The sequence below is a fragment of the Pygocentrus nattereri genome, chromosome 12 (genome assembly GCF_015220715.1).
Source record: "Pygocentrus nattereri isolate fPygNat1 chromosome 12, fPygNat1.pri, whole genome shotgun sequence".
Classification (NCBI taxonomy): domain Eukaryota; kingdom Metazoa; phylum Chordata; class Actinopteri; order Characiformes; family Serrasalmidae; genus Pygocentrus; species Pygocentrus nattereri.
Window position 1 is genome coordinate 34,783,558 of NC_051222.1, and position 121,896 is coordinate 34,905,453.

The 121,896-nt window shown below is 40.5% G+C and overlaps 2 protein-coding genes and 1 long non-coding RNA gene across 6 annotated transcripts; 1 reads left to right on the forward strand and 2 right to left on the reverse strand.

The window, feature by feature from the left end:
* Window positions 1-55,997: 55,997 nt before the first annotated feature.
* Window positions 55,998-58,445, forward strand: LOC108411225. The gene is made up of 6 exons (XR_001856550.2): window positions 55,998-56,092; window positions 56,180-56,709; window positions 57,320-57,616; window positions 57,720-57,946; window positions 58,041-58,213; window positions 58,409-58,445. It is a non-coding gene; the product is annotated as an uncharacterized LOC108411225 (long non-coding RNA).
* Window positions 58,446-62,894: 4,449 nt separating this feature from the next.
* On the reverse strand, window positions 62,895-84,481 carry LOC108411224 (adhesion G protein-coupled receptor E3-like). 4 transcript variants are annotated; one of them, XM_017682690.2, is made up of 14 exons: window positions 84,084-84,480; window positions 79,664-80,050; window positions 78,946-78,977; window positions 78,745-78,822; window positions 78,449-78,617; window positions 77,936-78,049; window positions 77,277-77,378; window positions 76,510-76,691; window positions 72,615-72,776; window positions 69,811-70,017; window positions 66,245-66,474; window positions 66,051-66,111; window positions 64,306-64,581; window positions 62,895-63,508 (listed from the first exon to the last, which is right to left on the reverse strand). In XM_017682690.2, exons 1-14 carry the CDS (start codon window positions 84,310-84,312, stop codon window positions 63,413-63,415), a joined length of 2,325 nt encoding a protein of 774 aa, XP_017538179.2. In that variant the 5' UTR covers window positions 84,313-84,480; the 3' UTR covers window positions 62,895-63,412. The 4 variants fall into 4 exon arrangements, with proteins under 4 accessions (XP_017538179.2, XP_017538180.2, XP_017538181.2 ...); XM_017682691.2 differs by lacking the exon at window positions 77,936-78,049 and having other exon boundaries at window positions 84,084-84,481; XM_017682692.2 differs by lacking the exons at window positions 62,895-63,508; window positions 66,051-66,111 and having other exon boundaries at window positions 64,444-64,581; window positions 84,084-84,481.
* LOC108411217 lies at window positions 84,335-103,228 on the reverse strand. The gene is made up of 10 exons (XM_037543301.1): window positions 103,153-103,228; window positions 101,760-101,813; window positions 99,034-99,087; window positions 92,001-92,387; window positions 91,823-91,882; window positions 89,415-89,849; window positions 88,452-88,835; window positions 88,275-88,346; window positions 84,450-84,527; window positions 84,335-84,357 (listed from the first exon to the last, which is right to left on the reverse strand). Exons 1-10 carry the CDS (start codon window positions 103,181-103,183, stop codon window positions 84,335-84,337), a joined length of 1,578 nt encoding a protein of 525 aa, XP_037399198.1. The 5' UTR covers window positions 103,184-103,228.
* Between the last annotated feature and the right edge of the window lie 18,668 nt (window positions 103,229-121,896).

Below are 121,896 nucleotides of genomic sequence, written 5' to 3' on the forward strand. Positions count from 1 at the left end.
AAAGCATAAATAGTAAAATGGGATAATAAAACCAGTCATTAGGGGTGTACTTTGTGTACTTCCAGTGCCGGTCCCAAGCCCGGATAAATGGTGAGGGTTGCGTCACAAATATGATTGCCATACCAGATCGGTCGAGGCCCGGGTTAACAACGATCGCCTCCGGTGCTGTTGACCAGCAGGGTGCCGGTGGAAATTGGACTACTGTAGGTCGAAGACCATCAAAGAGGAGAGGAGGAAGGCAGGTTAGAAGGCAGTGAGAGAGAAGGAAAGGCAGAAGTGTGGAGGTTAGAGTAGGGACTCTGAACATAGGGACAATGACTGGTAAAGGCAGAGATCTTGCAGATATGATGGAGAGAAGGAAGGTAGATATTCTGTGTGTTCAGGAGACCAGATGGAAAGGAAGCAAGGCCAGGAACGTTGGAGGTGGATTCAAACTGTTCTATCATGGTGTAGTGAGGAAGAGGAATGGAGTAGGGATAATCCTAAAGGAACAGCTTGTGAAAAGTGTTGTGGATGTAAAGAGAGTGTCAGACAAGATCATGAGCCTGAAGTTGGAGGTTGATGGTGTAATTTTGAATGTGGTCAGTTCATTTGCACCACAGGTTGGTTGTCAGTTAGAGGAGAAAGAGGAATTTTGTAGTAAGATGAATGAAGTGAAGTGGTAGATGGTGTCCCTAGAGTGGAGAGATTGGTGATTGGTGCAGACTTCAATGGACATGTTGGTGAAGGGAACAGAGGGGATGAAGAGGTGCTGGGTATGTATGGTGTGAAAGACAGAAATGCGGAAGGTCAGATGGTTGTAGATTTTGCAAAAAGAATGGAAATGGCTGTGGTGAACACATATTTTCAGAAGAGGGAACAACACAGGGTGACATACAAGAGTGGAAGGAGGTGCACACAGGTGGATTATAGCCTTAGCAGGAGATGCCACCTAAAGGAGATTGTAGATTGTAAAGCGGTACCAGGGGAAAGTGTAGCAAGGCAGCATAGGGTAGTTGTCTGTAGAATGAGATTAGAAACAAAGAAGAGGAAGAGAGTGAAGACAGAGCCAAAGATTAGATGGTGGAAGATGAAGGAGGAGGATGGTTGCAGGCAGTTCAGGGAAAAATTGCAGCAGGCCCTTGGGGGCAGTGAGGAGCTACCTGAGGACTGGGAAACTACAGCTAAGGTGGTGAGAGCAACTGGCAAGAATGTGTTGGGTGTTTCGTCTGGTCAGAGGAAAGAAGACAAGGAAAGTTGGTGGTGGAATGAGGAAGTAAAAGGAGAGTATTCAGAAGGAGAAGGCAGCTAAGAAAAAGTGGGATAACCAGAGAGATGAAGGAAGTAGGCAGGAGTACTGTGAGGCTAGTCGCATTGCGAAAAGAATGGTGGCAAAGGCAAAGGCTCAGGCCTATGATGAGCTATATGAGAGGCTGGACAGTAAAGGAGTAAAGGACTTGTATCGTTTGGCTAAACAGAGAGATAGAGCTGGAAAGGACGTACAGCAGGTTAGGCTGATAAAGGATATAGAGGGAAATGTATTAGTGAGTGAACAGAGAGTGTTGAGTAGATGGAAGGAGTACTTTGAAGAACTAATGAATGAGGAAAATGAGAGAGAGAGAGAGGAGGACAACGGGGGAGAGATAGTGGATCAGGAAGTGCAGAGAATTAGTAAAGTGGAAGTGAGGGCAGCTTTAAAAAGGATGAAGAATAGAAAGGCAGTTGGTCCAGATGACATACCTGTGGAGGTATGGAGATGTTTAGGAGAGAAGGCAGTGGACTTTTTAACCAGGTTGTTTAACAAAATCCTGGAGAGTGAGAGGATGCCTGATGAGTGGAGAAGCAGTGTACTGGTCCCCATTTTTAAGAACAAGGGTGATGTGCAGAGCTGCAGTAACTACAGAGGTATAAAGTTGATGAGCCACACCATGAAGGTATGGGAAAGAGTTGTTGAAGCAAGGCTAAGGCGAGAGGTTCAGATCAGTGAGCAGCAGTTTGGTTTCATGCCCAGAAAGAGTACCACAGATGCAATTTTTGCGTTGAGAGTGTTGGTAGAGAAGTACAGAGAAGGTCAGAAGGAGCTGCATTGTGTCTTTGTGGATCTAGAGAAGGCATATGATAGGGTGCCAAGAGAGGAACTGTGGTACTGTATGAGGAAGTCAGGTGTAGCTGAAAAATATGTTAGGGTGGTGCAGGACATGTATGAGGATAGTGAGACAGTGGTGAGGTGTGCAGTTAGAGTGACAAATGGTTTCAAGGTGAAGGTAGGGTTACATCAGGGATCAGCTTTGAGCCCCTTCTTGTTTGCAATGGTGATGGACAGGTTGACAGATGAGGTCAGGCAGGAGGCTCCATGGACCATGATGTTTGCAGATGACATTGTAATCTGTGGTGAGAGTAGAGAGCAGGTGGAAGAGAATCTGGAGAGGTGGAGGTTTGCAGTAGAGATAAGATGGAATACATGTGTGTGAATGAGAGGGAGGCAGGTGGAAAGGTGAAGATGCAAGGAGTAGAGGTTGTAAAGGTGGATGACTTCCAATATCTTGGGTCAGCCATCCAGAGCAATGGACAGTGTAGAAAAGAGGTGAAGAAGAGGGTGCAGGCAGGATGGAGTGGGTGGAGACGGGTGTCAGGGCTGAGGTGTGACAGAAGGATAGCAGCAAGAGTGAAAGGGAAGGTTTACAAGATGGTAGTGCGTCCTGCTATGATGTATGGTTTGGAGACTGTGGCTCTGTCTAAAAGACAGGAGGCTGAGCTGGAGGTGGCAGAGATGAAGATGCTGAGATTTTCGTTGGGAGTGACAAGGATGGACAAGATTAGAAATGAGCAGATCAGAGGGACAGTGAAGGTGGAGCAGTTTGGAGATATAGCCAGGTTGAGATGGTTTGGACATGTGTTGAGGAGAAATAGTGGATATATTGGGCAAAGAATGTTGGAGATGGAGCTGCCAGGTAGAAGGAGAAGAGGTAGACCTCAGAGAAGGTTTATGGATTATTGTCTTTTCCATTCTCTCCCCAGAACCTAGTGTCTCTTATTGTTTAGCCTATTGAACCTGGCCTACCATCGACGTGTATATACTCAGTAGTGGGTTACATATTCATTTATCAATGTTCCAAACTATACTATCTCAAATTACCTAACTGTCCCATATGTGAAAATATGTATACAGTACATTGTTCACAACTACTATTGATTTATAAAAACATCTTAAGAGTTTGCAGTATGTATAGTGTAATAATTACTGTGAGTAGACACCCAAAACGATGAAAAGCTGAGGGTCAGCTTTGAACCAAAACGCATGCCTTTACCCTAGTTTTAACGCGGTATGCAGCAAGTTAATGCACTGAGCGACAAGTGCCTGCACTTGCAATTTGCACAGTTGGATATAAAATAAAATTATAAACATAAAGCAGTGCTTTTAGGATGTAGGACATCTTTTGTAGAGTAAACATACTTAAAGTTATTAAACCATGGATTAAAGAGCCCAACCCCAATGCTGTAGCCTAGACTGACATAAGTTATGCATTTTAGATAATATTACTTTCTATGTACTTAATTAATGCATAATGTTTCACTCTTATTCAAGGTAGACTACAATTAATTCCATATTATCTGCTCAAGTTAGTCCACTATTCATAGACATTGTCACAGTATTTTCTGCTAATTCCATTAAAGACACAGGTCAAACCACTGTAGTTCAAAATAAAGAGTTCTAACTAATATGGCTCAAACCAATGAGGTCTAACTGAGCTGTGAGGGTTTTAGAATGCAGTAATTAGTTAGATGTTGTTAGTTTAAGGATCCATCGTACTATGTTGGTTCAGTGGTGACTTGAGTCATTGTTTGGGAAAAGGACCCCCAGGACAGCATTATTAAGATCTAATAAGAGAAGCTAAAGTCATGACTGAATAAGATATAAAATAAAATTAATTAAAATATTTTAAAATAATTATTAAATTTCACCGTCATCCCTGTTGGTATCAGGTTCAATGCTACTGTAATGAATACTGTTAATGCCTAACGTTGTGGAGATCACACCTGAATTATGTACGTAAAAACAAACCTGTCTATCTAATAAAATGCTAGTCAGTCTCTCGAAAATCACAGTCTAAATCTTAAAAAGAAAAAGTGGCACCTGCACAGTAAGCTGCGTAGTAGAAGGATGGCCTCATAAACTCATAGACGTAGTAGTTTCCTGCACATGCTTTGACTCGAATTGGGGTGGATCTGTAGTAACAACAGTCACTTCTATACTTCCCACAGACTCCACGAGTGACTATTCCATCCTCTATCTGAGGGTGAGAACCATTCAGCCACAGAGTGTAATAAGTACCACATCTGGACTGATTAACACAGCTCTCTGGCATACGGACACTCATCCCCTTATACAGCAGACGATACCAGCCGTTCCAGTTGGTGACTCTGTCAGAGTTGGACCCTCCAGTCTCGTTAGCGCCTCGCCAGGGTTGATCCAGAGAGGTGTAGTTTTTGCAGGGATCATAACTGGGAGCATACAACTGAACTGTCAACACAATAAATAATAACAACAACACTAAGTACCAGATATACAAGTTCGTGTTCTGTTTTCCTCTTTCTTTCTTATGTCTTCTCTTGAACTGGTGAATATGATCATATTATCATCATTGGGCACAACTTCATCATCTTTCCTACTCCTCTACCCAATCTGTGTCATGGCTATTCATTTAGTTTTCTTTAAACTGTTTTAATTATTGTGTGTGATTACTGTGGTTATTTTTATCTTCTTTGTGAAACAGTCTAGCAACCTCATCTGCGTAAAGAAACCAGGTAAGAAAATACACACATTCACCAATAATGTTTATATATTATTCTAAATGTTATGCTTTGCACCTTGGTTTTAATTTCAGGTGAGCCTTTAATGGTTCATCTTCTTTTTTTCCATGTGCTTTTTATTCATAATGGCAAAGAAAAGGTTTTACTGAAGTGAAGATTAGTTTTCTCATTGTCTTTACTCATTGTCCTTACCCATCGGTCAATGGTGACTATGCAGAATAGAGTAAAAAAAAAGCAGGGGTGTGTGTGGGGGGGGGGGGGGGGGGGGCTTCCTTGCCCTTGTGATTCCAGTGGCAATGTCTCACTCGCCCTTTTGTTCAGGATCCACAGAAGCAAGATCCAACTGTTATCTATGCTGTTAAGTCCAAAACATAGCCTTGCAATAAATAACAGCAAAAACTCTAGAATGCATATAAGCTGGTGTGCTTGATGTTGTGAATTCTGGGTTTTTTAAAGTATTTATGTTGGATATACCCGATGCATTGCAATCAGATTAAAATGCATTTAATTCAGATCTGTTCGCTTTACCCCAAAGTTGAACATGTTTAAATAGTGCAGTAATTTTGGGGTATGACATTTTTCTACTGCATAGTCTCCGTTTCTTTTCTGAACAGTAATAAAAAGACAGTAATCAGATTAATGTTATATAATAAAAATAAGATAATAAGCAGCAAGATTACCTTTAAGATTACATTTAAGACAAAAAGCTTGGATTATCTTTTTAATTGTGTCCATTGCTTTTGCCGGAGACACCAAATATCACAGCTCTAAAAAGACACTAGTGGACTAATAACAGCCACAGTGACTTTCTGAACAGCTCTTTTTCACTGTGTTGCACAGTTTGTGAGGCACCTCAATGTTATCACTGAATTTTGGGAATCTAGCCCAAAATAGGAAACAGCACACTTTACCTGCACAGTATGTGGGCATTGGAATTGATACAGCCGGTTTGACGAGTCTGTAGACATAATAATTTCTTCGACAGGCTTTGACTTGGATTGGGTTTGATTCATAGGAATTACATTGACTGGGATCTTTCGTAGAGCGATGGTATCCATAGATTTCTCGGGTGACAATGCCGTCTTTTGGAAGTGGATGAGATCCATTAAGGAAAAGTGAAGTGTATCCACCGCAGGTCATATAACTCCAACACCATTTAAATTCAGGAATCTGAGCGTTTTGTCCCTGAAGATACAGATGATACCAGCTGTTCCATTCAAAAAGAGTGTCATCAAAATTATTGAGGTACAAACTGTCTATTTTTCTCCAATCATCTTTAAGAACAGAATGTACACTGCAGGGGTCAGACGTGATGTTTTTTGGAGTCTTTGCTGTGGAAAAAGAGATATTACAACTTAATGTATATATACAATGAACTCTTAGTACTACATAGACAGAAGAATATCGCATATCAAAATTCAAATTCTTCCAGCCAAAATATGTTCGTAAGTAGTTATAATAAAAAAAACCATGCAATTTTGTTTGTTCAATTGACTGTTGGGTGGCATATTGGGCAAAACTGTTGGTGGATGTAGACTCACAGTCGTATGCAAAAGTTTGTATATTCCAGTCAAATGACATCTCTAAACAGAAAACACACTTCTGCACATTTTTAATGCACAACATTGCACAACTTTATTTGCTCAAGTAACTTTTTGGAAAAAAAAAAAAAAAAAATATATATATATATATATATATATATATATATATATATATATGACCTGAGCAAAATTTATGGCAATTTTCACGCTTTTTTCCCATGTTAAAGTAAAAAAATAAATAAATAACTAAAAAAGAATCAACAAATGTATAAATTTAATTGAATTGAATTAAATCATTCATCAATTAAAATTCACACTTCACGTCAGTTGTGTTTTTTTGTTTTGTTTTTCACTTTATCAGCTAATAAGGATATAAATCATGAATAACAAGAATATTCAGATTCTTCATTTCGTCAAGCAAGTAGTTTGGTCAGCATCACTTGAAAAGTGCTTTTCTTAAAATCCAGTAACAGTCTTAACATGATCTAGGAAAATGGTGTACGCTGTTTACAAAAACACTTGAATAATCAGATGAATGCTGAAATCTGATTATGATTGTGTTACTATTGTGTAAATACATTCAATGTTGAATTAGGAGGCCTACGTTTTTATTTAAATGCATTTAATAGCCTTTTTAGTTTTACTCAGTATCCGTTTATCTAACTTACTTATTGAAATCCAAGCACGCAGTGCATAGGACCCTATTGCTCTAAGAGACCTAGAGACACCAAACTTGGGTAGGTATAGTTGTGTGCATCTCACCAGGCAACAAAAATGACCTTGATTTGCCAAAGTGGGGCTTAAATTTGTTTGGCACACTGTACTTTTTACCATGGTTGCCTATTATGCCTAATTGGGCTGATGCTTACTTGGACCCGGTCATTGCCACTTGATATATTAATGATATTGTTTTTTGGATGTTCCATATCGGTTCACATTGCATTCAGATAAAACCATTAACAGTCGGTGGCAAATGACTGCAGTTCTACACTGATCAAATGTGTTAAATAGCAAAATGTTCAGGTTTTAGACCCATGTTACAATTTATTGAATGAGTTAGTTTTTGCTAACACTTTTTACTAAATTTACTAAATTCATAATTCATTACAAAAAACATACAAAAGCAAAACAAAGAAATTGTTAAGATTAAGTGACCCTTATTAGTCCCACAATGGGGAAATTTCAACTCCGCATTTAACCCATCCGTGAAGTGAAACACCACATACACACTAGTGAGCGCACACACACACTAGGGGGCAGTGAGCACACTTGCCCGGAGCGGTGGGCAGCCCTGGGGAGCAGTTGGGGGTTAGGCATCATGCTCAAGGACACCTCAGTCATGTGCTGTCGGCTCTGGGGATCGAACCGGCGACCTTCCGGTCATGAGGCTGGATCCCTAACCTGCAGCCCACGACTGCCCCATGTTATATAGCATAAATAATACAATTTAATACCTCGTATATACTTGTATATTAGTTCATAGCTATAGCTGCATGTGTAACAATTCATAAAATAAGAGTATATAACTTCATAATGCATCATTGTATCTGTTCATGAGAACATTTGTTACAGGCTATAAAAATCACAGCAGGCTTAGGTGCACTCCCAGGTAAACATGTGTATATAATTATGTGTATAATATATATTAGTTACTTGGATACAAAGGCCTGCTTTATGTTAATCAGTAGGTAACTACAGGTATGTAACAAAGGCATTGTTTAGAAATGCAGCTAACTGTAGCAGCAGCTTTAGGTTAGCTTTGCTAATACAAGCCTTAAATTCTTGCATTAGCAGATGGAGCAGAACAGTAGATTCACATCTGATGTGCAGTGTGTAAGTGAAAAAACTTAAGTGGTATGAAGTTTACAGAGAAAGTCCCACATTAGACATTTTGCATGCGATTTTCTCACATCACTCAAAGCCTATAAAAGGCACTAATAAGTCCTGCCATGTTGTACAGAAATAACTGATTAAAATAAGCACGCCATGCTGTAGAAATGTACATTCCCACTGACAACTGAGGTGTATTTGCCATTGGCCTAATATTGTACAAAATTGGCATAACAATGAGAAAAAGAAACCTGTGCTTATACCTGACAATGCAGTTGGTGTGATGGTCTTCACATCTGACGAAAAAACATATTCAACTTATTAAAACAATCCTAGAAGCCTAATAATCATTAAAACATACAAGACAAACAGGTAAAACCAGCAGAGTACCTGCACAGTAAGCTGCATTGCAGAAATATGGTTTCACAAACTCATAGACAGTGTAGTTTCCTGGACAGGCTTTGACTCTAATTGGGACGAATCTGTAGTAACAGCAGTCACTTCCTGACCTCCCACAGACCCCACGAGTGACTATTCCATCCTCTATCTGAGGGTGAGAGCCGTTCAGCCACAGAGCGACATCAGTACCACATGTAGACTGATTAACACAGCTGTCTGCCATACGGACGCTCATCCCATAATACAACAGCCGATACCAGCCATTCCAGTAGAAGTTTCTGTCACAGATCTTCATTTCAGTTGAATTAGTGGCTCTCCAGGGTCGATCCAGAGGAGTGTATTTGTTGCAGGGATCATTCAATGTAGTTTTTACTGAAACCAATACAAAAAGCATCAACAATTAATTTTTTTTTTTTTTCACACTTTCAATTTGGTGATGTTGAGTTACATCAGATCATAATTACTCAACCAGTATTTAGAGATAACTGCAGACAGCTGACTCGCACACCTGATGATTTTTTTGCAACTAACTGAAATCAGATTATGTTAACTGTCATTTTTCTAAGTCTGTATTGCAGTTGAATAAATATTTCATATATTTTTTGGGTGTTTCTACAGCACAGACACATGTCCTGACTGTTGATTTTCAGATGCTTTCCATTTTTAAAGATGGGGCGTGAAAACATATTTTTATATACTAAATGTTTGCTATATGTAATGAGTGTAACTTATTAAGCATATTTTGGACTAAAATAGCAGTTATATTCATGTCCCATACCTATGATTTCAACATTTGATTGCATACAAAGATGGAAATTGGTTACAAAATTTGGTAACACTTACAATACAGTGCCTTAATAACATACCAATTATGCATTAATCAGTCATAAAATACTATAGTAATTATCTACAATGAATAATGCATGATGCTTTATTACTAATGAATGAACATGAGTAGGAATCACCTGTTCTTGCAGAAATTAAAATATGAGGATGATTTACAGAATGAAATGGTACACATTCTTAATTTGTGAAAACGTGAAAAATTTAATTTGAGATCAAGAAAAATAGGACATTAAAGCTTAAATGGTTGGCTATTGTAATTCAATTTTAAAATGTCAATTTAATGTTTAATTGTAATAATACACAGGTCAAACTTTAAATCATGTTAATAAATAATTAATTGCAAACATAATGAATTGTAAAAATTCTAAAATTCATAACAATGAAAAGTAAGTCTTACATGCATCTGTGTGTATTTTTTCAGTATCATTAACATTGTCTGATAATGAAATCTTGTTCCTTCAGTAAAACTTTAAAGGATCTTTATCAAACAATTAGCTATTATTTGCAAAACTTCTTTCCTTAATATTTGGAGCTCTGTTAGTGTCTGTTAGTGTTTTTGTTTGACATTATGTTCAATTCAAGTTTATTTATATAGCGCTTTTTACAACAAGGTTGTCACAAAGCAGCTTTACAGAAAAACAGGTCCACGCCTCTTATGAGCATCACCACAGTGAAGCCAATTTTGTGGTGACTACAGTGGTAAGGAAAAACTCCCTTTAAGAGGAAGAAACCTTAGAAGGGACCAAGGCTCAGTCCGAGGAACCCAACCCCCGTGGGTCGACCCGCACAGAAGAAACAGAACAGAAACAAGAACAACAGTACAAAGAGAGTGCAAAAAGATGGCTGGAACGCTGGAACCACGAATGGGGCACCTACAGACAGGCCAACGGTGCATCTCGACACATGTGAGAGAGATAGAGAGAGAGAATGGAGTGGGAGGGAAGAAAGATAGGTTAGAAAGGTTGTGTAATCTCTGTTGAGCGGGACAGGGCCGATTCCAGAGTGCTGCAAACACGAATCGGCACCTCCAGACAGGCCGACCGAACATCTCGACGCATGCGAGAGAGACAGAGAGAGAGAACAGAGTGGGAGGGAAGAAAAAGAGGTTAGAATGGTTTTATACTTTGCTGAAGAGCGGGGCACGCCTGTGAAAAAGCACAGGGACCCTGGATGGACACCTCCAGACAGCAGCTCAGGACATGAGGGGAAAAAAAAAAAAAAAAATGTCCATGTTGGCAGCCAATATGAGTTTTTCTGTGGGCGAGTCTTTAATACACTGCTCAGAAGAATAAAGGGAACACTTAAACAACACAATATAAATTGTAAAGCAAACTTCTGTGAAATCAAACTGTCCACTTAGGAAGCAACACTGATTGACAATCAATTCCACAGCTGTTGTGCAAATGGAACAGACAACAGGTGGAAATTATTGGCAATTAGCAAGACACACTCAATAAAGGAGTGGTTCTGCAGGTGGGGACCACAGACCACTTCTCAGTACCTTTCTGCTTTCTGGCTGATGTTTTGGTCACTTTTGAATGTTGGTGGTGCTTTCACACTCGTGGTAGCATGAGATGGACTCTACAACCCACACAAGTGGCTCAGGTAGCGCAGCTCATCCAGGATGGCACATCAATGCGAGCTGTGGCAAGAAGATTTGCTGTGTCTGTCAGCGTAGTGTCCAGAGGCTGGAGGCGCGACCAGGAGACAGGCCAGTTCACCAGGAGACGTGGAGGAGGCCGTAGGAGGGCAACAACCCAGCAGCAGGACCGCTACCTCCACCTTTGTGCAAGGAGGAACAGGAGGAGCACTGCCAGAGCCCTGCAAAATGACCTCCAGCAGGCCACAAATGATGCTTGGCATTTGCCAGAGAACACCAGGATTGGCAAATTCACCACTGGCGCCCTGTGCTCTTCACAGATGAAAGCAGGTTCACACTGAGCACATGTGACAGATGTGACAGAGTCTGGAGACGCCGTGGAGAGCGATCTGCTGCCTGCAACATCCTTCAGCATGACCAGTTTGGCAGTGGGTCAGTGATGGTGTGGGGTGGCATTTCTTTGGAGGGCCGCACAGCCCTCCATGTGCTCACCAGAGGTAGCCTGACTGCCATTAGGTACCGAGATGAGATCCTCAGACCCCTTGTGAGACCATATGCTGGTGCGGTTGGCCCAGGGTTCCTCCTAATGCAGGATAATGCTAGACCTCATGTGGCTGGAGTGTGTCAGCAGTTCCTGCAAGATGAAGACATTGAAGCTATGGACTGGCCCGCCCGTTCCCCAGACCTGAATTCGGTTGAGCACATCTGGGACATCATGTCTCTCTCCATCCACCAACGCCACGTTGCACCACAGACTGTCCAGGAGTTGGCGGATGCTTTAGTCCAGATCTGGGAGGAGATCCCTCAGGAGACCATCCGCCACCTCATCAGGAGCATGCCCAGGCATTGTAGGGAGGTCATACAGGCACGTGGAGGCCACACACAATACTGAGCCTAGTTTTGACTTGTTTTAAGGACATCACATCAAAGTTGGATCAGCCTGTCGTGTGTTTTTCTACTTTAATTTTGTGTGTGACTCCAAATCCAGGCCTCCCTTGGTTAATAAATTTGATTTCCATTGATGATTTTTGTGTGATTTTGTTGTCAGCACGTTCAACTTTGTACAGAACAAAGTATTCAATGAGAATATTTCATTCATTCAGATCTAGGATGTGTTATTGGAGTGTTCCCTTTATTTTTTTGAGCAGTGTATGTATGACCTTATTTTGATATGCTGATTTTGACTGGCTCTTGCCAAAGACACCAGTGAAAATATCACAGCATTAAAAAGGCACCAGTGCAATAAAACACAGCTACAATGACTTTATGATTAGCAGCACTGTTTCCACCAAAGTTAAAGAAACTGGCCCAACACATGAAACAGCAGACCTTACCTGCACAGTATGTGGGCACTGGAATTGATACAGCTGGCTTGACGAGTCTGTAGACATAATAATTTCCTGGACAGGCTTTGACCTGGATTGGGTTTGATCTGTAGGAATTACATTGACTGGGATCTTTGACAGAGCCATAGTATCCATAGATTTCTCGGGTGACGATGCCGTCTTCTGGACGTGGATGAGATCCATTAAGGAAAAGTGCAGTGTATCCACCACAGGTCATAGAACTCCAACACCAGTCAAATTCAGGAATCTGAGCACTTTTTCCCTGAAGATTCAGACGATACCAGCCGCTCCATTCAACAAGAGTGTCATCAAAATAACTGAAGTCCAAACTGAACTCCAATCTGTCCATTTTTCTCCAGTCATGTGTAAGAACACTGCAGGCACTGCAGGGGTCAGACGTGATGTTTGTTGGAGTGCCTGCTGTGGAAAAAGTGTCGTTAGAATCAAATTAAAATTTTTGAGGAAATCTTACTACTGCATACCTAGAAAACAACTGCAGATCAACACTTAAGAACTGGCAGGCAGAATATGTTCTTAAATAGCAATAATAAAAAACAGTGTTCATGTTTTGCTGCTTTAAGATGAAATTTAATTTGTTTTCATGACTGCTACAACAAAACAGGGTTATGGTATATTATCTGCATCACAGCAGACCCAGGTGCTCTTCCAGTTAAATGTTTATAATAACTTCTGCTCCCAATAAAACATAATTATTTTATAAAAAAACAACATTTCTACATGTAGTGTAGTGTTTTATTGTTTATTTTATGCACATGATTATCTGACTTAAATGATTACATGCTGAAATGTATATTCACACTATTAGTGGACGGACTGACCAGTAACAACTTCATTCATCATTAGCCTAATACTGTATAAAATTGGCATAAAAATCTTATGAAGATATCTATCGGAAACTTACTGGTGTTTATACCTGAAACTGAAACTGTGTGGGATGTAGTCGTTGGGGTGATGCTCAGCTTGATGGTCTTCACATCTGATGAATGAACACATTCAACTTATTAAAACATACATTGAAGCTTAATAATCATTAAACATTCTTAAAAAAAATATACAGGACAAAATTGATAAAACCAACAGAGTACCTGCACAGTAAGTTGCATTGCAGAAGTTTGGTCTGACAAACTCATAGACAAAATAATTTCCTGGACATGCTTTGACTCGAATTGGAGTGGATCTGTAGTAACAGCAGTTATTTCCTGACCTCCCACAGACCCCACGAGTGACTATTCCATTCTCTGTCTGAGGATGAGGGCCATTCAGCCACAGAGTGATATCAGTACCACATCTGGACCGATTAACACAGCTCTCTGGCATACGGACACTCATCCTATTATACAGCAGCCGATACCAGCCATTCCAGTAGAAGTTTTTGTCACAGATGTTCAGTCCAGTTGCATTAGTGGCTCTCCAGGGTTGATCCAGAGCAGTGTAGTTGTTGCAGGGATCATTAGCAGTAATTGGTACTGAAACCAATAAATGATGCATCCACAGTAAATCAATTTAGAGTTTTTCCCTATTGATAATTCAGTAATATTTAAAAAGATCATTTAACACGTATTTAGTGATGAATAACAGCAGACAGTTGACTCATGCATCTGATCTGCTTTTGCAACTAACAGCCAAATCAGGTTCTGTTTACCCTATTTCTCAATAAAACTATTTAGTTCAATGTTTAACCATTTAAGGTTCAGTTAATTAAATATAAATTTAAATAAAACTAAGACGAAATCAGTGTAAATCTTAATAAAAACCAGTACCTGCACAGTAAGCTGCATAGTAGATGGATGGTCTGACAAACTCATAGACGTAGTAGTTTCCTGGACAAGCTTTGACTCTAATTGGTGTGGATCTGTAGTAACAGCAGTTACTTCCTGACCTCCCACAGACCCCACGAGTGACTATTCCATCCTCTATCTCAGGATGAGATCCATTCAGCCACAGAGTGATATCAGTACCACATCTGGATCGATTAACACAGCTCTCTGGCATACGGCCACTCATCCCGTAATACAGCAGACGATACCAGCCAGTCCAGTTGGTGAATCTATCAGAGTTGGACCCTCCAGTCTCATTAGTGCCTCTCCAGGGTTGATACAGAGATGTGCAGTTATTGCAGGGATCATAACTGGGAGCATCCAACACAACTGTCAACACAATAAATAACAATGACAGCACATAATAATGTCAACATTTTAAATTTATGAAATGAATCAATTAACTTATTATATTCTATTCTACTCCTGAAGCCTTAACCAGTTCATCACAGCTGCTTATTCTGTATCATGAGCTTTGGTGACTGGTAAGTGCTAGATATACACCTCACTGTAACAGTAATTCTCAGGAACATGAGAAGGATCCATGTGCAGGTTAAAGGTGGTTTAATAAAACAGGGAAATCCAAGGGGCAAGGTCGAGGACAGAAAAGAAGTCAAAAGCCAAAAACAGTCAGCAAAAAAACAGGCAAGAGCAAAAACCAGTCCAAATTACAAAATCATTTATACAATAAGCATATAATAATATTAAAGTAGAGCTGCTTCTTGCTTTCCTATTAGTGTACCTGTAAGCATATATATATATATATATATATATATATATATATATATATACAGATATAGTTTGATCTAGGATTTCAGCTGCTCAAAATTTTGAGTCTGCTTTGTTGTATTTTTCATTTCCTAATGAGCCAAATGTTCTAAGTAGTGACAGATCTGGACTGCAGGCAGGTCAGTTTAGCACCCGGACTCTTTAATACAGAGCTATGCTGCTGTGACACATGCAGAATATGGTTCGACATAATTAAGTGTCCATGATTTCCAAAAAGAATTTCAGAAGTTGATTCGTTTAGACCACAAGGAAATTTTCCCTCAGGCCATTTTAAATGAGCTCAGGCCCAGAGAAGGTGTCAGTGTTTCTGGATCCTGTTTATATCTGATTTCTTCTTTGTGTTTTAGAGTTTTAATGTTTTATGGATGTATCGGCACACTTTTGACAGACAGTGGTTTTCAGAAGTGTTTCTAAGCTCATGCAGTGATTTCCTCTACAGAATCATATCTGTTTTTAATGCAGTGCTGCAGATCATGGCTAGCAAATACTGTTTTTTGGTCTTGTCCCTTACATACAGATTTTTCTCCAGATTCTCTGAATCTTTTAATGATATTATGTATAACAGATGATGAAAACATTATTCTTAAAATGTTTCATTATTTGCCTGTGCAGTCTTTCACAAAGAGGTGAACCCCTCCTCGTTTTTATTTCTGAAAGATTCAGACTCTCTGAGATTCTCTTTTGATATCTAATCATGTCATTGACTTGTTGCCAATTATCCACCAGGTGTTTTTTTTTTTTTTAGCATTATACAACTTTACCAGCCTTTTTTTGCCCCCTTCCCAAACTTTTTGGCACATGTTGTTGGCATCAAAAAGGGCAAATATTTTTATATATTTTTATTTTTATTACTATTGTAAAATTCTCTGATGAAGAAACATTGTTTCTTCATTAAAAGTTTAACCGTAAGTTTTCAAATGATACTATGGTTTGCAGCATTTCTTCCCTGTAAATACATACATCAGTTTCTGAAAAAATAAGTTTTCTTATGTGTGTTGGTTTGTAACGAGGAGCGAGGAGGTGGATGCACGTGCTGAGATAAGCGAGATTTATTAAGGGCAAATCCAGGGTCATGGTCAAGACGGTCCAAAGTCAGATGGCCAACACGGATAGATCGGGGGGCAAACATAACATAAACCAGAATCACCAACGCAGCAGATAACAATTCAGACAAACATACATCAAACAAAGACCAGCAAACACAGGGCTTAAATACACAGGGAAAACGAGGGACAGGTGAAGACAAGCAGGGGCGGATTCATGAAACGAGGGGGCTAAACCAAAAAAAAACGCACATGGGCTAAACCAAAACATGAACACATGGACTGGACTGGGAGGGGCCAATCGTGACATGGTTTTCTTGTCTTGTTTTTTGTATTTTTTAAATTTTTAATAGTGTCTCTTGCCAAAAACAGCAGTGAAAATATCACAGCGTTAAAGACACTAGTAGACTAATCACAACCACAGTGACTTTCTGAACAGCTCTTATTAACTGTGTTAAACAGTTTTCACTGAATTTTGGGAATCTAGCCCAATCCCAGAAACAGCAGATATTACCTGCACAGTATGTGGGCATTGGAATTGATACAGCTGGCTTGACGAGTCTGTAGATGTAGTAATCTCCTGGGCAGGCTTTGACTTGGATTGAGTTTGATTTGTAGGAATTACAAGGAATTACAGGACTGGGATCTTTCAGAGAGCGATGGTATCCATAGATTTCTCGGGTGACAATGTCGTCTTTTGGAAGTGGATGAGATCCATTAAGGAAAAGTGAAGTGTATCCACCACAGGTTATAGAACTCCAACACCATTTCAACTCAGGAATCTGAGCGTTTTGTCCCTGAAGATACAGACGATACCAGCCGTTCCATTTAACAAGAGTGTCATCAAAATTATTGAAGGACAAACTGTCTATTTTTCTCCAATCATGTTTAAGAACAGAATGCAAACTGCAGGGGTCAGACGTGATGTTATTTGGAGTCTTTGCTGTGGAAAAAGAAATATTACAACTTAATGTATATATACAATGAACTCTATGTACTACATAGACAGAAAAATATCGCATATCAAAATTCAAATTCTTCCAGCCAAAATATGTTTGTAAGTAGTTATAATAAAAATCTTTATGTGTGTTTGTTTTGCTGCTGTAAGATGCAATTTTGTTTGTTTTGTTATGCAAAAATGTGTGTGGTCTAGTCAAATAATATCTCTCTACAGAGAATACGTTTCTGCACATTTTAAGGCATAATTACTGTTTATTTGTTGAATTAAAATTTTTGGGGAAAAAATGTGGCCTGTGCAATAGTTATGGCAATTTTCACACATTTTCATGCTTTCATTTGATTTCATTTAATTTGACCAGGATTGTTTAAATGTTTGTATGCAACTGGAGTTTAAACAGTGTCATATTTAGACAACATTGTAAAATCTACATAGTTATATCACAGTCTGGCTATGTAACATTGAATGTGTTTATTAATCCATTAACTGCAGAAAATCAAATTTTGTCAGTAGTTCATACAGGTCTACATGTCCTTGAGTAATCAGATAATTGCAACCTGCCAAAAAAAGAAGGACATGACATAAAATTCACACTTCATGTCGCAGTTGTTTATTTTTCTTAAACATTGAGTCACTTTACCAGCTAATAAAAAGTATAAAGCATGTAGAAGGTGAAGAATATTCAAGTCTCTCAGTTTGTCAAATATGTGATTATATCAGTTCACTCAAAGCCTATAAAAGGCTCTCATAAGTTCTGCCGTGTTAAACAGAAATAACAGATTAAAGAAAGCAGTCAGAGGTAAAATGAGTACATCATGTTGCAGAAATGTATATTTCCATTACTAATGGACTGACTGATCAGAGACAACTGAGATGTATTGACCATTGGCCTAATACTGTATAAAATTGGCATAACAATTATATAAAGATATCTGTTGGAAACCTACTAGAGTTTATAGCTGATACTGCAGCGCTGGATGTAGTTGTTTGGGTGAAGGTTGGAGTGATGGTCTTCACATCTGAAGAAAGAATATATTCAACTTATTAAAACAATCATAGAAGCCTAATAATCATTAAAACATCATTCAAAAATAAAGACAAAGTTGATGAAACCAGCAGAGTACCTGCATAGTAAGCTGTACTGCAGATGTTTGGCCTGACAAACTCAGTTGAGTTTAATATTTAACCATTTAAGGTTCAGCTAATTAATCATACATTTGAATAAAACTAAGATTAAATCAGTGTAAATCTTAATAAAAACGAGTACCTGCACAGTAAGCTGTGTAGCAGAAGGAAGGCTTGACAAACTCATAGACGTAGTAGTTTCCTGGACATGCTTTGACTCTAATTGGGGTGGATCTGTAGTAACAGCAGTTACTTCCTGACCTCCCACAGACCCCACGAGTGACTATTCCATCCTTTATCTGAGGGTGAGATCCATTCAGCCACAGAGTAACATCAGTACCACATCTGGATCGATTAACACAGCTCTCTGACATACGGACACTCATCCCATTATACAGCAGCCGATACCAGCCATTCCAGTTGAAGTATTTGTCACAGATGTTTAGTTCAGTTGCATTCGTGGCTCTCCAGGGTTGATCCAGAGCAGTGTACTTGTTGCACGGATCATTAACCATAGCTGTTAACAGTAACACATCATTATTACTCAACAATTTTTTGTGATGAATAACTGCAGACAGTTGACTCATACATATGATCTCCTTTTGCAACTAACAAAGAAAGCAGATTCTTTTCACTTATTTTTCCATGAAACAATTTAGTTTGCATTGTAGTTGAATACGTTTTATTAAATTTATAGGTTTATTTACAACCCCATTTCCAAAAAAGTTGTGCAAAATGTAAATAAAAACAAAATGCAATTATGTTAAAATCATTTAAACCCTATATTTCATTGAAAGTGGTGTGAAGACAACATAACAAATTTCTCGAGCACTGAGAAAATGTATTGTTTTTTGAAAAATATTTTGCCCATTTCAAATATAATGCCAGTAACATGTTCCAAAAAAGTTGGGACAGGGCACCAAAAGCCTGGTAAAGTTGCATAATGCTAAAAAGAACACCTGGTGGTTGACTGGCAACAGGTCAGTAACATGATTGGGAATAAAGAGAATCTCAAAGAGTCTTTCAGATGAGGAGGGGTTCACCACTCTGTGAAAGACTGCACCATCAAATAATGCAACAATTCATGAATAACATTTCTAAACATAAAACAGCAAAGAACTTCTGCTTTTCCTCATCTTCGGTACATAATATCATTAAAAGATTCAGAGAATCTGGAGAAATCTCTGCATGTAAGGGATGAGACCAAAAAATTCTATTTGTTTTGCTGGGCCCTCAGGTGGCACTGCATTAAAAAACAGACAAGATTCTGTAGTGGAAATCACTGGGCTCAGAAACACTTCTGAAAACCACTGTCTGTGAACACAGTGCATCACTGAATCCACAAATGTTGTTAAAACTCTAAAACACTAAGAAGAAACCAAATATAAACAGGATCCAGAAACACTGCTACCTTCTCTGGGCCTGAGCTCATTTAAAATGATCTGAGGGGAAGTGGAAAAGTATCGTATGGTCCAACAAATCAACATTTGAAATTCATTGTGGAAATCATGGACACTGTGTTCTCTAGACTAAAGACCACTCAGCTTATTATCAGTGCACATTTCAAAAGCCAGTATTGAAGATGGTTTAGGGGCATTAGTGCACATGGCATGGGTGATGTGCTCATCTGTGAAGGCACCATTAATGCTGAATGTTATAAACATGTTTTGCCAACATATGCTGCCATCCAGACGCAGTCTTTTTCAGGGAAGGCCTTGATTATTTCAGCAAGACAATGTCAAACCACATTCTGCATGTATTACAGCAGCACGGCTCCATATTAAAAGAGTCCAGGTGCTAAACTGACCAGCCTGCAGTCTAGACCGGTCACCACTGATAACATTTGGCACTTTCCATCCATCCATTTTCCAAACCGCTTCTCCGTCAGGGTCACGAGGTGGCTGGAGCCTATCTCAGCAGTCATCGGGCGGAAGGCAGGATACACCCTGGACAGGTCGCCAGTCCATCACAGGGCAGACAGACAGACACAGACAGTCACTCACACTCACACCCAGGGGCAATGTAGCCTGTCCAATTGGCCTGACTGCATGTCTTTGGACTGTGGGAGGAAACTGGAGAACCTGGAGGAAGCCCACGCATACACAGGGAGAACATGCAAACTCCACATGGAGAGGACCCTGATCACCCGCCCGGGGAATCAAACCCAGGCCCTCCTTGCTGTGAGGTGACAGAGCTACCCACCGCACCACCTTGCCAACATTTGGCACATTATGAAATGAAAAATATGACAAATGAACCCCTGAAACCGATAAACAGCTGAAATCCTGTATCAAACAAGAACAGAAAATATTTTACTTTCAGAACTACAGCAGCATCTTCTCAGTTCCCAAATGCTTACAGAGTGCTGTTAAAGAAGAGGTGATGAAACAAAGTGGTAAACAGGCCTCCATCCCAACTTTTTTGGAACATGTTGTTGGCATCAAATTCAAAATGAGCAAATCTTTTTCAAAAAACAATAACATTTCTCAGTTTCAACATTTGATTTATCATCTATGTAGTATTTTCCTTTAAAAATGTGGTTCACATGATTTTCACATCATTGCATTTTATTATTATTTACATTCAGCACAGCGGCTCAACTTTTTTGGAAGTGGAGTTGTAGGTTCTGACAGTAGATTTTTAGATATGTTTTTAGATATGGTTTTTTTTGTGTTTTACATATGTATTTATATTGTATGGTTTATTTGTATTTCATTCTCCAGCTACCACTGTCACTTAACAAGCTCGAAAAGGTGAGGCTCTTGTTTGAGCTGAGAGATTTAAATGATCAAGTTCTGCAACAAGCCAAGGCATCAGCCCGAACAGGGTGCAAATGGAGGGCTGAACAAGCAGTTGACTAAGCTATTAGCCACCTACAACATCAGGTGATAGTTGGGTGGTTGCCCCCCAAGGTGTGGTCCAAAGCCACAAAGCAAGAAAGAAGAGAGTTGATGCTCTCTGAAGGAGGACAAAACATTAATGAGCAGAGCTGTGAGCCAACAGCAACAAAGAAGGTGGACAGTCTGGGAGGAAGTCACTAGCAGGGCTGTCACCTCGACTGACTTGTGGTAGATCAAACAGATAAGACTGAGCTTCCCATCAGGTCAACATATGACATCTTTTTAAGGCCCCAGAATGTACTTCTCTGGTATGGCTCAGAAACTAACTGCAGTATTTGTGATGCCTAAAACCCCAACTTACAGTACATTATTACTGGCTGCAAATCAGCTTTAGGTAGTGCAATGGCCAAGTGCTCTTGGCAGAGGTGTTGGAGCAGTGCAGGCTTGAAACCAATGAAACCAGCCCATCATCCTTCCAACCGCAGATCATTAGGGAAGGAGCTGAAGCTGAACTGAATCATTAACCAGAGGGAGTGGACCATACTGAAACCCAGGAATGAACAAATGATGGTTCTTAACCAGCAGTTTAACTTTCCATCCAAAATAACCACATTTAAGTCAGACATTGTCCCATGGTCTATCTCTGCCAAGACAATAATCATGGCAGAACTCACAGTACTGTGGGAAGAAATTATGGATGCAGCCTTTAAGACGAAAAAAGAGAAGTACAGCAAGCTTGCTGCAGGATGCAGAGTTGGATGCAGAGGCTTTATTGGAAAATCCACCCAGCAGCTACTGAGAACCCTTGGACTCACCAGCTTTAAGCAAAAAAAAAAAAAAACACTCGGGTAACTGGCTGAGGAGGCAAAGAAAGGGAACTTCTGGCTGTGGCTCAGACGAAGACACCTTAAGTGAGGAAACTAATTATTTAAAGAAGAAACCTGAAGTAGGGGAACCAAGGGCCTTACTGCCAGCCACAAGGAGGGGTAGGGTGATATTCCTTTGGCTGCCCCACCACCCAGAGATGATTGAAGGGGCAAACCATCTGTGAAGGGTGTAACCTAACTGAGGTAGAACACCTATGAGGCATTAAAAACATATGTTTTCATCTTTTATTATTATTGTTATTATTATTATTATTATTATTATTATTATTATTATTTTGAGCCCTGCGATGGCCTGGCAACCTGTCCAGGGTGTATCCTGCCTTCCGCCCGAAGACTGCTGGGATAGGCTCCAGCCACCCCGTGACCCTGACGGAGAAGCGGCTTGGAAAATGGAATGGAAAATTATTATTTTGAACTATGTGTTGACAACAAGCTGGATGCTTTCTTTGCTCTTGAGTCCACAGAACATGGTGTCCGTGGTTTCCAAAAAGAATTTAAAATTTTTGATTCAGAACAGTTTTCCATTTTGCCTGAGTCCATTTTCAATGAGCTTTGGCCCAGAGAAGCTGACAGTGTTTCTGGACTGTGTTGACATTTGGCTTCATCTCTGCATGACACAGCTTTATCTTGCATTTGTTAATTGCACACAGACGGTGTTCACAGTTAATGATTTCTGGAAATGTTCCTGAACTCATGCAGTGATTTCCAGTACAGAATCATGCCTGTTTTCAATGCAGGGCCTGAATATTATAATTGATCAATATTGACCAGAATCTCCAGATTCTCTGAACTTTTTGATGTTATTATATACTGTAGAAGGTAAGATATACAAAGTCTTTGCAATTTTACATTGAGGAACATTTTTCTGAAATTATATCATTTGTAGATGCAGTTTTTTGTAAATTGGCAAACCTCTGCCCATCTTTGCTTCTACAAGACTTCTGCATGCCTCTCTAAAATGTTCTTTTTATACCTAGTAATGTGGGTTTATTGCAAATTGTTCCCTCAGCTGTTTTTTTCAATAAGTACCACTCACTTTCCAGTCTTGTTGCTCCAGTCCCAACTTTTTTGAGATGCATTGCTGCCATCAAATTCTAAATGAGTTAATATTTTTCATGACATGTCTCACTTTCAACATTTGATATGTTCTATGTTCTATTATGAATAAAATATGGATCTATGAGATTTGCAAATCATTGCATTTTGTTTTTAGTTACATTTATTTGCATTTTACACATAGTCCCAACTACAGTCAGGGTTGCATTATATTAGTTAATCTTACTTAATATATTTGTAGCACTACGTCACCTGGGACCACCAGACAGAGGCACAGGTCCAGTCTGCCATAAGTAGAGGCAATCAGCGCGGCCCATGCCCCCCTAATTAAGGGAAACTAAGCCCAACCTACTAAATGCTAGACTGGTAATTTGGTAAAGCCCCTCGGGTATGTATGATGTATAATGATGATGACAATATTATTGTTGTTGTTATTATTATTATAAATAATAATAATAATAATAATTACATTCAATTTTATAGAATCTGATATTAAATTCAGTTTTGTGAAGTTAAATTTTCTAAGGTAAATTGTTTAAATAGCCATGAATGCATATAGTTGCAGAAACACAGAAAACTAAAGGTATACATTGTATTAAAAATGTGTAAATCTTTGATGGCTTGAGGTTTTACTTACTTAAATTTGCAGTGGTGCTGTCTGTGATGGTAATCAGCAGGACCACAGAGACCCCTAGTGGAAAAACAAAAGAATTACAATCATAAATACAGCCAAGGGTAAAAGTTTGTACAGTCTCCACACAGACAAAAAACAAACAAAAAAAAAACTGTTCTGTGAAAGCTATCATAGCCCATCTGAGACATCATAGCCCATCTGAAGTACCATTTAGAGTATAAAGGCGGAACACGAGTCCCAAACACTGCCTCTCGGGCCCTGCCTCCTGTTCCAGAGCAAGGTCACTAGACTATGCTTTGCATTTGATCCCATTGGCCCAGTTGGGGATCAGGTGTAGTGATGGCAATGGGCTCTCTTCCCCCTTAGCTCAGGCACAGAAAAAGACTGAGGAGATTAATAGGTTGATTTCAAGAAAAGGATTGAAAAGTCTAGTTCACAGACCAAACATTGATTTCATGAGATCTTGGCAGCTCCCTGTGTCTGGAGCTGCAAATGGCATGCTACAAAGATATTTTCTCAATGTTCATGATGATACTGCATTGATATTTTACTAGTGCTGTAGCCTCTTACAATAACAAGTATATCCTAATGGGCACTAGTATGTATTTTCCCCAGTGATTCCCAAGTCTTTTTAATTGCTTCCTAGTTAAAACATTTTGGTAAAACATTTTATAGTTTTTGAAAAGCCATGTATGGTTTATTATTTTCCAACTAAGCCAATGTCACTGTTTTGTAACACTTTATAATAAAGTTGGGTTAACACTTCCTATGAATCCTGCATCACACTTTATTATAAGTGGCCCTTTTTAGATTAAATAAAACACTCAACAAACTCTCATTAACATTTCAATAGCATATCAATGATGTAGCAGCAGCAAATACATTCAGGAGATTATCAAGAGACTTTTAACTGCATAAATAAAATATGTTTATAATCTGCTGAATTCAGTTTTTTTTTTTTTGCTTTGTTTGGTATCAAAGTTCAGATCTGTAGATGAGAGAAATTAAATATGTAACATGATTAATTACAGACTCTCAACATCCTCAACAAGCTGTTATAGACACACGTTTGACACCTTCTGTCAAAAATGGAGCTTCACTGAATTAAGATTTGGTTAGAATTAGGTTTTAGGTTGAAGTTAAGATTAAGGTTATGGCCAGGTTGAAGGTTAGAATTAGGTTTTGGGTGGAGGTTTAGGTTAAGGTTAGGATTAGGTTTTGGTTAAGATTAGGATGAGGGCCAGGGTTAGATGTTGGGTAAGGTGGGATTTTGCATAAAGGAAATAACATATTAAGTCTACTTCATATAACACATCTACAATACATCTATCCATCCATCCCTTCATCCATCTATCCATTATCTTCCGCTTCTCCAGGGTTCAGGTCACGGGGGGCAGCATCCTAAGCAATGAGGCCCAGACCTCCCTTTCCTCAGCCACTTTCACAAGCTGCCAGGGGGGATTCCGAGGCGCTCCCAGGCCAGCTGGGCAATATAGTCACACCAGCGTGTCCTGGGTCTTCCCCGGGTGGACTTGCCTGTGACACCTCACGAGGGAGGCGTCCAGGAGGCATCCCATCCAGATGCCCAAACCACCTCAGCTGGCTCCTCTGACGTGGAGAAGCAGCGGCTCTACTCCAAGTTCCTCCCGGATGACTGCATTTCTCACCCTATCTCTAAGGGAGAGTCCAGACACCCTGCGGAGAAAACTCATTTCGGCCGCTTGTATTCGCGATCTCATTGTTTCAGTCATTACCCAAAGCTCATGACCACAGGTGAGGGTGGGAACATAAATCGACTGGTAAATCGAGAGCCTTGCCTTATGGCTCAGCTCTTTCTTTACCACAACAGATCGGTAAAGAACCCGCATCAATCTCCCGCTCCCTTTTACCATCACTTGTGAACAAGACCCCAAGATACTTAAACTCCTCCACTTGAGGCAAGAGCTTATCCCCGACCTAGAGAGGGCTCTCCACCTTTTTCCGCCTGAGAACCATGGCCTCCGATTTGGAGGTACTGATTCTCATCCCAGCCGCTTCACATTCGGCTGCAAACCGATCCAGTGAAAGCTGAAGTTCACGGCCTGATGTCCCCAATAGGACCACGTCATCTGCAAACAGCAGCGATGTGACCCTGAGGTCACTAAACCAGACACCCCCCATCCCCTGACTGCGCCTAGAAATTCTATCCATAAAAATTATGAATAGAATCGGTGACAAAGGGCAGCCCTGATGGAGTCCAACTCTCACTGGTAATGAGTCTGACTTACTGCCGGCCATGCAAACCAAACTCCTGCTTTGTTTGTTCAGGGCCTGAATGGCTCGTAGCAAAGAGCCATGTACCCCATACTCCCGAAGCACCTCCGACAGAATACCCCAGGGAACACAGTCGAATGCCTTCTCCAAATCCACAAAGCACATGTGGACTGGTTGGGCAAACTCCCATGAACCCTCCAGAATCCTGGAGAGGATGAAGAGTTGGTCCAGTGTTCTACGACCAGGGCGGGACCCACACTGCTCCTCCTGAATCTGAGGTTCAACTATAAGCTGGACTCTCTTCTCCAGTACCCCTGCATAGACCTTACCAGGGAGGCTGAGGAGTGTGATTCCCCTGTAGTTGGAACACACCCTCCGGTCCCCCTTTTTAAAAAGAGGCATCACCACCCCAGTCTGCCGATCCAGTGGCACTGCCCCCAATGTCCACATGATGTTGGAAAGGCGTGTCAGCCTACACAGCCCCACAACATCCAAAGCCTTGAGGAACTCCAGACGGATCTCATCCACCCCTGGAGCCTTGCCACCAAGGAGCTTTTTAACTACCTTGGCGACTTTGGCCTCAGTAATGGACAAGCCTATTCCCGTGTCCCCAGACTTCCACCACCCAATGATATCTTCAGTCAAAGTCAGCAGCACACCATCTCCACTGTATACAGTGCAGGTGGCACACTGCTTTCCCCTTCTGAGTCGCCTGATGGTTTGCCAGAATCTTTTCGGAGCTGACTTAAAGTCACTTTCCAAGGCCTCACCGAACTCCTCCTATACCCGGGTTTTTGCCTTGGCAATGACTGAAGACACAGATCGCTTGGCCTGTTGATACCTGCCAGCTGCCTCTGATGTCCCGAAGGCCAACCATGCCCGGTAGGACTCCTTCTTCAGCTTGATGGCATCTCTCACCTGGGGTGTCCACCACCGGGTTCAAGGATTACCACCCCAACAGGCACCAACTACCTTGTGGCCACAGCTACAGTCAACCGCTCCAACAATGCAAATGACCGGCATCTTCCCCCACCACCTGATCCAACTCACCACCACGTGGTGATCAGTTGATGGCTCAGCTCCTCTCTCCGAGTGTCCAAAACACATGGCCGCAAGTCCGATGACATGATTACAAAGTCAATCATTGAACTGCGGCCTAGGGTGTCCTGGTGCCATGTGCACTTATGGACATCCTTGTGTTCAAACATGGTGTTCGTGATGGACAAACTGTGGTTTGCACAGAAGTCCAAAAACTGAACACTACTCTGGTTCAGATCAGAGAGGCCATTCCTCCCAATCACACCCCTTCAGGTCTCACTGTCATTGCCTATGTGAGCATTGAAGTCCCCCAGTAGGACAACAGAGTCTCCAGGAGGAGCACTTTCAAACACCCTTCCCAATGACTCTAAGAAGGCTGGGTAAGGGGAAGCTACCCTCTCGTCCACCGGAGAAAACCCCAACATACAGGCGCCGAGTCGAGGGGCTATGAGAAAGCCCACACCTGCCTGCCGCCTCTCACCATGGGCAACTCCAGAAAAAAATATGGTCCAGCCCCCAAGCTGTGTGTTGAGTTGAGCCCAACTATATCTACCCGGTATCTCTCAACCTCGCGCACCAACTCAAGCTCCTTCCCCGCCATTCCAAGTTCCAAAAGCCAGTTTCAGCAATCGTGGATCAGAATGCCAAGGCCCACGCCTTCGGACACTGCCCGATCCACAAAGCACCGAACCCCTATTACTGACCCTCCCATCGGTGGTGGGTTGATGTGAGGGGGGACTCATTTAACTCTTACCATGAGTAAATGCCCGGCCACCAGACGCTCGCTGGCGAGCCCCTCCCCCAGGCCTGGCTCCAGGGTGAGGCCCCGGTAACCCTGATCTGGGCAGTGTACACAAGTCCTTGTTTGATTTTATTTTCATAAGGGTAATTATGGATCACACTTTGTCTGGCCTGTCACCTAGGACCAGTTTGCCCTGGGAGACCCTACCAGGAGCTTTTGCTCCAGACAACATAGCTCCTAGGATCATTCAAGCACGCAAACCCCTCCACCACAGTGATCCATGGGGGGTTACATCTAATAATACAATTATTACAATACAACAATACATCTACTTAGTGTAAATAATGTATCAGCAGTACATCTTCAAAATATTTACCACAATATATTCAGTTGCTTTTTACTGCTACTTCACTGATGCATGGTTGATGTGTTACAGATACTCTTACGAGTTTATTAATCAGGTACAAAGGACCACTCAAAATAGTGTTCCCGAATCCTGTATTCATAATGAATAACATACATGTATGCAAGTGTTATATGACATACATACCTTATAATGCCTGGGATAAGCTTGCACAATTGCGTATAAGTAAGTATAGTCACATGCATGACACTTTATGAAATAAAAATTTATAACTTGGCATCTGCGAGGTTTCATAATGTGATCTCTGTTTGTGAGATCATTCTGAACAGGAATTATATGCATTATGAATTAAGTAAGCAAGTGATACTTTTTTGATCCCACAACCGGGGAAATTCCACCTCCGCATTTAACCCATCCGTGAAGTGAAACACCACATACACACCAGTGAACACACAAACTAAGGGGCAGTGAGCACACTTGCCCGGAGCGGTGGGCAGCCCTATCCACAGTGCCCGGGGAGCAGTTGGGGGTTAGGTGTCTTGCTCAAGGACACCTCAGTCATGGACTGTCGGCCCTGGGGATTGAACCGGCAACCTTCCGGTCACAGGGCCAGATCCCTAACCTCCAGCCCATGACTGCCCCAAAATAATGCATTATAACATACTACAACAAGCTTCTGGTATATTTTCTGCATCACAGCAGACCCAAGCATACATAAAAGTGAACAGTTATTGAGTACAGTGAATATCTCACTTTACTTAAAGCCTGTAAAAAGCACTTATGCATTATAAGGTATTATGCTGTACTAAAATAAATCACTACTGTGAAAAACCTAAAATAAATACTGCACTATGTGCTATGTGTAGTTTTAGACACTAGTGTACACAAAGTTCTTCAGAATTAGATATTATAGCCTGTTGAATTTATAAAGTCATGTATACTGTTATACAAGCTGATTCTCTGTATTATAAGGCATTGAGTATTCAATATAATGCCTTATTAATACATTTTAATACATTTTAAATACAGGACTCACAGGACACATTACTTTGTTTAATACATCATTGACTGACCATTAATAGCTGTGAAAAAACCAGTGATTAATCAGATTATAAAAAAGGCACAAACGATTACACATGGCAGTTCATTTGCTTGTTGAGGTGTATATTTATATTTATAAATGCAATATATGCTGGTTTTCTGTACATTTACAATAACCCCTTTCATTAATAAACAACGGGCCTCATTCACCAACTGTTCTCAAGAAGAAAGTTTGGTAACACTTTCAATGAATGTCAAGTTTGTCAGCATCTATAAACACATCTATAACATGTTATAATGCATTCATAAGGCATTATAAACATGGTTAGAAATATTTTCTAAAAATGAATTAAACAGATTTACAGTTTATAGCCATGTTTATTATGCCCTCTTCTTTATAGCCTGGAATTGCAACCATAAAAATGAATATACTGCATGCATACATTTTTAAGTGTAGATTCCTCTGTCAGTAATTCATATATTTATTTAGAATGGTAGGCAACCTAGAATGACATTAACCATGCTGTGTTATTCTAAAATGAAAGGATATTTATCCTTAACTAATTTTATAATGTACCATACAGTTTTCCAACTCTGTGCCTTAAAGATCTATGACAAACTCTATCACAAGTTTCCCACTATGGCACAATAGGAATATAAAATCTGGTAACAAGCCACCTACATCAGAGCAATGGAGACAACTGAATATTAAAGCACTTGAAGTTCAATTCAGATGGGATGTTAAGCTTTGAAATTTTTGTAACAACTTTCAATATACCAAGATATATCCTTATTATTGGAATAACACCTGAACTTAGTTAATGAAGAAAAAAATAAATATTAAATACAACTTGATGTGGAGATTTTCCATCCCACGTAAATGTAAATGCAAAGAAAAAAAATTACTCACGCATCAAAATCTCTCTTATGTTTCTGTTCATTTTAACGATCCGTTGTACAGATATTCTTATCTCATGACAAGATATATGCCCTCTGACTCCAACACATTTGAATTATTTATTTTTTTCTTCACACTAAAAAATGATTTGCATTTTATTCTTTCATTACAGGGTGGGGATTATTTATTTAACAGTCAGCCAATCAACTGTTCCATAATCAAACCATGTGGTTTTGAAAGTGTTAGAATTTCCTGCTGGTTTGACCTGCATTTTCGAGGGACTGTAATTAATATGACTGTTGAGAGTAGACCTAAACCACTTGATGGTACTCTCTAATGAGGATCACAGTTCTGTGCTAAAGGTTTATTGTGTATAATTTACTGTTCCCTGGTTTCCATCATACCTAGATCAATGAGATGAGTTATATATATATATATATATATATATATATATATATATATATATATATATATATATATATATAGACCTGTCCAGGGTGTATCGTGCCTTTCGCCCGAAGACTGCTGGGATAGGCTCCAGCACCCCCCCGCGGCCCTGACAGAGAAGCGGCTTGGAAAATGGATGGATGGATGGATATATATATATATATATATATTCCTAGTTCTAATAATAGCTTTCTAGTTTATTTATTTACAACACAGTAGTGCAGAATTCTTATGCAGAGTTACTGTGATATGTTTCTCTAATAACCCGACTAACTCTAACCTAAATCTGAACTTAAATAAAACCACTAACAACAGTTAGCAAACTGCAAAGCCAGTCAGAGAGAGAGAGAAAGAAAAAAAAAGATAGAGAAGAGGGGATCAGAGAGAAAGAGAGAGAGAAAGAAAGATGAAAGGAGGTGAGAGAGAGGTAAACAGACAAATGTCTCTGATGTAGTACCATCAGTAAGGTGAGCTTGAGAGGCAAATGTTATGGCCTGTCACAGTGTTTCAGCACATGGTCATGCATTTCCAGAATTCTGTAGCTTGGTGCTCATTATGCAAGGCACTTCAAATAAAATGAATGAGGACGCATATGCGGAGAAAAGCGAGATTTATTGAGGGCAAATCCAGAATCAGAGTCAAGGCGGTCCAGGGTCAGTGAGCCAATACGGAGAACAGGAGGGACAGACATAACGCAAAATGAACACAGGATAAAGAAACACCCAACAAAACAATTCAAACCATACATCCAACAAAGACCAGCAAACACACAGGGGGAAACACAGGGCTTAAATACAACAGGGATAACAATGGTTCACAAGACACAGGTGGAAAACAGGTGGAACAAATCAGGGGTGGAGTCAAGAAAACAAGGGTGCTTGACAAAGAATTCAAAACAAGGAAGCACGTGGAATACTGGGAGGGGTCAATCGTGAAGAAAAGAGATTTGCTAACCAGTCTTGCACAACACTCTGCTGAAACTGCATGCACTTACTACCATACTGTACATATTATTACATTACTTAATGCATGAGCTGAGGTGCTATCTGTTGTGGCTGGATACAGAGGCTGCATGACAAAACAACTTAATACTCTCACTCACCTTCTGGTCAGAATACTAGTAAAACAAATTGAGAAAAAAAATCTGTGTGATACTCTTATTCTCCAGAGTTCTTGGCCAAGCTATATAGACTAGGTTTCCCTAGTCTAAAGCCCCGGACATCCAGTATTATACACCGGCATGCCGAAAGACACGGAATAGCAGTATGTACATTGATTATGAAGTGGTGTTACCACCGGAATGGCAACACTAAGTTTGAGGTTATATCTTGTGAGTGAAGTTGACCACTGGGTAGCATGCTCATGGCAAGGTGACATGAATTAAAGGACTCTGAACCAGGCATGGTAGTGGGGGCCAAATGGATGTGACATTCCATTCATGAAGCTGTGCAGGCATTTGACTTTTCTCAATCCATAGTGGCACTTGTATACTGGGAACATAGGGGGGTCATAGACAGCATTATCACCTCACAGTGGACAATTGCTGATGCATCTTTTAATGTCGACATGCTCAAAAGCTTTTTTATATCCAGCCATGAATGGATCACCCATTTGTTTTTTGATCATTTCACAGCATTGCTAGTTTTACATGGCCTGTGTCCCAACTTTTTGGGAATGTGTTCAAATTTCAATTATAGAATGAATGTATATTTCACAAAAAAATACTATAGAATTTATAACATGAAACATCAAATATCTTGTTTTTTTTAAATGCTTTCATTTAAAAGACCAGTGTCTTATGACTTGAGGGTTCTATTTGGTTTATACATTGCGAGCAGTAGGAAAGCAATCCATCTAATCTATTGATCTGTTCTGTAAACAGATCCATTTTTACATAAACAAATCAAGGCCATCAGCCATGCACAGAAATAGAGTAAAAAAAACACAACCCTTCTTCCTTCACACACACACACACAACTAGCATATATATCTTTGCATGGCTGCTGCCCTTGTTTTGTATGTGTAAAAACTGATGTCTTTACAGAACAGATCAGCAAATTAGATGGATACCTTTCCTACTGCTCACAATCTACAAACTAACCAAATAAACTTAAGATCTTCCTTTTTATTTGGTTCTGTAGTTATATAATTATATATTTATTCTGGTGTGTTTTAAATGCATTTCTGAGTTGTGTTTAATTAGTTGTTTCATTCATTTTTATTAATTAAATACCTTAATGATGATCCTTTACTATATATTATTGTCTTGTAATTAGATGTTTTACTTCTGTGAAGCACTTTGGGCTGCATTTCACACATATAAATAACATTTACTATTGTGACCATTATTATTATTATTAACCATGATTTGGAAATGATGTGTTGTGATGGTCAAAGCTTTATGTGTCATGTACAGTTCATTTACATACCCATCCTTACATACTCTTGTTGTAGTGTGTTGTAGTGTATCTTAGTGTATCTAACCCTAGTCTGTTGAAGCAGACACTATATGAACTCTGTTGAAAACTGGGTTGTTTATCTAGTTTATCACCCTGCCAAGAGTTAAGAGCTCTGGCTCCATGAAGTCTAGAGTTAGGCGCATACACCTGTTGTGGGAAAATTCACAAATCCTGAAATAAGCTGAATTTATGGTTGAGTCAAGGACCAGAACCCCTCCCCCTACCCAAAAAAGCAGTTTGCTCATAAAATAAAAAGGACCAAAGCATGTATGATAATCACCACCTGTATAATCTATAAGCAATACTACTTGTATGTTATGTATTCGATTACCTAAACTGTGTATCTTAATTATTATATGCTAGCAATATGTAGTGTATCCCTTTGATAATTTACCAATGTAGTCATTTAAGGGTAGTGGGTTTAAAACACTGATACATATGTTTTTCTTTTCATTTCTTTTCTTTTGCTTGGTTTTATTCTCCTAGTTGATGACCATACTGTGTTCAAATTTACACCAAGAGATTAAATTAACATGTGTTGCTTTTCAGGTAAGAGGGGTTAAAACAGTCTATGATGAAAAATACATTAATGTCCTATTGGTTCCAGTTGTTGTTTTTGGAAGTACAAAGGAATAACCTAAACCATTTTATATTAGAATTAGTTTCTCTTTTCAGATCTCACTGAAACAAAGCTTTTCTTAGGAAGGCACACCTAAATTATGCACCACAAATCAGACTTGGAAATAATGAATAGCTAATTAATCGGGCCTATCAGTGCTCTTGCTCCACCTCCAAACAACCTCCAAACAGAGTGCACAGCAGTTTTTCTGAGAGTTCTGCATTCAAAGAAAAAGCTGGCAAAACTCATAGGTCTTTGCTGACTGAAAACAGAATGCTTGAACATCAGATCTAAAACTTTATGTTTGTCTTTGGAATTTGTCTGCCAGTTTGTACACAGTAAATACCTTTTACCTGGCTAATGAGGGATTTCTTCAAGTTTTGGCTCAGGCAAAGAAAGGTAGTTAGTAAACCACCAGCCTCGAAACCCTGACTGCAACCCTTACCTTCCCTGCAGAGTCAGAGCAATTCTGTGGACAATTTTTGGACCTCACTAGAGCCACACATCATTCTGTGAGCAGATTGATCATCGAAAGACTGCCCAAGCTCCATCCTCGAGCAGCCTCAAAACCAATGTAAGGTTGTCTGCATTTCATTTATGCAGTCAAGGTTCCAACACAAATTTATTTTATATGAAAGCTGTTCCTAGATAAATCTACTCTTCAACCTCAAGCTGCCTTCTGAGGAAGTGCTGTAAACCACACTGTCTCATACTATTTTAGCTGTTAATCCCCTTATTTGAGTTGTTTGTTACTTTAACTTTTCAAATTGATAACATGAAACATCAAATGTGTCAAATATCTTTTAACTGCTTTCATTTAAAGACAGGTATAATTGGATTCACAAGACACTGCTACCTGTTGTTATTTGCTTTTTTCCATACTTTCCCAACTTTGTGTTTGTCAATAACCAGTGCTACTACCATTGTTATTGCTTCAATAGCAAGGTAATTATCATCATCAATCATCATCATCATCATCATTAACCGCTCACTCCAGATAGGATTGTGGTAGCAGTTGAGAGAGCGGAGAATCCCAGATGACCCTTTCCCCACAACTTCCTCCAGCTCATTCCCATGGACCCCAAGCCACTCCCAGGCTTTGGAGAAATAATCCCACTAGTGGGTCCTAGGATGACCCCAGGGTCTTGTCCCGGTAGGCCGTGCCTGGTACACGCCCACCAGGAGGTGTCCAGGGGGCATCTGGATGAGATGCCCAAACCACCTTAGTTGGCTCCTCTCAATGGAGAGGAGTAGCGGCTCTACCCCAAGCTCCTCCCAGATGGCCGAGCTCCTCACTCTATCAAATAGAGTGTAGCCTGCCAGCCTACAAAGAAATCTCATTTCCGCTGCTTGTATTCGTGATCTCCTTCTTTCGGTCATTACTCACAGTTCATGACCATAGGTAAAGGGCAGGATGTAGACCAACCAGTAAACAGAGAGCTTTGCCTTTTGGCTCGGCTCCATCTTCACCTCTACAGTCCAGTACAGTAGCGGTACATTACTGCTGCCAGCCTGCAGCTGATCTCACGATCCCTCTTCCCATCACTTGTGAACAAGTCCCCAAGATAGTTGCAGCCGCTTATGTAAAAATAAACACTTTACTAATAATTTAAGACAATAATTTAAGATAATAAAGAGAAATACTAATAATTTAAGACAATATATAGACAATATCCCCTTACCTGGAGTGGGTATACCATCCTTTTCTGGGCTAAGACCATGGACTCAGACTTAGAGGTGCTGACTCGAATACCAACCACTTCACACTCAGCTGCAAACCACTCCAGTGAGTGCTGGAGGCATCCATGTGATTCAGCCAAAATAACTACATCATCTGCAAATAGCAGAGAGGCCACCCTCTAGCCTCCACACATAATGCCGTCCTGACCCCGGCTACACCCTGACACTCTATCCTTTAACAACACAAACAGGAGTGGAGACATGCCACAACCCTGGCAGCATCAAATGCTAACACTGAAAGAGTCTGACTTAATGCCGAGTATATGAACAGAGCTCTCCCTCCAGGAGTGCAGAGATCGAATGGCCCGGTGTAGTAGCCCTGGCACCCACTACTCCCAGAGGACCTCCCACAAGATATCTCGGGAAACACGGTCATAAGCCTTCTCCAAGTCTACAAAACACATGTAGACTGGGTTGGCAAACTCCCATGCCCCCTCAACAATCTGTGAGAGGGTGAAAAGCTGGTCCATAATTCCATGGCAGGGATGGAATCTGAATTGTACATCCTCAATCTGAGGTTTACCACTAGTCTTGCACAACACTCTGCTGAAACTGCATGCACTTACTACCATACTGTACATATTATTACATTACTTAATGCATGAGCTGAGGTGCTATCTGTTGTGGCTGGATACAGAGGCTGCATGACAAAACAAATTAATACTCTGTCACTCACCTTCTGGTCAGAATACTGTAAGTCTAGTAAAACAAATTGAGAAAAAAAATCTGTATGATGCTCTTACTCTCCAAAGTTCTTGGCCAAGATATATAGACTAGGTTTCCCATATTTAGGAAAGATGTAACCGGACATCCAGTATAATACACCGACATGCCGAAAGACACAGAATAGCAGTATGTACATTGATTATGAAGTGGTGTTACCACCGGGGGTGGCCTTGGAATGGCAACACTAAGTTTGAGGTGATATCTTGTGAGTGAAGTTGACCACTGGGCAGCATGCTCATGGCAAGGTGACATGAATTAAAGGACTTTGAACCAGGCATGGTAGTGGGGGCCAGATGGATGCGACATTCCATTCATGAAGCTGTGCATGCATTTGACTTTCCTCAATCCATAGTGGCACTTGTATACCGGGAACATAGGGGGGTCATAGAAGGCATTATCACCTCACAGTGGACAATTGCTGATGCATCTTTTAATGTCGACATGCTCAAAAGCTTTTTTATATCCAGACATGAATGGATCACCCGTTTGTTTTTTGATCATTTCACAGCATTGCTAGTTTTACATGGCCTGTGTCCCAACTTTTTGGGAATGTGTTCAGATTTCAATTATAGAATGAATGTATATTTCCCAAAAAAATACTATAGAATTTATAACATGAAACATCAAATATCTTGTTTTTTTTAAATGCTTTCATTTAAAAGACCAGTGTCTTATGACTTGAGGGTTCTATTTGGTTTATACATTGCGAGCAGTAGGAAAGCAATCCATCTAATCTATTAATCTGTTCTGTAAACAGATCCATTTTTACATAAACAAATCAAGGCCAGCAGCTATGCACAGAAATAGAGTAAAAAAACACAACCCTTCTTCCTTCACACACACACACACACACACACACACACAACTAGCATATATATCTTTGCATGGCTGCTGGCCTTGTTTTGTATATGTAAAAACTGATGTCTTTACAGAACAGATCAGCATATTAGATGGATACCTTTCCTACTGCTCACAATCTACAAACTAATCAAATAAACTTAAGATCTTCCTTTTTATTTGGTTCTGTAGTTATATAATTATATATTTATTCTGGTGTGTTTTATTAAATGCATTTCTGAGTTGTGTTTAATTAGTTGTTTCATTCATTTTTATTAATTAAATACCTTAATGATGATCCTTTACTATATATTATTGTCTTGTAATTAGATGTTTTACTTCTGTGAAGCACTTTGGGCTGCATTTCATACATATAAATAACATTTACTATTGTGACCATTACTATTATTATTAACCATGATTTGGAAATGATGTGATGGTCAAAGCTTTATGTGTCATGTACAGTTCATTTACATACCCATCCTTACATACTCTTGTTGTAGTGTGTTTTGTGTATCTTAGTTTCAATTAGTCTGTTGAAGCAGACACTATATGAACTCTGTTGAAAACATCATCAATCATCATCAATCATCATCATCATCATTAACCGCTCACTCCAGATAGGGTTGCAGTAGCAGTTGAGAGAGCAGAGAATCACAGATGAACCTTTCCCCACAACTTCCTCCAGCTCATTCCATGGACCCCAAGCCACTCCCAGGCCAACTTGAAGATATAATCCCACTAGTGTGTCCTAGGATGACCCCAGTGTCTTTTCCCGGTAGGCCGTGCCTGGTACACGCCCACCAGGAGGTGTCCAGGGGCATCTGGATGAGATGCCGAAACCACTTTAGCTGGCTCCTCTCAATGCAGAGGAGTAGCGGCTCTACTCCGAGCTCCTCCCAGATGGCCAAGCTCCTCACTCTATCAAACAGAGTGTAGCCTGCCACCCTACGAAGAATACATACCATCCTTTTCTGGGCTAAGACCATGGACTCAGACTTGGAGGTGCTGACTCGCATACCAACCACTTCACACTCAGCTGCAAACCACTCCAGTGAGTGCTGGAGGCATCCATGTGATTCAGCCAAAAGAACAACATCATCTGCAAATAGCAGAGAGGCCACCCTCCAGCTTCCACACATAATGCCCTCCTGACTCTGGCTACAACCTGACACTCTATCCTTTAATATCACAATCAGCAGTGGAGACATGCTAACACTGAAAGAGTCTAACTTAATGCAGAGTATATGAACACAGCTCTCACTCTAGGAGTGCAGAGATTGAATGGCCTGGTGTAGTAGCCCTGGCACCCACTACTCCCAGAGGACCTCCCACAAGATATCTCGGGAAACACGGTCATAAGCCTTCTCCAAGTCTACAAAACACATGTAAACTGGGTTGGCAAACTCCCATGCCCCCTCAACAATCTGTGAGAAGGTGAAAAGCTGGTCCATTATTCCATGGCAGGGACGGAATCCGCATTGTTCCTCCTCAATCTGAGGTTCAACTATTAGTTGGGGTCTCCTTTCTAGCACCTTGGCATAGACTTTCCCAGGGAGGCTGAGCAGTGTGATACCCCAATTGTTGGCACACACCCTCTAGTCCCCCTTTTTAAAAATAGGGACTACCAACCCCGGTCTGCCAGTCAAAGGGTACTGTCCCTGAGGTCCATGCAATATTGCAGAGGTGTGTTAGCCACAAGAGCCCCACAATATCCAGAGCCTTAAGCATCTCTGGAGAAATCTCATCCACCCCAGGTGCCTTGCCACTGAGGATCTTATCAACTACCTCAATGACCTCCACCAGGGAAATGGAACTTGACACACCAGGAGCCTCTGGCCCTGACTCTCGTGAGGGAGGATTGAGTTCCTCAAAGTGCTCCTTCCACTGACCAACAATAGCCTCATTTGATTGATTGATTGATTGATTGATTGAGATACTTTTTTGATCCCACAACCGGGGAAATTCCACCTCCGCATTTAACCCATCCGTGCAGTGAAACACCACATACACACTAGTGAACATACACACACTAGGGGGCCGTGAGCACACTTGCCCGGAGCGGTGGGCAGCCCTATCCACGGCGCCCGGGGAGCAGTTGGGGGTTAGGTGTCTTGCTCAAGGACACCTCAGTCATGGACTGTCGGCTCTGGGGATCGAACCGGCAACCTTCCGGTCACAGGGCCAGCTCCCTAACCTCCAGCCCACGACTGCCCCAAATCATCAGGGGAGAGCGCGAACGCAGTGGCTTGGTGTTTGTTATGGACAATCCATACCTGGCACAGAAGTCCAATATCAATTCACCATTCAGGTTTAGAACAGGCAGGCCCTTCTTCCCAATCATGCCTCTCCAGGTCTCCCAGTCATTGCCAACATGAGCATGAAGTCCCCCAGTAAGACTATGGAGTCTGTAGGCGGGACCCTTTCCAGAACCCCACCCACTCACTCCATGAAGGCAGAATACTCTGACCTGTTGTTTGGTGCATAAGCACACACAACAGTTTTCCTCTCTGCAATTTTAATTCATATTGAGGTGACCCTCTTGTCCACTAGGACAAACTCCAACTGCACGACTCGTGAGTGTCCCGCCTGGCGCCTCTCACCCTGTGCAACCCCTGAGTAGGAGAGGGACCAATCCCTATCAAGGAGTTTGGTTCCAGAGCCGACACTGTGGGTGGAGGTGAGCCCAACTATATCTAGTTGGCACCACTGCACAAGTCCACGCACAGTCAAGGAACTGTCAGGAGCAGAAGCAGTCATACTTAAGAGTGTGCAACAGAAAGCGTACGAAGAAGAGCTTGACTGTATTGCTAAAGGAAAAGACCTGCTAAAGAACAGTGCTCTGAGAAAACTGAACCCTTATAAGGATGATGAAGGCCTTCTGAGGATAGGAGGTTGACTTAGACACTCTCTACTGGACTTCAAAGAGAAGTTTCCTGTGATTGTTCCAGGGAACAGTCAAGTAGCAAAACTTCTCGTGGAGCACTTTCACAGTCGAGTCAAACATCAGGGTCGCATACTCACGGAAGCTGCTGTTTGCTTTGCAGGCTTGTTAACAGCATCATTCACAAATGTGTAACGTGCATAAAGCTTTGTGGGAAAGCCACTGAACAGAAGATGGCGGATCTACCTGCTGATCGTCTAAGCACTGAACCACCATTCACATACTGGAAGTATTTGGTCCTTCAACATTAGTTGCACGACGTACACGAGGAGGACAAGCTCTAAGCAAGAGGTGGGCTGTTCTCTTTACTTGCCTGAGCACTCATGCTATACACATTGAATTGACTGACTGTATGGACTCCTTTTATATACTTTTTTATAAACGTGCTTGTGAATCTTGAGAAGATTCTTTGCTCTGCGGGGGCCTGCTAAGCAAATCCGCTCAGACTGTGGGACTAACTTCATAGGGGCTTGTAAAGAGTTGGAGATCAAATTGAATGATGCTCATGAATCCAAGGTGAAGCGGTACCTTAGCGAAGAAGGTTGTTCATGGGCCTTCAATCCACCTCATGTGTCCCATATGGGAGGGGCCTGGGAGCGCATCAACTCGAGACCTCCTACCCCTATCTTGTCTGACCCAGAGTCACCATTCTTGTTGACTCCGGCTATGCTGCTTACTCAAAAAGCTTGCACCCTACTTCCACCTACAGGAGCCTTCAAGGAATCAAATATCCATAGGCAACAATGGACGGCAGAGATGGCAACATCTTCTGGAGCCGAAGGAAACGTGAATACCTAGCAACACTCCAGAGCCGCAGCAAATGACAAGAAGAGTGTCAAAACCTGAAAGAGGGCGATATAGTCCTACTTTAAGATGCCCAAGCTAAACGCAATAAATGGCCCATGGCTCTTGTAACCAAGGCCATAGTTTGCAGTGATGGAAAAGTCAGAAATGTAGAGCTCAGAGATTCAAGATATGGGACAATCAAGACATTTCTTAGACCCATTTCAAATACAGTCCTTCTATTGTCTACTAAAGACTAAGTGTTTTCTGTGGACATTCTCCTTCATTTCAGTTAGGTAAATAGTGGTATCTATCAGATACCAAGCGGGGAGTGTCATGGCACATACTGTGGCCTTCCATTTGTTCATTAGCACCACCTTGTGGTGATTCGTTGTAAAATGATTTAACTGCAACTGCTTTCTTATTGGTTTGTCCAGACCCTGTGATTCTAAGGGTAAAGGCTAACCAGGAAGCCTGCAGTAGTCAGTAATCTCTCCATGCAGTTAGACAGAGAGCATTTCCTCCTTTTTCCTTCTAGATGTGCCTTGGAAAGCTTTTGTTTGTATGTTAATTATTATTTCATAGTTTGTGTAATAAGTAGATAAACATGTTGTAGATATGACATTGGAGCAAAATTAGCAGTTGTTCGTATGGCAAAATGCTAAAACAAGCTAAATATAGATCATTAGGCTAAATGGACGCTTTCTGTAAGCATTTAATGATCAAGTATACAATATTTTGAGAGTATTTTGTAAAAAAGCATTGTATGTTTGTGTTCCTTTCAGTTTACACAAAAGAACGAACTAATTAATGAATCAAACAAAGAAGAGAAAAGAACTCAGTAAAGCACTTCAATTACATCCTGTGTTCGACTTTCTCTGTTCGGGTGTTATCTATCTGTCATTGGTGCGCAGAGGGAACGCGCATTAGAGACAGAATACATGCCATGTGCACTAATGCATCCCCAACTGTGCACTGATATCAATCAGGATGGTCCCTGTTCTCTTTAGCCTGGAGGACGCGGCATCCACGTTTCCCAAAAAGACTTTTATACTTATACTTATACTTATATACACTTTTTCACCTCACCTCAATCCATCTTAAATGAGCTTCGGTCCAGTTTCTTTGTTATTTTTCTTCATTTATAATAATAATAATAATAATAATAATAATAGCTGGTAATAAAGTCATAACACTTTCTATGAACACAGTGTCTATAAGAATCTAAGAACAAATTGATAAAACATTTTATTACATTTAAGTCACAACTAACTCCAGTGTGGTGATAAATCATATGTCAAATATATCATGTCAAAAATGTATAATGCACAAACACACACAGCTATAACGTTGATATACATTTTTAGAAATACTTGGTGTCATGATGTCTTATGAATGCATTTTAATATTTTATCAGTGTATTTATAGATTCTTATAGACACAGTTCATAGAAAGTGTTTTGACCTTATTACTGTTTGTTATTGTTAACAATAATAATAATAGTAATAATAATTTATAATACCTATTTTATTAATAATAATCATTTACCTGTAAATGTTACATATAAATTATAAAACAAGCAGTCTTTATTTTGAAAAATTAATTACTGAAAAGCTAAGATAAATGTGAGATAAATGAGAGATTAATTAGAAACCTAATGGTGTTTATAGATTAAGCTACACTACTAATGTTTATAACTGCTCTGGTCACAGTCACTGTGGTGGTGTTTGGAGTGATGTTACTTGCATTTAAACAAAATACATTAAACATATTAAAACAAACATGAAATTATTAAAAAATGATCATTTGAAAACCTCTGGCCAAAACATATAAAACCAACTGTGCTGGCCTGACCAACTCATAGACAGTATAGATTCCTGGGCATTTTTTTTTTATCAATTATTTATTTATTTTCATTATTTTCCACCTATAAGCAATAACATACATTACAGTATAAAATCAAGAATGGGGGTGATTGTGTACACCTCCCACGAACTCCCACCCCCCTCCCCAAGGTACCCTTCTCCAGTGGCCAGTTAAGTCAAAAACAATGTTACGTTAAAAACAGTGAGCAGAGATAAGATTAGATAAGTTCAAAGCAGTCTTGTAAACATGTCCCAAGCCATTAGTGTCTTTTCCTTAGCGCCATGAATGCGGGTAGTTGAAAGTTCCAGGTTGACAATGTCAATACAGGAAAGAATCCATTTTCTCCAGCTCAGGGAATGTGGGGGTTGCCAATGCAAAGCCAGTAATTTTTTCAAATTACAACAGGAGTCATCATTCAGAAGAAAAAGTTGAGGTGACATTGGGATTGTGGTCCCCAAAATTTCTGACAATGTAGAAGAGACTCTAGTCCAAAATTTGTGCAACTTGGGGCACTCCCAGAACATGTGCAAAAAGGTACCATATGCACCATAAGAACAAAATTTACACAAAGGAGAAGTGATAAGGTGCATAAAATAACGCTTACAAGGTGACAAATAGTATTTAAACACAAAATGATAATGGATTAACTGATGATTTGGATTTGGATGAGGAAGAGATAATATTGTTCCAGACTGTTTGCCAATCAATTTGATCATCAGAAAGTTTGAGTTCTTTTTCCCAGATTGTCTGAATTCCTAATGGTTTGTATGTGGTTTGGAGTAGTGTAATATAGACGAGACCAAGCCTCGTGTTTCCATATTGCCATAGAAAAATTATGTAAAGGGTGAGGAGACAAAGGAGAATTCCAAGGAATCCCGTATGTTTTCATGGCGGCGCACAGGCATAAATATAGAAAGAAAAACCAGGTAAATTGTAAAAAGATTGTAAGTCCTGGAATGACCGGAGACCAGCCTCACCAATGACATCGCCCAGAGTGTTAATTCCATTTTGTTGCCATGCAGGGAAAGAAAAAGGTTTATTGGCGGTAAGGAGTTTATAATTATGAAAAATTGGGGAGTCTTTGTGCCACTTGGAGGTGACATTTGTTATTTTTTCTACATCTCTCCACACGGAAAGTAAGTTGCTAATGACTGGTCCATATTTCAATGTACAGTTCTTGAGCAAAATATTAGAGTAAATGAAATCTTGTAGTCTATGGGGAGAGACTATACATTCTTCTACAGGGCGCCATTAAGTCTTTATGTCAGGGTGAAGCCACACTGTTAAAGCTCTGAGGACAAAGGAATAGTAGTATAACTTAAAATTCGGAATTGAGAGGCCACCATCTGTAACGGGGAGCGAGGAGGCGGACGCACACGCTGAGATAAGCGAGATTTATTAGGGGCAAATCCAGGGTCGTAGTCAGAACAGTCCAGGTTCATATAGCCGATGCGTACAGAGTTAGGGTATGACATAACAAAGACTAGAATCCACACAAACAAAGACCAGGTACAATGAAACAACGATACAATGACTGGCAAACGCAAGGGGCAAACACAGGGCTTAAATACACGTAACAATGAGGGACAGGTGAAAACAATCAGGGGCAGAGTTACAAAACCAAAACACGAGCACATGGACAGGACTGGGAGGAGCCAACCGTGACACCATCAGTTTTGCAACGTTGTAGATTGAGATATTTATGTCCAGGTCTTTTACCACTCCACACATAAAATGAAACAGTAGAATTAAGTTTCTTCCAAAAATTTGTTGGGGGGGATAAAGGAATTATACAGGCAATGAAATTAAGTCTGGGAAGAATATTCATTTTAATTACAGAAATACGTGTTTGAAATGTGTCTGTCATCTTATTCCATTTTTTTATATCATTACTAACCTGTTCCAATATATGATTGTAATTGAATTGGACGGTCTTATTGAGAGGTAAATTTGTATACCAGAGTATTTGAAATGTTCCACCACAGGGATTGGTAATTGAATATTGCTCATGGGTTCATTAAGAGGGAGCAAAGCAGACTTGGTCTTATTTACTTTGTAGCCAGAATGACTGCCAAATATATCCAAGATAGTTAATAAATGAGGGGTTTGAGGGACATTGTTAACAAAAAGCAAAATATCATCTGCATACAGAGAGATGTAATCCTGGGTATTTAGGATTCCAACAGGAGAGTAGGTGCTGGAGAGGCGAATTGCCTGTGCAAGTGGTTCAAGGGAGAGGGGACAACCCTGCCTAGAGCCTCTTAATATTGGAAAAAATGATGAAAATTTTGCACCAGTTATAACAGTGGCAGAAGGGTTGGAGTACAGAATTTTGATCATGTTTATGAAGTTGTGACCAAGACCCATTATTTCAAGTACACTCCATAGAAAATTCCAATCCAAACGATCAAATGCTTTCTCTGCATCGAGTGAGAGAATAGCACATGGTGTTGCTGAATTGGGAGTATGATCCAGCATGTGTAGCAATTGTCGTACATTATCTGAAGAGAAACGAGATTTAATGAATCCTGTTTGGTCATAATGTATTAATTTAGGCATATAGGCTTCCAGTCTGCCAGCTAATATTTTCGCAAAAAGTTTAACATCAGCCCCAATTAGTGATAGAGGACGATAACTAGTAGGTAAAGTCAGATCTTTTCCAGGTTTAAGGAGAAGAGAAATCACAGCTATATTTGCATCCCTATGAAAAGAACCCAATTCAATTGACTTATTAAACAAGTCTAATAGAAATGGACCAATTTGTGGGAAAAAGGTTAGGTAAAATTCTGGGGGGATCCCGTCAAGTCCAGGTGCTTTTTGATTTTTTCATGGCTTGTAATGTAATTTTTGATTAAGTCACCCTGTGGAGATTGTAAAGTATGGATGTCCAAAAAACTTTCACTACTACGTAGTTTAAGAGGAAGTAAATGGCTTGGTTGGCTACTGTAAAAATAATAATAAAATAATAATACTGTCATGTTCTATGAATTAAAAATTCAGAGTGTTGTTTAAGAATTGAATTAAGCTCTTTTTTAGCCAGTTCTAATTCAGTTGCAACTGATTTATCAAAATTATGTTGTAAAGAGTGAGATAGGGTAGATATTTTATATTCAAGGTGATTGATTTTAGACAATTTTGTTTTATTTAGGTGAGAAGCAAAATAAGTAGAATAGACCCTAATAAAGCCCTTAATCGCTCCCCATAGAAATGGACCATGTTGACCAGAACCATGGTTCAAATCTGTAAATTCCTTGAACAAGGCACAAAAATCAGATATAAATTTCATGTTTTGCAATAATTTAGTGTTAAAACACCATTTGGTTGCGCGCTGTGACAATTTGAAAAAATTATCTTTGCAGTGTTAGGATGGTGATCCGACAATGAGAGCGGACAAATATCAGCTGAATGTGTCATTTATAGCAGAGAGGAAGATGTCAAAAGAACATCAATTCTGGAGAATGATTTATGTCTGGCAGAGAAATAAGTATATTTCTGGAGAATGGATTTAGGGCACGCCATACATCGATCAAACTGAAATCGGAGATAAGTTCATTCAGAGCAAGGGTGGATTTAATTTGTATATCAGAGTGATTTGTGTTCGAGCGATCTAACGAGTTATTAGGAACGGCATTCATATCTGCACCAATGAGTAACGGAGAATCGAATTTAGAGAGATATTTAGATAGAGCTACAAAAAACTCAGAGTCAAACACAGCTGGAGCATAAACTGAAACAAAAGTGAGTTTTTTACCACCAATAATCACCGTAATGTGAGAAATTTGACCAGATACGTCAGCACCTGTGTGAAGGATTGATATATTCAATTTCCTACGTAAGATAATTAATGTGCCGTTATGTTTTTTCTTAGCAGAGGAATGGGATGCTACCTTAAAATATTTATTTGACATTCTAGCCACATCGGTGTGTAAAAGATTCTTGTAGTAGAGACCCAAAATATAGATGAGCCGTGACACGTTAGCCGGCTTAAGCCCGGCAGCGAGAAGTCGCACCGCACCCCTGACATTACAGAAATATCGACCTTATATTGAATATCAAAACGTACAATGGGGAATAATAAAATAAATAAATGAAAAACAGGGTCTCTCCCCAAGAATCAAACTTAAAATTTCAAAACCAATGAAGGTAGATATAACAGAGGAGGCGAACACGCGATGTCGGAAAACTTAGGAGTTACATAGGGTTACATAGGGCTGACGGTGTTCCTAGATAGAAACTGCAGCTGCTCCTCTGCTTCTTGGGGCATGAGCTGAGCTGGATAAAGCAAAAAGCTTTCAATACCCTCTGCTCGGAGAGACTTCTGAAGTGGAAGAAAAGCCATTCTTCTCTTAGAAGTGAAGGAACTATAATCAACGAAGAATCGAAGATTAGCACCCGAATGGGAGATGGGACCGCTGGACCTGCTTGCCTTCAGGAGATGCTGCCTATCCTGGTACCGCAGGAGTTTGAAGATGAAGATGCGCAGGGAGTTGCGTGAGTCATTCTGACTTCTATAGATGCGGTGAGCTCTTTCCACTTCCATCTCGGCGGTAACACCAGTGATGGAAACCACTCTTTGATAGCCTTTTGAATAAAGCCACCTTCGGTTCCCTCGGGGAGACCCACCTGGTAAAGGTTGTTGCAGCGGGAGCGGTCCTCTAGGTCAGCCAGCTTCTTCTCCATGGCCTCGAGAAGTGAAGTATGTTCATTCAGCAAACTTTTCTGCTCGCGCTGTTCGCCTAAGACAGAGTCCACCCTTGATATAAGTGCCAACACTGGTTTCATCTGATAACTTGTCCATATAGCTCCTATGAAATTGTGCATTAAATTCAAAACAAATCCAACTCTACCATTTTTTACTACTGCTTGATTATTTATTACTCTTATTTTTCTCTTAAACAGTTTAATCAGTTTTATCAATTTATACAGGATCATTCTTCTGAATGTAACCCTCCTAAATTTAACTGTACACTAAGGGGTTAAATTCAGTGTTATAACAGCACCTACTGCTCAGCGAGATGAGAAGCCCCCCTTTCCTCCCCCTCCCTTTTTTCTCCCTGGTGCTAGACACTTCAAATTCTCTCTCATGTACATGACGCTCCTTCATGGAGTTCGCAGATAAAATACGTGCAGAAATGCTTTTTTGCAACTAACTACATGAGATAGGAGCCACCAAAGAACTCTTAGCAGAGAAAGCCATAGTATTCCAGCTTATTTGCCGAACATTTTACAGCCGTTATAGTTCAGAGCTCCGGTGAGTTTTCTCAAACTTCTTTTAAGCTAGTTAGCTCGTGATGCTACATTAAGAGTTAAACGTGCTGAAAATGAGTTGTATCCTAAGAAATATGATGAATCCTAAATGTGTGTAACTATATTTTATATAGTATATATATATATATATAGTTTATTTAGCCGCATAAGTGATGTTTTACGCTGATACTGGAGCTAACGGGTTCCGATTACCATGTAGGTTAACGCGGCTAAGCCCTTCTTTTGTGCCGTTTTCTTAGACGTACAAATGTAAAATAATTTAATTGCACTTATCTGTAATTCTTTTCAGTAAGGAGTTTTGTTTTTTTAAAACATTGTAAGGCTAGTTAATACATTCCTAAAGACACAGAGTTTCCAGATACATTAGTATGAGCCTTTGTATTTGTGTTATCACGAAGTATTGGATCTGGAGCAGTATTCCATAGTGTCTCAGGACGGCATTGATATTTAACAAGGTTTTCTGCTTTATGCAGACTGGTTTTTTTTCATGAATAAAGTTTTGCAAGATAGAAGGAGAGATGGCGAGCCAGTGAACCACGTGATCCTGACCTCCTGTGCAGCAGCTCTACAGGCAGCTGCAGGGAGAGAGAGAGAGAGAGAGAGAGAGAGAGAGAGAGAGAGAGACCGAGATATCCACGGACACGCAAGTTTTTTTTCAGCTGGACATTCACACGCCCTCACACACACACTTGTATATACGGACCAATTTTTTTGATAAATAGAACTTAACGTGCACGTAGGAAAAAAAAGACTACCCGGGTAGCGATTATTTTTTTTGGTTTATTTGTTTTCTCATTACATCTATGGACTAAAGTTCAATGTCTCCCTTTTGTTATTTTCTTCAAATGTCTACTATGGTTGCTGATAAATGTCAATTCTTGAACACACCATTATAAATTTCACCTCTGTGTTCGTTGTGTCGCTGCTCAAAACCCTCCTTTTCCCGAGCCTAGTTAGAAGCTTGGTGTACCCCTTTGATTTACTTAATTCATTCTGTACTACAGTTCAATAGCACCTTGCTACATGAATATAAAGATATGTGTATCACTTTAAAATCTTTTTAGTAGTCTGTGTAGCTTTAGACTTTACTTTTTGCAGTGCTGCTGATTGTGATGGTCATTTGTAAGACCACATTGACACCTGGTGGAAAGATTAAAGAAATGTTTTTGTTTAGTACTCACCTATACTGTTGTAGGTTTCCACTGAAAGTGAAAATTTTTACCTCACCACTGTAATCAGTCACATGGTTTGTTTCAACAACTTTTAATGGATTACTTTTTAGACAAGCTTTCAGAATTTGCAGCAAGCATGCTGAATAGGTGTATCATGATTACTTAAGTAAACTTGATTGAAAACAAATCAAAATGCACTTTCCTTAAATATCAGTAAGCATTAGTTGGCAGTTTTCATTGTGATACATTAACTTTTACAGCATTTAGCAGATGCTCTTATCCAGAGCGACTTACAAGAAGTGCTTTGTCTATCTAGAGAAAGTATCTTTGCTAGTTACCAGTAAGTTAGAGAGAAAGCCAGTCCTGAGCTCAGATACTGCTAGAAACAAAATGTCACTGTAGATACAGAGAAAAAGGAACAGACTTGAAGACAGAACTCTGTGCCATTCAATGCAATACAATTACAATAAAATACAATAGAATACAATACATAGTGCAATACAATAAAATGTATAATATATAAGTGCAGCTTATAATTCAATGCTCATTTAAGTGCTGTGTGAAGAGATGGTCTTCAGTCTGTTTGAAGACAGCGAGAGACTCTGCTGTTTGGACAGCCAGTGGGAGTTCATTCCATCACCTGGGCGCCAGTACAGAGAACATTCTTGACGCTTGTCTTCCGTGCACCTTTAAGGATGGCAGGTCAAGCCGAGCTGTACTCGAAGCTTGAAGGACCCGTGGTTCAGTTTGAGATTTCACCATTGCCATCAAGTAGGTAGGAGCTGGTCCATTTTTGGCTTTGTAGGCCAGCATTAGGGTTTTAAATCTGATGCGTGCAGCTACAGGAAGCCAGTGAAGGGAGCACAGCAGTGGGGTAACGTGGCTGAACTTGGGCAGGTTGAAGACGAGCCGGGCTGCCGCATTCTGGATGAGTTGCAGAGGCTTGATGGCATGCATGGGAAGACCAGCCAAGAGTGAGTTGCAGTAGTCAAGCCTTGAGATGACCAGAGACTACACTAGGACCTGGGCGGCCTCTCGGGTGAGGAAGGGTTGGATATTTCCGGTCAGTGATAGTTTCCTAATGGTTTATCTAGAGGCCTCTCTTACAGCAAAACCACAACCTGATGGACAAAGAACAGAGAGTATAGGGCAGCAATCATTAAGTGGTTGTACCAATCAGAATGCATCTCATCAAGCCCAGAAGAAGTGTTGAAGTGTGCATTAGTCAGAAGTAGGTATACAAGGGTGAATCGGTCATTGAATCTAGGGAGCAATTCTGACCATGCTGTTGTTCAGCAGAGCTAGTATGTTACTGCTGGTGCAGGTAGACGACATTACCCGAGTCAAGGCCAATAGATTATGCCAGCAAGCACCTTCTTGTACACAGTCTTCAACATCAACAGGCTTTTTGAGAGTGGCTTGAGAAAGGAGCCTCAATGATGATCTTGGTGTCTGTTGGCATTACCCTCACTTTCTAAGACATAGATTTGGGGACATGACTTTTTGCAAATCTCACTAAAGAAGCTGATTCACCAAGCTGTTTTCGGAAGACCAAGAAAAGAAACTTCAGAAATGTTGGTCTCCTGAAGTGAAGTGGGGTTACATGTCTTCTCACCAGGACCACAACAGCTACTGATCAAATCAAATCAAATCAAATTTATTTGTATAGCGCTTTTTACAATGGATGTTGTCACAAAGCAGCTTTACAGAATTTCAGAAAAGACAAAAGTTTCAACAGTACTGTAAGAATGTACAGAATGTACAGAAACCCCCCAGTGGGCAAGCTGGGGGCAACAGTGGCAAGGAAAAACTCCCTCCGAACTGAGGAAGAAACCTTGGGAGGAACCAGGCTCACCAGGGGGGACCCATCCTCCTCTGGTCAAACTACCTACAAGTGATTATACTACTAATATTATCAGCAGTAATATTGATATTAGGAATATCTAAGAGTCTATGAGAACATCAGCGTAGGGTGGGCAGCTCATCCAAGGTAGTTGGTGGTAGCTGGGGCGTGGGCAGCTGGTCTGAAGTGGGTAGCAGGGGGGCTCGCAGTCAGTCGTCCTTCAGTGTCCAGCCGGACATGTGGGCAGTTGTATACTCGGAAAAAAAAAAAGCAGGTAAATGGAATTAGTTTTGTTCTATCCGTTTGTACATAAACAGGGAATGTAAACATTTACAGAGTGTGGCTAACGACTCCGGCAGATCTGACTATGACAGCTTAACTAAAAGGAGAGAACGAGAAGGACACACAGACACGGCAGCACTCTGAAACAGTTTGGCATCCCTCCGCTCCACCGTCCACAAACTTGAGTGACCGCGTGCAAGCAGCGGGACGACAGCACCAGTGTCTCAGTTTACTATAATTCCCTGTGTCCATGGACCCCTGGATCTGCTGCCTTTGTCTAAGGGGGAACATTACCTACCAAAAGCTAAACTGAACAAGTGTGTTTTCAGCCTAGTCTTAAAGATTGAGACTGTGTCTGAGTCCCGAACAGTTTCTGGAAGATCATTCCAGAGTCTGGGGGCTTTATAAGAAAAAGCTCTTCCCCCAGATGAAACCTTCTGAATTCTAGGAACTATTAACAAGCCAGCGCTCTGGGATCTGAGTGGTCGTGATGGCTCATAATGAGAAATAAGGTCTTGCAGGTATTCAGGAGCAAGACCATGTAGGGCTTTATAAGTCAGTAAAAGGATTTTATAATCAATATGGAATTTAATAGGTAGCCAATGAAGTGATGATAGCACTGGACTAATATGCTCAAATTTTCTAGTTTTAGTGAGGACCCTAGCTGCGGCGTTTTGGACTAGTTGGAGTTTGTTTAAATTCCTGCTCGTACATCCTGACAGTAGCGCATTACAGTAGTCTAGCCTAGAAGTAATAAAGGCATGTACTAGTGTTTCTGCATCACGCAGGGATAGGGCATTTCTGATCTTGGCAGTGTTGCGAAGATGTAGAAAAGCTGTCCTAGTGATGCTGCCTATGTGTTGATCGAATGATAAATCTGAATCCATTATAACGCCAAGATTTTTTGCTGCTAATCCAGGTGCGGCTGGAAAGTCGGCAAGATTTAGGATTAAATCTGGTGATTTACTTCTTGCTAATTTTGGACCCAGAAGGAGAAACTCTGTTTTGTTACTGTTTAATAGGAGGAAGTTGCGTGACATCCAGCCTTTCATGTCTTTTACACAGTCCTCCATTTTCTTTAACCTGTGTTGGTCATCAGGCTTGGCTGATATGTACAGTTGAGTATCGTCTGCATAACAATGAAAGTTTACGCCATGATTACTTATAACTGTGCCTAACGGTAACATGTATAGTGTAAATAGTAATGGTCCTAATTTAGACCCCTGCGGAATTCCAAATCTCACTTTTGAATAATTGGAAGATATATTGTTTACCCTAACAAACTGATAACGTTCTGATAGGTAAGATCTGAACCATGATAGGGCCGTCCCTGTGACTCCAACCATGTTTTCTAACCTTTCTAGGAGAATATTGTGGTCTATTGTATCAAAAGCCGCGCTAAGGTCAAGTAGCACTAAGAGAGATATCTAGCCTTGATCAGAGGCAAGAAGAAGATCATTAGTTATCTTAACTAGAGCCGTCTCAGTGCTATGGTGTGGCCTGAATCCAGACTGAAATTTTTCATATATATGGTTCTTGTGTAGATATGAACTAAGTTGTTGGGCCACAGCTTTTTCTAAGATCTTAGATATAAATGGTAAGTTAGAAACAGGCCTGTAATTGGACAAAACAGTGACATCAAGATTTGGTTTCTTGATCAGAAGTTTGATAACAGCTAGTTTAAAAGCTTTGGGTACATGGCCCAGACTAAGGGATGAGTTTACAATAGTTGAGATAGGGTTTATAATAACTGGCAGTACTTCTTTGAGTAATTTTGATGGAATTGCATCGAGTGTGAAGGTTGTGCGATTTGCAGAAGAGATTATCTTTTCTAGCTCCAGCTGTGGGAGTGGGTAAAAGGTTTCCAGACTCTTTTCTACAGCTGTGTTTTGTTCTATATCAGCCAAGTCAGATGGCAGCCAAGCTGGATTTGAATTTGATACTGTGGGTTGAATTTGTTGTCTAATATTATCAATTTTATTATTAAAGAAGTCCATAAAAACTTCACTGGTGAGAGTTGCTGGGATTTCTGGTTCATTACCTGCCTGATTTTGTGTGATTTGGGAAATCACATTAAACAGAACTCTAGGATTATACTTATTATTCTCGATCAGCGAGGCCAGATATGCTGAGCGAGCTTCAGTGAGAGCATTTCTATACTCTATAAGGCCGTCCTTCCAGGCAGTGTGGAACACTTCTAGTTTGGTATGTCGCCATTTCCGCTCTAATTTCCGAGCTGTTTGTTTTAAGGTCCGGGTTTTATCGTTGTACCATGGGGCAAACTTTTTCTGCCTTATTCTTTTTATTTTAAGTGGGGCCACATTTTCTAAGGTGGATCGTAAGGTATTTTCTAAATAATCGGTTAGTAAATCTAGTTCAATTGGATCTGATGGAGTGGAGACTGGGGTTGATAACTCTGGGAGATTTTCTATAAATTGTAGGGCGGTAGAAGGTTTTATTGTGCGCTTTGTTGAATAACGAGGGGACGTATATATGTTATGGCTAAATCGTAGCTCATATGAAATTAAGTAATGGTCGGAGATCGCTGTGGTTTGTGGTAAGATATTAAGCTTGTCTATGTTAAGACCTAGTGTCAAAACTAAATCTAACGTATGACTACAGTAGTGTGTCGGCCCTGTTACATTTTGGGTAAAACCAACAGAGTCTAGGATTGAGGTAAATGCCCTTTTTAATGGGTCGTCTACCTTCTCAAAGTGAATATTAAAATCCCCTACAATTATTACTTTATCGTTGCACACAGCCAGGTTTGCAGCGAAGTCACTAAATTCTTTTATAAATTCAGAGTCGCCCCCTGGTGGCCTGTAAATGTTAAATAATGAGAACGCATTCTTTTTTGTGACCAGATTTGTGACGTGAATAGAGAGGACCTCAAAGGAAGTAAAAGTGTCGCATTGTTTCTGACTAATATCGAGAGTATTTTGGTAGATTATACAGACTCCACCTCCCTTGCCTGATAGTCTTGGCCTATGTGTGTAATTATAGCCTACAGGCGTGGCTTCATTTAAAGGTGAATATTCATCTGGTCTGATGTTTCAGTAAGACAAAAAAAGTCAAATTTATGATCGCTTATAATTTCATTTACGACAACTGCTTTAGAGTTTAATGATCTTATATTAAGTAGTCCAAGTTTTAGATCTAAGGTGTTAGTGCCATCATCAGAACATGGATATATGTTGATAAGGTTATTTAAGCGGACTGATTGATTTTTTCTGTGATTAAATTTAGTTTTAATTCGGGGCAAAGACACAGTCTCAATACGATTAATCTTAGGTGACGCCTCAAAGCGGATCGCAGACGGTCGGTTTAGCCTGTCTGTCTGCAGCCTGGTCCCGGCTCTGGATTGTCAGCAGCTGTGTACACTACTCTGCCGACTAACTAAAAGACAATGTGCTATGCTGCACGAAAGTAAGGCAGCACCCTCCCCCGTGGGGTGGACACCATCCCTACCTATAAGACCAGGCTTGCCCTCAAAACGTAACCAATTATCTATAAAGCCCACTTGATTTTTGGAACACCACTTGGACATCCAGCAGTTTAACGCCATAAGCCTGCTGTAGGCCTCAGCGCCGCGCCGCATTGGGATGGGGCCAGAGCAGATTACGGCATCGGACATCGTCTGGGCCTGTTTAATCACCTCTTTAATATTAGCCTTAGTTTTCTCTGACTGCCGCAAACGGATAACATTGGCCCCTACATGAATGATTATCCTCGAATATCTCCTATAAGCTAATCTAAGGTTGCCACTAATGTCCGGCGCTCTGGCTCCCGATAAGCATCTAACTGTAACCGCTGGCGCCCCTAACGGAGTGGCTAACTTCACGTGTCGAACAATCGAGTCTCCTATGACCAGAGTGCTTTTAACAGGCTTCACAGTGGGTGCTTCACTGAGCGGGGCAAACCTGTTTGACACGCGAATGGGAGGAGCGTGGTGTTCCGGTGGGCTAGCTTTGGCCTCAGCGTTAGCATTAGCCTTAGATTTTCCGGCTAGACCGCCGAGTCGTCACCCATTCGCCACGCTGTGAGGGCTCTGACGCCGGAGTCGAGGGGGTGCTAACTCTCCCTAGGGTACCGGGGGCTGCTAACTCTGCCTCTGGCTGCCTATCCCTTAATAATCCCCGGATACGCACTTCTAACTGGTCGACCTTCTCCACCAAACAGCTAACTAGCTGGCACTTAGTACAAACACTATCGCTATCACTAGAGGCGGAAAAGGGCGTTAAGCTAAACATGCCACACTCTGCGCAGACGAAGCAAACAGTAGAAGCCATGATATTTAGCCACTTATCGCTTCTTGTTGATTTAAATGCTGATAGCACAACAAACTTTACCGCAGTGACGCGCTCTCTGTCGCTCTCAGTCGCTCGCACTGACGCGCTTTTTTTTATTCTATAATTATGTGAGGTTACCTGCTGCTGTTCAGTGTCTGTCCCTAGGTGGAGGCTGTTATAGTAATGCACAGTGTTAAGATCTTCACGTGAAGGTTAACCCCTATGGTGATAGAAATCATGAGGCTCTGAAGATGACCCACCACCTCTTCCACTGACCCTAAAACTCTTCTGAGGAGCAGGCACCACCTTCCAGTGAAAAATATTAATCCTTGTCACACTTCACTGCTTAGTCAGTATTCAGAAGAACCTGATAAGGGTCCTCACGTCTAAGAAGTGCATCTAACAATAAAAGCATATGGAGATCAATCACACCTGGAACCAGCATGGGTGTACCAGTCACAACTTCATAAGGAGTAAGCCTTATATAGCCTTATAGCAGCTTTGTTCCTAGTTGCCTTTATACTACAAAGTACTACGGACAAGGCTGCATTCCATTTTACTCCCTAACAGTGGAGTTTTGTCAGCTGTTCTTTGATGACATGGTTTGAACACTCTACTGCCCTGAAGTTTGTGGTCTATTGTCAGCGATCCCCCTTCTGGCCACCAGAGGTCTTCCTCTCCTGGGTTCTAACACTATTACCATGACAACCCTAATGAGCCCCACCTCATCCTCATTTCTACCGTACTCTGCTCTGCTATAAAAAAAAAACTCTCAGTTGCACTCACACCTTGTGAAGTATTGCCAGTTCCTCAGTGTCTGCCTTACCAAGCCTTGTTTATTCCCTTGTTTTCTTTTGGTGTTTTGGACTGTTGCCTGCTCTTTGGACTGGTTTTTGCTCTCACCCTTTTTGAGTGTGTGCTTGTCTTCTGATTGAATTCTGTCTTTCTGCTGGTAAAGGTAGGCTCTGAGTTAAGATTTTCTGTAGCTTAGACTGTTAGTTACAAGGCTGTCTTGTTGTACCTAGTGCTTAATTGTAATTACTAGTTTCAGGTGTGGTTTCGGGTTAGTGAAAGGTGTGAGCTGTAGGGGCCGGACTATCAGTCACAAGGCTGATAAATTGAGGTGTTCCGCTACAGACAAACTTTGTCAGCGGTCTGTAGCAGCTCTAATTCATCAACTGAGAAGTCTCCTTAACTTGGCTAAGTATTGCTTTACTATCTTCCATTACCTTTTATGTCCTAATTACTGCTTCCATCATGTGCTCTACAATACCTGTTTACTCATCCCACAGATCATGTAGAACTACTCATCACAGGACCCTAAATTCCAGTAACCTCATCTATCCCCACGTTCGGCAGACTCTCAGACCAGGGTTGCAGGTGCGCTCTGGAATTGCCAATCAGCTGTGCAGAAGACAGACTTCATTTCAGCACTCGTATCTTTCCATTTGCTGCACTTCCTGGCATTGACAGAGACCTGGATCACCACCATGAACTCAGCAACTCCAACAGCACTGTCCTCTGCCTTTCACTTCTCCCATTCCCCATGGCAGTCTGGCAGGGGTGGTGGCACAGGTTTGCTCTTGTCTCGAAAATGGCTTTTCACTCCACTTGCTTTTTCTCATCTTTCAATTTCCTCCTTCGAGTACCATACTGTCACTGTATCTTTCCCCACTAAACTTCACATCATTGTTCTTTATCGCCCTCCCTCTTCTCTAGGCTACTTCATCGATGAGTTAAACACTCTACTGAGTCTTTTCTCCATCTATGAAACCCCACTCATACTCTTGGGAGACTTCAACCTGCCATCAGACAAGCTGCAGTCATCCTGCCGGTTACCACTGCTATCATCCTTCAACCTCATTCTCAGAGACTCCTCCGATGCACAGAGCAGGCAAGGCTTTGGACCTGATAGTCACCAGACCTATCTCTGCACTGGATGTGACTATAACTCCCATGCAACGCTCTGATCACCATTTCCTATCTTTCTCACTCGCCCTCCCTGTTAATCCTGTCCATTACACCCCTTTGTACTCCTCTTCTCGGCGCAACTTGCACTCCACTCCTTCCTCATCTTTCACCTCAACCATCCTGAGCACCCTTCCCCATCCTGACTCATTTTACTCTCTCCTTTCCTTTCATCACTCTCATCTGCAATTTACCTTCTGTGTCCTCTCTCCTCCAGGCCAGCAAGATATTCCCCACCTGCCCCCTGGCTGACAGGTGTTCTGCGCAGCAACCGACAAGATCTAAGGAAGGCTGAGAGAAGGTGGAGGAAATCCCAGCTTGACTCGGATCTTTACTCCTATCAATCTCTCCTTTCCAAGTTCTCACTTGAAGTTACTGCTGCAAAGTCATAATTTTACAAAGGGAAACTGGAAGCATCAGCATGTGATCCACGCAAGCTCTTCAACATTTTCTCATCTCTTCTCAACCCTGTTCTCTCACCCCTGAGGATTTTGTCACCTTCTTTGAGGAGAAGGTTGGTAGAATCTGCCAGTCTTTTCCCTCTGTCCCCACACCTTCCACTAGACCGCATCATCTCATTCTCAATCCCTTAAACTGTTTTTCTTCTCTTTCCATAGATGCTGTCCTTCAACTGATCAAATCTAATAACCCAACCACCTGCCCACTGGATCCCATCCCATCTGCATTGTTTGTCAATCTCTGAGGACCTATTGCCCTTCATCACGTTTCTCATCAGCAAGTCCTTGGCATCGGGTGAAGTTCCTCAACTTTCAAGATGGCAAGAGTGCTCCCCATCTTGAAGAAACCCATGCTTGACAGCTCTGATGTCAACAACTACAGATCGGTATCACTACTTTCTTTCCTTTCAAAAGTTCTTGAACATGCATATAATATGATAATGCTATAATCAACTTTCTTTCTTTCTCACATCGAACCAGCTCCAAGACCCCAACCAATCTGGCTTCAAACCAGCACACTCTACAGAAACTGCCTTCATCGCAGTGATGGAGAACCTCCAATCTGCAAGATCGGCCAAATTCTCACCAACCTCGGAATCACTGGTTATGCGTGGAAGTGGTTCAAGTCCTATCTGGAGGATTGCACTTATCAGGTAACATGGAGAGAGTTCACATCCTCTTCATGCAGACTCTCCACTGGCATCCCCCAAGGCTCGGTCCTGGGTCCTCTTCTCTTTTCTCTTTGTACTAGCTCTCTTGGTGACGTAATATCATCTCATGGCTTCTCTTACCGCTGTTATGCAGATGACACTCAAGTAATGTTTTCTTTCTCTCCCTCTGACACACAGGTTTCCAGTCGCATCTCGGCATGCCTGTCTGACATCTCTACATGGATGGCAGCCCACCACCTGAAGCTCAGTCCCAGCAAGACTAAGCTGATATTCATCCCTGCAACTACAGGTCCTCATCATGATCTTGCCATCTCATTCGAGAACTCCCTGATTGTTCCATCTGTAGAGTCAAGAAGTCTTGGTGTGACTCTGGATGGCCAGGCATCGTTTTCGACTCACATCGCAAACCTGACTCGGTCATGCACATATCTCCTGTACAACATCCAAAGGATCTGACCCTTCCTCACCCAAGAGGCCACCCAGGTGCTAGTGCAGTCTCTGGTCATCTCAAGGCTTGACTACTGCAACTCTCTCTTGGCTGGTCTTCCCATGAAGACCATCAACCTCTGCAACTCATCCAGCCATCCTTCAAGGTGCACGGAAGACAAGCGTCGAGAATATTCTCTGTACTGCCACCCAGGTGGTGGCATGAACTCCCACTGGCTGTCCGAACAGCAGAGTCTCTTGCTGTCTTCAAACGTAGACTGAAGACTCATCTCTTTACACAGCACTTAAATGAGCACTGAATTATAAGCTGCACTTATTTTATTGTACTTCACTGTTTATTGTAGTTTATTGTCTTATTTTTGTTGTATTGCATTGAATGGGGCGGCACGGTGGCGTGGTGGGTAGCGCTGTCGCCTCACAGCGAGGAGGGCCTGGGTTCGATTCCCTGGCCAGGTGACCGGGGTCCTCTCTGTGTGGAGTTTGCATGTTCTCCCCGTGTCTGCGTGGGTTTCCTCCCACATTCCAAAGACGTGCAGTCAGGCCAATTGGACATGCTAAATTACCCCTGGCTCCAGCATCCCCCCACGACCCTGATGGAGAAGTGGCTTAGAAAATGGATGGATGGATGCATTGAATGGCACAGAGTTCTGTGTTCAACTGTTTCTTATTCTCTTGGTGTCTGCAGTGAAATTGTTTCTAGCAGTATCTGAGCCCAGGACTGGTTTTTCTCTAAGCTATTGGTAACTAGCAAAGATACTTTCTCTAGATTGACAAAGCACTTCTTGTAAGTCGCTCTGGATAAGAGCGTCTGCTAAATTCTGTAAATGTAAATGGATACTTGCCTTTTTTTTTTTTTTTTTTTTTTTTTTTTTTTTTTTTTTTTTTGCTGACTGCTTTTTGGCTTTTGCTGACCTTTTCTGTACTTGACCTTGCCCCTTGGATTTCCCTGTTTTATTAAACCACCTTTTAACCTGCACATGGATCCTTCTTGTGTTCCTGAGCATCAAATGTTACCTCTGTATGGGCAGTGAAGTTTCCAGTTTGCCATCAGAAGTTCACAGACTTCTTGCACTACCTGTCCAGTGACGTGAGTACCTTGATCAGACTTCATTTACTCAGGAAGTTCCCACCAAGGAATAAAGTCCTGCACTAGCACTTTAGTAGTGTGTACAGCAGTACCCTTAGAAGATGGCTAATGTTCAATTCAGTGAGACAGTTTATCCACAGTGATCAAAACATCTTGTTTTTCCTCACGTTTAGGCAGTGTGATGCAATCTGTCTGTAATGGCGAAATGTGAAACCTTGCTCTTTTAGCAACTTTATTTGCAATTTTATTGCCTAGTGCGAAGTACCACCACTGCATGCTTTGACTTTCACAATATCTAGATCTATTTTTAACAGCTTCCAAAAGACCCTGTGCTAAGTCAACATTTTAACTGGAGTGCCAGCAGCTTTGTCCCCTTGGACTCCATAAGTGTCCATGTAATGGGTCAACCCAAAGGCATTTTGGGAATCAGTATAAATGGCTCGGCCTGGTTCAAATTTACATGCCTCAGTTGAAGCTGCTAACTGCTGGGCTATGTAACAGGGAGAAAAACTATCACTGGTCCAAGTTTGAAAGCTATCAGTTACTGCCCATCCAGATCTATGCTGACCACCAGTGTAGGATGAGGAACTGTCAGTAAAAAGAGCCAAGAACAGGATGAGGATTGGACAATTCAATGCAATCATGACCGTCCCCTTTCTTGTTAGCATCATTTAGTGAGGACATCATACAGAAAAGAAAGTCACCACTTTAGGAGCTGTCAAAACTGCAAGTCAGGTGCCCTATCTGGAGACTAACACCACACTGCCATTACTGAGCAGTGCTGATACAGAATGAGGACATGTGACTATTTGTTCTACAACCCCAATTCCAGTGAAATTGGGACGTTGTGTAAAACAAACACAATACAATGAATTGCAAATCCTTTTCAACCTATATTCAATTGAATACACTACAAAGACAAGATACTTAATGTTCAAATGGATAAACTTTATTTTTTGCAAATATTCACTCATTTTGAATTTGATGCCTGCAACACGTTCCAAAGAAGTTGGGACAGGGGTGTGTTTACCATGGTGTTACATCACTTTTCCTTTTAACACTCAATAAGCATTTGGGAACTGAGGACACTGATTGTTGAAGCTTTGTAGGTGGAATTCTTTCCCATTTTTGCTTGACATACAACTTCAGTTGCTCAACAGTCCGGGGTCTCCATTGTCGTATTTTGAGCTTCATAATGCGCATCACATTTTCAATGGGAGACGGTCTGGACTGCAGGCAGGCCAGTCTAGTACCCGCACTCTTTTACTATGAAGCCACGCTGTTGTAACACGTGCAGAATGTGGCTTGGCATTGTCTTGCTGAAATAAGCAGGATGTCCCTGAAAAAGACGTTGCTTGGATGGCAGCAGATGTTGCTCCAAAACCTGTATGTACCTTTCAGCATTAATGGTGCCTTCACAGATGTGCAAGTTACCCCTGCCATGGGCACTAACACACCCCCACACCATCAGAGATGCTGGCTTTTGATCTTTGCGCTGATAATCCGGACAGTCCTTTTCCTCTTTGTCCCGGAGGACACGACGTCCATGATTTCCAAAAACAGTTTGAAAGGTGGACTCGTCAGACCACAGGACACTTTTCCACTTTGCGTCAGTCCATCTCAGACGGCGTTTCTGGGTGTTGTTGATATGTGGCTTTCGCTTTGCGTGGCAGACTTTTAACTTGCACTTGTAGATGGAGCGACGAACTGTGTTCACTGACAGTGGTTTTCTGAAGTGTTCCTCAGCCCATGTGGGAATATCCGTTACAGAATGATGTTGGTTTTTAATGCAGTGCTGCCTGAGGGATTGAAGGTCACGGGTATTCAATGTTGGTTTTCTGCCTTGCAGCTTACTTGCAGAGATTTCTCCAGATTCTCTGAATCTTTTGATATTATGGACTGTAGATGATGAAATCCCTAAATTCCTTGCAGTTGCACGTTGAGAAACATTGTTCTTAAACTGTTGGACTATTTGCTCACGCAGTTGTTCACAAAGTGGTGAACCTCGCCCCGTCCTTGCTTGTGAATGACTGAGCCTTTCAGGGATGCTCCCTTTATACCCAATCATGACACTCACCTGTTTCCAATTAACCAGTTCACCTGTGAAATGTTCCAAACAGGTGTTTTTTGAGCATTCCTCAACTTTCCCAGTCTTTTGTTGCCCCTATCCCAACTTCTTGCATGTTGCAGGCATCAAATTCAAAATGAGTGAATATTTGCAAAAAACAAAGTTTATACTTTTGAACATTAAATATCTTGTCTTTGTAGTGTATTCAATTGAATATAGGTTGAAAAGGATTTGCAAGTCATATTGTTTTAATTTGTTTTACACATCCCAACTTCATTGCAATTGGGGGTTGTAGCATCCATGGTGCAAATGCTACCAGTGCCAGATAGATGCTGCCTATATTGCTCTTACACACTTTGAACAGATTGTGTAGCGGTTATGAAATCGCAGCATAAGAATCAAACATCTCCAGTAGTTGCATAGGCCTGAGCAAGCTTGCTATATGTACACTGTTGTTGGCAATGACATTGCATTAATAGCAGACCTTCTGGCAGGCAAATTTTCTCTAGAACACTGTGCAGCCCTTTGTAATGGTACACAAAGGGCAAATCCAAAAAGCGGAGTCCAGATAACAGGCAGGAAGTCAGAAACACGAATCAGAATAATCAAAAAGAAACACTCAGGGAGTGTCAGGGAGGAGCAATCAGAACTGAAAGCAATACTTCACTGAACTAGTCTACAGCCTGGGCTAAACTTGACGGGCCACGTGAAAAAAGGCACAGCTGGTTCACATCAATACTCAGGAATGAGAGAGCGCTGATAGGCTGGTGATGAAGGGTCGGAAGTCATATGACTACGCAGAGGAGGTAATCAGGGGACAGCAGTGAGGGAAATAGCTTCGCCTTGTGACTCCCCAGAGGATTCTGGGAAGTGCAGTTCTCATCCTGTGGAGGATTGTCCATAGTCATGACAGTATCATCTGATGTACAGGAAAATATAACTTTTAAAAAAGTAGGAATTGGGCAATCACTATGTACTGCATGTGAGTGTATATTATATAAACATATAAAACTGAAAAGTAAAATGGTTCGGAGTAGTTTCATTTATTATTTATTGGTTTATAAAAGACAAGTGGAATAACCGAGTACCAGAGTTACACCTACAAAAGGGAATCTGAACTAAAACAAACACAAAATGGGACTAAATATATAGAAAATAATCCAATAAAAAAAATTGAAAGCTCCGTTTTCAAAGGTAATAAAGGAGTGAAATTCTTTATATTCTATATATATATATATTTTTTTGTGTGTGTGTGTGTGTGTGTGTGTGTGTGTGTAATTACACTTCATCAGTATTTGTGAAGAAACTTGTGAAAACACAACAGCGGACAGTGTTTTTTTTCAAAGACAGATTTGTTTTCAAACACAGGAAGAAAAGTATTCTCAACGAAACACAAACCTATCCTACAAAAAGTAAAGAATGACAAAGAAGAGGCGACAGTCATGTGTCTATTCTCAGAATAAATAGTTGAAGCTATAATGTTAACAACTTTATAAATGATTAATTAATGACACCCTTACAAAAATATCAAACCATAACCCTGAATGAACACCATATGATGCTCAATAAAAGCAAAAATCTAGAACCTCGATGATGTGCTATGCAGATATTCATTAGTATGTGGAATACGGCCAGGATGGAGAGCTCGCCACCACTTCATATACACCTGCCTTATCTGAAAGAAGAAAAAGAACTATGGATGTAAAAAATAGTGGACACTTTAGGATGAGCTTTGTTGGAAAAATGTTGCTGTCGGAACAAAATCTTGTGTCTCCAAAATTGTAACTGTACAGGAGAAATGAAGAGCCTTCTGACCTTGTAATGGAAGTTAAGGCAACATGATTTGTTGACAATTAATTTAAGGACATTCCTTTGGTCCATCAAAATGCAATGATAAATACAAGAGTATTTAAAGAGTAATTGGGCTCTTCAAATTATGCAAAAAAGTAAACACAAAGAAACAAACAAAAACAATGGAGATACAAGGTTTTTGTGACAGCATGTCCTGGGAACCTATTATTCTTTGTTCCACTTCACAATATGGCTACTGTTAAAAGTAGTTTATTAAAGGTTGAAAATTAGATTATTTGTAATTGATTGGCCATAAACTTCAAATCATTAATGAGCAGTTAAGACAAAAATAAAAAATGGCAACAGCATGACGCAAAAGACAGACCACCAGACCCAACAAACTCCATCAAACCCCAGTATATCTAAATGTGTGGTTACTATACCAAACTGCGATTGTGGGCTGAATCTAGAATGTTGTACCCTCATTCATAATGTTATAGAATACTTCCCCCCTTCACCCTGTTCTAAAATACTTGCCCAATTCAAAGTGGTTCATTTGATTTGTTTGTTCTTTTTCTGGTTCTTTTAAAATACAACTGTAAAACAGTGGAATACTAATGTGTTTTGGAGAATGTGGGGTCAGTTTGCCATGACCCTAAGCTAGAGCAGGTGATGGCTGACCTCTTGGTTGAGGACACAGTAGACCAGGAAGATGAAGGTGCCCTGCTGGGAGTTGAGTAACAGGAAGATAATCTCCAATGCCTTACTGTCCTGTGTGAAGAATCCCAGAATCCAGGAGCAGCCAAGGATGATGAACTGGATCAAGGTTTTCAGAGCCACACTTATAATGAAACGATGTTCACTTTCAGGTCGTTTTATTTTCAGGGATTTACTTTTCATGTTTGTAAGAGTTGAGATTATGATGATGAAGATGCAGATGAAGAGAACTGTGTTTGCCTGGCAAGAAAAAGTTATTTTTGTTTGGTTTACAGTTATTTGCAAATGCATGCATTTTTTTTCCCATATTACATTGCAGCATGTGCCTGCCCCCGGGTCCCGACGATGGCGGCCAAGAGTGGTTGGTTAGTGTAGTGGTTTAACACCTCTGCCTTCTACGCTGTAGACTAGGGTTAAACCCCCCACCTGTGTAAGTACCCTACACTACACCAATAAGAGTCCTTGGGCAAGATTCCTAACACTACCTACACCTACCTGTGTAAAAAGATCAAATTGTTAGTCGCTCTGGATAAGAACGTCAGCCAAATGCCGTGAATGAGAGAGCCAGTAGAAAGGCTGGGCTGAACACTCGGCAGTGACGCACCTCGGCGGGGACACCGGGGAGAGAGCCGCAAGTGTGGAGGGGGCAAATCGCAAAGCTTGAGCTCTCCCAACTGGAGTGACAGCGGGAGGAGGAGGACAACAACACTGGTGCAGGCTACGAGAGGAAGGAGCAAATCCTGTGCTCTGCCACCCGGGCCCCACTCCCTTTTACACAGCGAGGCCGCTATGTTCGACCCAGATGGCTAAGCTGCCAGCTGGGGGGGCGGTAACGGGGAGGTGGAGTGTGGAACTCTCATTACCTCTCGGCTCTGGTCCTCACCTTTTAAAAAGAGCTAAGGGGGAACAGCGAGAGAGGGGCGAGCAGCAGCAACAAGAAGACAAAGAGCTGAAAAACTCCGGTGAGAAAGGATTGAAGTCTTAGTAGAAGCCACTGAAAAGTGGGTAGTGTTGGTTTTGGTTGTTTGGTCATGTTTATTTTGTGGGAAAATAAAGAGAATGGTTGCTGCAACCCTGAACCCTGCTTCAAGCGTCCTTCTTGAGCCCGGGGTAGCACATGCCATCCAACAATTCTCATTTGTATTTTAGCCATTATAAGAAGGCTGTTTTTTTTTTCTTATTCTACTTCCAAATTACACTTTCTATACTGACCACAGCACAAATGAAAATGTTGGATGCACTCACAAAACAGTCAGTGGTAAAAATCACCAGATTTTAGATGGCCATTCAGCTGATTTGTATAAAAGGGATATTGATACAGTACATATATAACATCTTTGTGTGCAGAGGCAATGATTAACAGACAAGCAAGTCTCTTATTCTGACTCTATAACCTCAATAACCAGCTCACATTCATTCCCCTTTATTACCCAATATAGTAAACTTTTTTTAGAAGAATACATTTTATACATTTTGACTTTTAGCAGTGGCTTCAACACATCAATATAGCAACACGGCCCATCATTTATCTAAAAAAAACCCCAACAATTTCAACTTATGTAATTTTCTACATGCTTTTGGAAGCCTGTTAAAAGAATGTGTATATACAAGAGTTTAGTATATCAAAAAAGTTGCTCTTAAAAAACCAAACATCCTTACAATGTTGCCCATAAGTGCTTAGTGCTTTGTTTCAAGAGTGTAGCACTTACTGCAAGAATAAAAGAAACAGGCCCCAGAAAACCCCACAAAAAGTCTGAATTAAGCCAGCACCTACAAAGAAACACAAACAAAATAAATGCTTGATCTGCTTTAAGTAACATATTTGCAAATCATAAGATCTACATACATTTCCAAAAACTAAATTTTACTATTTGATGAAACCCTTTCCACTATCCACACTCACCTTTTCCCATCATATCCACTAGGAACCACTCCAGCAGATATACCCACCACAAGCAGAGGTATGGCATATCCAATCACAACCAGCCATTTCCACAGGCCAGCTTTTTCATTTGATTGGATCTTCGTTAGGTTTTTCATCAACATGAAGAGTAGAGCAGCTTCAATGAACATCCACACAAAAGCAGAGAGAAAGAAGTAGTGCAGAATGCCTGCCATCACTGCACACACCAGCTGGAGAGAGAGAGAGAGAGAGAGAGAGAGAGAGAGAGAGAGCATTATGGAGGAAATGAAAGGACAGAACACAGGACTCAAACATTTAAGTTACTTTATTTTCAGTCAGTCTGCAGTACAGCTTTTCTCTCCTTTTAGTTAAGCTGTCATAGTGAGATCTGCCGGAGTCGTTAGCCACACTCTGTAAATGTTTACATTCCCTGTTTATGTACAAATGGATAGAATAAAACTAATTCCATCTCCCTGCTTTCTTTCCGAGTATACAATCACCCATATGTCCGGTCGGACACTGAAGGACGATCGACTGCCGAGCCCTCCTGCTACCCACTTCAGACCAGCTGCCCACGCCCCAGCTGCCACCACCTGCCTGGTTCCTCCCAAGGTTTCTTCCTCAGTTCTGAGGGAGTTTTTCCTTGCCACTGTTGCCCCTGGCTTGCCCACCAGAGGGGGTTTTGTACATTCTTACAGTCCTGTTAAAACTTTGTCTTTTCCGAAATTCTGTAAAGCTGCTTTGTGACAACATCCGTTGTAAAAAGCGCTATACAAATAAATTTGATTTGATTTGATTTGAGCTTCACTCATACAACTACATTCAATTTGGCTCCCACTGAGAGCACAGGTCTGGAAAAAGTACTGCCTTACAAATCAGCGACGGTCTTACTGTTATGTTTTTATTGTTTATGCCTTGTTTTATGGACTAGATTGGTAGCTGCTTGAAAATCAAGAGTTTCTGGGACACTAGTCTTCTGATCCTGGCTTTGTCATACCCATTTTAGAAAGCATATCAAACTGAAATGTTGAAGTATGACAGCAGCTTAACAACACTGTTAAATCCTGTTGGTCATCCATTACCAATTCTGGACATAAATGCAAATACCATATTTTGATATAGACCACTTTGTTCTCTGCCATTCAGTGTGCTGCCTTCTGGATAATTCCTCTCCCTTTATTGTATGTGTTTTCCCTGCTCCCAACATATCTGTTCCAGGTAACCAAGACCAACCCAATATTGGGTTAAAGTAAGTGTGATAAAGCAGGAAAAGCATTAACTAAAAAGCAAGCCTCCAGGACTAGGGTTGAGAAATGCTGGCCTACATAACCCCTGGGGTTGAGTTTGAGAAGATGCCTTTTGGACTTTGCAATGCATCGGACTCCTTATTGTCTAGATGATGTGACCATGTTTACCTTGATGCTTTGTCTACGTTGCCTACTAAGCCAAAACAATAGTGGAGACTGTCCGAGATGAAAAACAAAATGGAGCAGATGGGTGGAAAAAGTAAATTAATTAAATTAAAACTAAAATACTGCTCTGCTGATTTGAATGGCCACATATTTGAACATGTACATACTGTTTCGCGGTTTCTTTATGTCTGACTCTCGTGTTCTTTGTGTTGGATATATGAACCTGGACTGTCATGACCACGACCCCAGATTTTCCCTCAATAAATGTCACTTCTCTCAGCATATGCATCTGCCTACACTCTCCCCGGTGTTACAGTTTCTGATCATGCAACTAATTTTATGTTCATATAAAGACAACATGACTAAACACAAAATGTAGCTTTTAAATGAATATTCCACCCATGAACAACAACAGGACTCGACATCGACATCCTATTGAAAGAGGAACATCAGTAGGTAGTTAGTTTTGGTTGCCCTGAAAGGATCCTCTCAGGTTAATGGCATGATTTGGGCATATTTCTATTTATGTAAGCAAAACTGCACCTCTCCATACCATAAATTAATTAAAGACTCCTGGGTCTGCTTGGAACACTGGCAGAAGAAAAGAAAACCCAGTGTCTGGCAATGTTTCCAGCTCTCTTATAAAAGAACAACAACATAGTGTACTAAACAACTTAATTCCTTGATGCAAAAGTGACCACGCTTACCCTGAGTAGGTGGGTGAAACATCAGTATGGGGTTTTGCATTAGGCTCTCAGCTTGGCTCATTAGCATGCCCAAAGGAATGGAACCTTTGGAAAGGAACACAGACTGGTATGATAGACAGGCCCAAGCAAAAGGCCTCTTTCCAAGTGAAAGGGCCTTGTTGAGGCATTTCCAGCCAAGGAGAACCTGCACTGATATTCCAGTGAACATTATTAGGTCAGAAAATGAGGAGTCCTACTGAAACAGCCCACGAACATTTGACCACAAGTCTGGTGAAGTTTTATTCTACAGTCAGCTAAAACAAGAAGCCCAAGAAGATCCAGGTGTTGACAATGAAAAGAGGATGATTATAGGAGCACTTACTGGCACACCATGGTTTATGCTGAAAGAAATGCACCTACACTCTAAGAAAAATAAATAAATAAAATTTTGACACCAAGGTGGTACCTTCAAACTTATGTCAGTACCTTTAGTTAGAACACACACACACACACACACATATATATATATATATATATATATATATATATATAAAATTACAATTAATCTATTCACCTTGTCTTCTCTCCTGTCTTTTTAACTTGTTGTTTTGTTTAAAACAATTCGGAAAAAGACAAAACCAATTTTCAGTAGTTTAGAAGAAGTGAGTGAGGGAAAAGTGTCCTTTATATTATAAACCATTTAGGGAGAATTTGCCAGATGGTGCAAGTTTGCCATAAATTAATACCATTTGTTTTGTCATTGATTGTTAAGAATAATTAAGTAGTTAGTTAAATAGGCTTAGCAAATAGAACCAAGATGCCCAATACAGTACCATAGCTGGGACAACTATGTTAGTCAAAGTATCAAAGTATTTTGTTGTAGGCTTTAGGTTAGTTTGTTTATGTTTTTAATTATCTTACTTACTTGAAATTCCAGTGTAAACACCCTGAAGGCTTTGTGAGTTAATGCAATACTGTATATATGAACATTTCCTTGTTATCAGGATTTATAGATGTTAAAGGGGCTTCTCATTGACAGCTGTTGAAAGCATCAAGTCTGACAAAACAAGTGAAAGGTGCTACAGTAGATTGACTGAGCCTCCCACTTTCTTTGGTGACAAATTACATGAACAGTGAGTGGGATGTTACTTTTTTCTTCAGTGTCAGATTTGGCTGGATGTAATATGGCTATGAATGATTTTTGTGATGTTTGTAATTGGTTTTTGTGGTGCTTTTTAACTACCTATAATACACAGAATTAATATTTTATAGGTAGCTGTGGCTGTCTGGGCTTCATTCACTGATATCAGACAGAACCTGAGTAGGGGAATTGGTTGTGCTTTTCTTGATGGGTGATTGCAGTCTTCCATTTCACATGTGCTGTCCTCTTGTGTGTGGTTTTTTTTTTTACTTTGTTAGTTGTTCCAGTGACACAGCACATCACCCCAAAAAAGGTAGCTGTGCTCACCTGCTTAGTGGGTCTGTTACTCAGGAACTTCTGTGTGAGCAGAAAGAGAAGGTGGGCCAGCAGCAGGCTTATACAGAGGTTGATCTGAGCTGTGTTGGTCACTCTTGGGTTTCGACGACAAAGGAAAAAGGTCAAAAGGGCCAAGCTCAGGAACACCAGCCCTATAGACACAGCTATGGTGCCAATGAGATCTATCACAGGATCACTCTGGAAAGGAAACATTCAGGTATCAGTTATATCAGCTATATTTCCTTGGTTAAACCAGTACTGGTGAACAGGAATGAATTTGTTGTGTACTGACTTAAATCATTTGTTGATGTGGAAAAAGTAAATTTATTAAATTAAAACTAAAGAATAAAATAACTAAAATACTGCACTGCTGATTTGAAATGCCACATATTTGAACATGTACATACTGTAGAATTCCCAGAAAAGTGATGCATGTATTTTCTTCAGTGATGCATACAGTGCTGTGAAAATATATTTTCTCCTCACTTGATTTTTTTCTGTTTGTTAAATTGTGCTCCTGTTGTGTTTACTTCCCAGTCCTGTCCATGTGCTTCTTTGTTTTGGTTTTCAGTCCTGCCCCCTTGTTTCGTGACTCCGCCCCTGATTGTCTCCACCTGTGTTTCCGCCTGTCCCTTGTTTACCCTCTTGTATTTAAGCCCTGTGTTTTGCCCTGTGTGGTTGCAGGTCTGTGTTTGAATTATTGTTTGGATGTATGTTTGATGCATGTATGCTTTTTGGATGTAGTGTTGGAACTGTTAATCTGTTTCGCAGTTTCTTTATGTCTGACTCTCGTGCTCTTTGTGTTGGATATATGAACCTGGACTGTCATGACCACGACCCCAGATTTTCCCTCAATAAATGTCACTTCTCTCAGCATATGCGTCCACCTACACTCTCCCCGGTGTTACAGTTTCTGATCATCCAACTAATTTTATGTTCATATAAAAACAACATGACTAAACACAAAATGTAGCTATTAAATGAATATTCCATTCATTAAAAATAAAGATTTATTCAAAACCTAAATGACCTATGTGCAAATCTATGCTTGAGATCACAAACTGACAGGCAGACATTGTCTCTCAGGATTTTTAGATAAATTAGATTAAGCGACCCTTATTAGTTCCACAACAGGGAAATTTTACCTCCGCGAGGTGAGCACTACACACAGAGTGGTGGGCAGCCCTATCCACAGTACCCGAGGAGCAGTTGGGGGTTAGGTGCCTTGCTCAAGGACACCTCAGCCATGTACTGAGGATCGAACCTGCGGCCATCCAGTCACAGTGCCGGTTCCCTAACCTCCAGCCCCTGACTGCCCAGAGAGCAGAATTGATGGTTCTATCACTCATAGCAAGTCATCCAGATCCTGCAAAAGCAAAGCAGCCCCAGACCATCACACTACCTTCACCATGTTTGACTATTGGTATGATGTTCTTATGCTGGAATGTGTTGCTAGCTTTCTGACAGATTTTATGGGACCCATGTCTTCCAAAAAGTTCCACCTTTGGCACTTCAGTCAACTGAATATTATCCCCAAAGACTGTCATCTAGACATTTTTGGCAAATGAGAGATGAGCCTTTGTGTTCTTTTTGGTTGGCAGTGATTTGCAACATGCAACTCTCCCATGGATGCCATTTTTGCCCAGTGTATTTCTTATTGTGGAATTGTGTACATTGACCTTAACTTAGTCAAGCAAGGCCTACGGTTCTTTAAATGTTCATCTGGGTTCTTTTATGGCCTGCATAAGGGTGATGTATGCAGTCTTGGTGAAATTTAGATAGGTTGCCCCCACCTAGGAAGGTTCACCATTATTCCAAGTTTCCAAGCTTTCTCTGATTTTTGATAATGGCTCTCACTATGGTTTGTGCTGGAGTTGCAGAGCCTTTGGCTTTGTAACTCTTTCCAGACTTGGTTCCAGACCTTTCCAGACTTTGTTTCACTTCTGTATTTCAATCTCTTTAGAATGTGGCATCTTGACTTGACTTGATTTGCTGCATTTTGAGACCTTCTAGCCTGTTCTACATTGTCAGATAAGTTATGTGATGTTTAGATTTAAAAGGTCTGGCAGTAATCATGTCTGGGTGTGGCTATTAAAATGGAACCCACATTGAATTTGGTTAACTGGTTGATTTGGTAGCTAAGGGGCAATTACATTTACATGAAGACAGGTAGGACTAAAGAGCATGTTTCCTTTAATAAATTAAATCATCATTCGAAAACAACATTTATGTGTCCTTGAATTCTCTTTGTCTAACATTAAAAATAGTCTGATGGTCTGAAACATTCCAGTGTGATACGGATGCAAAAATAGGGGGAAAATGTATTTGTCACAGCGCTGTACGAAAAACCAAACCTGTCTGATTCTCATTGTAAAACTGAGTATGGTGGTAAAATAACTTTGGAACAATGTTGACATATCTGCTACAACATAGTCCCAGAAGATGCATATACAGTAATTAACCCATATAATTAACCCATATTGTAACTAGTTTTGCTTTTCTGCAAAAATCTGCAAGTAAAGATAATCAATAAAAGTAAAAATCAATATCCATATCTGATTATTCTCCTACAATTGCAAGATGTTATCCACTGTGCATAATTACGTGTAGGATATTGTAAACAGTAACCAGACATGTTTATAGTTTCTGGGAGCATTTAAACTTTAGGCAAATGGCCCCAAGTGTCTCCTCATTTATGAGCATTTTACAAAATAAAAACTAAAGGCGGAGTTTTGTGTATGTTAATATGCTTTAAAGCTTCTTCTATACTTTTTCATGTCTTTATTTTATCTTACATTATCTGCAAGCTTTGTCTGCATGATGAGGGCAAATGTTGACAGGTGAACACAGGAGCAAACAGTGTGGCTGCTGTTTGTCTGGAGAAGGACACATCCATCTACATCCCACTGAGTATCTTCCCAGTACACACAAGAGAGCACACCATTAGGATCAATTCCCTAGACAAAAAAAAAAAAAAGAGAGAGATGACCGTGTGTTTGAAAAAGTGGTGTTCATATCATACAGAACACATTGTACATTGCAGAATGCACACACTTGTACTGACTGTCCAGTCAAGGTACTGATATTTGCTAAATGGCTGAGTAAACGTATCAATATTTTATCAATATTTCTGCATCATTTTCATGTTTCTGTAGTGTTGAATAAGTGCATCCCAGACCAGGACCACACAGAGAGTCTCAGGAGGGCAGCTGTTAGCAGTTAAAATGTTTATTATAATGTTTATAACTACAGCAGCTATTACTTAAGTGAAACATAACATGGGGACTTATAAATTACATGTACAATGTAATTACATTCTATATGTTACACACACACACACACACACACACACACACACACACACACACACACACACACATCTTCTAAGCCGCTTGTCCTTCTGGGTCGCTTAAGGTGCTGGAGCCTATCCCAGCGGTCATCGGGCAGAAGGCAGGATACACCCTGGACTGGTCGCCATTCCATCACAGGGCAGACAGACAGACACAGACAGACACATTCACTCACACCCAGGGCGATTTAGCATGTCCGAGTGCTCTGATTGCATGTCTTTGGACTGTGGGGGGAAAACCGGAGAACCCAGAGGAAACCCACACAGACACAGGGAGAACATGCAAACTCCACACATAGAGGACCCTGAATCAAACCAAGGCCCTTCTTGTTGTGACAGGACAGTGCTACCCACCATGCCACCATACCACCCCTCCATCAATATACATTATCATAAGTATTTAATGATGGCTCAACAGATGTCTTTCAAGCTGTTTGAGGACATAATCCCCCTAGGATGTAGAATGAATAATTCATATTTTATACCTTGATTAACAAAAACAATCTTATCATGAAATATTTTTATACAATTGTTGGCACCCTTATAAATTCTTATGAGTAAAATCTAACTGAATAATATTCCCATTCGTATACCATGAGTTTGCCTGAGTGCTTAAGAACACTTAAGTGGCCAGCCATGACTTCTTATTTCATTGAAGTATAAATATTGGGTGATGCACATACCAAATTCCCTTAGTCATCCATCACTTTGATTAAGAGAACCACCCCAAAGGTAATAATTAAGAGGATTAAAGCAAGTAGAAATGTTAATAATCTGCCACGAGGAAAACACGAGTAGATAGTAACCCCACACACAGTGAAAAGGATGGTGGCCATAGAATCTCCAAAGATCATAGCTGTGGAATTGCAGACAGTTAGGTCATGGGCTCTGAATGTCTTGCAGACTACAATCAGTTGGTTAAAGCTACAAACAAGCTGGTTAAAGACTAACACCTACAGTTTGCCAGACATTAACAGTTTGCTGAACTATGTTTAATGGTCAGATTGGACCAAAAAAAGAGCATTTTGGCAACAAACACCAGTGATAAGTTTGGCACAGACTTTAGGATATCCATGCAGAAAAGTTCCTTATCCTCACTGTAAAGTGTGGTAGGGTAGTGGATCTGTGAGGTTGTGAAGCTCAATCTGGAGGCTGTGTTTTGGTCTAGTCCCTGTGTTTTCTTTGTTTTGGTTTTTAGTCCAGCCCTCTTGTTTAGTGACTCCAACCCTGATTGTTCCCACCTGTTTTCCACCTGTCCCTCGTTATCCTTGTTCGTATTTAAGCCCTGTGTTTGCCCCTTGTGATGATCTTTGTTTGAATTGTTGTTTGTTTGTAAGCCTGTTTTGATGTGCTGTTTGTCTGGTTGTATTTCGTCATGTCTGTCCCTCATTCTATCCATGTTGGATCTTTGAACCTGGACTGTCATGACCATGATCCTGGATTTGCCCTCAATAAAAGTCACTTATCTCAGCGTTACATGTATGTTGAAGGTTGATTGTCAATTCCAGAGGACAGTGTGCACAGAAATTTTTCAAAAGCACAAGTTTAGCAGAGCAATGATGGAACACTAGAGTGTTGTGGAACAATGCTCAGTGTCCTTAAAGAGTAACTGCACCCGAGTATTTTCAGCTAACTAGACCCCTAGCTTATTTTTGTAATGTTCAAAATGTTCAAAACATTGTAGGGGCACTGCAGTGATGCTTGGGTTTGGAGGTGGGGCTGGGAGAGAAACCAGGTGAGCTGGTCTGGTGTTGTTTTTATAGTTAACGTTAGCTACCACAAATTAAATGGCAAAATAAAGGGAAATGCAAGATGCAACACCAGCAGCTATATGGAAACTTGCAAGAACCCTCATTATTCAATCCTTCAGGTTGTTTACTCGTATGTTGAACATTATCAATAAACATGCAAATCACAGCATCTTTATTCAAAACTAAGCTTAGCTTAAAAGAGTTATTTACAGTTGTTACAGACATCTGGCATATCGCAGCATTGTGAAACAGTGCTGGAAGTATTTAACTCACCACGTGAGTGTGGTTTTCTCTTGGCTTTAGGCTCCTATGCTTTCGTATTTATTTATTCGAGTAAGCACAAGTAGAGTCATCAGGAGGTGGCTACATTGCTTGACTGACTTGCATACTGTAATGTGTCAATTGTACTTTGGTATGAAGACACGTCAACCATGCTTAAAGCACAGTTGAACCAGAGGGGCACTGCAGAGGCAGAACTGATCATGATAAAACTTTTTTTTGCAGCATGGAAAGATATGTTCACATTTCAAACAAGACTGGTTTATATTATTATTGCAGGGCAATGCATTTCAGCTGTTAATGAAAAAAATACCTTAGTATTAGATACTCTAGGTGTAGATACTCTTTAATTGGTGGACTACTGTGGTTTGACTCTACTTAAATGTTTGTGTGACCTGGTCTATGTGGTGCGTTTTCAAACACATAGTACCAGACCTAACAGTTACCTATGGGAACTGATGAGTGGTTGAAATGTGCAAGATTCATCCTGCACACAAAAATCCATTCACAGCATTTGTCCATCTAGCACCATTGTGAAGGCAGACCGCAACCAAGAGCTGAGCAATAAAGCCAACGTGGTGCTTATTTTATAGTGCTACAAAACAAGGTAGCACACAGAAAGGAGCCGTAATTAATGAGATAAAGCAGACAATGCCAAAGTCTCTGAATTTACTGCCAGTCATTGCAACTTCAAAATTATGATGTTACATAACTAGTCACATCATCAGTGCACATCAGTGGCCATTTCAGTTAGTCTTATTGTACATTCAATGAATAAGTGAAAGACTGGCCAGAATGAAATAATAAATTACGCTGCACTTTCAGCGAACGCTAAAAAGCCTGAGGATGTGTTCAATCGGAAACTGCTAGACAAAAATCTGAAACATACAAATTCACAAGGCTTCTTATTATGACAAACCAAAATTTTGGCAATGAAAATAAAAATAAAATTTCCATATACTGGAAAAATCAAAACTAAACAAAAAAAAGAACCACACCTCATTATTAATTAAGTATACAAACTCAAATTTTTATTTGTGACTGGACATAATATTAGGGCAGAGACACAAACACTGATAATTTAACCATCAATGGATAGAAATCTACTATAACTGCAAGGACTAAAACTGAAACCAATAATAATATTAAAAACTAAAACTACAATTTCTCCTTGACTACTACATGCACTAAACAGATTTTTTGCAGAATTCAACACTGACAACCTATAAATAAATAAATAAATAAATAAATAAAAACAATTGTATATTGACCTGCTTTGATTAAAACTTATTAGAGATTCAGCAAACTCACTTCAATGTGTTTCATGGTAAAGTTGACTGGTGTGGTGAGCGTTTTGTTTGTAGTTCTGGGCAGCGTGGCTGATATCACAGTGGACATCATGGTTTTCATTGTGTTGTTGGTTGGGTTGAACAGGTTGGGTTTTAGCACACTTGACAAGTTAGTGTAGCTCATGAAGGCCACAGCTGCTGATCCTGAAGCACAACAACAAAAATCTATTGAAAAAACAGCATCTAATTGTACAGGATTCAGAGGGAAAGAACAGGAATCCCTCAGTTTTTTTCTAATAATTATTTTAAAATATTCTATTAAAAATCTGCAATCCTTAATGCATAGTATGCAATAAAGAAGTCTGTAAAGATCCCAGCTTTTGGCAACATCTGGAGTGATGTAGCTCCATTCAATACACTTGAGAAGAGTTGCAATGGTGTTTTGTAATCCAAACTAATCAATATCAATTCAATATTAATACCTGACCTCACTAATGCTTTTGTAGCTGAATGCAATCAAATCATTGCAATAAAGTGTCAGTATCTAGAAGAGTAGAGTTACTGTTATTGCAGTAAAGGGGAACAGGGGTTTACAAGATGAGAAAATGCAAAAATTGTTCACACCTCTCTGGAACTACCACTTTATTGGTTTGTAGTAACAGAAGACTTAAAGCTTATTTCATTGCAACTCATGGCTTGTATTTATCTTTAGAACTGACTATGGATTGAATACACTAGCCCCAACACTGTCAGCTGGCGAATGCAAACATTCAAAGATTGCTACAATACCATTGTTATTGTTTGAAATCTGGATAAAGTCGATATCCATCTGAGCATTATTTACGCTGAGCTGAATGGTTTTTGTCAAGAAGGCTTTTGCAGCTGCAACGTCTGGAAGTTGAAAGATACAAAATTAGTTCAAGTCAAAGTTTATTTATATAGTGCTTTTTACAACATGTGTGTCACAAAGCAGCTTTACAGGAAAATCCAGGTCAGAGCCCCCATGAGTGTTGACAATGGCAAAGAAAAACTCCATAAGAGCAAGAAGAGGAAACCTTAAGAGGAACCAAGACTCAAAAGTAGGACACATCCTCTTCTGGTTGACAACATTAAAAAGCGTATTAAATGTTAAGTCAAATAAAAATCTATTTAAAATGCCATGCTGCTACTGTTTTGAATGTTAAATTAAATAAAGTTTTTTTTTAAAACTGTTCAAACAATTAATTTTTTTAAAATGAGTTTTTGTCCTAATACTTTTGATGCAGGGATGGAAATCTTGAGAATTTATGGCTTAAACTTAAATAATTTTATAGATTTTTTGTCAAAACTAGGCAGATGTTTAATCGTATAACATCCTTTGTAGGTACATGTACACAGTACAGTAAATGTACAACAAGTTCAGATACTGATATAGTAAGAGTACAAACATTTAAAGATTGCTACAATACCATTTTTATTCTTTGAATTCTGAAAATTGTTGACATCCTTCTGAGTAGTGCTTATTTTGGACTGAGGAATGTCTTTCATGGGGAGTGTTTGACCAACTGCAAAGACTTGAACATCTGAAGGGAAAAATTTAAAAATTAATTTCAACACTAGTGTATTGAATGTTAAATTAAATAAAGAGGATTTCTTTCTGAGTTTTCTAAGCTGTACGTTTTTAAACTGTGATATGTTAAAACCTTTGGTATGTTTTGAAATGACACTTTGATGCAGGGGTGGAAACTTTGTGAGTGAATTAATGGCAGTAAAGCTGTATGGTTCTTTTTTATCAAAACTATGTACATATAATAATCTTTAAAATTGTTTATTTTTAGATCTGTTCTGATACTGATATAGTGAACACTTCTTATACTATGAAATTACTTTCAAAATGTGTTGGACAGTTTTAATTAATGCACCAAAGATATTGACAAAGCACATGAAACTTCTACAGATATACTATTTGAAAATAATTTTACCTAAGCCAATGACAGAGATGCTGAAAGCTGAGTAGTTGTCTATTCCAGGGTTCACTAGTGTAGACACCCATGTCTCAGTCCTGTTTATAACTTCATTCCCAAAGGCTACATGCTGATCTGAATTTATTGTTTGATTGTTCATAGCCTGGTTAAGTGCCAACTCTACAATCTGATTAAACAAACAGAGACAGAATTACATACATTAGCATGCATAAATTGATGTACATACTAATCATACATGCCTGTGTTCTCATACCAGTATTTCTTTACAGTTACTCCTTTATTACAGTACTTACGTTTTGTGGAAGCACTAGATTAATGCTATTCTTGATTTGGTCAAATAGAGTGTCTGCACAATTTTGTGTGAAATTTTCCTAAAACAAAAAGTCAGTTAAAAAAACAGAATAGCTACAGTTAATTATTACCAATCTTCATCATTCAACAAACATCAAATATAATACTTATTATAACTTACAACTAATTAAATTGTAACAAACCTTGCATTCATCAGACAAAGTGAAATTCTGATCTGAAAGAGAAAAAGAGAATGCACTTTCATGCAAAAATATAAGTATATAATCTTCACTTCACCTGTGAAAATAAAAATCTAGTTAAAGGACTTAGTCAACATTTGAGGTGGTAGGATAAGTAGCAGTAGATCTGAGACAGATTTTACTCTAATCGTCCTCGAATGTGTTTATGATGATGTATATTCAACAATCATTTACCACAATTACACCATGTGTCAGTGGAATGACCTTCCCTCTTTTTCCTATAAGAATGATAATGGTGATAAAATTTCAGGTGATCATTACAGATGAACTAAGCAACTTTAAATTAAACTTTTTTAAGTTATTCAACATTTTGACTAATTCTAAATGTATGGATAAACCACAGTGTCAAAAGTACAGACTGCCTCCAAAGAAATGTAGTTCCAACAAAAATAGTATTAGTGGTCACTTTAATTTCTTTACAATAACACAAAATAAGGTGATGTTAGACACAACCAACAAGATCTGTTATTATCAGCTTGGAAATAAAATGAGATATGTTCAAATATTTATGAACTATGATTTGCAGTTGTTCATAGTTCATTGCAGTTGAAATGACTACTGTTAATGCGAAGATCACATCTGACTTATAATGCCTACATGTCTGATAAATGCTAGTCACTTTCTAGAAAATCAGAGTCTAAATCTTAATAAAAACCAGTACCTGCACAGTAACCTGCGTAGTAGAAGGATGGCTTGACAAACTCATAGACGTAGTAGTTTCCTGGACATGCTTTGACTTTAATTGGGGTGGATCTGTAGTAACAGCAGTCACTTCCATCACTTCCACAGACCAGGCGGGTGACTATTCCATCCTTTATCTGAGGGTGAGATCCATTCAGCCACAGAGCGACATCAGTACCACATCTGGATTCATTAACACAGCTCTCTGGCATACGGACACTCATCCCATTATACAGCAGACGATACCAGCCATTCCAGTTTGAGAATCTATCAGAGTTGTCCCCTCCAATCTCATGAATGCCTCTCCAGGGGTCATCCAGAGATGTGTAGTTAATGCAGGGATCATAACTGGGAGTGTCTGACACAGCTGTCATGACAACACAGGATAAAATCAAAATATTACATTAATTGCAGTTTATTTATTTATTCATTCAAAATGTGTTGCTAGAGTCTTCAACATGCTACATAAAATGTGTGACATATCTCACGAGCTGTAAACAATGAGGATGATATCCTATTCTGCTGAAAACTTTGGATGTACCCAGAGAAACATTGATAGTCACTTTACAACCGCATGCTTTTGTTGAAGTGACTGTTATGTGCCAGAGATACAGCTCATATACACCTTGCTGTCTTTCCTTCTGTGTTTCATTCTTCTTTATTTCCTTCTCTTGAGCTGTCGAAGACCCATTTTAATTAGTGGGTATGACTTCATCCTTCTCTACCCAGTCCTCTATATTCAGTTCCTTTTTTTAAACACTACTTAAAATCATCTCTATATTTGCGCAGTAGAAGGGACACTTTTCCTGCCTGAGCCTGCCACCTCTTCCCCTTTGGCCTTGTTTCCTACTGTCTGTTGTTTCTGTGGTTAATTTTTATCCACTTATGTCAAGCAGTTTGTACAGCTACACTGTTAAAACTAACACCCTCACCTGTGTAATCCAAAAGGAAAAAATGGGTAGGAACATATATTCATGTATCATATTCATATATAAGACAAAGTATGTTGCAATTTGGTTTTGATTTCAGGTTAGTGTCATAGTTTGTTCCATGACTAAACAAATATCTTTCTTTTGACTCCATTTACCAATAATGAACAAAGGCAAAGTAAGGTTTAACAAAGTAAAGATTGTTTTTGAGTTATAACCTCCTGGCTGTTCATGCCTATAGATTGACAATGAGCTATGGAAAAACTGGGGGACTTGGAACACCTTCTCTCCATTGCAGTTCCAGTGCATGGAAGAACAAGATCCAAATTAGTATCTAAATAAATACACAATTTAAATAAATAGCTTTGCAACAGTGAAGACACTACATTTAAATACGTTGTCATGCTTGACAGTGCAAATTCTGGCATTTTTATAGTATTTATAATATTTAACCTAGATGCAACTGGTATACTGTCATCAGATTAAAATAGCTCAAGATTAGCACCAAAGTTGAACACATTTCAATATTGCAATATTTTTGGATATGGCCCCCTGTACTGCATAGACAATACTAGGCTGTTCATTCATTTACCTGGTTTAAGTTATAGTAGTGATTCTTATCTTGACGCAATTCCACCAAAAATAATGCCAAACACTCTGATAGTAGTTTTCTTGGTAAACATTTTCAACTATAGTCAAAATAGCTCAAAACTGTCATGTTTAGCTAAAATGTTATAACCTTGATGAATGAATGAATAGTCAACTCTTAGAGAAGATCATAGAACCATCTCTCATACCTCTCGTCCCTCAGGAAGAGGAGGCGGGACTGGCCTATTGATTGCAAATGGCTTGAAACACACGCCACTGCTACCAACAAATACGTACACCTCTATTGACATATCCGCATGGATGAAGGAACACCACCTTCAACTAAACCTGTCCAAGTCTGAACTTCTGGTTATACCAGCTAAACGATCCATTCAACACAACTTCACCATAACCATCGACTCACTCTCACTCTCCCCGACAAAGGTTGCTAGGAACCTGGGGGTTATGGTAGATGACCAACTCTCCTTTACGCACCATGTTGCCTCGGTGGCTCGGTCCTGCCGCTTTGCGCTGTACAACATCAGACAGTTACGGCCGTTTCTAACACAACAAGCCACCCAACTCTTGGTACAAGCAGTGGTCATCTCACGCCTCGACTACTGCAATGCCATACTAACGGGCCTCCCGGCCTGTGTTGTAAAACCACTGAAGATGGTTCAGAACGCTGCAGCACGTCTGGTCTTTAACCAACCAAAACGGGCGCATGTCACCCCACTGCTCATTGAGCTCCACTGGTTACCGGTTGCTGCTCGTATCAAATTTAAAACTCTTACAATTGCCTACAAGGTGTTAACAGAGCAGGCTCCTTCCTACCTGCACTCGCTCCTAAAGGCTTACAGCACCACCCATCAGCTGCGATCCTCCAATGAATGTCGCTTAGCTTTGCCAAACATTCACACAAAGCAATCGAGACTGTTCTCATACTTGATTCCCCAATGCTGGAACAAGCTACCTTCCGCTGTCAGAGCAGCGGCGTCCCTCGCTATTTTTAAGAAACTCCTGAAGACGGAGCTCTTCAGGGAGCACTTACTCTGATCGCCTCTTGCAATCTAACCACTACCAACCTCATCTCCTTCTTGCCCTCCTTCCCTTCTCTACCCCACTATTACCCCTTGGCCTCCTTTAAGGCCTGACTATGTTTGTTCTATGTACCACATTATTTGTAAGTCGCTTTGGATAAAAGCGTCTGCTAAATGTAAATGTAATGTAATGTAATGTAATGTAATCTCTACAACCAAGCTGGTTTTAAATGAACTTGACATGGCCTTATGCAAGAAAGAGCATTGAGTTACCATTTTATTGACTTAACAAAACCACACTTCTTTGGGGATGCTTACAAATGATTAGCTTTAACAGTAAAGCAATGCAATAGGCTCAACATTAATTCTCAGACAGAAAACAGTGATTAGCCTTGGGTAATCATAAATCAGATTTAACTCATATAACCAAAGGAGTCGCACAAGGCTCAATCCTAGGTCCATTTTTATTTAAAATATAGGTATGATCTAGACTCAGACTGCAAAGTGCACTTGTATACAGATGGCATGATTTAAGAGAAAAACTCCAGTGCTCATTATTTTTTTTACAGATTTGCTCTATTAGTTTAAAATGACAAGATGACTTGCCAAGTTTATGCTGTTTTTCAAATCTTCAAATAATTATTTTAATACTGTGGCTCTTACTGCTTTGACAGGATCCTGCAATGAGCAAGTCACAAAGTGAGTATAAATAACTTTTTTCTAGATGATTAGCTCGCATTTAAATCTCATATTAATAAATTACTCAGTAAGTGCAGACAGAAGCTTGGTTTGCTGTTGTCACTCAATCATTTTAACCTTGTCTCTAACAACCTTCAGATAGCCTTTGATTATTTTAGTTTACTTTAACGTTTTCTTTCTCATTTTAATTAACTGATTTCATCAATTTATTTTATTTAATTTAATCTGTTATTTTACTGTTTTTGATTTTTTTTATTACTTTTTAGTCTTTTACTTGACTGTTTTAACTTTCCTATCTGTTTATGTTGAACTTTTATTAATTGCTTAATAATGTTGTTTTTTTTTTCTGAATTAAATCTTAATTTACATATTTTTGTTTGTCTTTACAAAATGCAAATAATGTTTTACAATTAATTTTTTATTAGTGGAATTTAAAATAAACCATGAACCAGTAATTATTTGTCATGAATAATGCAGTAAGACTCATTATGAATGAATGAACATGAGAAGGAATTTTTTGTTCATGCGGAAGTTAACATCAGACAAAGTAAATTCACAGTACAAAATTTTACTTTCTACATATGTAAACTGAATTCCTGAGGTGAAAAAAATAGGAGATTAAAATTAAGTTAAAAGGGCATACGATAGTAATTAGAATTATAGCACATGAATTTTATTTTTAATTGTAAAAAAAACACAAATTAAGCTCTGATTCAATTTAGTAAAAAAAATATGTAATTATAAGGAATTGAAAAAAATGCTTGAATCCCTACCAGTGGGAAATTAATTCCTATATGCTTAAATATAATTTCTCCAAATAAATGTTTAATTTCAAGATGCTATAATCATGTAGTTTTTTTGTAAAATCTATACATTTTCTGATACAGCATCCATCCAGAGCCTCACTTGGAGTGGGTCTTTAAAATGCTGGACTTGTGAATTTTGATTGGTTCTTGCTAAGGACACTGATGAAAATACTGAAGCATTAAAAAGACAGCCAGTAATCATAGCCATGGAGATTTTTCTCCATGGCTACTAACTACTGACTACTAACTACTTTTTACTGTGCAACAAATCTGTGGCAAAACAAGTTTTCCACAGAAATATATTAATCTGGCCCAATAAAGGAAACTGGAGACTTTACCTGCACAGTATGTGGGCACTGGAATTGATACAGCTGGCTTGACGAGTCTGTAGACGTAGTAATCTCCTGGACAGGCTTTGACCTGGATTGGGTTTGATTTGTAGGAATTACATTGACTGAGATCTTCCACAGAGTGATGGTATCCATAAATGTCTCGGGTGATGATGTCGTCCTGTAGTCGAGGATGAGATCCACCAAGGAAAAGTGCAGTGTAACCACCACAGGACATAGAACTCCAACACCAATCATATTCAGGAATCTGAGCACTTTTTCCCTGAAGATACAGACGATACCAGCCACTCCATTCAACAAGAGTGTCATCAAAATAACTGAAGTCGAAACTGAAGTACCAACTGGAGTCCAAACTGTTTAATTTTCTCCAGTCATTATCAAGAACACTGTAGACACTGCAGGGGTCAGACGTGATGTTTTTTGGAGTATCTGCTGTGGAAACAGAGTCATTAGAATTGAACGAATATGTCTGAGAAATGCTTTCTACATGCCCAGAACAGGACTGCAGATCAACATGCAAATACTGTCAAAACATGTTATAATAAAAAGCTTAAGCTCCAGTGTTTGTTTTGCTGCAGCAAGTTTTGTTTGTTTTAATGACGGCTTAAGCTGACATGTTGACATATTAAGTGCTTATGTTGGTTCTCGCAACCTGACATAAGATGTTTTATGTAATAAATGACATTGTACTGACATAATATGAATAAACATTGAACATATTTACAGCACTAAACACAATTAAAACACTATACATAACTGTTTAGGTCAGCATTCTTAAGATGACATTGTATTAATATCAGATGAAATATGCCTGGAAACCACCCCCTCTTCACCCAATGGCATGGATAAGATGATTGATGCAATTATGTATAGTGTTTTCAATGTTTACAATGTCATTTATTTCATAAAACATCTTATGTCAGGTTGCGAGAACCGACATAAGCACTTAATAAATGTTCAAGGAGTGCTTCATTAACACATTATTCAGTGCTTATGTTTTTTTTTTTCTATTTTTAACCACAACAGAATGAAGCTCAAGCTAATCTGCATCTCCTGCTGCAAATGTCAAAGCTGCACTGATATTTATACTGACTGTTATTTTACAATTATCTTGTATTGCTGCATTTACCAGAAACAAATGAACATAAGAAGCTGACAGCTGTTGAGCTGGTCTGCACTTTCTGGTAGAAAGTGACTTGAATTGTCTTGTATTTCACATAAAACCCCCTTTCCAAAAAATCTGGAATGCTTTGAAGAATGTGAATAAAAATAAAATGCAATGATCTGCAAATCATGTAAACTATATTATTAAAGGAAAATATTACAAAGATAACAAATCAAATGTTAAACTGAGAAATGTTATTGTTTTTTGAAAAATATTTTTGAATTTTGAATTTGATGCCAACAACATGTGCCAAAAAAGTTGGGACGGGGGCATGTTATCCCATGTGTTTCAACACTGTGAGCGATTGGGAACTGAGGAGTCACTGTTGTAGTTTTGAAAGTGAAACCTTCTCCCATTCTTATTTGATACAGGATTTCAGATGCTCAGCATTTCAAGGTCCCTTTTGTCATATTTTCATTTCATAACCCTCTAAATGTTTTCAGTAGATAACAGCTCAGAACTGCAGGAAGGCCATTTTAGCAGCGATCAACTGTTTTCATACAGTGTTTTTCAGAAGTGTTTCTGAGCCCATGCAGTGATTTCAATTACAGAATCATGTCTGTTTTTAATGCAGTGCTGCCTGAGGGCCCAAAGATCACAGCCAGCAAATACTGGTTTTACTTTACATACAGAGATTTTTCCAGATTCTCTTAATCTTTTAAATTCCTGTGCTATTTTAAGTTGAGAATCATTATTCTTGAATTGTTGCTCTTTTTGCTCATCTGCTTTTAGTCACAGCGCCGGTGAGCTGGAATTCACTACAGGAAACACTAAAACTCAGCTCACATTCCGCCTCTCTGGGATGCTTTTTTTTATACCCACTCATGTTACTGACCTGTTGCCAATCAACCACCAGGTGTTTTTTTTTAGCATTAGACAACTTTATCAGCCTTTTATTGCCTCATCCCAATTTTTTTGGAATGTGTTGCTGGCATCAAATTAAAAAATGGTAAATATTTTTCAAAAAACCTTCAAATTTATCAGGTTTTATTTACGTTTTGCACTCCATCCCAACTTTTTTGAAAATGAGGTTGTACATCCTTTCAACCAAGTCTGCCCCACCCTGGAAGCTGACCTGGAAGCTGACCTGGAAGCTGACAAATCCTTCATTAGGATTATGTCAGTGTTCATTTGCATGAACTGGAGGAAGAAATACAGACATAAATAAAAGGAGAAATAAATAAAAGCAGAAATAAATAATAGACTTATTTATTTGTTTCATTATTACTGCTGAAATGTACATTCACTTCCACAATTGTTGGTGCCTCATGGTAAAGATTAGCTAAAAGAATTATACGAAAGCCACCTTTTGGTGAATTTGCTTAATCTCACTGAAAATAGTCCAACCTTTTAAGTTTTTTGACTTGAAAAAAAAAATACTTAAAAAGACAATTATTCTTAACAAAATCGCTCAATTAGTGGCACCTCTAGAAATTCATAGAAACAAGATGTAATTGAAGCTTTGCTTCTATTTATATTTGACTTTTTTTAAGTTGACCAGAGTGTATAGAAACATTCAAACAGCTATCATTGACGGCCTGTCACATTCGGGCAGAAATTTGACACGGGGCAAATTTCCTTACCCATTTTTCAGCCTGGGAAAAACAAAAGAACATGCAATACAAATAAGGGAAAAGTGTGTTGATTTGCATAATTTAGGTAATGACTGTGAAAAAATAGCTACTTGCTTCAAAATGCCCAAGTCTACAGTTCAGGATCATAATTAACAATTTCCAATCAGCTGGTACCGTGACAAACTTGCCTGGATGATGAACTTAAGTTTTTCTGACTCTTATTTATTATGTACTTCTGCTTTCTCAATTATTCATTTATTTAAATATTTTGTTATATGGTATTTAGTGATGGATAACTGCAGATGGTTGACTCATCTGACGGGAGAGTACATCTGAGCTCCTATTGGAACTATTTGAAACAATTCAGATTTTGTTTACTCTTATTTCTCCATTAAATAATTTAGTCCACACTGGAGATTCTTTTAGGTTTTGGTAATAGGTTTTAGATTAGTATTCACATTTTTAACATAATAATAACAGCAACAGAAAAATGCAAAGCATATTAACGTTTGATCCCTGTAGAGGATGTGTTACCTTGTATACACTTGGAAAATCAATTGTAAGTGAGCCGGGACTGTAGTTTGAATGTTGTCATATTTTGATAATGCATTGTAAAAGCAACAAAGGACATTGAGTGTGTTTATTTGCATTTATCAATTCAGTAACTGTCATTAATTCATTTGACATGCACTTGTGTATTCAGATAATGGGTAAATAATAATCGTATTATTGGTGTGCATGTAAAGGCCCTCAAAGTGAAGTCATTAAGCCACTGTATTTAACGGAATAAATTAATTAAGATTAAGAGACCCTTATTAGTCCCACCACAGGGAAATTTCACCTCCACATTTAGCCCATCCGTGAAGTGAAACACCACATACACTCTAGTGAGCACACACACACTAGGGGGCAGTGACCACACTTGCCCGGAGCGGTGGGCAGCCCTATCCACGGCGCCCAGGGAGCAGTTGGGGGTTAGGTGTCTTGCTCAAGGACACCTCAGTCATGGACTGTCGGCTCTGGGGATCAAACCTTCCAGTCACGAGGCTGATTCCCTAACCTCCAGCCCATGACTGCCCTGCATAGGTTTTTAGTTTGGCTGTTCCACATCAGTTTACATTGCATTCAGTAGTTCTTTGTTACTGGGAAGGGTATGGGAAGTTGCTTTCACTTGGTGGGGTCAGGATGCATAAAATTTAGTGATAACACATTAAAGGAAGCAGTCTGATGTCCCTAAATGTTCCTAAAATGTGTATTCCCACTACTAGTGGACAGACTGACCAACAGATGTGTTGTAAGAATTGGCATAGTACTGTACAAAAGTGGTTTTACAATCATGTAGTGTATCATAAGCAGAAAAGGTTAGTCAGTAGTCTCTATGTTGGCAAAAAATTGTTCACATATATAGGAATAAAATATTGAAGTTCATTGGAAACCTACTAATGTTCATTCCAGATACTGAAGCACTGGTTGCAGTCATTGGCGCGATGGTTGGAGTGATGGTGTTTACGTCTGATGAAAGAACACATTCAACTTATTTAAACAAACATGAAAGCTGAATAATTATTAAATGATGTTAAAACAGATAAGACAAACCTGATAAAACTAACAGAGTACCTGCACAGTAAGCTGTATAGAAGAAGTCTGGCTTGCCAAACTCGTAGACATAATAACTCCCAGGACATGCTTTGACCCGAATTGGGGTGAAACTGATGAAACAGCAGGCCCATCCTAAACTCACACAAACTCCACGAGTGACGATTCCATCCTTCATCTCAGGGTGAGATCCATTCAGCCACAGAGGGAAATCAGTACCACATCTGGACGGATTAACACAGCTCTCTGGCATACGGGCACTCATCCCATTATACAGCAGCCGATACCATCCATTCCAGTTGAAGTATCTGTCCCAGATCCTTAAACCTACAGTTGCATTAGTGGCTCTCCAGGGTTGATCCAGAGCAGTGTAGTTGTTGCAGGGATCATAGAAAGTAGTTGTTACTGAAACCAATAAACCACAAATCAACAGTAAGCAAAGTCATAGTTTTTCCATACCATGGTTTCAGTGCTGCTGAGCTAAAAAGATCATTATTTCTCAAGAATTATTTAGAGTAGGAGTTGCACAGACTAGTCAACTTGTCTGCTCTGCTGCAGATGAGACTTTAAGCATCATGTCCCTGATCACATGATTATGACTAACAATTTAATGCTATGAGATGTAATTCCTACAATTAAAAATTAGAATTCTTCTAGTATCAGAAGCATTTTCTGCTAAAGATTTTTGATTAAAAACTGTATTTCTGAAACAATTGACTAAATATGCAGCACTTTTTCCCTTAAAATCCCTAGCTAAGCTCCGTTTGTAAGAATTCTGGTTTTCTTTGTTTTAATTTTTTTTTTTCCATTTGTTATCACATAACCTGTCCAGGGTGTATCCTGCCTTCTGCCTGAAGACAGCTGAGATAGGCTCCAGCACCCCTGAAGGAGGAGCGGCTTAGATAATGTGTGTGTGTGTGTGTGTGTGTGTGCTATCACATAATTATATGTATCTGGTCCAATATAGGAAACTGCAGACCTTACCTGCACAGTATGTGGGCACTGGAATTGATACAGCTGGCTTGACGAGTCTGTAGACGTAGTAATCTCCTGGACAGGCTTTGACCTGGATTGGGTTTGATTTGTAGGAATTACATTGACTGAGATCTTCCACAGAGTGATGGTATCCATAAATGTCTCGGGTGATGATATCGTCCTGTAGTCGAGGATGAGATCCACCAAGGAAAAATGCAGTGTAACCACCACAGGACATAAAACTCCAACACCAATCATATTCAGGAATCTGAGCACTTTTTCCCTGAAGATACAGACGATACCAGCCGCTCCATTCAACAAGAGTGTCATCAAAATAACTGAAGTCCAAATCGAAGAACCAACTAGAGTGCAATTTTCTCCAGTCATTATCAAGAACACTGTAAACACTGCAGGGGTCAGACGTGTTGTTTTTTGGAGTATCTGCTGTGGAAACAGGGTCATTAGAATTGAATGTATATCTATGTGGAATTCTTACTACATGCTCACACTGTAAAAATCACTGCACAGCGAACAAATACTTCTGAAAGTCTGAGTAACTTAATCTGAAAAAAATCTAATTATCTCAAAACATTATTGTTCAGATAGTAACTCAGTCATTATAAGATTATTATATTTTGGCATATTTCGAGTTAAGAAAACTTTATTTAAATGTATTGTTTTCACTTTTTTATTTCACTTGACTTTAATGCAAATACATACAGGCCAGTAATGGGTAGTTTTTAAATACTGTTGAAAATTTAGTGCGGCTTAACATAACAGACAGCATGAATGTTAATTTTTAAATGATTTGGAATTCAGTATTTTTTTCATAACTTTATTTTAATGATTGAATAATCTTGTAGGATTTTAGTTTAGACTCTCACCTTGATAAATGTTTGGTCGGTGCAACCTACTTAAGTAAACTTGCATCATTCCTATTGGCTCTTATTATCATATATTTACATATAGAGCATGTCTCCTCACCATCTGTGTGTTGTTATTCTCCCTAGATGTCCCTCCCTTCTGTCAACTAGACTTATAACCTCAAGGTCATGCCAGTCGTTATTGATCAAAAGTCAATGTTAAGAGAGTTCCTCTCTGCTGAGGGCAGTTCTGTTGTGGCTACATAAAACCCCAATTCCAATGAAGTTGATATCTGGCTTTCACTTTGCATCGCAGAGTTTTAACTTGCACTTGTAGATGGAGCGACGAACTGTGTTCACTGACAGTGGTTTTCTGAAGTGTTCCTGAGCCCATGTGGGAATATCCATTACAGAATGATGCTGGTTTTAATGCAGTGCCACCTGAGGGATCGAAGGTCACGGGCATTCAGTGTTGGTTTTCTGCCTTGCTGCTTACTTGCAGAGATTTCTCCAGATTCTCTGAATCTTTTGATGATATTATGGACTGTAGATGATGAAACCCCTAAATTCCTTACAACTGCACATTGAGAAACGTTGTTCTTAAACTGTTGGACTATTTGAATAATATAATAATATCTGAATAATCAGGACTGAAGCCCCAAAGATGCAGCCCTAACAGCACCAGCGCTGGGAAATATTAGAAATCTCAGGGTGTAAACATTGCATTTGTCTTTATGGTCTCCAAGCTGGGACTGACAATTCAAAATGTATAATAAACATGGCTATAAAGTGAAATTGATTTTTAGAAATATTTACAACCATGTTTATAATGTCATATGAATGCATTACAACATGTTATAAATGTATTTATAGAAGCTTACAAACATCACATTCATAAAAAGTGTTTACAAAATAAGAATATACATATAACTTTATGATGTTAGGTTTTCTTAATGTATTGTAATGTGTGTTCTTAGCGCCACTGTAAACTTTCATGTTGTAGCGCCTTATAAAAAAAACATGTTTTTTGTCTATCTGCATATATCTGTATCACAACAAATTCAGGTGCTCTCCCAGTTAATATATGTATACTCACTCCTGCCCAATAACCTGCATATGAAGTGTGAATTTGATAGAGTCTGTTTATTTTTAACTAACTGGTAATGCTAGTCTAGCTGGCTACTAGACTGTGCTAGACTGATATCTGTTAGTAACCAAAGCTAAATGGTTAGCAGCACAAAGACTGCTTTATGTTAGTCAATGGATAGCAATAATTAAACAGCTGCCTTATTTGGAAATAAAACTAATGGTAGCAATAACTTTAAGCTAGCTGTGCTAATACAAAAGGCAAAGAGCATTATAAGCGTTGCAATAATAAGAAAATAAGAAAGCTGTCAGAAGTCAAATGAATACAATGTGCTGCTGAAATGTATATTCCCACTATTAGTGGACTGAATGACCAGTGACAACGGAGGTGTATTCACCATTGGCCTAACACTGTACAAAATTTACAATCATGTTAAGATATCATTGAATACCTGAAATGGTTTATACCTGACATTGCAGTGCTGCTTGCAGTTGTTGGGGTGGTGGTTGGAGTAATGGTGTTCACATCTGATGGAAGAACATATTCAGCATTTTAAAACAAACATGAAAGCCTAATAATCGTAAAATAATTGTAAAAAGCACTCTTTAAAAGTACAGGATAAAACGGATAAGACACACAGAGTACCTGCACAGTAAGCTGCATAGTTGTAGTCTGGCCTGACAAACTCATAGACATAATAATTGCCTGCACATGCTTTGATTTGAATCCAGGTGGACGTAAAGCAACAGTTGGAATCTGAGGCTGAATTCGCACAGACCTCACGAGTGACTGGTCCATCCACTATCTGAGGATGATGACCATTCAGCCACAGAGTGAAATATGTACTGCATGTGAAATTATCATCACAGCTCTCTGGCATACGGATGTTCATCCCGTAATACAGCAGCCGATACCAGCCATTCCAGTTGAAGTTGCTGTCAGAGATCGACAGTTCTGCAGTTGCATTAGTGGCTCTCCAGGGTTGATCCAGAGCAGTGTAGTTATTGCACGGATCATTTAAATTAACTGTTACTATAAAAAAACAAACAAACAAACAAACAAAAAAACAAAACATACAGCAACAAAGAACAAAATAAACATAGTTTATCCAAATTTTTGTTTCAGGACTCTTGAGCTACACATGATCATCAATACTCAAACAGTATTTAGAGTAGGGGTTGCCCAGACAAATCGACTTATTGATGATTATGCTTTAAGCTTGATGTTGACAAGCCATTGATCGCATGACAATTACACTAACAACACAGACAACTCAGGGAAGACAACAGGTGTGCAGCCTGATGATTTTAGGATCTGTATTTCTGGTTTTCTGAAGGCTACAAAAAGAGTCATGTGTCATCAGAGAGGGGGCACAACACAATAACCTTGTGAGGTTTTAAGTTGGTTACTCTTATATTTGCCAAGTTATGGTGCTCCAAGCGTCTCGGCAAGGCTGCCTTGAGTTCAGATACAAATTAATGAGATTTTGGAGTCCATACCACTGGTTCAAAATCAAAAAGTGGAGTTGGAAAGGAAATATCATACTCGATCTGCGGAGTTTGGCCTCAACAAGGACTGGTAAAATTGATTTAAAGTTACTTGTTGCAAAGTATTCCCTTCTCCTCTGGGTTTATTCTTGACATCCTTAGCCATTAGTCAATGTCAACTCATGACATAACTGCCAACTTTAAAAAATCTAAGGTTGTGCAACCTCTAATATTTTTAAATGATGTTATGTACCATCATTGATTAAATGCCTCAATTAATGTTCAATGAGAAATTTTATTATTTTTGCCAATAACTAACTTTTGACTCATACATCTGATCAATTGTTGAAACTAATTGAAAAAAATCAAAATATGTTTACTGTTATTTCTCCATTAAAATATTTAGTCTACATAGTTAATTACTTTGCTATAGAGGGAACAAATACTATTAACTAATGCTAAAGCATTAATATCACATTATTCCTGTTAGTTACTCAGGTAATTCTTAAGAGTACATTTACTTACAAATACAACTAAAAGTGTACTGGGAAACCACTGTTCATTAGATTAAGACTTTTGCTTTCTCCTAGATTTCTTTGCATTCGCTGTCTTGCCTGAGGTGCTCATACTTGTGTGGGGATGGTGTCAGGACCAAAGAGCTCCCCGTCCTCTGCTCCAAAGTACCCGACAATGTGGAAAAACATTACTAATTAATTAAAGTTGAATCAAAGTTTTAGTTTTAATTTAATCAGTTCTCTAATGTAAAAAATAGGTAGGGAATTAAAAAGATGGAAAAAGCGTTCTTGCAAAAAAAAAGAAAAGAAAAGTGAAGAATCAATCTTGCAAAAATGACAAAGTCCGATGAATAACTTCAGCCGCAGGTTCGGTTCGAAAGGAGAGAAAAGGCCCTCTTTATTAGTCCCAATGTGACAAAATGGCACCGGAAAGCCAAAATGTACAGACACTTCAAAAACCATACATTTTATACCACTCTTGGGCGAGTTTATCACCCCTCCCGGGGGCGAGCTCATCACCCCTCCCGGGGGTGAGATCATTGCCCCACCTTTTTTGATGTATCCCGAAATCACCTTGTTTACCAATAGAACTGTTTTTTGTAGCTTTCTTAGGAACCCTTGTCTCCTAGGGATATTAACATATATATTTTTATATGCTTCCCTTATCCTGGCGCACTAGGTCATCTTGACCAAGTGTTGGGTGCTCTCCTCATTAATTTTGATTCATGGGCTAATTTCTGCCAGCTCTTATCTATTTCGTTCACTAGTGACTGGCTTGTTTTCGTTGAATGTGCAGCGTTTCTCAGGCTCCTAGGCCAGGTGCACTCACCATCAAAGATCTCCTTTCATAACCTACACTGTCTGCTCCTGGAGCGGAAAGCCCATATTTTGAAGTGACTGACTCTTATTTCATGCTCCAGATTTTGCTTCTTTTTGCTTATTGCTTTCCAGGCTGAAGGAATGAGTACAGTGTGCTTTGCTGTTTTGAATTCAAATACTAGTCAGAACTTTTTCAGCAAAGTGAAATCTGCATCTGTAGGAGACACAATGTTTAGAAGCACTAGAAGTAAGTGGTTGAGTGCTAAAGACACATCTCACAACCCCATCTGCTCTTACCCTTTTGGCAACCTGGAGCAGAAGTGGGGGAAGGGGGTGGGCTCACCTCAAAACAAACCTACTTTGACCAAAAGTACAGTGCTAGTGGCACACTGCTTTCCCCTTCCGAGTCGCCTGATGGTTTGCCAGAATCTTTTCAGAGCGGACTTAATCACTTTCCAAGGACTCACCAAACTCCTCCCACACCCAAGTTTTTGCCTTGGCGACGACTGAAGCCACAGATCGCTTGACCTGTCGATACCTGCCAGCTGCCTCTGGTGTCCCACAGGCCAACCATGCCTGGTAGGAAACCTTCTTCAGCTTGACGGAGTCTCTCACCTGGGGTGTCCACAATCGGGTTCGAGGATTACCACCCCGACAGGCACCAACTACATTGCTGCCACAGCTACAGTCAGCCGCTTCAACAATGGAGGAGCAGAACGTGGCCCATTCTGAGTCAATGTCCCTCACCTCCCCCGATATCTGGTCAAAGTACTGATGGAGGTGTGACTTGAAGATCAATCTGATAGGTTCTTCTACCAGACGTTCCCAGCAAACCCTCACTATACGTTTGGGTTTGCATGGTCTGACCAGCATCTTCCCCCACCACCTGATCCAACTCACCACCAGGTAGTGATCAGTTGACAGCTCAGCTCCTCTCTTTACCCAAGTGTCCAAAACACATGGCCGCAAGTCCGATGACACGACTACAAAGTCAATCATTGAACTGCGGCCTAGGGTGTCCTGGTGTCATGTGCACTTATGGACATCCTTTTGTTCAAACATGGTGTTTGTTATGGACAAACTGTGGTTTGCACAGAAGTCCAAAAACTGAACACCACTCGGGTTCAGATCAGAGAGGCCATTCCTCCTAATCACACCCCTCCAGGTCTCACTGTCATTGCCCACGTGAGCATTGAAGTACCCCAGTAGGACAATAGAGTCTCCAGGAGGAGCACTTTCATGCACCCTTCCCAAGGACTCTAGGAAGGCTGGGTACTCTGAACTGCTGTTTGGTGCATAAGCACAGACAGCAGTCAGGACCCGTTCCCCAAGCCAAAGGCGTAGGGAAGCTACCCTCTTGTCCACCAGAGAAAACCCCAACATACAGGCACCGAGTCGAGGGGCTATGAGAAAGCCCACACCTGCCTTCAGACACTGCCCGATCCGCAAAGCACCAAACCCCTACTACTGCCCCTTCCATCGGTGGTGGGTCGATGGGAGGTGGGGACTCATGTAGCTCCTTTGGGCTGGGCCCGGTCGGGCACCATGAGTAAATGCCCGGCCACCAGATGCTCGCTGGCAAGCCCCCTCCCCCAGGCCTGGCTCCAGGGTGGGCCCCCGGTAAGAGTACACAAGTACCCCGGCAGAGTACACAAGTCCTGTTTTGATTTTGTTTTCATAAGGGTAATTATGGATCACACTTTGTCTGGCCTGTCACCTAGGACGAGTTTGCCCTGGGAGACCCTACCAGGAGCTTTTGCTACAGACAACATAGCTCCTAGGATCATTCAAGCACACAAACCCCTCCACCATGATAAGGTGGTGATGCATGGAGGGGTACATGCTTATACGTTTATTTTACTTAAGTGCTTAAAGCCAGCAAACAGAAAAAAGAAGAGAATGACAAAGAAAATAGTTGGTCTTGAAGGGAGCAAGACAGCCAACATGTAACCATAAATAAAATACAAGTAAAGAAGCCTTTTATCAAACTTTATCGAAGTTCTGCAGATCTTAAATGTTAGTTGTGTGTCTTGTGCCTTCATTCTTTTTGTTTCATTTACTCAGTAAACTTAAAGTGTTGGCAGCTGCAATGTTAGACTATTGAAGAGCTGCATCTAGCTTTGTTTGTGTTCCAAATTGCATCAATTAACTTTGAAAGTTTAATTGGCAACAATACTTCGCTATGAACATAGTTTGAGAAGAGAAACAGAAGCAAACACATTGCTAACTGAAATCCATCTCAAGAGCCGGCTCCAGCCACTGCCTGCCCTCATCACCAATCAGAAAACATGCAATCATCACTGGAGAGGCTGCCTCGCATGACAGGAAGGCTGTCTTTCCAGTGCGGTCTGGTCCAAAGTGTCAGCCAAGGGCTCGCACCTTTAGCGGCCTCGCCTTTTGACCTGCAGACCTTCTCCAGCACATGTAAGCAGCGGCTTCTCTTCCTCAATAGAGCATGTGCATCACCACAGCTCTGAGACCTTCAAGACTTAGATTCACCCACAAGGCTTCTTCTTGTAATTCAGTCATTGTAATTTTGCTTTTTCTTGATTAAAACCTGGGCCAGATTTTACTAGCAATAGTATTGTTCTGCTCATTGCTCATTTTTTAATTTTATTTTCATTAAAATCATCTCAGTAATTGGTGTTCATATGAAAAAAATAGTCTTTAAAAGATTATTTTCCCTGAACCATGGGCAAGCCCTAACTTGAATTTAAAACATCCGTGTATTACAGTAAGTGGGAAGTTAGGGGCTTTAGAGGACTTGTCCTTGCTACACTCTTCTAGTTTTAAAGAAAAGTATCCTGCCACACATGTGAGAAAAGTGGCTATAAAGCTAGCTGAGCTAAAGATTAAAGCAGAGGAAAGTAAGTCTGCATTTTCATTTATAGTATATTTTTTGTCTGTACTAAGACGTTACCAAATACAGACACATATTTACAGCCAAGATGGTAAAACATCACTTCAATAAACTTGGTGTGAAATGTCGTGGCTTCCAAGGTGATTTAATTCTTGTTAAAATGGGACAAAATGGCTCTTTTTAACACATGTGTTTTGTAAATTTGGAGAAGACATTCAACCGCGTCCCTAAGGGGATCCTGTGGGGAGTGCCCCGGGAGTACGGGCTGAGGGGCTCGTTGTTATGGGCCATTCAGTCCCTGTACAAACAGAGCAGGAGCTTGGTTCATATAGTTGGCAGTAAATCGGATGGGTTTCCAGTCAGGGTTGGATGCTGTCCGTTGTCACTGATTCTGTTCATAACTTTTATGGACAGAATTTCTCAGAACAGACAAGCGGCGGAGGCTGTCTAGTATGGTGGCCTCAGGATTTCACATCTGCTTTTTGCGGATGATGTGGTTCTGTTGGCATCATCAGGCTGGGACCTCCAGCTCTCTCTGGACCAGTTTGCAGCTGAGTATTAAGCGGCTGGGATGAAAATCAGCACCTCTAAATCTGAGACTATGGTGCCCAGTTGGAAAAGGGTGGAAAGCTCTATCCAGGTTGCGAGTGAATTCTTGCCCCAAGTGGAGGAGTTTAAATATCTTTTTGTTCACGAGTGAAAGAAGTATAGAGCAAGATATTGACAGGCTGATTGGTGTAGCGTCTGCAGGAATGTGGACCCTATACTGGTCCGTCATGGTGAAGAGAGAACAGAGCCAGAAGGCGAAGCTGTCAATTTACCAGTCAATCTACATTCTGACTCTCACCTATGGTCAAGAGCTTTGGGTAGTGACCGAAAGAATGAGATTGCGGAATCAAGTGGCCGAAATGAGCTTTCTCCGCAGGGTTGCCGGGCTCTCCCTTAGAGATAGGGTGAAAAGATTGTCGTTTTGGGAGAGGCTCGGAGTAGAGCTGCTGCTCCTCTACGTTGAGAGCAGCCAGTTGAGGTGGTTCGGGCATCTGGCAAGGATGGCCTCTGGACGCCTCCCTAGGGAGGTGTTCCAGAAATGTCTGACGGGGAAGACCCAGGACATGTTGGAGGGATTATTTTTCTCGACTGTCTTGGGAACGCCTCGGTATCCCTCCGGAAGAACTGGAGGAGGTGGCAGGGGAGAGGGAAACCTGGGCCTCTTTGCTTAGGCTGCTGCCCCCACGACCCAGACCCGGATAAACGGTTGAGGATGGATGGATGGATGGATGGATGGATGGAAAGTAAGTCTGCATTTTCATTTATAGTATATTTTTTGTCTGTAGTAAGACGTTACCACATAGATACACATATTTACAGCCAAGATGGTAAAACATAACTTCAATAAACCAGGTGTGAAATTTGGCTTCCAAGGTGATTCAATTCTTGTTAAAATGCCACAAAATGACTCGGACCAAGCTGGTAAGCTAGTTAAAAAGTAAAAGCTAGAGAAATATTTACCTTAAATGTGACATAATCATGGCTGTTCATGTATCAGAAAATTTCTACCAGTTTTCCTGACGGCCCTCCTGCTCACATAAAATTCTGAACACTCAAATGCATCCTCCTCAAATTGTTTTTTTTACTTTTTTGGTCCATTTCTTAGTACTGTCCACTTTCTGTAATTCACCTATGAAAATAGCTACAATGATAAGCACTGCTGAAAGTAATGATTCATGGAACACAACCTGTAAAGTCAAAAAGCACCAGATTCATATAGTTGTAAATGTGCACAGATTAATCTCTATTCACGCTACAAGATTATTAGCTGTTTATAAACGGCAAACAGAGTGTACCACTTGAGGCGAACGATGCTGATTTAACCCCTGATTTAAGTTGGCTGTGATGCTTACGATTTGTCTGCGCAATTCAAACTGTACTAATTTAAGCCAATCCTCTTTAGTAAGTAGGTAGTAGGGAGGAAATTAATGACTTAAGGATTTACTTACTTGCATCTTCAGCACTGCTGTCTGTGATTGTAGTTAGTAGGACATCAGTGACCCCTGGTGGAAGGATAAAAAAGGTCCTAACACATCCAGCTGTGGAGTGTGGAGTTTACTGCATATTTACAGTACAAATTATAACTCTCCTGTGAAACTGGACCCATCCATTATGTGGCCATGTTTACAGTCGCTTAGGTTTGTGGTTCACCAGAGTATTTGAAATGAAATAATCTTTGTTACTATACAGTAGTCAGTATATTAAAACATATTAAGTACACTTAATTAAGGTTAGGGTTCTACTTTATTTGGACTCTCTCTCTCTCTCTCTCTCTCTCTCTCTATATATATATATATATATATATATATATATATATATATATATATATATTAGTATTAAACTATTGGTTGAAAACCAGCACATTCTCAAGTGTTATTGTCAAATACTTTAAGTTTTGGGTTGAGTTTAAGGTTTGGGCTAGTGTTACAAAAAAATTAAGGTGAATTGAATAGATATTTTGCTGAATGGAAGTTAATGCCATATCAGTGTGTACAGGGGGCTATTCAAATGACATATTTCCAGGATTAATGCACCAGGATTTTTTTGTTAAAGTAGAAACTAAGAAACAATGGTGCTCAAGCAAACCCTGCATAGGACACTTACTAAGGCATATTTTTGCCTAAAAGAAGTTTGCAATGATGTTTTCTTTAAAAATAATCATAACATAATACAATAATATCAAAAACAATAATCTGCTGAAGTACTTGAATCATATAGCTTGGCTCTTCCTGTACCATGCACTTTGTTTGAGTATTTCTGCTTTTATCAACTTTAAACCTTTTTAGAGCAAGGAAAATTCCTATTCCTGAGGGCTTTTCCATATACACTGTACATATTATTGCTTCAGCTTCTGTATAATAATAACCTTCAAGTCGTTTAGTTAACAAGTTCTGTGTTTTGTCCTTTCAAGGAAACTAACATGGAGATCTGCTGTCTATAAAACCTTGTGATCTAATTTGAAAAAGATAAAACAGACCCAAGATGTGTATTTTACACATGTAAAATATATGTATATATATATATATATAGCAGGAGCAGGAGCTTGGTTGGTATAGTTGGCAGTAAGTCGGATTGGTTTCCAGTCAGGGTTGGACTCCGCCAGGGCTGTCCGTTGTCACTGATTGTGTTCATAAGTTTTATGGACAGAATTTCTCAGAACAGACAAGCGGCGGAGGCTGTCTAGTATGGTGGCCTCAGGATTTCACATCTGCTTTTTGCGGATGATGTGGTTCTGTTGGCATCATCAGGCTGGGACCTCCAGCTCTCTCTGGACCAGTTTGCAGCTGAGTGTTAAGGAGCTGGGATGAAAATCAGCACCTCTAAATCTTAGACTATGGTGCCCAAGTTGGAAAAGGGTGGAATGCTCTATCCAGGTCACGAGTGAATTCTTGCCCCAAGTGGAGTTTAAATATATTGGGATTTTGTTCACAAGTGAAGGAAGTACAAAGCGAAAAGGTTGACAGGCGGATTGGTGTAGTGTCTGCAGGAATGTGGACCCTATACTGGTCCGTCATGGTGAAGAGAGAACAGAGCCAGAAGGCGAAGCTGTCAATTTACCAGTCAATCTACATTCTGACTCTCACCTATGGTCAAGAGCTTTGGGTAGTGACCGAAAGAATGAGATTGCGGAATCAAGTGGCCGAAATGAGCTTTCTCCGCAGGGTTGCCGGGCTCTCCCTTAGAGATAGGGTGAAAAGATTGTCGTTTTGGGAGAGGCTCAGAGTAGAGCTGCTGCTCCTCTACGTTGAGAGCAGCCAGTTGAGGTGGTTCGGGCATCTGGCAAGGATGGCCTCTGGACGCCTCCCTAGGGAGGTGTTCCAGAAATGTCTGACGGGGAAGACCCAGGACATGTTGGAGGGATTATTTTTCTCGACTGTCTTGGGAACGCCTCGGTATCCCTCCGGAAGAACTGGAGGAGGTGGCAGGGGAGAGGGAAACCTGGGCCTCTTTGCTTAGGCTGCTGCCCCCGCGACCCAGACCCGGATAAACGGTTGAGGATGGATGGATGGATGGATGGATGGAAAGTAAGTCTGCATTTTCATTTATAGTATATTTTTTGTCTGTAGTAAGACGTTACCACATAGATACACATATTTACAGCCAAGATGGTAAAACATAACTTCAATAAACCAGGTGTGAAATTTGGCTTCCAAGGTGATTCAATTCTTGTTAAAATGCCACAAAATGACTCGGACCAAGCTGGTAAGCTAGTTAAAAAGTAAAAGCTAGAGAAATATTTACCTTAAATGTGACATAATCATGGCTGTTCATGTATCAGAAAATTTCTACCAGTTTTCCTGACGGCCCTCCTGCTCACATAAAATTCTGAACACTCAAATGCATCCTCCTCAAATTGCTTTTTTTACTTTTTTGGTCCATTTCTTAGTACTGTCCACTTTCTGTAATTCACCTATGAAAATAGCTACAATGATAAGCACTGCTGAAAGTAATGATTCATGGAACACAACCTGTAAAGTCAAAAAGCACCAGATTCATATAGTTGAAACGGCAAACAGAGTGTACCACTTGATGAGAACGATGCTGATTTAACCCGATTTAAGTTGGCTGTGATGCTTACAATTTGTCTGCACAATTCAAACTGTACTGATTTAAGCCAATCCTCTTTAGTAAGCAGATAGTAGGGAGGAAATTAATGACTTAAGGATTTACTTACTTGCATCTTCAGCAGTGCTGTCTGTGATTGTAGTTAGTAGGATGGCAGTGACCCCTGGTGGAAGGATAAAAGAGGTCCTAACACATCCAGCTGTGGAGTGTGGAGTTCACTGCATATTTACAGTACAAATTATAACTCTCCTGTGAAACTGGACCCATCCATTATGCGGCCATATTTAGGTTTGTGGTTCGACTGAGTATTTGAAATGGTTAGGGTTCTACTTTATTTATACCGTCTCTCTCTCTCTCTCTCTCTCTCTCTCTCTATATATATATATATATATATATATATATATATATATATAGTCATATTAGTATCAAACTATCGGTTGAAAATCAACAAATTCTCAACAGTGTTACTATCAAATAGTTTAAGTTTTGGGTTGAGGTTAAGGTTAGGGCTAGAGTAAGGGGCAAGATTAGTGTTGGAGAAAATGAAGGTGATTTGATAGATGTTTGATAGATATGGATGGTGGATTGATAGATATTTTGCTGAATGGAAGTTAATGCCATATCAGTGTCTACAGGGGGCTATTCAAATGAAATATTTCCAGGATTAATGCACCAGGATTTTTTTATTAAAGTAAAAACAAAGAAACAATGGTGCACAAGCAAGTCCTGCATAGGACACTCAATAAGGCATATTTTTCCTTAAAGAAGTTTGTAATGATGTTTTCTTTAAATATAATCATTACATAATACAATAATAGTATAAAACAATAATCTGCTGAAGTACTTGAATCATCTAGCTTGGCTATTCCTGCACCATGCACTTTGTTTCAGTATTTCTGCTTTTATCAATTTTAAACCTTTTGAGAGCAAGGAAAATTCCTATTCCTGAGGGCTTTTCCATATACACTGTACATATTCTTGCTGCAGCTTCTGTATAATAATAACCTTCAAGTCGTTTAGTTAACAAGTTCTCTTTCCTCATTTCAAGGAAACTAACATGGAGATCTGCTGTCACAAAACCTTGTGATCTAATTTGAAAAAGATAAAACAGACCCAAGATGTGTATAATTAATATATGTATATATATATATATATATATATATATATATATATATATATATATATATATATATGATGGTGTGTAGTAAAGTAAATATATATATATATATATATATATATATATATATATATATATATATATATATATATATATATATATATATATATTTATATATACTCTCACCAGCCACTTTATTAGGTACATCACACTATCTCTACTAATAAATAAGGCTGGAAACAAATAATTGATTCATGAAAGAATCAGCTGGCATTTTAATAAAACTTTACAGATACATATGTAAGTAGATATTTTCACAAATATCTAAAACAGTTCTTTATGCTTTTACTCTTCTACTTTGCAATAATTTTAAAAATGTACTCACATGTTAAAAATCCTTTTGCTTTTCTGTTCATTTTGATAATCCTCTGGCGAGATATTCTTGTCTGCAGACCAACAGAATAGAAATGTGCCTTCTGGTTTGCAGAAGATGTTATGTTTGTTATTAAGTGTTACTAGTTTACATTTCTTTCGATAAACAAATATTGTGGTTTTGAAGATGTGTTGAGTACTTGCTGGTGTGGCGTGCCTTTAAAATGCTATGCTCTGTTTCCTCCTGGACCTTTCCCTTGTAACTTGTGGAAGACAAACTTGAGGTTTATGAATTACATTGAAATAATTTACATACAGCTTCCAGTACATTCATTTGCATATTTCCACATGCAAAGTCCCAATGGTCCACCTTTTCAAATAATTCCTAATGTAAAAATACAGTATCCCAAACTGGATGAAACAACTATTTGGGCTTCAATTATTTTCTTCTGTTTTTGATAATTTGTCACATTTAATTGATTCAGATAATCCAACTAAATCCAACTAATATAAGACAAGGACAACACAAGTAAACACAAAATGCTGATTTTAAATGATCATTGTATGTATTAAAGATGAAGAATGATTTTGAACCTTTGTCACCTATGTGAAAAAGTAATTGCTTCCCTAAACCTAATAACTGGTTGTGCCACCCTTGGCAGTAACAACTACAGTCAAATGCTTGTGGTAACTTGTGATAAGCCTTTCACATCACTGTTGAGGAACTGTGTCCCACTCTTCCTTCCCTCCTGAATTGTTTCAGTTCAGCTACATGGTAGGGTTTTTTTTTTTGTTTTTTTTTTGCATAAACCGCATGTTTACGGTCTTGCCACATCCTCTCATTAGGACTCAAGTCAGGACTTTGACTCAACCACTCCAAAACCTTCATTTCATTTTCTTTTTTTAAGAGGTGAACCTGCTTGTGTGCTTTGGACCATTGTCCTGCTGCATAACTGTACTTAAGCTTTAGATGACAAACTGCAGCTTTTCGCCAGATGTAACTCATGATTGGCTCCTCCCACTCCATGTGCTTTTTGTTTTGGTCTTCCATGTGCATTTGTTTTGGTTCAGCCACCATGTTTGTTGACTCCATCCCTGATTGTTTTCACCTGTCCCTCGTTATCCCTGTTTTATAAGCCCTGTGTTTGCCGCTTTTCTTGACTGGTCTTTGTTTGAATCTCTGTCTGTGTTGTTCTGTTCTGCTTGTTCTGTTGAATTCTGGTGTCTGTTATGTCTGCCCCCCGATCTCTCCGTATTGGCTACTTGAACCTGTACTGTTACAATGATGACCCTAGCTTTGCCCTTAATAAATCTTGCTTATCTCAGCACGTGTGTCTGTCTCCTCACTCGCCGTGATAGAAAGACCAGTCACAAAAGGACGTAATGAGTAAGCGAGACTCCGGTATGTGGTTGTTCCATTGGGATGAAACTCCGGCTGTTTCTAAGACAGCAAATCCCCTGGTGCTGAGGGAACACGAGCATCTCGTCTGTCCCGGAGGAAGACAAAGGACCATCCCGTCAGTCGCCGAGCCTCCGGAACCACCACCAGTCGCCGCGCCTCTGGACCCGCCGCCTGCCCCCATGGACGTTGTTGCAGGCCCGCCTGGCCCCGAGGACGTCGTTGCAGGCCCGCCTGCCCCCATGAACATTACAGCTCCAGCTGTTGAATTCTGGTGTCTGTCATGTCTGCCCCCCGATCTCCCCGTATTGGCTACTTGAACTTGGACTGTTACGATTACCTTGGATTTGCCCTTAATAAATCTCACTTATCTCAGCACGTGTGTCCACATCACAGTAACGAGCCCCATGTCTTCTAAAAAATTCCACCACTGACTCATCTGTCCACAGAATATTATACCAAATGTCTTGGGGTTGCAAATGTAAAATGAGCCTTTGTGGGTTTTTTTTTTTTGTTTGTTTGTTTGTTTTTTATAGGTCATCAGTGTTTTCACCTTGCACCTCTCCCATGTATGCCATTTTTGCCCTGCATCTTTCTTACTGTTGAATTGAGTACATTGACCTTAACTGAGGCCTGCAGTTCTTTAGATGTTTGTCTGGGGTCTTTTTTGACCTCCTGGATGAGTCTTTCATGCACTATTGGTAAAAATTTGGTAGGCTACCCACTCCTGGGAAGGTTCACCACTGTTACAGGTTTTCTCCAATTATGGATAATTGCTCTCACTTTGGTTCACTGGAGTCCCAGAGCCTTGGCAATGGATTTGTAAGCCTTTTCCAGACTGGTAGATTTCAATTACTCCCATCGACCCACAACCGATGGGAGGGGCAGTAGTAGGGGTTCAGTGCTTTGTGGATCGGGCATTGTTTGAAGGCGTGGGCCTTGGCGTTCTGATCCTCAGTTGCTGAAACTGGCTTTTCGAACTCGGAATTTTACCTCACTGGCGGGGAAGGAGCCTGAGTTGTTGTGCGAGGTTGAGAGATACCGGCTAGATATAATCGGGTTCACCTCAACACACGGCTTGGGCTTTGGGTCCAATCTCCTTGAGAGTGGCTGGACTTTATACTTTTCTGGAGTTGCCTATGGTGGGCAGGTGTGGGCTTTCTCATAGCCCCTTGACTTGGCGCCTGTATGTTGGGGTTTTCTCCGGTAGACGAGAGGGTAGCTTCCCTACACCTTCGGTTTGGGGAACGGGTCCTGACTGTTGTCTGTGCTTATGGACCGAACAGCAGTTCAGAGTACCCAGCCTTCTTCGAGTCCTTGGGAAGGGAGCTTGAATGTGCTCCTCCTGGAGACTCTATTGTCCTACTGGGGGACTTCAACACTCACGTGGGCAATGATAGTGAGACCTGGAGGGGTGTGATTGGGAGGAATGGCCTCTCTGATCTGAACCCGAGTGATGTTCAGTTTTTGGATATCTGTGCAGTTTGTCCATCACGAACACCATGTTTGAACACAAGGATGTTCATAAGTGCACATGGCGCCAGGACACCCTAGGCCGCAGTTCAATGATTGACTTTGTAGTCGTGTCATCTGACTTGTGGCCATGTGTTTTGGACACTCGGGTAAAGAGAGGAGCTGAGCTGACAACTGATCACCACCTGGTGGTGAGTTGGATCAGGTGGTGGGGGTAGATGCCAGTCAGACCAGGCAAGCCCAAACGTATAGTGAGGGTTTGCTGGGAATGTCTGGCAGAAGAACCTGTCAGATTGATCTTCAACTCATACCTCTGTCAGAACTTTGACCAGATATCGGGGGAGGTGAGGGACATTGACTCAGAATGGGCCATGTTCCGCTCCTCCATTGTTGAAGTGGCTGACTATAGCTGTGGCCGCAAGGTAGTTGGTGCCTGTCGGGGCGGTAATCCTCGAACCCGGTGGTGGACACCACAAGTGAGAGACGCTGTCAAGCTGAAGAACGAGTCCTACCCGGCATGGTTGGCCTGTGGGACACCAGAGGCAGCTGGCAGATATCGACAGGCCAAGCGATCTGTGGCTTCAGTCGTCGCCAAGGCAAAAACCTGGGTGTGGGAGGAATTTGGTGAGGCCTTGGAAAGTGATTAAGTTGGCTCCGAAAAGATTCTGGCAAACCGTCAGGCGACTCAGAAGGGGAAAGCAGTGTGCCACTAGCATTGTATATAGTGGAGATGGTGTGCTGCTGACTTCAACTGAAGACAACATTGGGCGGTGGAAGGAATACTTTGAGGACCTTCTCAATCCCACTGACACATTCTCCAGTGAAGAGGCAGAGTCTGGTGACATGGGAATAGGCTTGTCCCTTACTGAGGCCGAAGTCGCTAAGGTAATTAAAAAACTCCTTGGTGGCAAGGCTCCAGGGGAGGATGAGATCTGTCCTGAGTTTCTCAAGGCTCTGGATGTTATGGTGCTGTCTTGGCTGACACGTCTTTTCAACATTGCGTGGACATCGGGGGCGGTGCACCTGGATTGGCAAACTGGGGTGGTGGAGCCTCTTTTTAAAAAGGGGCCCGGAGGGTGTGTTCTAACTACAGGGGAAGTTTCGCTTCGGGAGTACAGGGTACATGGCTCTTTGCTACGAGCCATTCAGACCCTGTACAGACAAGCAGGAGTTTGGTTGGCATGGCCGGCAGTAAGTCAGACTCGTTCCCAGTGAGAGTTGGACTCCGTCACTGTTTCTATTCATAATTTTTATGGATAGAATTTCTAGGCACAGTCAGGGGATGGAGGTTGTCAGGTTTGGTGACCTCAAGGTCACTTCGCTGCTGTTTGCAGATGATGTGGTCCTATTGGGGACATCAGGGCCGTGAACTTCAGCTTTTGCTGGATCGGTTTGCAGCTCAGTGTGAAGCAGCCGGGATGAGAATCATTACCTCCAAATCCAAGGCCATGGTTCCTGGGCAGAAAAGGGTAAAGAGCTCTCTCTCGACCGGTGATAAGCTCTTGCCTCAAGTGGAGGAGTTTAAGTTTCTCGGGGGCTTGTTCACAAGTGATGGTAAAAGGGAGCGGAGATTGACAGGCGGATTGGAGCTGGGTCAGCAGTGATGCGGGCTCTTTACCAGTCTGTTGTCGTAAAGAAAGAGCTGAGCCATAAGGCAAGGCTCTCGATTTACCGGTCGATCTACGTTCTCACCCTCACCTATGGTCATGAGCTTTGGGTAATGACAGAAAGAATAAGATCGTGAATACAAGCAGCCTAAATGAGTTTCCTCTGCAGGGTGTCTGGACTCTCCCTTAGAGATAGGGTGAGAAGTTCGGTCATCCGGGAGGGATCCGCTGCTTCTCCGTGTTGAGAGGAGCCAGCTGAGGTGGTTCGGGCTTCTGGTTAGGATGCCTCCTGGACACCTCCCTCGGGAGGTGTCACAGGCAAGTTCATCTGGGAGGAGACCCCGGGGAAGTCCCAGGACACGCTGGCATGATTATATTACCCAGCTGGCCTTGGAGCACCTTGGAACCCCCCCCCCCCCCCCCCCCCAAAGGAGCTAGTGGAAGTGGCTGGGGAAAGGGAGGTCTGGGCCTCATTGCATGAAATGCTGCCCCCACGACCAGAATCCCGGAAAAGCGGAAGATAATGGATGGATGGATAGATTTCAATTACTTTGATTTGCATTTGTATGTACATTTTTTAGAACTATGTTTCATCACCTCTTCTTTTAACAACACTCTGTAAATGTTTGAGAACTGAGAAGACCAATTGCTGTAATTTTGTAAATGAAATATTTTCCATCCTTGTTTGATACAAGATTTCAGCTGCTCAACAGTCTGGGGTCTCCTTTGTAGTATTTTTTCATTTTATAATGCAGCACTTTATCAGTGACAGGTCTGGACTGCAGTGAGGCCAGTTTAGCACCCAGACTCTTAATATGAAGCTATGCTGTTGTAATACATGCAGAATATGGTTTAGCATCATCTTGCTTAGTAAGCCAGGCCTTTCCTGAAAAAGACGGTAGCATATGTTGCTAAAACATATATATTATATATCCATTAATGGTGCCTTCACAGATATAAACATCACCCGTACCATGTGCTTTAATGCATCCTTAAGCCATCATAAGTACTGGCTTTTCCTTTTAAACTGTTCACTAATAAGCTGGGTGGTCTTTAGCCCAGAGGGCACAGTGTCCATGGTTTCCAAAAAGAATTTCAAATGTTGATTCACTGGACCACAGGACACTTTTCCACTTTCCCTCAGTCCATTTTAAATGAGCTCGGGCCCAGAGGAGGCAGTGGTATTGCTGGATCCTGTTTATATATAGTTTCTTATTTGCTTTTTAGTTTTAACTTGCGTTTGTGGAAGCAACAACAAACTGTGTTCACAGACAGTGGTTTTCAGAAGTGTTTCTCAGCCCGTGCAATGATTTCTACTACAGAATCATGTCTGTTTTTAATGCAGAGTCACCTGATGGCCCAAAGATCACGGCCAGCAAATATATATATATATTTTTTGGTCTTTGCATAGAGAATTCTCTAGATACTCTGTCATGTACTGTAGATGATGAAACGCAAAAGTTCTTCGCTATTTTACATTTAAATGTTATTCTTGAATTGTTGCAGTATTTGATCATGCAGTCTTTCACAGAGTGGTGAACCCCTCTACATCTTTACTTCTGAAAGACTAAGTCTCTCTCAGATGTTCTTTTTCTACCCAGTGATTTTACTGACCTGCTGCCAATCAACCACCAGGTTTTTTTTCTTTTAACATTACACAACTTTAACAGCCTTTTGCCCCAACTTTTTGGAAATTAAATTCAAAATGGGCAAATATAAAAAAAAACTAACAAAAAAAAAAAAATACAATTTCTCAGTTTCTCAGTAAAATTTGATATGTTGTCTTTGTACTATTTTCAAGTAAATGTATGGTTTAAATTATTTGCATATCATTGCATTTTGTTTTTTACATACATTTTGCCCAGTGTCCCAGGTTGCTTGAAAATATATAAACACAAACACACAACTCCATTTGCGCAAGTGATGGTAGAACGAGCTGAATGCATTCAATGGGGTAAAAGTGGATGGCAACCCCTTCGGAATGCCATCATGTTTAACCCCATCATCACACCCTATCCATGCAACCCTTCTTACCATGAAAAAACATAAAATACAGAACCTAAGGCTGCACTGTTAGAAATAAGATGAGGTAAGATAAGATAAGATAAGATAAGATAAGATAAGATAAGATAAGATAAGATAAGATAATCCTTTATTAGTCCCACAGCGGGGAAATTCACAGTATTACAGCAGCAGCAGAGTAACAGGAGTAAGGCACTCAATAGTAGAAACAGGAAACAGTATAAACATTATCAACATTATAAATAATAAAAATTAAAGCTAAATCTCTAGACTATTTACAACAAAATAAGGATAATAATAAAATAAAATAAAATAAGAGTTGCATATAAATCTGTATTGCACTTAGCCTATTGCACAATGAAAAATGTTCGCATTCTGAATGTAAGTGTATATTGTATTGTAGGTGGTCTTCTGGGAGCAGTGCTGGTTGTACAGTCTCACAGCAGCAGGAAGGAAGGACCTGCGATAGCGCTCCTTCACACACTTGGGGTGAAGGAGCCGGTCACTAAAGGAACTGCCCAGTGCTGCCAGAGTCTCACGCATGGGGTGGGAGTCGTTCTCCAGCATGGATGCTAGCTTGTTCAGCATCCTCCTTTCTCCCACCGCCTGCACTGGGTCTAGAGGAGTCCCTAGGACCGAGCCGGCCCTCCGGATCAGTTTGTCCAGTTTCTTCCTGTCTGCAGTGGAGATGCTGCCGCCCCAGCAGACCACTCCATAGAAGATGGCTGATGCCACCACTGTGTCGAAAAAGGTCCTCAGGAGTGGCCCCTGCACTCCAAATGACCTCAGTCTCCTGAGCAGGTAGAGTCTGCTCTGTCCCTTCCTGTAAAGTGCAGCAGTGTTGTCTGACCAGTCCAGTTTACAGTTAAGGTGCACACCCAGGTACTTATAGGAGCCCACTCTTTCAATGTCCGTTCCCTGGATGTTCACTGCTGGAGGGGGATGTGTGCGCCTGCGGAAATCCACCACCAGTTCTTTGGTCTTCCCTGCATTGATCTGTAGGTGATTCCGCAGACACCAGTCCACAAAGTCCTGAATCAGTTCTCTGTACTCTCTGTCGTCCTCATTTGTGATGCGGCCGACAATCGCTGAGTCATCAGAGAACTTCTGTAGGTGGCAGTTGGGTGAGTTGTACATGAAGTCTGCAGTGTACAGGGTGAAGAGGAACGGTGCTAACACCGTCCCCTGTGGGGCCCCTGTGTTACAGACCACCATGTCGGACACACAGTCCCTTGTCCTCACATACTGTGGACAGTTGGTGAGGTAGTCCAGGATCCAGTGTGTTAGGTGATGGTCCACCCCTGCCTGTTCCAGCTTGTCCTTCAGGAGCCCAGGCTGTATGGTGTTGAAAGCACTGGAGAAATCAAAGAACATGATTCTCACAGTGCACCCAGGCTTCTCCAGGTGAGAAAGAGCTCCATGCAGCAGGTAGATGATGGCATCATCCACCCTGATGCCAGGCTGGTAGGCAAACTGAAGTGGGTCCATAGATGAGCTCACCATAGGGCAGAGTTGTCTAAGGACCAGCCTCTCCAGTGTCTTCATCAGGTGTGACGTCAGTGCCACCGGCCTGTAGCTGCTGAGGTCCTTTGGGTGCTGTGTTTTTGGCAATGGCACCACACAAGATGTTTTCCACAGTTGTGGTACTCTCCCCAGCTTCAGGCTTGTGTTAAAAATGTGCTCCACTATCCCGCACAGCTGATCTGCGCAGGACTTGAGGAGCCTGGCACTGATGCCATCCGGCCCTGTAGCCTTCCTCGCCTTGATCTTCCTGAGCTCATTTCTCACCTGGGCCATTGTGAAGGTCAGACTGGAGCAGGGGGGTGCTGAGTGTTGGAATGTGTGAATGGGGTGTTACGACAACCAGCAGAACCAGTGGGGGGTGGGTGTGAGCTGAAAGTTGTTGTGCTGGGGGTGGTTGTGAGAGAGGGGGTAGAGCAGCATGTTGGAAGTGCCAGACAGGAGGGATTCAGCAGAGATGTCTGTGTAGTGGGAGGGGCGGGTGAGTGATCAAACCTGTTGAAAAACAGATTGAGATTGTTCACCCACTTTTGGTCCCCTACTGCCTTAGAGTGCTTTAAGGCCTTTCCAGACCCCGCCGACATTATTCTGCTGTAGTTGTTCCTCCATCTTCCTCCTGTAGCTAGCTTTGCCCACCCGGATCTTCCTCCTCAGCTCCTTCTGCACCGCTTTCAGCTCCTCCTTATCCCCTAATCTAAAGGCCCTCTTCTTCTCCTTCAGGAGAGCCTTTATGTCAGGGTTAATCCACGGCTTGCTGTTAGAGAAACACCGTACAGTCCTGGTGGGTACAGTGTTCTCCACGCAGAAGTTCACATAGTCTGTTACACAGTGCATGAGGCTGTCTATGTCCTCCTCCTCACGATCACACAGCACTTCCCACACCGTTGTATTAAAACAGTCCTTCAGAGCCTCTTCAGTTTCCTCAGACCATTTCTTTACTGTGCGGGTGACTGCTGGTTCCCTCTGTACAAGAGGTTTGTACACAGGCAGGAGATGAACCAGGTTGTGATCAGATCTTCCCAGGGGAGGGAGGCGTGATGACCTATATGCCTCCTTTGTGTTGGTATAAAACAGGTCCAGGATTTTATTGTCTCTGGTGTGGCAGGTTACATACTGGGTGAAGGTGGGCAGAGTGGAGGACGGAGAAGCGTGGTTGAAGTCGCCGGAGATGAGAAGGAGGGCTTGAGGGTGCTGTGTCTGCAGTCTGCTCACAGATGAGTGCAGGATCTCACAGGCAGTCTCAGCGTTGGCGGAGGGGGGGACATACATAGTTACCGTGATTACATGCGAATATTCCCTGGGCAAGTACAGGGGCCTCATGCTCACGGCTAACAGCTCGATGTCCTTACAGCAGGTTTGCTCTTTGATAGTGATGTGCTTGGGGTTACACCATCTATCATTCACAAACACTGCCAGCCCACCTCCTTTCCTCTTCCCGCTCTCCGTTGTCCTGTCCGCGCGTATGAGCTGGAAGCCGTCCAGCGTGACGACCGTGTCCGGGGTTAGCGCCGTTAGCCACGACTCCGAGAATAGCATAACGCTGCATTCACGATATTCTCTCTGGTGTCGCGTCAGCGCCGCCAGCTCGTCCATCTTGTTGGGGAGAGATCTCACATTCCCCATAACGCCGGAGGGGAGAACAGGGCTGTAGCGTCTCCTCTTAGCCTGACGCAGAGCTCCGGCACGACACCCGCGTCTCTTCCTCCTCAGCTCGCGGGGGATGTCGGGTCTCTCGTCCGGCAGCACTGCCGTTTGGCGCAGCGCCAACAGCTGACCCCGGTTGTAAACAATGGAGCCATGGCTCCGCACGCGGTTGTAAACAAAGAAAAAAGCAGAGCGAGGACCAGAGCAAACTCTAGTAGTTTGGTGTCCATAGTGCAGATAAGACAAAAAACAACTCACAACTAACTTACGTACTAACAGAGAGAGAATGCTGTAACAGGCTGCCGCTCTCGCCGGCGCCGGAAGTCACAGTTGTCCGATTAAGATAGACTACCTAAAGACAGCAGTCCAAAAACTCACAAAAAGCACCAAGAAAGGTGCTATGCAGGTACATTTTTTGTTCATCAAGGTACAAACTACAAAATGTACCCTCAAAGGTACAGCAGTGGTTTTAAGGTCCAGTTGTGTAGCTTCAAGTTTTTCACAGGTAAAAAGTACATATTGATACCTCTTCATAACCAAATGTTTTAAAACAGAATGATAAAATAAAACTCCTGGAGTTGAGACAGGGTGTGTGGACTCAATAAAACTTACAAAATATAATTTCAATGAATTGTGGTACAGTATTGTTCCCTGACTAAAGGTACTGAGATGTACCCTTGAGGGTCCCACCCCAGTGACAAGAAAGGTACTGTCCCAGTGACAGTGTTGTACCTTTATTTCTGAAAGTGTACTTGTGGGGTGCTCCTGTGAGGTGGAAACCATGTTTCTTTCTAATATTATTTTGGTCTGTGCATGTCTTCAGCAGGGTGTTAATTATGTCCTCATTATTAAGGATTGTTGTTAGATTTCATGTTCAGTCATCGCAACATGCTATATCCCATATTCTCAAGTTTTATTCCATATTCTCAGAATTCATTCTATATTCTCAAGGTTTACTCAATACAGTGCATCCGGAAAGTATTCACAGCGCTTCACTTTTTCCACATTTTGTTATGTTACAGCCTTATTCCAAATTGAATTAAATTAATCTTTTTCCTCTAAATTCTACACAAAATACCCCATTGTGACCATGTGAAAAACGTTTTCTCGAGAGTTTTGAAAATTTATTAAAATTAAAAAACAAAGAAATCATATTTACATAAGTATTCACAGCCTTTGCTTAATACTTTGTAGAACCACCTTTGGCAGCAACTACAGCCTCAAGTCTTTTTGAATATGATGCCACAAGCTTGGCACACCTATCTTTAGGCAGTTTTGCCCATTCTTCTTTGCAGTACCTCTGAAGCTCCATCAGGTTGGATGGGAGACGTCTGTGCACAGCCATTTTCAGATCTCTCCAGAGATGTTCAATCGGATTCAAGTCTGGGCTCTGGCTGGGCCACTCCAGGACATTCACAGAGTGGTCCTGAAGCCACTGCTTTGAGATCTTGGCTGTGTGCTTCGGATCGTTGTCCTGCTGAAAAATGAACCGTCGCCCCAGTCTGAGGTCAAGAGCGCTCTGGAGCAGGTTTTTATCCAGGATGTCTCTGTACATTGCGGCATTCATCTTTCCCTCTATCCTGACTAGTCTGCCAGTTCCTGCTGCTGAGAAACATCCCCATAGCATGATGCTGCCACCACCATGCTTGACTGTAGGGATGGTATTGGCCTCGTGATGAGCAGTGCCTGGTTTCCTCCAAACATGACGCCTGGCATTCACACCAAAGAGTTCAATCTTTGTCTCATCAGACCAGAGAATTTTGTTTCTCATGGTCTGAGAGTCCTTCAGGTGCCTTTTTGCAAATTCCAGACGGGCTGCCTTGTGCCTTTTACTAAGGAGTGGCTTTCGCCTGGCCACTCTGCCATACAGGCCTGATTGGTGGATTGCTGCAGAGATGGTTGTCCTTCTGCAAGGTTCTCCTCTCTCCACGGAGGAACGCTGGAGCTCTGACAGAGTGATCATTGGGTTCTTGGTCACCTCCCTGACCAAGGCCCTTCTCCCCCGATCGCTCAATTTAGACGGCCGGCCAGCTCTAGGAAGAGTCCTGGTGGTTCCGAACTTCTTCCATTTACGAATGATGGAGGCCACTGTGCTCATTGGGACCTTCAACGCAGCAGTAATTTTTCTGTATCCTTCCCCAGATTTGTGCCTCGAGACAATTTTGTCTCGGAGGTCTACAGACAATTCCTTTGACTTCATGCTTGGTGTTTGCGCTCTGACATGCAGTCAACTGTGGGACCTTATATAGACAGGTGTGTGCCTTTCCAAATCATGTCCAATCAACCACAGGTGGACTCCATTTAAGCTGTAGAAACATCTCAAGGATGATCAGTGGAAACAGGATGCACCTGAGCTCAATTTTGAGCTTCATGGCAAAGGCTGTGAATACTTATGTAAATATGATTTCTTTGTTTTTTAATTTTAATACATTTTCAAAACTCTCGAGAAAACTTTTTTCACATGGTCACAATGGGGTATTTTGTGTAGAATTTTGAGGAAAAAGATTAATATAATTAAATTTGGAATAAGGCTGTAACAAAACAAAATGTGGAAAAAGTGAAGCGCTGTGAATACTTTCCGGATGCACTGTATATACAGAGTTTTCTGTTAAAGATGTAAATTAATTTAAAAACATTTGAATAATTATTTTAATTTTAACTTGTACAGTGTTGGTAATTTTGAAGTATGCAGGCACAACTTAGAGGGAGAGAGAGAGAGGTTAAAGATGTGTGAGCACTCCTGCTAGCTGATGTGCACATGCTTTGAGGATGCATCCAGGAATGCTATCAGGTCTGGCTGCACATGTCTGGCTGCACTGCACATGTCAGCCTTACAAACAAAGGGGTAATTGACTAGGTGGTAGTGGTAGCAGGGGTTCTTTCTGGAAGTGTGGTGTAATTTACCTCAAAACAAGAGTAGAAAGTACTCCGTTCATCAGAAAGTGTGGGACTGTTGTTAGAGAATGGGTTTACCTGTAAAGACCCCATCCCACAGGCTTCTTGTGTTTTTGGTGTTGAACTGTGATTCCACTTTAGCCCTGTGCTCAAGTTTGGCTTCTCTTATGGTCTTATGGACAGCATAGCTGGCCTTTTTATACCTATATACAAGACGTTTATATTTTTACTTATGTAAATTAATTTTTATTTGTATGTAAAGTAAAATATGTATATGTAAATATGTATGTAAAGTTATTTTTACTTATGTAAAATCAGCGGTACATACATTTGGAGCTGCATGAACTTCACAGTTAAGCCATGTTTTTGTGGGTACAACATCCTCTATGCACATTCTGATGAATCCGGTAACTGAGTCTATGTATTTGTCTGTGTTATTGTTTGACACCTCCCATAACACCTCCTAGTCTGCATCTTCAAAAATTTTTGTCTATTGGTGGGCAGAAGCAGGATGGAGAAGTGATCTGATTTGCCAAATGGAGGTTGGGGGAGGGCTTTGTATGCCTCACATAAGGGGGGATAGCAGTGATCCGAGGTGCATGATTTTCATCTGCTGCATGAGATGTGCTGGAAGTACTTTGGAATAACTTTCCTAAAAACTTATAACTTAAACTTAAAACTAATAACTTTGCTTTGTTAAAGTCCCCAACCAAAATAGAGGGCACACAGCCTCTTGCCTGTTAATCGCCTTATACAGTTTCCCAAGCTAGGTCTGTATCAGTCTGAGGTGGGATGTACATGGCAGTGACAATGACCACAGAACTCTCTCTGCAGCCAATGCAGTTTGCACAAGATTTGTTATTCCAGGTCTGGGGAACAGAAAGACTCAATGAAGTGTACATTCCTCTTATCACACCAAGCATTGTTGATTGTAAAACATACACCTACCCATTTGCTATTTCCATAGAGGTCCTTTCCGTTCTGTCTGAGCAGTGCACAGAGAACCCCGTGGGCTCTATGACCTCATTGGGAATCTCTGCTGATAGCCTGGTCTGTGTAAGGCAGATTTCATAGTAGTCCTATGTCTCTCATTTGAAAGAGATGCATGCTCCGAGTTTATTGTTTTTGCTGTCCAGAGACTCTACATTTCCGAGGAGCATGCCGAGGTTTGGGCACGGTTAGCACGCTACTCCTTTTCCAGCATTTGTGGCATTTCCTCAACCTCAGTTCGCCCAGACAATTGGGGCCCTTTCGATGTTCCCAATCAATAGATAATCTAAAAATAAAACCTAAACTAATCAGACTTTAATGATAGAGTAAGAAAGTTCAATTAAAATTTCACAAGCAAACGAAACAAGAATGAAGCTAAATATCACTTTAGAATTCAGAACCATTAGCCAACTGTGTTTGCACACACAGATTTAGACCTACTCATTTAACTCATCCATGGAGTGAAACACCCACATACATGCACACTAGTGAACACACACACTAGGGGGCAGTGAGCACACTTGCCCGGAGCAGTGGGCAGCCCTATCCAGTTGATGATTAGATGTGTTGCTCAAGGGTACTTCAGTCACATAATGTCCACCAAGTGGATTGCACCAACGATTTTCCAGTCACAAGGCTGGTTCCCTAACCTCCAACCCATGACTGCCCCATATATGTGAAATATGAACATTAAAGAAACTTCCTGAGGGCAAATGAGGCGCACAACACACACATTCTGAAACACAAAAACTAGTGACAAGTTTCTTCTGGATATAACACACATACTTCCCAGCAAAGTCAAACTGGAAACAGAAAGCTAAACTTATGGAAGCAACATAAGAAACCCATTCTGTGTATGACCGAATTTCAAACTAACTGACCAAAGTAGGTCTACGAAAGGTCACAAAAGTGTTCACAAAAAAAGACAACAATGACAAATTACCAAATCACATCTTCCATGTGAAAGAACCTATGAATGATTGTAATTTGACAGAAGCAGAATTCCCTCATATGCAGACCCTACAAAGCAAATGCCAAATAACCAAATCATCTTTCGTGAGAGATCCTATGAAATAAATGTAATTTGACCAAATCAGATTTCTTTCATATAAAATCAGATCAAATGTCAGATGAACTAAATCACGTCTTTTATGCAAAAGACCTTACACTCCCACCACATCACCACTGTGATGGTGTTCACAGTCCTAAATCATATACTTCCAAACTGATTTTAAATGGTAAAATTAATGATGTAACCTGCAAAAGCAGAAACAAAGTTTAAATGGAGTATTTCCCCAGCTAAATGTTTAGGTAAAAAGGCAAACAGAAGCTAATCTTTTAAACCTAAAGAAATTAATAACAAATGTACTTCCCCAATATTTGAAAGTGATACAAAGTGATATGTTGGAAACCAGATACATTTCCAAAGTTGAATGCTACAGCCAGAACTAAAACCAGCAAACTGCAAAATAATCTACATTATATGAATTCCAAATTTTACTTGAAGGTTAAAAGGGGCACTGGGCTTCTCAGAAGTAGTCATTTTTGTGTGTGTGTGTGTGTGTGTGTGTGTGTGTGTGTGTGTGTGTGTGTGTGTGTGAGAGAGAGAGAGAGAGAGAGAGAAAGAGAGAGAGGAGAAGGAGTTCTACAGAAATTCATCCTCAGCAGTTTTGTTAATCTATATCTGTGTGTGGCTGCTGGACTTGATTTGTATATGTAAAAACTGTTGGCTCTGAATAACAGATAAATAGATTACATCTCAGCACTGCCTTCATTTGAAATTCAGAATAATCTTTAAAGTGTTTTGAGCTTTGAATGACTATTTTCTTAAACATCTAAAACAAAGAGCTTTTAACCATTAGGTCCCATTAGGATATATATATATTCAGATTCAGATTCCTTTATTGATCCCAAGGGGAAATTGCAGTTGTTACAGTTGCAGACATTTGTTTTAAAAATAAGCACTTTACTAATAATTTAAGACAATATAGAGAAATTTACAGTATGTACACCAGATTTAAGTACTTATGAATATAGTAAGGTGGCGGTGATTGTGGTAGTATTATGAAACATCAGGTATAAAGCAGTTACAATTATTTAAATTAGTGTCCTTCTGAGTTATTGCACACACAATTGTTATTATTGCACATATGAACAGTTTGCTATTGAGTTTTGTGAATCACACACTGAGGGAGGAAGGAATTATAGAGTTTGATGGCCACAGGTAAGAATGACCTCCTGTGGCACTCTGTGGTGCATTTTGGTAGAGTGAGTCTTGAGCTGAATGAGCTCGTGTGTCTCATCACCGTGTCGTAGAGTGGGTGGGAGCAATTGTTCATAATGGCCTTCAGCTTAGACAGCATCCTCCTCTCTGACACGGCCGTCAGTGAGTCCAGCTCCACACCCACAACATCACCGGCCTTGCGGAGCAGTTTGCTGAGTCTGTTGGCATCTGCCACCCTCAGCCTGCTTCCCCAGCATGCAGCAGCATAGAGGACAGCACTTGCCACCACAGACTCATAGACGATCCTGAGCATAGTCCAGCAGATGTTGAAGGACCTCAGGCACCTCAGAAAATAGAGACGACTTTGACCCTTCCTGTAGTGTTCTTGGCCCAGTCCAGTTTATTGTCAATATACACACCCAGATATTTGTAATCATCCACCGTGTCCACACTGACCCCCGTGATGGACACAGGAGTCACCGATGCCTTGTCCCTCATCAGGTCCACCACCAGTTCCTTTGTCTTTGTCACATTGAGCTGCAGGTGGTTCCGCTCGCACCACGCGACAAAGTCCTTCACCGTCGCCCTGTACTCGTCCTCAACTCCCTTGATGATACATCCAACTATTGCAGAGTCATCAGAAAACTTCTGAAGGTGGCACGTCTCTTGGAAGGTGTAGAGGGTGAAGAGAAAGGGAGAGAGGACAGTTCCTTGTGGTCTGCCAGTCAGGTAGTCAACTATCCAGGACACAAGGGGGGCATCTACCTGCATCACTGTGAGCTTATCACCCAGAAAAGCGGGCCAGACGGTGTTAAATGCGCTGGAGAAGTAAAAAAAATGACCCTCACAGAGCTGGTTGGCTTATCTAGGTGAGCATGTGCTTATCCAGGTGAGCAATTGATGATATTAATGAGTCTCTGTGGCGGTGAGGTAACTCACTGAGGTAACTTGTTTAAAAATGTGCTTAGATGCCTTAGACTTTCACACAGTATTGTACTTTTTTATGTTTTAAGGTCTTTGCACAAAACTTTTTCATCTCTTTAATATGCAATTTAGTAAAATATATAGTGGACATTTTCATACATTTCATGTTTAACTTACCATTACAGGTGGGGCAACAATGTATCCACCAACATAACACCTTTATCAAAGGTCCTATCTATACTGTATCTGCTCTATCTATGTCTTTTTGGCTACCAGTAGGCTGTAGGAAATCAACTATATGTATAAATGGTTAACATAACAAAGAATTTTGAACATGACTTTTTTTATGTGTTGGTTTAAAATAAAAAAGAGCAGAAAAACATGTAAAGACCTGAATAAACTGCAACACAGTTATGCACATATATACAGGGTGTCCCAAAAAACTGACATAATTTCATAGTCTAATGTTGGTAATTCTCTCTCAAATTATCAAAACATTTTAACAAAATGTGTAAAAACTAACCAAGTTTAATTTTTAATGTTTTTTTTTTCAGGATGAAGAATGGTGTTCACTCAAAATGAAAAGGCATTTTGTGCGTTAGAATATGCTTGAACACAGTCAAATAAGAGTGTGCAGCCTGGATTTTCAAGAAAATTCAATAAATATGTATCAACTGGAGACTGTTATGCAAGACATTATACAGCGTGTTTACCAGGACCTTGACGTGTGTCGTGTCAGTGAAGCTGTGAAATCAGTTATAAAATCTACATCCCTCTGAATTTCTTGTTCAACTTGAAGCCTATTTAATTTCGTTTGCCTAGGACATGCAGTTACTCAGATATTTACATATCAATAATGTCCACTTTTTTGGGACACCCAAAAGTGCCATGCCCAAAAAAAACCCCAAAAAAGTACCAAAAAAAAGTGCCATGCCCAAAACACACAGCAAATCATTAGTCAGTTAATTACCAGTCAGTATATATATATATATATATATATATATATATATATATATATGAAACTTGGTATAGAATAGCTTTCCTCTTTGATTTCATTAAACTTGCAGAGAGTCTTCTCTGAAGAAAGAAGAGTCAGTGTTGTTCAACTCAGCATTAAAGGCTTCTAACAGCTGAAAAACATCACCAAGCAAGTTTGTGTTTGTGAGATTTCAATCAATCAATCAACCTTTATTTTGACTCGGAAGTACATTGAGGGCAACCCTCATTTTCAATGTAGCCGAGCATTTACAAAAACAGGGATTGACATGATAAAGAAAATAATAACTACATTTAATCATTTTAAATTAAAAGAAAATTTAAAATAACAGTGAATAAAAGATAAAAATAGATTTAAAATCTATATAGAAATATTCTCTATAGAGAGCTTAAATCTGGACTCTGATCAGCCCCACACAGTTCAGTAAAAAGCATTACATTTAGATTTTGGCCCACTGTTTTGCACAGGAGTGTAAATATGTAAATATAATGTATATACAAATAAGAAACATGTATGATAAACAAATTATAAACCCACAGAACTGACCTATGTATATAGAGAAATTTTAAACAGAAAGAGACTAAATAATATTATGCTCTCAAATTATTCACTGCCTTAATCTTTTTCATTTTTACTTTCTAATATGTCCTACATTCCTAAAAAATAAAGATATTGGAAAGGTTAATATTTAATCTACAGTCATATTTGTATTGTCAGAATAAACTTGCTTAATTAGAATGTTTAGTCACTTTATAATAAGTTGTACCACTATGCTAAATTCAATAAACCACAAAACTTGTCCTCATACCCAAGACTAAAGCTCCAAGCAAGACTATATCAAAAAACAGTTAAAAATATTAAACACCATAAAATGTTCAATAAAAGTACAAATCTACAACTGATGTTGCATCTTGATTTTCTTGAGTATGCACTTCATGAACACCAGTGAGATCTCACCACCACTTCATGCACATCTGCCTCACCTGGAAGTAAAGAAAGAGAGAGGAGTTAGGACTGTGGACATCAAAGATAGAGAAGGATGGCTTTTAATAGTCACTGTT

Bases quoted from the DNA above. Each gene is read 5' to 3' on its own strand.
- LOC108411224 (XM_017682690.2), bottom strand. From the start codon at position 84,312: ATGTCCTGTGGTGGTTACACTGCACTTTTCCTTGGTGGATCTCATCCT. The intron at 78,978-79,663 runs GTACTGGTTTTT...TTTCTCTTTCAG, and splicing joins CTACGCAGGTTACTGTGCAG to ATCAGAATTTCACTTTGTCT. The intron at 78,050-78,448 runs GTAAAATTATTT...TTTTCCCTTCAG, and splicing joins CATCTCTGTCATTGGCTTAG to ATGTTCAAGTCTTTGCAGTT.
- LOC108411217 (XM_037543301.1), bottom strand. From the start codon at position 103,183: ATGAACAGAAAAGCAAAAGGATTTTTAACAT. The intron at 88,836-89,414 runs GTAAGGTCTGCA...TATTGGTTTCAG, and splicing joins AGTGCCCACATACTGTGCAG to TAACAACTACTTTCTATGAT. The intron at 84,358-84,449 runs GTTTGGACTCCA...CTGTATCTTCAG, and splicing joins TGACTGGAGAAAATTAAACA to GGAAAAAGTGCTCAGATTCC.